Here is a 144,179-nt window from a genome sequence, read left to right as displayed (position 1 = left end):
AAATAGCCCAGAAGAAGCTGCCAAGAAAAATCTGTGTGCGCGGTAACTGAAAGTCAACCAGAAAAAGATAGATGCAGCTTCAAGAGGATTTGCTTGAATTAGCTTTCAAGAGAGCCCATTTCCTAATTTTAGTGGGCTTGACTTTAGTGTGCTACGTCTCCTTCTTGCAGATCATTTTGGCATCTATGGTAATCAGATTTCAGGTAGCTCTCTAAAGGAAACCTTCTCTAGATATTGTCTGTGTTTATACATCTTGCCGCGCCATAATAGCCTTTCTTTGGTTTAAGCTTAACGTGTTGTATAAATGGGGCCCATGATCAGATTAAATCATAATTTATGTCTTAGGATGCTAAAACAAAAGCTTTTAATAAACTGTGTTTTAGCATGACATGTGAATCCAACCATTCTGTACAGCATTAACCATGTAGATCTTCAAAAGTACCTAGTAATAACACCAGCTTAAACTGAACAATTCTTCTCATAAACCAAACTCATATGATCCTGGCTTATTTTCTTCAATTGTTCAGTTAAATTAAGACAGAATTTTCACTATTGGTATCATCTACTACAGGGGTATCAAACTCAATTTCATTGAGGACTGCATCAGAGTTGTGTTTGACCTCGAGGGGGGGGGGGCGTTGGCCAGCTCGTCGCTCATCGAAGCTCTGTTTTCTGCTGTAATGGGCTCCTGCAGCCCTTAGCCAAAGAAAATGGAGTTGTGGGAGGGGTCAAGGCTGTGCGCAGCCTCCCTGAGCTCCATTTTCGCTAGCAGAGGCACCACGGGCCACTCCTTCGCTGTTTCCAGGGCCATCCTGTGGGCCAGACTAAGCACTTCGTGGGCTAGATCCGGTCGCAGGCCTTGAGTTTGAAACCCCTGATATACTATAATCATGATCTTTGATGGGGACTGACATGCATTAAACAAAAAGGTTAGGGTGTGGTAAGAACCCTGAGAATGACATTTATTTACAAAAGCTACCATATATGTGACCCCTATGACCTCGGCCACATTTTCTTTTATCAGATGGGATGAACCAGTCTAAAAAAATTATCAAATCCCCATTGTGACATTTTACATGCAGAAAGTTGACATTTCTGGGATAGAAGTTGATTCAATGGCAAGCAATTATCCAGTGGCTTTCTTCAGGATAAGCATCTCACACTGCACAGGATTTCCAGCCACATTAATCAACAGCATTCTGATCTATGAAAAGCAATTTATATGTCCCACAAGATCCTCCAAGGCATTTTTAACCAAGGAATAGACAAGAAGTAAAGTCATTTTCCCCCCATTGGGGACTATCAGGGAAGACTGGCATTTTCCAGGATTCTTTTTACTTAGTATTAAGAATGTCAGGACTTCTAAAAAGTTGATATGTCCATTTTGCTGGGGGAGGGGGTTGTTGACACCTGGCAGGATATGATACTTTCAAACAGGGGTATAGAGAAGGGTAGAGCTACCTATGGTTGGGAAAGTTGGACCTTAAAAATGCAAGGCAGAAAGAAAAGCATCTTGTTTGAGCTGTGGTTTTTGGAGAAGGCTCCTGAATATTCCTTGCAAAGGCAGCTAACTGGCAAGCACTGAAATGCATAACACCAGATATGTCACAGGAAGGCAAAATCACAAAACTATTTCTTGCTTATTTTGGCCATATCATGTCATTCACTGGAGAAAGCAATTATGCTTGAGAAAGTTAGTGGTCAAAGGAAACCAGGCTGTCAAAGAACATAGTGTGTGGACACCATCAAAGCTAACACCAGCCAGAAATAGAACAATTCAGAGAAGTAGCACAAATTCAGAAGATGTGGAGACCTGGCTCATAGAATTACCAAGTGTCAAACACATCTAAACGGATAACATCATCACCATCATCGATAAGGAATTTAAAAGCAACATGTCACCTGAAGACCTTGAATTGACCAGGCCAGGTTGAGACTACAGGCTATTCAGATCAACCAAAGGATTACAAAAAGTAGGGTCAGGTAGACAAGCACAGAACCCCAACCCAGTTTCATTAGCTGTAGGTTATATCCTGAAAAACTACTTTTCACACCATTGAACTTCCACATCTTCCTATCCCAGGCCGTTAGGAAGCACTCAATAAAAATGCCGAATCCAGCCCAAATTTTTGACTGACTATGCAACCATAACAATAAATGTCCTAGCTGATAAGCTGTGATCCATTATTGGCACAGCTATTAGAAGCAGTAGTTTCATTTTGCCTAATAGGTAGGCCATATAGCACATAAATCTGAACCTGGTAATAGTGCTGAGATAGGAATCTCTCAGAAGAAGCTTAATTCTTGCCAATATTTTAAAGGGTCTTTAAAGAGGTAGGATTATCAAATAGAACAAAGTCTGCACAAATGTAATTCAAGCATATCCCAAGAATGAATACACATCAACGACGGAAAGTACAGTAAGAGCTATATAAGTGAAAATTTAATGGTGCAAGAACAGAAAAAATGCTAACTAGCAGCTGAAGTGGGCTTAAGGACTCCCTTTCTGGATATCAACCCCTTTGCCACTTTGGCCGTAGTGATGACCAAGTGTTCTGCCTGGATCCAGATTAATCCACCACCTTGTTGGTAAAATCCCCTGCTTCTACAATGCCCACTCAGGCCAGGCAAGCAAGGACCAATTGCTCTCTCTTTCTGCAGACAGGCCTTTGAGGACATAAGACTTTAGTAAAAGGCTTTTCACTTTTCTGTTGGGCCAGTGATATTTAAGGGGGGTGGAATATCAGCCCATGTTTCACCAGTCTGGCAGGCTAGCTTTCCCCATTAGAGATTTTGGCTTCTGTTCTCTTGAAGATAAATTCCCGGGGCTTTAAACATTCTGCAAGCTGGCAGCCAAATGGAGCAGAAATAAGAGGCAGAAGTGGCCACAGAAAAACTAAAAAGAAAATATGAAATCTTTTTATTGGATCACCAATGAAATTAATATATATATTACCACCTGAAGCCAAGCTATGCTGAAAGCCCCCAATACACAAAACACAATGTTGCTAGCCAATCAAGATTAAAAAATGCTACAAAACAGCCAGAAGACATTAGAAACACCAATCAAGCAGAACACAACAAACTCCAAGACCAATAAAAACAGACCAAGACTCCCAACCAATGAGGATGAAGAAAAAACGCTTCTAACAAAGCACGAGGCTAGCACCAAATTTAAAACAGAAACAGCTGCGAAAGCCTGACACACATGACTAAGACGAATTCAATACAGAAGCCTGATGATGGCAGATGAGATTCTGCCAAAACGTCGCTATAACTTTAAAAGCACAACTATAAAGACGTGGGAAAATACCCGAACAAAGCTAAATATCATATATATAAATACCCGCAAAAACATAAGAAAACATGTGTGTGTTTGTGTGTGTGTCCTAGTTATTCCAGTAGTCTAGACCAAAATGGTAGTGGAAAGCAGTGGGTGGTGACTAAAAAGAAGAGGTATGACTTCCACCGTTCAGAGCAATTGGGTGCAGGCCTTTGCCAAAAGTGAAACGAAGCATTGTGACATTGTATATTTCATCCTTCAAGAAATAATTAATATCCCAGCCTGTCATTGCAACCACCTAATCTTGATCCACCCCTTAAACCTTAGGGAAATTATCTAGGTAAACCATGCTTAGACAACCAAACTTTCCCTGATTTAATTTTCTTAACTAGTAGAATATACGTTTGGATAAATAGAATAGTCATCTAGACTGGTTTGGTCCAGGGGTGGGCTGCTGGGGGTTCGGGAGAACCCCTAGCTAAGATTCTGCACAGTTCAGAGAACCTCCAAATCCCACTCCTGACTGGCCCTGCCCTCCCCTCCCAGAACTCCCCAGGGGGCCCATTTTGGATGCAGGTAAGTGTAGCGCGCGCAAGGAGGCTTGGAGAGGGCAACAAACAGGCCTCCCAGAAGTTTGGGGAATCCAGAAACAGGGCCATTTCCAGTTTCTAGAGAGCTCTGGAGCCCGGGGAGGCTGTTTTTGCCCTCCTGGAAGTTCAAGAAAAGCCTCCGGAGTCCGGGGAGGGCAAAAGTGCCCCCCCGCCATGATGCAGGAGGCCGACTAGGCCATGCCCACCATGGCCACACCCATTCAGCAACCGGGCAGACAACTCCTTGCAAAAAAATGTGAAGTTCACCCCTGGTTTGGTCTGTTTAAAATGAAAAGTATAGCAACTCCATTGAGCTTTAGGCTGGTACAGTTTGGGCATACAGGTCAAGAGAAGCCTTCTATTTCATACTATTATTTTCCTTGGTGCACATAAAATGTGGGGAGATTTGTCCCATAGAAGTGGCACTTGCCCGGGTTCAGATCGAAATAAGCAGATCACGGGAGGAGACATTGAAATGTTACTGGAATATTCTTAGCAGGGAGAAATGGATCCCGATTCCTCTATACAATGTGAGGAAGCCAATTAGAAATTAAAGAAAGTGTTTGGTTGCAGTCATTGCAGCTAAAAGTGATGCAAACCAGTTACTGAATATAAAGGGGTAATTAATTTTTCACACCAGGTTGTGTGATTTTATGAAATAAAGCAAGTTCCTGAGTTTGGTGGCGTTTGTTTGCTCACCCTCCCTTTCTGTTTCAGTAGGATCCACATAAAACATCTCAGCAGCAAAGATACAAAAACTCCAGAAAAAATCACTTCCCGGGGTGCAACTGCAATAGATTTCTGCAATTATTGGGGAATTAGATAATTCTGCCTTTGAGATTCCCTTACTCCCTCGGTAATGTTATCTGTATGCAGTGCTGTGGGTTGATGCACACCCTTCCTTGCACAAACTATACCCAAAAGACAAAATCAGCAGGCCAAAGAAATGTTCTGTAGGTCACTTGAGGCTTCCCCCCCACCTCCCTTTATACTTGTTTTTTTTACTTGTATCAGTGATTTACTCTTAAGGATAATGGTTGCTCCACATACAGGAAAAGATTTCTCAAGCCCTGGCCTTGCAGTCAAAAGCAGACAAGCCCAGAGAAATCGATTGGCCTTTATCGTCCAAGTAAATGAGTTCACCGCAAGGCTACAACAGTTCAGGTCACCAGCCTGTGTTCCCATTCATTTTAAAGAGGATTTTAAAAGATTGTACACTGAATCCTTACACTATCTGGAAATGAAAGGATTTGAAGAAAACTAAACCATGTCAGGAAAGAACATCCTTGATCTTGGTTCTCCTAAGCAATTTTTTTTTTCCTGCTTATCGGAGAGGAGACCATTATATCCGATAACCTAGGGCATGACTGAAGTACCTAACAAAAAGATTTCAGCTGGCCTGAACTGTTCTTCATCTTTTGAAGAATTAAGGGCAGGAGAGAAAGGCAGAAGGATATAAATCCAAAACTACAGCAAAGGTGATTAAAGTTTAAAATCCAATCCTGAAAAAGGATTATAGCTAAGGAATGGTTCATTTCTCCTCTCTTATTAAAAGTAACAAGCTTCTTGGATCTCCTGAAAATGCATTTAATTGGGCAGAAGGAGGACATTTTATAAATGTCAATATAGGCAAAGGGAAGAAAAGGAAAGGAATCTTAACTTTAACCCACTTACGAAAGCTAGCAAATATAAAAGGACTTTTTAGCAAATATTAAAAACAAACCGTATATTGCTGTTTGGGGGGGGAGATTAATTAAGAGTATTTAATTGCATTAGGCCAAAAGAAAGTTTTTTCCAACTAACCAAAATGAATATAACTTAAAATGCAATTAATTTTGGCCCGGCTGGGCCTACTGATATTTTTCGGTGTCCTTAGAGCAAAAAATATTGTTGAAATAAGAGTCCAAGACAGAACTAAGTAATGTCTGTACTAAAATACAGTAAACAGTTCTACTTTCTGCAAAAATAAATAAATAAATAGAGGCTCTTGTGCAAGAACCCCAGTGCTCTTAACAACTAATCTCTCCTGCACTATTATCTGATGGTGCCCTTTCATCTTCTTTAGACTCCAGCAAGAACATCCAACAATAAGATGAGTGAGATTTGCAACTGCAGATGCCCAGAGTCAGTATACTTCTACAAAGATAAAAATTCTTTACAGGTCAAGATAGATTTTTTTTCTCCCCCGCTTTTGACCCTAAACATACAGAAATGAATTAGCTAGACAGCTTTTAAAGCTGTTGGCAGAAGATAACCATTAGCTCAATTGCAGGGCAAGCTTTAGAAAGGAAACTGGGCCGCTTGTTACTGGAAAGGGCCTAATTCATTAATGGTTCTGTAGGCCCCACTGTGAGGGCGGAAGGTCTCAGCCAAGCTCCCGTTTACCGCTTCTGATAATGTGAGGAGTGCTAAGGGAAACAAGTGGATAGGCAGGGAGCATGAATCTCCAAAGGCATCCAATTGTTGTTGTTCTTCCAAACTTTTCAACTCTCGTAAATATATCCTGCCTTCTCAGCATTCTTGCTCTCTCACTTCTTCTACGCACCAAAAATTCACACCAGCGTGAAACACTGTCTAGTGCCTGCAGGAGGTGAGATTTTTTTCAGTTTCTCACTGCCAGACAGGTTGGCAGATTGTTTTAATTTTAATTTGGGAAGTTGTAAGGTGTGTGAATGCAACAGCTAAATCCAGAGCAAGCAGAAGACAAAACTGGAAGATGCATTGAAGAGCCTAAGCAGTGGGCTGCTATTGAGGTCACCGATGCTACGCCAGCTCACCGAGTTAAGTACAGGTAGTCCTCAACTTCCACAATTGAGCCCAAAATTTCTGTTGCTAGGTGAGACCGTTGTTAAGTGAGTGTTGCTCCATTTTACAATCTTTCTTGCTACAGTTGTTAAGTGAATCACTGCAGGTATTTAGTCACGGGGTTGTTGAGTGAATCTGGCTCCCCTTTGACTTTGCTCGTCAGAAGTTCGCAAAGCGTGACCCCAGGACATGGCAGTCATCATAAATACCTGCCAGTTGTCAAGCATCTGAATTTTGACCATGTGACCATGGGGATGCAACAGTCATAAGTGTGAAAAATGGTCATAAGTCACTATATTAGTGCCATTGTAACTATGAACAATCACTAAATGAACTGTTGTAAGTTGAGGACTACCTGTACCAAGTCCTTATATAGCCATGATTCTTCTAAGCCAGGAGTCCCCAAACTTGGCAACTTTAAGACTTGCGGACTTCAACTCCCAGGAGTTGAAGTCCACAAGTCTTAAAGTTGCCAAGTTTGGAGATCTCTATTCTAAGCCTTGTTTCACATTATCTCTATAAAAACAGATGGAGGAAGTCTTTCAAAAAACGAGCAGAGAAGGCAGAATGTAGAAATTTCAGTCAGCTGGTTGCATTACACCCATAATCCATTGGATTTTCAGTAGGTGATTATCCTATCTGAGCGATTGGTAATTCAAGTGCAGGAATTAATATTATTGGCTCATGCATAGTTGGGTGAGAAATAATTCCATGAGAAGTGCTAAGGCCTCAGTGGCATAATTAGACTGTATAAGCCTTCTATCATGTAATTTAATGAGTTTGACGATGCATGTAGTAATAAAAACTGAGGTATGTGGTAATAAACCTCAGATGACAGTAAGGCCTTCCCCACAGAAGAAATCTCTGCAACAGTGCCTTGCTAATGAGGAGGCTTTAAAAATAAATGTGTGCTTAAATATTAAAAAGAAAAGCTAAGAACTGCCTCATCTCATCTCAAAAGAAAACAATCTGGAGGCTATATTAAATCGAGCTGTTGGTGAGAGATTAGGGGTAGTTGGCTAGCCTCAACCTTAGCAACACTGCAATGTGTGGACTTCAATTCCCAGAATTCCCCCTGCCGCATGCCATAAAGTTGCTCAGGTGGAAAAACACTGAGTTAGACCCACCCCCCTAGCAAAAAGCATCCTAAGTTACCATGCTGCCCATGCCAATATTGCAGTGCAATCCACCAGTCCAGGAAAGTATGCCTACCTCGCTGATCCCTTGTCTGCCAGTAAATGAAGCCAGCAACAGGTGCTGTCCTTGCAGATTTTTATGGAGGACAGACAAATCAAGAAGGCAACTGGTGATTTGGCTAAAGGTCACCAGTTGATGAGAAAACACCCATCCATTCCTTAGGTGGTGGTGAGGAGGTGAGTTTTGAAAGGTGGTTAAACCTGCCAGTATGCTGAGCGGTGTTAAAAGGCACCTCTCCTTTACTAGTTGGGTCAGCCACTGGGCTTGCAGAGAATTCATGGGGTGGTAGAAGAAAGCAGGAGAGCTCCATGTTTCACTGGGCAGTCTTACAGAGAAGAAGGGAACAGGCTCTTGCCCTGTTGGGTCTTCAGTTCCACAGATCTTCTGAAATAGCATAAACCCAGTCCAGGGACATTATTGTAGCAATAATCAGAAGAATGTCACACCTGTGTTTGACAGCAGCAGAAGAGCTGTGATGACCTGGAGTCTATCAAAAATATAACAAAAACCAAAACATAAATAAGGGTCCTTTAATGCCTTCAACTTGGCTTCACTGTTTAATTGTTCACAGTTGAAGATTAAACTATTTTCAAAATAACATTCCAAACGAAAGAAATGCAATTCAAATTCAAAGAGCAGATAATGAAGCAAAAACCAAAACCAAACTGCACTGAATAAAGTTCCACGACAGACCAGGATAAATAATTACAAACTTCAGGAAGATAACCAGGCACAGTCCGTTGGAAGAACGCCAACCAAGATAAACCTCATCTAGGAATAAAACACTAATTTGTCTCCAGCGTTTGTTAGCACGCAGGTCCAAACTCTTATGCAGATCTCCCACCTGCAACCCATGAAGAGGATCATGGCCCTCTCCTCCCATGTAGACCACATTTTTCCCTGATCCTCTCCTCCCTGCATGCCCTAGGATGGATAGGGGACGGGCCTGGGCCCTCCTCTGACTGCTCAGCTGGCCTCTGCCCTTCCCCAGCCTCCTCCACCACCTCTGGAGCCACACTTCCACTCCCTGTTGGCTGTTCCTCCTCTTCCTCAGAGTCAGTCTCCAACAGGGGCAGGAATTCAAGAGCTTTCTACACTTTCCCACCCCACCCCCATGCATATCAGCAACCGAGGGCTTTCTGTCTTTTCTCTGGGAGAAAGAGAAAACCTATATGACCCAGAAGACTAAGCCAAGGGTCTTTAAACTTGGCAAGTTTTAAGACTCGTGGACTTCAACTCCCAGAATTCCTGCGATAACATGATTGGAGGAGGAATTCTGGGAACTGAAGTCCACAAGTCTTAAAGCTGTCAAGTTTGAAGATCCCTGACTAAGCCATCCACTTCCTAACTTTATTGATTAGCCTCCACTTCTTTCTTCTCATTCTATTTCCTTACTTTTGTTTTTGTTTAGTTTTTTTGCCAATTCTCTCCCAACCCCTATCCCTCACTTTATGTCTTGTTACTCCAACTAGCTGCTCCCTCTGCCATCTGTGGAGACCAGTGGAGTGTTTTGTTCATATAAAACAGAACACTGTCAAAGAAAGCTTCAAGTTTAAAGAGGTTCGGGCCAGGGGTTTGCCAAGACAGAGCATTTATCGATGTAGTCATTACTTGCTTGCTCTGCTTACAAATTTAGGCAGAGATCCTAAGTTAAATTTGATCAGCTCAGGAGGAAAAAGATTTATAATTTGTCCTTTGTTTTCTTCATCTCTATCCCCCACCTCTGTTGTTGCTTCTAAATCTCTGCTTTCAAAACAGAAGGAATGAGAAACATACTCTGCCATGAAGATCCTACCTTTCATAATACTTTAACAAGGCAGTTGTGAGAGAATGGAACAGGTAGACAGCTGAAGATTGTGGCTGGGGTATTTGATTACATCTTAGAAAGGGGAAATGGGTTTGTGAATGAAGTAGAAAGTTTCCCTCTTGTGTTTGTGCTCTATGGCTTTGCCTGTTTGTAGAGATGATGCCCTCTTGTTAAACTAGAGTTAGGAGGTTGTCTTCTCTTTATAGTGGTGACCTTTTGATACGAGAGAAAATCAGTGGACATAGGAGATGGGGTGGAAAATTCATGTTAACTGAAACTGGATCCTTTTAATGAAGAGGTTGGTGGCTTTCAGGAGACCTTCTTGTTCATTGGGGTGGGGGAATTTAAACAGGACTAAAAGTTAAGAAAATGGGAGCTAACCTAACCCAAATGTATGACCACTTCTCTTTCACACAGCTGCCAGGCAAATTTGGGAGCCATTTTTAACAGATAACTAATCCTGCTGAACCACAACCCTGATAATTCATTTAGATTGCTAAATTGGGTGCTGGCTTTGCTTGTGCAAACTGACTAATTAGCTCTTATTCAACTGGCTGGTTGGTCTCCAGGCTCTCCTATCGAGGTAGGTAAAGACAGTCTTGTTGTCTTTGTCACCAGATCCTTAAAGGAGCAATCATTTTTGCCAGGGCCCTGGCCTCAGAAAAACAGATCTTTGAGTTCAGCAGGCGCTGCAGAGGTGATGACAGGGTGAAACTGCGTCCCCATCCTGTTGCCACCTCCTTAGCACCTTGAGGTCCTGAGGACCTAGCATACAAATCTGGTTACATGGACATGTTTGTGCTATTAAGGGGACACAAAGGATGAGTTCTTGCACATAGTGAAGATTTTAATGAGAAGTTCCTTCTAAAATGAACAAAATTAAATCTGCATGAACAGAAAAAGGGAGTTGTTGGGAAAGAGGCTATTAAAAAAATCAGGGAAGACAACAATTTCACAGACAAACTTTCCAATTAAAATAAATTCATTGGTTTTGTTACTTATCATATGTCCTTGAAAAGCTCTTGGATTTCAGCATAATTTCACAATTTCACAGCAGACAAGAAGGTTGGAGAGAAAGCACTTCAGCCTGCTTAGACATTCATAGGCAGATCTATCTTCTTTAATTTCTTCCTCTTTCTCTTCCACCTACATTCTTTTTTTCCTGAGAGCTTAATCTTGAGTGATAACTAAAAGTTGTCTTCTCTGGGGCAACTGGCCAGTTAAAAACAATGGTCCATCTGTGATATCTTGGATTTAGATAGCAAATCAGAAATTATCTAGGGGCTACATTCACTTCTCTAATGATCCCTGATGGAATTATAAAAACACAGCTTGGTTTCCATCAGTTCTGCCTTTGTGTAAATAAGAGTACAAATGAGAAACCATTTTGAGAAACAAAAGCTGAAGCCTATCTATTCAGGCCTCCTACCATGAGGTCAGTTTATCAGATGCTTTAGGGAGTAGTATTGTTATGTCACTTAAAACTGTGTCACACAAGGGAATATAAAAGACGAACTATAATGAGAAAGGCAAAGGGTAAGTTGAATGTTTATTCATATTGACAGGCCTGATACCATTCTCTGTCATAGACCTTCCAGGAGTGAAGAACCTGAGGCAATTCAGGTATTGCTTAATTACAATTCTCAGCAAGTCTCACCCAAGGTTATACTCTCCGGGATTGCTAAATGTTGTAATTAGACAATATCTGAAAGGTCACAGGGATCCCACCAATGTCCTAATAAAGTCTTTTCTGCAGATCTATTTGTAACTATAGCATTGCGGAATGCAGCTTGATTGATGTGTGTTTGAATAAGTGATGACATGTGAAAAGAGAAGTTATAAAGGGAAAAAATTGTGCTGGATAACTTTTCTTTGTTTTGTACATTTACTCAGGGAAGGTTTGTTTTTCCCCCTTTGTTATTTTGCTCATTTATTCCTGAACATTTGAATTAGTAATCAGAGTTTAGTGGCATCCATACATTAAGGCAAATTTTGCAGCAACCAATGGACCAAATTATATTTGGATGCTTCGGTATGAACAGCTTCCAGCTGCTTTGAAATGAGAATGCTGCATATGTCAGGCCCAAACCATGATTTTATTAGTGCCCAAAACGTATCATCCTTAAAATATATATTCATAACCAGACTTTGATGCAATCAATGTGTTCATTAATTGTCTATTGAAGCACATAGCTATTTTATGATTAGAATAAGATTATTTTATCATTTATTTGGGGAAAAGGTATTTTAATATGCCAATTTAGGGTTACATGACAATACTATGAGGAGCAGCAAAATGGCTAAGAGGTTGAGGTAAATGCCTCAAGTCCAAGTATTCAGAGACAACTGTTCTTTCTGAATTTACTGTGAAATTCCCCATTCTTAGATAGCTGCTTGCTTTTGTCATTGAAGGTGTTCAGAATCCTCAGATTAATCTGCTGCCTTCAGTGCAATGGAGAATGCTAATCAAATGGCAATGAGGACTTCTGAATGAAGTGGGAATACCAGCCTGGCCTTTATTTTAGGCCAGACCTCTGAGAATTGGTGACTGAAACATCAAAGAGTAGTGATCTGGAGTTTTTATCAGAACCTCATGTTAAGTTGCGTTATTTAGATAATATGCTGAGGAGTAGAAAATCCACTATGGAAATTAGCAAATGAATATCTTCCCACTGCTATCCCAACGCCCATTGCTCATTCCCTAGTCCCTGGTAAGAGAGAATTAGGCAAATGAATATGGAATTCAGGAATGTTTTGCAGCAGAGATAAATGAGGCTTCTAGATTCAAAGGCAAAGTATTTCAGAATGCAAACCAGGATTGCATAAACCAGGGGCCTTGTTTTCTTGCCCCATTTATGGTCTCTAGAAACCCTGCTGAAAACTGGAGGCAAAAAAACAACGAGGAAGATAGATGTGGCACGCTTGCATTAGTAATTGTGCAAGCAGTGATGGAAGAATTAGCAAGCCAACACAAGCAAAAACTTCTGTAAGTTAAGTCAGTGAAGTCATAATGAAGTGTGAAAGTGTTTGTGCAGCAGGTAACAGGGAGGCTGTGTAACACGATGGAAACCCTGTATCTTAGTTCTCTTGGACAGTTGAGGCAGAAGGATATCACAAATCTGTATCATGAATGTTATATTACATTTCTTAGTCATTAGAGTTGTCCTTGTGGGCAGCAATTGCTAGGCAAAGATTTCCATTTCTTTATGAAGCTTTTTGGTTTGATTTCTGCACTTGTGCATTATTTCTTCTCATGTGTCCACATCAGTGGTAGGAATTCAAAATTTTTTACTACCAATTCTGTGGGCGCAGCTTGGTGGGCGTGACTTGGCTTGGTGGGCATGGCAGAGGAAGGATACTGCAAAATCTTCATTCCTTCCTCACTCCTGGGGGAAGGTTACTGCAAAATCCCATTCCCCACCCCACTAACCTGCTTTCCAGTTTCCTTCTCCTGTGCAGGGCAACAAAATAAGATCCAGCCGATCAGCTGGTACTCCAGAGGCAGATAATAGATGGGGGAGGGGCCAGTCAAAGGTGATATTTGCCAGTTCTCTGAACTACTCAAAATTTCCACTACCGGTTCTCCAGAACTGGTCAGAATCTGCTGAATACCACCTCTGGTCCACACGATATTCTGCATAAAAACAGATTTTTCACCCTTCCAGATCAGTATCAAACAGCTAAGTGTGCAATGAAAAAGACACTAAGCTGTTAATGTAAATAATTATTAGTATTTCTTTTCCAAGATATGACATCACTTCATGAGAATATTTCCGGATGTAGTTAACTCAGAATTTAATTTACATATTTAATTCACATTTACTTTCCATAAGTTATGTTCTATTATGAAAATATCATTATAGGTTCCTTCCTGCTTTTATTGCTTATTATTAATTCACTTTTTATACTGGCCTTCCTCTTTATAAAAAGCCCTGAACAGTACACAAAACAATTGAAATAAAACCCTACATTACATCCACTAAAAACTTCAGTTAGGAAGCTTAAAAGACTCAAAAGTATACATAACTAAATATTTATCCCATCCACTATTTAATATCCTCACACTTTTTAGTCGTATCGGTGCCTGTTTGTGAAGCTTCCTAACCATTGTTAACTCTGCATGGCAATCTTATATAGTAAATTAAGAAGTACATATACTATAGCATAATATTACTCACATATGCATGCACAAACACACAGACAGAGACTGGAAAAATGAATAGTCTTCTACTGTACCTAACTATAGGAGTAATAGAAAGTTGTGCTGACATTTGACCAAAAACAAATGCATGCTGTCAAGACAAACTTGATCAGACCAATTATTTCAATAAAAAAACATAGCCTGATATAGTTAAGATAAGACTTCTATGTCATGATGATATCCTGCAACTCATTAAAATTTAGTTATACTTGAGTACTAGGGTAGGTAACAGACATCTTAATCACTTGCTTAATCAGTCTTGTTCTAGTACTAACCCACAAACTGAGTTTTTGAAAGGAAAATTAAGATTAGCTGATAAATATGAAGTGAGGACTATAAGGTATGTGTGTGTGTTTGTTTTCTTCAGTTTTCATGGGTATTTATATGTATGGTATTCAGCTTTGTTTGGGTATTTTCCCACATCATTATAATTGTGCTTTTAAAGTTGTAGCAACGTTTCGTAGCAACAACTACTATTCCTAGATGTACTAATCTACAAAAAAACAGATGGCACACTAGGACACACCATATACCAGAAGAAAACACACACCAACACCCAATCCCATCACCACCCAGCACAGATAAACTCCGTGGCCAAAACACTAATTGCCAGAACCAAACGGCTGGCAGACAAGACACACATAAACATTGAACTATGCACCCTGACTAAAGTACTGACAGCCAACGCCTTCCACAAAAGCAAAATCACAGGCCTGATCCACAAAAACACACTGAGACATAATGGAGACCTAGAAGATGAACAGACCTATGGAACAGCTGTCCTGCCCTACATAAGAGGTACTACAGACAAAATCAGTAAGATACTACACAGGCTTAAAGAGATACTACACAGCCACTACATTGGCTTAAAGTGGATTCCATCTTCTGGGTCCGGATTTGGCTTTTCCAAAAGCAGCTGATCACTGATTCTTTGAAAGGGATTGGGAATGTGCCTTTTGTCAATGAGGAATTTATGTCCTCCTGAACCCATTCAAATAGCCTCCCTGCTAGATTTGATAAGCCAAGAAGGGTAGGCCAAACACATCCAAGTATCTTTATTCTGCTGCAGTGATATACCAAAAAAAAGAAAAGGCTGGAATAACCAAAGGCTATTCCTTTAACTAATTAATTATTCATAGCATTGTTTCCTGTTGCTCTGGAAAGCTCTGAGCCTTTTTGATATATAGATAGATATAAATAATGAAAATTGTTCCTTATTATTTATGTCTCTCCTTTCTGGGCCTGCCTTCTGCCTAGTTTATGCCAATAAAGTATTGTTTACTTTTGTCGATGTTTAATAAATGAACATGATGCTCTATTTTTTGATAGCTGAAGTGAGTGATGTGTTTGCATACTCTGATGCTCTGATTTGGATATAGGAGTTGAATGAGAGTGAGCCGGATGCAAAGAAGCTCAAAGTTACCCCAAATCATTTCCCAACAAAAAATGGTTATGGGTCTAGCAGGGAACCAGAAAATAAACTGAGCGCATGGGGCACCCCAAAGCACTCCAGTCACAAACACATCCCCTCTTTATTTCCAGGTGTGTGTGATAGATAAGATTTATGGTAATTCAAGTGAGTTCAGGAAGAGCAAGTTCATTGGAAGTTTCATAGATATTAGAAAGTATTCCATTAGTTTGATAACTTAAATCCTTGTGAAGGTCATTTCAACAATCTCATTTCACAGATGTTAGCTCTATGAGCTGATTTGTAGAGATCTGGTGATATATCAAAGAATGTGTGGAGAGACATTGGCAGGGCTGATCTTTTTACTGAGCTAACTAGATAGTAATCCCATTAGCTAGATAAAAATGCATATAAAGATTATAACTTTTTGCCTCCAGAGTGACTTTTTTAAACTTACAAAATGGGACAGTAACAACTAAAATGTGAAAAATCCTCTGTTAAAATGAAAAATGGATGTAAGAGAGATTTGTTATGATTTCAGACGATTGTTTTGCTTTCTTCAAAGGGGCCATGGATATTTTAATTTGATCAGACAAGTGGGCTTTCCATGTTTTTCTCTCCTCTTCTTCCCATTCCCGCTGTCCAAATCCCTTCCTTCTATTCAGGCCTGGTGCTAGAAGACAGAGATTAGGAGGGGTTTAAGATCACTGGATATTGTAGCTTTCCTGCTCTCGAAAGGCAGTTCTCCAATCAAGTTAGCTGTCCCCTGAAACTAGTCTATAAAGACTACTATAAAGCATCAGGAAATCAAACATTAAATTTATATTACATCAGTTTTAATGGCGGTAAACTTTGGCAATGTGGACAACTGAAGAAGAAATGTGAGTTTTGAAGAGCCCACATTTTGCTTCTCTCCAAATATATGACTTTGTCTCTGAACGTTCAGTTTTGATTTTTTTTTTTAAAGGAAGGAAAAGCAAAGTACGGCAACCATTTCCGATATATAGTACTTTGTGAATGAAATCGTTTTTAGTGGGGGAGTGGGGTTTCTACAAAGGGGAGAAAGAGAACTGTCATTAAATCTAGAGGTGTAACCTCTACCATTGTTAACTCTTCTACTGTTCCCTTGGCATGAAGTTAAATGTATTTCCATTCCATTATTGAGAAAATGTCAGGGAGTTGTTTGCGCAAGACTTACAAAAGCAGATGTACAAAAAAAAGATCAGGGAAGCATGTGCCCTGTTCAGTTCAGATTATACATTGTGCCAGCCAATAACTGCTTCTTCCTACTTGACTGCATTGAAATGGAAGAATGGAGTCTGTGCTATGTGAGCTGAATTCTTGTGATTACCTGGACATAGGCAACAAAAGAAGGCAGTTACAAAAAAGGAACTCTTCCCAATTGTAACATGCTTGAGAGAAATGGGCTCACCCAAATATCCTCTCCGCAAACCTCCTGGATGAAATATCTGCTGAAATATAGGGCGGGAGGCTGTGTGCATTATCTAATCAAATGTCTGTGAAATCTCTTCCTTAGTTTTGCTTTTCCAATGTGGCGGAGATAACGGAGATTCTGACAGGAACTTTGCTTTCTCTCATTCTGGATTTTGACAAAACAAAAGTGGCAAGATAGACATAAGGTGCTTGTTTTTTTTTCCCCTTCTCCTAGATAAAATTGTCAGAAAGTTCCCAGATGATGCCATGAGCAAGACCTGTTAACGTCACAGAGTTGCCAACCTTTGTGAGGCCATCTCTTGCCAGGACAGAGTGTAACAGGAAAAAATGACAGTGATGGGAAACTTGAAGGGGAAAGGAGGAGCACCATGAAGTATTCCTTTTCCCTAGGCTTGGAAATGAATCTCTGAAGTCCTATTCAGGAATATAATTACAGCAAATTATATTGTTACAATAAAAGCAGCCTTTCTTGACCTGGTGACCTTCAGTGTGTGGACCTTTGGACCACATGTCCCAGAATTCCCAGCCAGCATGGCAGGAATATGATAATCCAACATACTGTATGTGGAGAACACCAGTTGGGGATTCAAAGTCAGTAATGTAAGTAATGATAGTTTTAATCATACAGTTGCTTAATTTATCAAACTGTGGTATATGCTCCTGCATTTCACAGATAATTGATGTAATATTTTGATTATCTTTGCTTAAACTTTCATCCTTTGCTTCAGCCTTCTCCAATCTAAGTCGCTTCCATAGTGAGGAAACTTTATTTTTTCAGAATTCCCAAAAATGGTCATGCTGGCTGAGGAATGCTAAAAGCAGAGAAACTCCAGGTTTGTGGAAGCCTAGTGCATTCTACTTCTGCTAGAACATACCGTATTTCCTTGAGACAATTGGCAATGTTGCATTAGACTAGTGTGAAATGTGACTTACTGCATAGTATTAACCCAGCCAATATATCACTTTATGACTTGGTAAGTTACACAGGCTCAGACAAGCGGGTTAACTGAGCAACAGTGACTAAGTAAACCATAGGTTTGGGTGCTGTAGGAACACCAAAGCCTCACAATGATTTACCATAGGTTGCAGCCTTCTGCCAATGTAGCAGAAACTTTCACAGTATGTGCACGATATTTCGGCCACCCCAGTTTCTTGTTATGTCTTTGTTTTATATCTTTCACCAAATTATATTTTTTGAGATCAAGAAGCTTGCAAGTCCTAGGAATTTCCAGTTGGAGGTAGCTGGAAAGGGCCAAGGAACTACGGTGTAATCTTTAACCCCCATTTTGCATCCTACAATTGATGGGACAATGTATGTGACCTACCCAAGAATACAGTTGGTTTCTGTCTTGATTTTTAAATTATTTAATATAGCATTATAAATTAAATCATCATCATCATCCAACCAAAAAACTGTCAAAATGCCTGTGCCAAGAAGATTAATATTTTACTGTATTAATTACTGTTGCTATTTGTATTCGCTATTGTAGATATATGACTGTACTATATGGCATAGTTGTTATGAATCTGTTTATAACACTAATCTGAAAAATACTCACTGTAGTCTTTTCTTTTTGTATCTCAGCCTGGCTGTTATTAGCATAAGAGAAGGGTGGTGTATAGATAAGGCAGGGGTTTTCCGTTATGCATTTTCAGAGTAAAGAACTACTAGACTTTGTAATAAAATCTCCCTCAAGGAGGGTTTTTAAGGCTTGTAGTCTGAGACCCACTTCCCCTCTTTCCATCTTCCCTGGGCTCTGATTTGTATTAAGCCTTGACTCTAACTTTTTAACATTTTATTTGCATTACTTGGGCATCTCTTTACCCTTTTCTAGAACTTGGTCATTGGCCTGATTTGATCACATAATTTATCTCTGACCTTCTAACCCTAGCACAGCACAGCATGTCATCAATAAAGCTGGTATCTTACACCTACTTGCCTGAGAGGACATGTACTTAACTGGGTGGAATTTATTTTTAAGTTGGCCTTCAGGGCATTTTGCATTATTATACTAACTTTTAAGAAAAGCAAGTGAACTTATCAGAACTTTATCTCTGAGAAGACAAACGTAGGATTGCTTTATTCCTTCATTTCCATACATTCTTAATTAGAATATAAACTGACCACGAAAGAAAACCCCGTCCTTTCTAGGCATTCTAATCATGATTTAGGCTTTTAGCAAGAGCTAAAAAAAAAAAAACCTTTTGGTGGACAGAGGCTGAACTTGTCAAGCTTCAGAGTGTGACTTTAGAAAGAATGTTCTTGACAGTTGTAAAATTCTGACTGGATCCGGAAGCTCTGGTGTCAGAGCTTATGTTACAGTTTTCATTTATTTCTTAATTCAGAGCATCCAGAAACCGTCCTGTCAGTTTTCAGCTGTCAGGAGAGAGTTCTGATTATGCACCCAAAGAAGACTTTGAAGCTGTAGTCTGTTCATCCAGAGAATGCTTTTTTCTCTCCATTATCAATATATTTCTTTTCCTCTTGTTTTAGTTATTCCTGTTCTTAAGAGGGGATTTGCTACTTGATAACTTAAATTAGATATGCATTTTTTTACTGTCAGTTGCCCCTTCACCCAAACGAAGCTCATAAAGACACTCCATTTCATTTGCATTGCTAGGAGATATCCTGCCATATAAAGTAGTTAAAACTAAACTACAGCAGCTGTGCACTGGGGTATGTCCTGAATGTGTGGCATTGCTTTGTGAGGATTTGCGGCACTATAGTTTAGTCACAACAAAAAATGCTGAACATTACCTGTACAACCAGTGGCTCCAAAGGCCAAAATTTCCGCCCACCGTCAATATACTTTCTTCTTCTTCCTGACTTTTCAGATCTTCTCAATAGAAGAAAGTCGATGTACTTTCTTCTTCCTGACTTTTCAGATCCAATTTAATTCCTCACCTACCTTATATAAATAATTACTTTTGCCTACACTATTGGCAAGACATTTATTTACTCCTATGTTTAAGAAACAATTACGCACAGTGATACTGAAAACCCATCCTGTCATAATTGCCAGATTGTTCTCCAAAAATTTACATGCAGGCAGCCAAAAAACATATAATCATTTAACTCTAAAAGAGCAGTACTCAGGGGTATCCTATTGTTCATCGAATACATCACAGTTAAAAACAATGCCAAATTGAACAGCATAGCAAATGTCATTGTGGTGAACATAATGCATTTATATTTTTTAAAAAATGAAAATACAATTAGTGGATTATTACAAAGCATACAATGTATTTAATGCTTGGAAAGTATTATGGGCTGGGGTTGGACATAAGGGTTCTAGTATCTAGAAATATTGGATGATAATTTGGTTTCTCCACCAATGTAACATCTAAATTAATTCCCTGAATCTCTGATGCCCCAAACAGGAACCTGAGACGGATTTCCATTGGGCTCGCTTACAAACATGATATTTGTGCCAGCCACTGTAAGAACTGTACTTACCATAGGAACTTAAGGGATTCAAGAGCCAGTGGTTGAAGGTATTAGGCTTCCAAGCCTCAACTTGAAGTTGCTTTTCGTTTCACTTGGGACCAATTTTACCTCAGTTCAAAGTCACAGTTGTTTTTCTGAGAATGAAATTAGAAGTCCTTAATTTATTATTAAATTTATTTGCCACCCATCTTGCTGGAAGGAAATTCCATGTTACTCCGAACGCTAAGAAAAACCTCAGAATGGACTAGATTAATTAATCCCATTCCTTATCACAACTAATTTGTTGGGATTTTCATCCTCATAGAATCTCCATAATGTCTGTACACCATACAGAACCTCCAAAATGGAATACCTGTGGCATTTTGTATGCCGTTGCCGCTTTTTTCTCCCACAATGCAAAGTAGTATTTCTGCACTGCACAACAATTGGCAATTGTTTTCCAGTGAGGCATCAGTAAGAACAGCAAGAGTGGTCAGGGTTTTTTCCCCTTCTTGTTCTCTAGTAGCAATTATTTTTTGCAGTGAAACAAAATAAGTGTATAAACCCTGACTAACCACTGTGTGCTGGATGGGGAGGCAGATGAGGAGAAGTGGCACACCTGTCTGTTGATATGACTGTGGAGGATGGGGAGATGCCACCTTGCCTTCTGACAGAAGGAGAGAAACATTGGGTGGTGGGAGGACTCCCACCAATATCTCCACAATGTTTCCTTTGGAATAGAAGCTTAGCCTATAGTGAAAGAGCTCAGCTTCCCAAATTCCTCAAAAACCCAACAATGCTTGTGTGTGGAAGTTGCCTTTGTTTGTGAAACAAGTTTACACGTACCGTGGACAGACAGAGGGAGATGATGGTGAAGATACTGTATGGCTTTTCAGACGTTGTTGAACTGCAACTCACAGCCATCTCAAAACCCAAAGTATTTCCTCTGGGAAATAAATCTTACATTTGGAAATGTCAACCAGGATGCAATTGAAGGAGGAGGTTTCTATGAGTCTGTGATGGCAAAAAAGAAAACACCTGATAACACTTTTCCCAAAAGTAACAACTTTTACAGAAAGGCATAAGCTTTTGTGAGCTACAACTCAGTTCATCAGATGATATTGTATATCATTTGGTTAGTTGCTTCATAATTATTAATGAAGCAAGAATATGCCTTAAGCCTTAGGTGATGCTGGATAAGGCATTTGATTGCATGAATTAGCTCCAAAATTTTGGTTTTAGATTGAAATCCAAAGCAGGTGGTAGAGATGTTTGACTGTTTAGGGTTGTTGTTGCTTTTTCTTCTCATGTCTGACACATTTCTGAAATGCAAGATAATAAGAAACACAGACTGACGCATTGCAGTCAATAAAGGACCAATGTTTGCTTACAAAGATTACATTCATTAATGTCCTAAAATAATGGAGATACTATTTCCAACCACTTAAAAATAACTCATGGAGCAGTCTTTTCTTGTTCCTGTTATGGGATGTGAACAAATATAGACTCCCAAAGGAAACTTTGTCATCAGACCAATATGCCACATTATTTTTAAAATTCATGACAAATCTGTTGTTGTCCAGGTCATCCGAAGGAAACTTCAGCAACTCAAGAAAATGACTACCCGTGCAAAATATGGAAGATATGTGTTTCTATTAATAGTACTAAAATTCACATCAGACTTCCAAGAAGGAACTTGATCATCTGAGGAATGCTTGTGATAAGGCTGAAAGATAAGTAGCAAATAGAATAGAATAGAATAGAATAGAATAGAATAGAATAGAATAGAATAGAATAGAATAGAATAGAATAGAATAGAATAGAATAGAATAGAATAGAATTCTTTATTGGCCAAATGTGATTGAACTCACAAGGAATTTGTCTTTGGTGCATAAACTCTCAGTGTACATAAAGAGAAAATAAAATACATTCATCAAGAATCATAAGATACAACACTTAGTGATAGTCATAGGGTACTAATAAGCAACCAAATCATACTAGGGAACAAATAAAACAATATAAATAGTAAAGATACAAGCAACATGGTTATAGATACAAATACCAAATTACTAATTGAACTGAACTTAAAACATTCAGACACAGTATAAAAATAAGAATCAGGAGGCTTTCCTGCATTTAAATAACTTCCCTTCAAGCAGGGGCAGTTTTAGGCTAAGGCCCAGCCAGCAGGCACTAGCCTAGGGCACAAAACTTAGGAGACACCCATGCCATCCCTCCTTCTAAAAACAAAGGCTATTCTAAAAATGTAAATCATTGCATTAACAGGTGGTGACACCATCAGTCAATGTGGCCTGGTGCACCATATACTCATGACCTGGCACACCACTTTAAGGAACAGATTTTGTAGTCCACAGCTCCTTCACTGAAAGCATATAGTGGTTAAACTCTTGTAGGATTTAAATTGGGATCAGGTGGGGAGAAGGCAGGAAAGTTATGCAAGTTACATTTGAGACAGAATACAAGTATGTTAGCCCGTGGTGGGATTCAACAATTTTTACTACTGATTCTGTTTGCATGGCTTGGTGGGCATGACAGGGGAAGGATTCTGTAATATCTCCAGTCAGAGGTGGTATTTGCTGGTTCTCCAGAACTGGTCAGAAGCTGCTGAATACCACCTCTGATGTTAGCAATTAAATTTATTCATCAATAGCTCTAATGTATTAAAACCCCATTGTGCTTGCTAGATTGCCTGAAACCATCTCAGGCCATATATTAGGTGGCCTGAAACGACATATATGAGTTCAACAATGTCTTGCTCAATTGGGCTGGTAAAGGTTCTCTCGTCCCAAACCGCTACTCTGAGATTGATAATAGAATGTATAAGATAAAATAATAAAATGTCAGTTTGGTAAGATGGTTAAAGTGCTGATTAGAAACTGAGAGACCGTGAATCCAAGTCCTCTTATGGAAGCCAACTCATTGATTTGGGAGCAGTCACTTTCTTAGCTAACTAGCCAAACATCCTCACAGGATTGTTGCTGTGGGAAAAGAGAAGAAAAAGGAGGAGGAGGTACAGTGATAGGATTCAATTTTTTTTACTACTACCGGTTCTGTGGGCGTGGCTTGGTGGGCGTGGCAGGGGAAGGATATTGTAAAATCTCCAGTCAGAGATGGTATTTGCCGATTTTCCAAACTACTCAAAATTTCTGCTACTGGTTCTCCAGAACTGGTCAGAACCTGTTGAATACCACCTCTGAGGAGGTACCATTATGCACAGCACAGCACCTTGAATTGTACAAAATAAAAGTGGCACCAGACATCTTCTGATATCTGTCAGTCATCCACTAATTCATCTTTCCTCCTACAATGTGTTTAAAGTATATATGTTTTCATATGATGTTGTGCCCTATTTTCAATTGCATTCAATGAATTTTCAACCCATTTCAGTTTTATATTTGCATTTGAATACTGTATTGGCACTTGTAGGTAAGATGCAGGTGCTTCAAAGAACTCCAAATATCTCTCTTTAAGAAAGTCACATCCACAATTTCATTATTTAACTTAGTTATTGCCTTGCATCCAGGGGTGGAATTCAAAATTTTTAACAACCGGTTCTGTGGGCAGGGCTTAGGTGTGGACATGACTTGGTGGTCATGTGACTGGGTGGACATGGCTTGGTGGTCATGTTATTGGCTGGGTGTGGCCAACTCAATATCACTCACATCGAGGCACGCATCTCCTCGCCTGGCCCCTCATGACTGTGGGGATGCTGCAATGATCGTAAGTGTGAAAAATGGTCACAAGTCACTTTTTTCACTGCCATTGTAACTTTGAATGGTCACTCCACACAAGCGAAGTACTAGCAAAGGAGGGGAAAAAATGTCAAAGATGGTCCTGAGACAGGAAGTCTAGTCCTGCCAAGAATGTAATAAGGGTTAACGGAGAGGCAGTTTCTATAAGCAACACCAGAATGTTTCCTTCCTGCCTTCCTTACAGGATTAAGCCAGTAATTTCTACTAACAACCGGTTCTCGGAACTGCTTAGAATGTTAACAACCAGTTCTAGCGAATAGGTGAGAACTGGTAGAATCCCACCCCTGCTTGCATTACAGGAGACATTGGAGAGTTAGTTAAGCATCTTTAAATCTTGTTGGATTCCTAGTAAATTCATTTAGCGCAGGGGTGTCAAACTCACGATGACACATTGTCACCACGTGACATATTATAATTTTTTCCCCTTCTCTAATCTGGGGTGGGTGTGGCCAGCGTGTGATGCATCCACCCTGCGGGCCACGAGTTTGACACCCCTGGTTGTGTGGCAGCTCTGCTATTGTGTCATTTTTCTGAAACAATGTTACAGGTTAAATTATAGCAAGTCTACTTTTAACAGAATAACAGAGTTCTGTAAAGTCACAAATGGTTCACAAGTAGAAGATGGATGGATGGATGGATGGATGGATGGATGGATGGATGGATGGATGGACGGATGGATAAACAGACAATTAACTTCTAGTTCAGCCTGCTATTAATGAGCCATGGAAATCCTATCTTAATGATAATGATGCTCCGCTGAGTGGCCAACATTCATTCACTCCATTTTTGGAGGATGACTGTTTGTGTCTATGAGATAAATAGCATGGTTTGGACACCTCCCTTACTTACACAATTTACAGTGTCTTCTTGGGTTAAAGGATTCAAACTAGGACAGCAGCAAAGTGCAGTAAACAACTGATCACATGGCTGCACGCTGTAAGCTAAGAGGTCGTTTCTGGAGAGGGAGTGAAAAGCTTTAAAAAGATCTCAGAAGAAACGAGAGCCTGAACCAATCTCAAATGCAAGGATGATCTCATCCCTCGTTTCGAGACACCGTACTATAGTAGAGGGGGAGAAGGGGAGCATGGAGACTATTTTGGCTGTAGGTATGCTCAGATGATTGGCTCACTGGCTAGAAAGGAATGTGCTTCTTTTATAAATGGCCACCCGGCTTTTGAAGTGAAATTATATCACAGGCAACAAGTGACTAGGCTTACCCAGATCCCATAGTTCAGGTCTCTGAGCTTCCACTCCACTTTGTATTCGAAATGGAGCGCATGCCAAGCATCTGTGAGCAGGCAAGTGACTTGGAAAGGCGTGTCTCTCTTCACTTTAGGAAAAGAGTCCAACTGGTTGCAAAACACAGTAGCCCAGGGGTGCAGCTAAACCATTTAGAAAACTGAACTTACTAAACTTGGATGTATATACATGCACATTGCACACACATACTTGCTTCATTCACATGACTTTCATTTCTTGCTTGTCCCGTGCCCCTATTCCAGAGGTGATATTCATCAGGTTCTGACCAGTTCTGGAGAACTGGTAGCGGAAATTTTGAGTAGTTCGGAGAACCAGAAAATACCACCTCTGACTAGCCCTGCTCCCACCTATTCTCTGCCTCCTGAGTCCCAGTTGATTGGCTGGGTCTTCTTTTGTTGCCCTGCACAGGAGAAAGGAGCTGGAAAGCAGGTTAGTGGGGTGGGGAGGGAATGGGATTTTGCAGTATCCTTCCCCTGCCACGCCCACCAAGCCTCACCCACCAAGCTACACCCACAGAACCGGTAATTTAAATCCCACCACTGCCCCATTCCCTGCTTTATAACTGGTTTTACATACCCACAGGGTTTCTGCAGCCCTAAAACATATGGATTTTAGGGTGGGGGGTGGAATGCATGTAGATTTTGTTTTGTTTTGTTTCATTCTAGCAAAACAGAGTGAATGGGGTGGGAATTCATCATCTGTAGAACTTCAAGAGAAAAGGCACTTAAGATACCGACAGTTTCAAGGTTGCAAGAGTGAACCAGAACTGGCTGGTGTTCATACCATGTAACTCTAATTTATATTTTCCGATATATATTTTTGACTTTTTGTTCATTATTAAACATATACCTTCCCTCTCCTGCATGCATTTATCAGATGCACTCAAGGTCTGACAACCTTCATTCAGACCTATTGTAGTCATCCTTTTCTCTTAGGTTCATCGACTTGCAACATATCTATTTTTATTTCATCGACTATTTCCTGCTTTTTCCCACTTACTCCTCTATTCCAAGTCACAATATCCCATATGCCATAGTGGATACCATACGCACCATACAGATTTCCTTCCACCTCCTATCAGGGCTGTGGTTAATTTTGGGTTTCACATAACACACTTTAAAAAGATAAGGAACAGACTTGGCTTCTGGCATCAGTCACACTCTGGAATTGGTAACCTCTGCTAATGGTAACAACAGAATTTATTTGTATATTTATTTAATATGGCTAGCATCTATCCACTGAAATTCTGGGCCAAGGACTTACCAGATGTCACTGTTTCACCAAAGGGACTTTGAACATACCAAATGGCCAAATCCAGTGGGACACTCGTACCAAACTCCTTTAGCACATTTTGACCAATATGCTGAAACACGACCAAAATCCTATTCCGCCTCCCCAAGCATACTTTCTTGCTATTCTACACAAGATGTGATCTCCATTGTATCTTGTGTCAGCACTGTATTCGCCATTATTGCAATACAATCTCCAATTTGAAGATGGTCTTGCAAATCTACATACTGTCTGATCAGCTAACAAATACATGCAAGGTATAAGCACACCTTAGGATACCTTCATTTCTTTGGTAATGGAGGCTCTCCTGCTGTAGTTGAATGCAATCCTAGCAATGTTTTCCCCTAAAAGCTGTAAGATAAGAAGATAAGATAAGCTTTATTGTCACTTTTTCCTGTGAACACTCACATTTCAAAAAATGAAATTTTGATGCCCATTCCCTCCCCACTCTCTACACACACACATACTTATATACATACACACATATATACATATACATATACATATACATATACATATACATATACATACACACACACACACGCACACACACATATATATATATATATATATATATACGGAATTCGGCTTTGCTCGGGTATTTTCCCACGTCATCGGGCATGATTCAGAAGCCTGGTGATGACAGATGAGATTCTGCTGAAACGTCGCTACAACTTTAAAAACACAACTACTATGACGTGGGAAAATACCCGAGCAAAGCCGAATTCCATACATGTAAGTACCCGCAAAAACTTAAGAAAACACACACATACATACATACATACATACATATATATATATATATATACACACACACACTACATACACACACACATACACATATATACACAGAGCACACACACATACACATATATACACAGAGCACAAAGAAGCACAGAGCTGAAGACACAAGCCTGAAGATGATGAATGAGACTTCATCAAAACGTCGCCTAGATACTTCCAATCTTACGCGAGAGAAAACCCGAATAACCAAAGATCCACATACAAATACCTGCGAGAACCTCAGAAAACATATATGTATATGTATATGTATGTGTGTGTGTGTGTGTGTGTGTATGTATGTATGTATGTGTGTATATATATATATATATATATATATATATATATATATGGCATTCGGCTTTGTTCAGGTATTTTCCCACGACATTGTAGTTGTGCTTTTCGTTTCGGCAGAATCTCATCTGCCATCATCAGGCTTCTGTATTGTGTTCGTCTGTGAGTAAGGCTTTCCCAGCTTTTTCCGTTTTAAATTTGCTGCGAGCCTACAGCTGTGTTAGAATTGTTTTTTCTTCATCCTGATTGGTTGGGAGTCTTGGTCTGTCTGAACTATGCACCCTGACTAAAGTACTGACAGCTAACAGCTTCCACAAAAGCAAAATCATCGGCTTGATTCACAAAAACACACTGAGACATAATGGAGACCTAGAAGATGAACAGACCTATGGAACAGCTGTCCTGCCCTACATAAGAGGTACTACAGACAAAATCAGTAAGATACTACACAAGCATCACATCAAGACTGCCTTCAAAACAGACAGAAAAATAGCAACCATCCTAAGAAACCCCAAAGATAAAATTGACCTGGAAAACCAAGGCATATATGAAGTCCCCTGTGCATCATGCCTGACCACATACATTGGACATACCAATAGAAGAATAAGTGCCCACCTGGATGAACACAAAAATGCAGTAAAAAAGCTGGAACACACTTCCTCACTAGTCCAACACATGAAAGCAACAGGTCATAACATCGACTTCAATGGCACCAAAACCCTAGCCACTATAGAAAACCTCAGCCACAGAATTATCAGAGAAGCCATAGAGATTGAAAAAAGACCTGAAAGCATTACTAGAAGAGATGATTGCACCAGACTGTCGATTATTTGGAAGCCTGCACTCACAAACAAAAAAATCTCCACACCACAAGCCAGGCAAGCACATGGGCACAAACAGATTCGCCCCTGATACCTCCAGCTCAAACACACCCCAACCAGGCACCCAGATAAAACCTAGCTTCCTAATAAATGATAGCCGTCCATTTACTCAGAGCCAAGCCGCACTAAAAGCCTCCAATACAGGAAACACAATGTTGCCAGCCAATCTAGACAAAAAAAGCCACAAAACAGACAGAAGATATTAGAAACACCAATCAAGCAGAACACAGCAAACTCCAAGACCAATAAACACAGACCACGACTCCCAACCAATCAGGATGAAGAAAAAACCATTCTGGCACAGCAGTAGGCTAGCACCAAATTTAAAACAGAAATGGCTGTGAAAGTCTGACTCACAGACGAACACAATACAGAAGCCTGATGATGGGCAGATGAGATTCTGCCGAAACGTTGCTACAACTTTAAAAGCACAACTATAATGACGTGGGAAAATACCCGAACAAAGCTGAACACCATACATTTTATACACAGACACACACACACACACACTATATAGACACTATGTACATACAAACATACACACACATATTAAATACACTCATCTTGCATACTTAGCAGAAGAAAGAGTCTTGAGAGTTCATAAGGTTGATACGGTACTATAGGGTACGGTTGGAAGTTAAAACCCACCTCTCTCCTAGGAAAATGAAATATTTTAGGATATACTAAAAAGGCAAAATATTTCCCCTAAAAAGAAAAGTAGAAACTCAGAGTGGCAGAAACTCAGTCTCCCCACCACCTTCGCTAATGGCCCATTACTCTGGCCTAGGCCATCTATTTTACATAACAAAGATCTACTCCAGGTAAAGCTATAATAGGAATTGCCCAAAGCCCTTTCATTACATCATCATCCAGCAAGGCTCAACCAAGCCTGGGACTCAGGACAGCCTACAGAGTTGCCCCTGCATGGCCCCATGGGAATCTAACAACCAATCAGAATACAAGCTCAAATTTAAATCCCAACAGAGGGTATAAAACAATTGCACTCTCAGCATCTCTTCCCTTTTCACCCAGGAGCTCCAAGGCATGTGATCCTGTCCACCATTAAACCATCTTACCACGTAGTCACCATGTTTCCAGTATCTGTCTTCTCCACTTGGAAATGAACCCAGAAGGCTATTTCTTCCAACGGTACAAAGCTATTATAGATCTAGTTGTTCTAATATAGATACCGTGAAACCTCCTCCCAGAAGGTAACTAATGATGAGTCTGTAGATGTTATGTCTATGTGTATGTGTGTATTTACACATATTTTCATACATATTCATCAAAACCCACAACTGCCTCAAAAAGAAATGGCAAGATCAAGATAAAAAATAATTGGAGTAATAACAACGGATGAATATTATATGCATATTAAAAAGGTGTGTCCTATATAAGGTTATTTTTGTACATACAGTACATACCAAAAGTTCTTCTCTCACCCATACACAAACCACTCTGTTATCTGTAAGTATACATAGACAGATCCTCCCTCTTTCCAGCAGAAATAGGAAAAGAACAGGATGAACAACATAACCAGGATGAAGGCAGATTAAGAGAATAAACAGCAGTTCCCAAAGCTAAGGAGAAAGGGGTAAAAAAAATGGATAGAGAGGAAGCAAGAGTTAAGAGTTCCAGATTCAAGGGGCAGTTACATAAACAGCAAACTGCAAGCTTTTTCTTTCTCACGTAAAAGACCTGTTTCCCTGCTGGCTCCTTAAAAGACAATTAGAAAACAAATCAAACATTTCTCATCCCTAATATAGATATATATTGAATATTTTGGTTCTAAATTGGAAGTAATTGAGTTCCTAGACTTTGTACCCCCATCCTTTCTATCTCAATAAATCTTGCTAAAGAAACTCAGTGAAACCAGGTTGGGAATTATTTCAGTTTTAGGCTACTTCCAAAGAGCCTGAGAACAGAGGAAGGAATGAGAGGAGATCTGGGTTGGCTTCAGGAGGAGGAGTGCCTGAAATGAAGGAAGAGAGGGATGGAGCCCCTACTGTCTCTTCTGCCTCACTAACAGCAAGAGCACTTAGACTTATATACCGCTTTATAGTGCTTTACAGCTCTCTCTGAGCAGTTTTACAGAGTCAGCCTCTATTGCCCCCAACAATCTGGGTCCTCGTTTTACCCACTTCGGAAGGAGGGAAGGCTGAGTCAACCTTGAGCCTGGTGAGAATCAAACTGCCAAATTGCAGACAGACAGCAGTCAGCAGAAGTGGCCTGCAGTACAGTGGTGGCATTCAGCTGGTTCGCACCGGATTGAGCGAACCGATAGCAAGGATTTGGCATGGGTCACCGAACCAGTAGTAAATTCTGGCTGGCCACGCCCCAGGTCACCCTCCTGCCTGATGCTTGCTTCACCCTACCCATCTGATGTTTGCCTAAGGTATTTCTTTTTTTTGCCTCCTGACAATCAGCTGTACATATGATCAGCTGAGCCAGGACTCCCCTTGATGAGACCCAGGAAGGCAAAAAAAGGAGGGAGGGGCTCAGCCCTCCCCTCCATTTTTGCCTTCCTGAGACTTATGGGAGCCTTATGGAAGCAACCCCCTCCCCCAGAAGCTCTTCTGAGGCCAGAAAGCTCCCAAAACTGAGCATGGAGGGGTGCTGCAGGCCCTTCCCATGCTCTGGTGTTTGTTTGTTTTTTTCTGAGCCTTAGAGGACCCTTATGGCTGCAAAAAAGCAAAAAATAAAATAAAAAATAAAAGGCCACTCCCACCCAGTCACATGGCCATGCCCACCAAGCCACACCCACAGAACCGGTAATAAAAAAATTTGAAACCCACCACTGCTGCGGTACAGCACTCTAACCACTGCACCACCGAGGCTCAATAAGGACTCTTCTTGATGCCTTCCTCCAGGGCTCGAGGTAACAGAAAAGTATGATGGTCTATTTCCATCTCATTGCCACGTCTTATTCTGTCCTGTAAGTAGAACTACCCTGAAAGAAGAGATGGTGAGGAGGCGAGTTGTTAAATTAGTCACAGGATTGTTAAGCGAGTCTGATTTCCCCGTTGACTTTGTTTGTCAGAAGGTCACAGAAGGGGATCCCATGAACGCTGGACACTGCAGCCATCATAAATACTTGCCAGTTGCCAAGCCCCTGGATTTTGATCATCTGACCATGGGTGGCTAAGAGTGAAAAATGGTCATGTCACTTTTTTCAGTGCTGTGGTAACTTTGAACGGTGTTTAAATGAACTGTTGTAAGTCAAGGACTACCTGTATTTTCATGGTGGGTATAGCCAGGTGCTGGTTATGTTGACATACTTATGTTGTCCCAGGAAGACATTGGAGTCAATACAGTAGGGTCTTCGGGGTCTTGGTTGACAGGGCAAATCAGAGAGAGAACAAGACAGTTAGATGAAACTCAGGAGTTTGGAGAACTTCCCAGGAAACCCCCTGCAGATTGCACCATGGAACAAAATTGCTATCGAGAAAGTTGGATGAAACACTTAACTCTTTGGGACCCAAAAATAGAGCGCCCGTGACTAAGAGGCCAACAATGTACTCAGGTAGTTTGAATTCCTGAGCTAACCTGGATGAAAATCATGTTGTCCCTTCTATTTATGATTGAGCAGGAACGGCCATACCTCTTGGTATGCCTACTGCAAACTCAGCGCCACTAAAAACAGTGGGACTTTCTTGCTAGCAGTTATGTTCCACGGGGCCGATTGTGGTGGGTTTCCTGCGAAGTTCTCCAAAAGCAGCTAGCCGATGGGTTGCATACTGAGTTGCATGCCCTTCCCTGCAACCTGTCCTCCGGGCTTGTTTGGGGCCTGAGTCTAAAAGGCCCCACTTTCATCCCGAGAGCAGCAGAAGGTGAGATGGAGAGAGATAAGACAGAAAGGAAGGAATAAAGGAGGGGAAGGAACAGGAGCAGATAGAATAGGTGGGAGGTTGCTTGCACCGTCATCTCTGCTCATTTTTTCCCCCATTCCCATCTGGGGTAGGTTTCCATGTTGGCTGGCTTTCATCTTGATTTTTTTTAAATTAAAAACCAGGCCAACCACCATCCCATGAAATGACAGGGTGAAACCGCTCTTTAAAGAATGGTCTGCTTTCAGCATCACAAGCTTTTTCAATATTAAGTTGAAAAATCTTTCCCCGTATCATTCCTATTCTAGAACAGAGTTCCTGAACCTTTGCGGACCGGACTAGGGATGTTGGTAAAGGAGAGGGGATGGTTCCGCATGAGTGGTGGGCAAGCTTACACATGCAGCTCCATTTGTGCAAGCGGTGAGCAAAGCGTGCTCATTGCCCGCACTTGCCCACCGCTTACGTAAGTGGGGATGTGCATGTATGCACACCCACCACGTTTGCGTTCTGAAGAGGTCAAGGCCTAGTAGTGAGCTTTGGCTTGGAGTTTGGGAACCACTGTTCTAGAATAAGAAAAATACCATCCTATCATCAACATGGTGGGATGAATGGACACTCACTAACTTTAAAGCTCACTTGCATTCATCCCACCCTAAATCTTGTGAAAGTAAAAACATAAAATTTCATTTCCATCCCTGCCCGCTGGCTATTTATAGTTACAAGGATTCTCAGTTAGTATTGAAGAGGGAGGGAGGGAAGGAGGGAGGGTGGGAGGGAGGGAGAGAAGGAAAGAATGAGAGCACGGAAGGAAGGAAGAGGGAAAAGGGGACAAGGAAGGAAGGGGGAAGGAGGGAGGGAGGGAGGGAGAATCATAATATTTATTTCATTTTATTTTTCCTGAAAAATTATTGCATGTTATAAATGAATTACAAGGGCAGCACTTCGAATGCAGAATTCATCCATGGCCCTGTGATTATTAATAGGTTAAATACTAGACCTGCTAATTATGAACTGTGATGATATCATTAGTGATAAGTGAAATATCAATATGACTTCCAGGTTTGTAAAACTCTTACATTCCAAAATCAGCAAAATTCTAATACACAAAATTACTCGTGATACTGTATGATACTGTATACTTATTTTCCAGCACTGAAGTATAACAAAAGCATTCCCCCTGACCAAAGGCAGATAAATTAGGCTGTCAAATATTTGGCTGCATAGTGCAGCTGCTAACACCTGTTGGCTTGCTATTTTTGGCAACAGGCAGAAGAATCTGATTTAAGAGCATATTTAACCACTGTTGCCTAAATGGTAAGCTCAGTCAAAACAAGTCTAACTAAGTTTAGAATCATGATATTACGCTTTGTGAAATGCATTACACAAATGCAAACAACCTCGTAAGCCATCACAGTGCTACTGCCAAAGCATCTGTTCTTTTAATCAAATTCTGTGACTTTCAAAGGTGGTTTGTATCTGTGGTTAATTTCTATGCACTTCCTGAAATGTGTCTTGCAACCCAAGCAGAGGTGGTATTCAGCAGGTTCTGACCAGTTCTGGAGAACCGGTAGCAGAAATTTTGAGTAGTTCGGAGAACCAGGAAATCCCACCTCTGACTGGCCCCGCCCCCATCTATTCTCTGCCTCCTGAGTCCCAGCTGATCGGCTGGGTCTTCTTTTGTTGCCCTGCACAGGAGAACGGAGCTGGAAAGCAGGTTAGTGGGGTGGGGAGGAAATGGGGATTTTGCAGTATCCTTCCCTGCTACGCCCACAGAACTGGTAGTAAAAAAAATTGAATCCCACCACTGAACCCAAGAGATCTATGGACTCCGGAATATTTCTCAATATAAGGTCACATATTATAAAGGAATGTGTTAGAATACATTTACAACCTTTTGTTAAGAGACCATTCAAAGTTACATCAGCACTGGAAAAAAGGACTTATCACCATTTTTCACACTTATGACCATTGCAGCATTCCTATATTCATGTGATCAAAATTTGGACACCTGGCAACTGACTCGTACTTATGACGGTTGCAATGTCTGGGGTTCATTGATCCCTTTTGCAACTTTCTGACAAGCAGAATCAATGGGGAAGCCAGATTCACTTAACAACGGTATGACTAACTTGCAGTGATTCACTTATCAACTGTGGGAAGACAGGATGTAAAATGGGGTAAAACTCACTTAACAAATGTCAACAGAAATTTTAGACTCAATTGTGGTCGTAAGTGGAGAGCTACCTGTATGAGTTTGAAATCTTCTCACAGAAGGAAAAATGTATCTAACGTTTTATGATGAATGTATTTCTACAATGACTATGATAATGATCTATCACTATTGTTGTGGGTACACTGAGAGCTTATGCATTGGAGACAAATTCCTTGTGTGTCTAATCACACTTGGCCAATAAAGAATCCTAATTCTAACTCTATTTGATAGGTCTGTCTGAGAACCAATGGGAGATAGCATACAGGGAAAACAAGTTGTTCAAAAGGGAAAAAAATAAAAATAGAAGGGCACTCTTTGGAATAAAAAAAGACAGCAAGGAGCTCAAGAGGGAGAAAACAGGAAGGCAAAGAGGAATAGAAGGTTTTGCTGTGAACCTTAGTAGGAAATCATGCATGGAAAAGACCTACATGAACCATCCATCTAAAGACACTATGTCTTAAGAAGATGTCTACTGAATGAAGTAGGCAAGGCCCCCCGCTCTGTAAAAGCACAAGGCCGTATGGTGTTCAGCAGTTCCTAAAGAAGAAAATGCAAAGTTACCAACCCTAGCTTGGTAAGCCGCCCAGAGTTGCCATGAGGCAAGATAAACACACAAACAAACGAATGAATGAATGAATGAATGTTGGAAGGTAGAAAGAAAACAAGACAATGGTGTTTTCTAGTTCACTGCATACAGCACCAAATGAACAACTAGCCACTTATTGGATGATGATGAAGAAGAAGAAGAAGAAGAAGAAGAAGAAGAAGAAGAAGAAGAAGAAGAAGAAGAAGAAGAAGAAGAAGAAGAAGAAGAAGAAGAAGAAGAAGAAGAAGAAGAGGAGGAGGAGGAGGAGGAGGAGGAGGAGAGGAGGAGGAGGAGGAGGAGAGGAGAGGAGGAGGAGGAGGAGGAGGAGGAGGAGGAGGAGAAGAGAAGAAGAAGAAGAAGAAGAAGAAGAAGAAGAGGAGGAGGAGGAGGAGGAGGAGGAGGAGGAGGAGGAGGAGGAGGAGGAGGAGGAGGGGAGAAGGAGAAAGGGAGGAGGAGGGGGAGAAGGAGGAGGAGGAGAAGGTTCTGACTAGTTCTGGAGAACCAGTAGTGGAAATTTTGAGTAGTTCGGAGAACCAGCAAATCCCACCTCTGACTGGAGAGTTTACAGGATCCTTCCCCTGCCACACCCACTAAGCCACGCCCACAGAATCCGTAGTAAAAAAAAATTTGAATCCCACCACGGAGGAGGAGGAGGAGAACAAGGAGGAAAATAATAATAATTTATTATTATTATTATTATTATTATTATTATTATTATTGGCCAAGTATGATTGGACACACAAGAAATTTGTCTCTGGTGCATAAGCTCTCAGCATACATACAAGCAAGAAGTGATAAATCACGATCATAATCATAAAACACAATCAACATAAATCATAGGGTACAACACTCAGTGATAGTCATAGGATACTAAATAATCAACATAAATCATAATAAAATACTGAATAAAAGCAATCAACATTAATCATGGGATACAAACAACAAAGTTATAGTCATTATGCTCACTGCAATGAATTTCTGGCTGTCGAGAAGTAAGTCTTGAAACCATGGTGGCTTAACTTGAGGTGTCCAGATTGGCAACTAGTCTTAAAGTTGCCAAGTTGGGAGACCCCTGATGTAGTTGAAGCCTTCTTTGTCCCCTTCATAGAATGTCAGCTTTTGTAAGAGAGAAGGGGAGAGATTCATTTTGAGGATAGGGGAGATGTCCCCATAGGAAGGACCAAGCTCTTGTATCATGAATCCCATATCTTATGCCGAGGCTATTCTTCTGAGTGATGTAAAACTTTTAATTGTAAGTAATGCAATCACTAGAAACACAGGCGTGTGGGTGGTGATGGGCATGTAGATCACACGTTGATTTGCTTATGTAATGGAAAGGCTGCCCAACCTCTGGATAAACTGGGGGAGAAGCAGAATGCATGGTTCATATGGGTGCCAGATGAATCATCCTCATCAGGACTGTAGTCAGTCAGTTCTGGAAACCAAATTTAGATAGCAGGTTGAAATCCAGAGTGGTCAAAGTAGCATTCCTGGAAAAGCTAGGCATGGAGAGGCATGAAAATAACTAAATCAAATAAAAATGAAATATATCGCTAGGGGAGACACATAGTTTGGAAACGATATGCTGTATGTATATGTATATGGATGTATACTGTGAGAGGAACCTTGGAATCCTATTGGACAATTACTTAAATAGGAACCAGCAGTGTGTGGCAGCAGCCAAAACAGCTCATACAATCCTTGGTTGCATAAACAGAGGCATAGAATCAAAATCACGTGAAATATTTGTTCTATATTAACATTCTTGTAACCTCGCATTCTGATTGGTCCACACGGACCGCGACGTGATTGGCTAACTGAACTCCTGTGATTGGTGCGCTAACAACCTACTGCGATTGGCCGAGCCGATCGCAGGAGATTCGAAGCGCTGCCATTGGCCACCGAGCTGCCGGCCGGCTGTATAAAACCAAGCGGCTCGCAGGTCTTGAACTGTTCTATACATGCAATAAAGAACTGAATGTACACTTTTGAGTGTCGCCTCTAAATGCGACCCGATCTACCCAGAACCGATCTACCAGATCTAACAATATTAGTACCGCTTTATAAAACCTTAATAAGACCACACCTGGAATACTGCATCCAGTTTTGGTCATCATATTATAAAAACGATGTTGAGACTTTGGAAAAAGTGCAAACAAGTACAACCAAGATGACTAAAGGTGACAAAAACAGTTTGAAGAACGGTTGCAGAAATTGGGTATGGGCTAGTCTAGAGAAAAGAAGGACTAGGGGTGACATGATAGCAGTCTTTCAGTATTTGAGGGGCTGCCAGAAAAAAGAAAGGGTCAACTTATTTTCCATAGCTCCAGAAGGCAGGACAAGAACCAATAAGATGGAAACTAATCAAGCAGAGAAGCAACCTGGAATTAAGGAGCAACTTCCTAACAGTGAGGACAATTAAACAGTGGAAGAGCTTGCCTTCAGAAGCTGTAGATGCTTCATCACTGGAGGTTTTTAAGAAGAGACTGGACAGCTACCTGTCTGAAATGGTATAGGGACTCCTGTTTGAGCAGAGGGTTGGATTAGAAGGCCCCTTCCAGCTCTATTCTGAATTAATTAAAAAAAAAGGTTCTTAAAATTATATTTAATCAATAACTGAACATAAATAGTCTATGTGGTATGAATGCTAAAACAGCACATGCAATGTTAGGCCGCATTTCAAGCAGTATGCAAATAGTCCTTGGCTTACAACCACAACCGGGGGCCAGCATTTCCATTGCTAAGCTGATTTCATGACTTTTACCATGGTTGTTAGCAAATCACAGAAGTTGTTAATTGAATCATGCGGGCATTAAGGGCATCCAGCTTTCCCCATTGACTTTGCTCATCAAAAACTGACTGGGAAAATTGTAAATGGCAATCATATGACCCTGGGACCACCGCAACCATCATCGATACGCACCAGTGGCCAAGCAGCTGAATTTTAATCACATGGCTGTGGGGAATGCTGCAACAATCGTCCATGTAATCCTAAGTCTCTTTTTTTATTTTCATTGTAATTTTGAACAACCGCTAAACAAATGCTTGGAAGTTAAGGACTACCTATAATTTTCAATTCTGTATTTTGTACTGGCTAGAAGCTACCTTGAGGACTCTGTTCAATCCTCGGCAGCATATTTTAAGAAAGATTCAGAGGAATCTGGGCAGAGAAAAAGAGCACAACGTTGACTAGAATCTAAGCCTTGCAGGAAGAGATTGAGGGCATTGAGTACACTAAGCCATAAGAAAAGTTGACTGATACAATAGCACTTTTCAAGTTTCCGATGTCACACAAAAGAAGGTCAAGACCCACCCTCCATTCTTCAGGAATGCAGGACACGGAACGATAGTTTTAAGTTACAGGAAGGCAGATTCCAACTGAACGTTAAATAAAACTTCCTGACAGTAAGAACAATTTGACAGCGAAACTCGTTATCTAGAGAGGTGATATGCTTCCTTTCATCGGAGGTGTTGAAGCAGAGACTGAATAACCCCTTATTGGAGGTGCCTTAATATGAATTTGTGCGCTAAGCAGGTGACTGGATTTTGATGGACCAATGGCTTATTGAAACTCGATGATTTTTTTAAAGCATGAGGAATTGCTTGGCCGAAAAACTCCCCTGTCTTCAAAACTTAAGCTAGTATGAAGATCCTCATCATGTAGGAACATGATGTGCTGGGAGTCCGGGCCTACCAATAATAGCAGAGTTCAAACTGAAGGCTAGTAGAGGCTGCGGTTCCTCCAGAGGCACTCACCCCCTCAGAAATTAGCATTTCTCAGGTTTAACGTTTCTATTCAGTTATAAGATAAAATAGGAAAGCAGTGGGGAGGAAGAGGGGGAAGAAACCCAAAGAAATTAGGAGTTTCTCCATGAAAGTTTGCCAGAGAATATTTGAATGGGAAGTAACAACTCATGATGTCACATGATCAGTAGGGAACTCATCTTAGTCCCTTATCATATTTGCATCATGCCTTGTTACTAACTGAACAACTGCAGTGATTCACTTAATAACCATGACAAGAAAGGTCACAAAATGGGGCAAAACTCACTTAACAACTGCCTTGCTTTGCAACGGAAATGTTGGACTCAATTGTGTAGCAAGAGATACTCTCTTTGAGCAAATAATTCTGAGCAATTTTCCGATCCTTTGGCTTGGTTAGCAGCTTTTTTGATGGGTTACAAATCATTTTAAGGCTTTTACAATGGTTTGTTTTGGGTTTTGAAGCACGAGTGAATACAACTCAAGTAACCATGAAAAGGACCATGGTTTACAAAACACTGGAGAGAAATTCACATAAAACAGCATAATCATAAATAGAATTCGTCAGAGAGTATTCCTTTACTAACAATTGTTAGAGATGTGTGTTTCTGGTTGGGACTTAAGCCAGGAGAGGCTGCTGTGTACAGTTTCAAGAAGGTAATAATTTCAGTGGGGCTTCGTTTTGAAGAAAGTTGACTGCACTGAAAATAAAATTCTATCTGATCAGTTTTATTATGTCAATTTATATCACTACCCACAACACCTCTCTTATACTCAGGCTGCTTGAGTTGGCTAACGGTCAATAATAACCCAACAGAAATAGCTAAATCAATTATGAATGCAACTCATAAAAGGCCTAGCTGAAACAAAGTTTTAACTTCAGAGAAACAAACGCTATCTTTAGAGAATAAGAAAAATGGAATTTAGAGAATATGCTGCATTTGACATGCAGTCCTGATCCAAGGTTTTCTTCTCCTTTATTCTAGAATTGAATTACAGATAGTATTCAGCTTATGACCACAATTGAACCTGCTAAGCAAGACAGTTGTTAAGTAGGCTTTGCCCCATTTTACATCCTGTCTTGCCACAGTTGCTAAGTGAATCACTGCAATTGTTTAGGTAGTTACACAGTTGTCAAGTGAATCTCGCTTTCCCATTGATTTTGCTTGTCACAATGTTGCAGAAGGGATCATATGACCCTAGGACACTGCAACCATCGTAAATAAGAGTCAGTTGCCAAACATCCGAATGTTGATCATGTGAACATGGATGCTGTAATGGTCATAAGTCATTTGTTTCAGTGGTGTGGTAACTTCTAACAGTCACACTAAACAAAATGTTGCAAATCAAGCACTACCTGTAATCAAATATCATCTTGGAAGACATCCAGAAAAAGAGAGGATGTCTTGAAGAGGCAGTAGAATTATAGCAGTAGCACTTAGACATGTATTCCACTTCACAGTGCTTTACAGCAGGGGTCACCAACCTTTTGGACCTCAGGGACCACCAAACTCATAATTTTAAATCCCGTGGACCACTAATATGAATTTTTACTGACGGTGTCTTGATGACGTTGGTAGGAAAGTTGGTCCCATATTCCAGAGCTGCACAGGATTGGCCCTTTGGTCATCCCGGAGCAGCTGTTCCTCTACCCAGGTGCACCGCCCTGCCATGGACTGGAGAAGCTGCTCAGGGATGACCAAAGGGCCAGTCTTGTGACTACTGCAGCTCTGGAATAGGGACCGACTTTCCCATCAACATCAGCAAGCCATCCTGGGACAGATTTCCCTCCCCTGCTGTTGGTCTTACCTTCCAATTCCAGCTCGCGTGGCTCTACTCAAGGTAAAGTTTGTGCTCCGCCGAAGGGTGAGGGCCAGCGGGTAGGCGGGCCACAGGGGCGGTGCAGGCCTATGTTCCCACACAACCTAGATTGTTTTGGGGAGAGTGCTTTGGGAACATTTCTCTGTGGACCACCAAAATTTTCTCTCTGGTTGCTGACCACTGCTTTACAGCCCTCTCTAAGTGGTTTACAAGAGTCAGCCTATTTCCCCCAACAATTTGAGTCCTCATTTTACGCACTTCGGAAGGATAAAAGGCTGAGTCAACCTTGAGCCTGGTGAGATTTGAACTGCCAAATTACAGGCAGCTGGCAGTTGGCAGAAGTAGCCTGCAGTACTGCACTCTAACCACTGCACCACTGAGGCACAACTATAATGTTTCCTTGGGATATGCTCTATGGCATGTACTCGTACTTAGGACTAAGCCATGATTATTAAGGATGGTTTATTAAATAAATCATAATTGGGTAGAATGCCACATGATAAGGCTGGTTTGACTGGTTTTGGCTTAGCATGCTGTATGAATTGAACCACTAAATTCAGAAGCCTACTGCCTATATACGGAACTGTGGCCCAGATCTGATTATAGCAATAGCACGTAGACTTATATACCACTTTATAGTACTTTACAGCCCCTTCTAAGCAGTTTACAGAGTCAACCTATTGTCCCCAACAATTTGGGTCCTCATTTTACCCATCTCGGAAGGATGGAAGGCTGAGTCAACCCTAGTTTTACATTTATTTACATTATGCTAATTTTACAAGATAGAAAGGTACTTTGGTGTTGCAATTACAGCCACCAGACTAGAAACCTAGAGATTTCGAGTGCCAGTTCTGCCTTAGGCAAAAAGCTAGCTGGGTAACTTTGGCCTGGTTATTCTCTTCCACCCTAGAAAGGATAAATCACTTCCTAAAAACTTGCAAAAAAAAAACCGCATAGGGACTAGTTCAGATGTTTTCCAGGAGTAAAGATTGACTCAAAGGTAACCACAAATACTAACTGTAATAATCATGCTCTAATAGAAAATATAGGGCTAAGGGAAAGTGAGGAGTATATGCTAAGGTGATATTCTCCAAATGTGTTGGGCTAAAACTCATGTAATGTTCAGTCATCCGGTTTTGACTTTCAATTCTGACATTTTAGCCTACCAGATCCACAAAGCATCTGATTGGGAAAAGGAGTTGGAGGTTATCCCAGGTATGCACAGAAAGTAGCACAAGAAAGCCTTAACAGACTGGGAAGTTCAGTTACTTTCACTTTGACATGTTTATTTTTTTTTAAAGGAAATCATTTAATTAAAACTCCCACTCTTTTGTATTTTCCCAGAGAAAAGAGTAGGTGAACGACATTTGCAGCTCTGCCTAGTTTTCCAGAACAAACAAATATTCAGACAAATTGGAGGAATCTAATGTGATTGCTTAGAGCAGGGTGTTCCAACCATGGTAACTTTAAGACACATGGACTTGAACTCCCAGAATTCTGGGAGTTCAAGTCCACAAAGTTCCCAAGGTTGGACATCTTTGGCCTAGAAGAAACAGGGGTTGAAAACAATCCTGAATTTCTAGAACAATCTTGCCAGGAATAATGACAGGACCAGATATAAAGAAAAGCTCTCTGACTTTGGAGGATGGCCGTAAGATGAGATTTCCCAGGCATGGAAACAAGAGTATAAAGGAAACCTTCCTTTTGGGGGAGTACAGCTACCAAAGACGGATGCACAGCAAGCTGCTTGTGTAGACAAAGTAACCTGCTGTCAGACAGAAAGTACAAGCCTCACATAGCGACACCATTTTAGAGAATCACATGGAAAGTGAAGCCTGTGGAATAACACTGAAGAGAAAAATCTTAAAAACAAAATATCCAGTGTGGGAGCAAAATAAGCAGAGGAGATAAGAATCAATCCTACTTCAGCTCCCGTCTATAAAGGCCATCCATCTTTTATAAGTAAGGCTCAAGTATAGCACGTTATAGGTACATGATATCAAGAGTTAAAGTTAGCTTGCAAATCAATCCTCTCAAGCTATAAACAAGCATGAAGATAAAATGGAAAGAATGTTTCCATAACCAGGCAGGAAAGACAATTAAATTTCATGAAGTCTGAATGGATTTAGAAAAAAAAAATATTTATATTTTGCAATGTTTTAGTAGCCGTAGTTTAACTAGAAGGAAACATAAATCTATTTTATATTTTTCTTATGGCTATAATCCCCCCCAAAATAAATATTGTCAGCACAGTTTGAATGGTTTCATTACTAGGAAATGAATGGGGTGCATTTTTTTTTCCTTTGGGCCAATAAGATGTACCTATATGCATATCTTTTGGAGAGACCTTTTATTTTGCTGGGTCATATACATCAAAATTTGCCTTTAGGCTAAAAGATGTGTTTATGTCCCTAGCTATCCTCTCACAAATTCTTTGGAGAATACTATAAAAATAACATTATCTATGATGCACGTCTATATCAACATTAGTTATGGCAAACATCTGAGAAGGAAGGAAGGAAGGAAGGAAGGAAGGAAGGAAGGAAGGAAGGAAGGAAGGAAGGAGATGGGAATAAGAAGGAGGAAGGCAGGGAAGGAAGGAGAGGGAGGGAGGGAGGGAAGTCTGAATGTATTGGATAGGTTTCTAGGTTGTTGGTGGTTTCTAGAACTGATACAGGGTTTTTAGGAAATGAAAATTTCCAACAAACTTGTTTATACAACTTCTAGTCCCCTTCACCTGAATGTAGCTTTTAAAATTACAATTAGGGGTCCCATTTTGTTACAACAGCACTGAAAAAAGTGACTTATGACTATTTTTCACTCTTACATCTCCATGGTTACATGGTCACGTGATCAAAATTCACACCCTTAGCAACTGACTCATATTTGTATCCTGAGAACCTGTGATCACCTTTTGTGACCTTCTCACATGCAAAGTCAATGGGGAAACCAGATTCACTTTACAACTGCAGTGATTCGCTTAACAGCGGTGGTAAGAAAGGCCGTAAAATGGGGCAAAACTCACTTAACAAATATCTCACTTCACAACAGAAATTTTGGGCTCAATTATGGTCATAAGATGAGGACTACCTGTATAGTTTTTTTAGTTAGGTGACCCATTTAGAGAAAATCAGCTGTAGATCTTGTGCTAGTTCTGAAGATACTGATTTTGCAATAATCCCGTGTTGCTGCTGAAATCAGTAATCTTATTATTCTGATACTACTAATGGTATCTATTACAATCAAGTAGTCCTTCCTTGCACATTTGTTATCTCAGAAAATGCTGATTTGATTAACCAGTTTGTTGCAACTAGAAAGATAGACACGAAGAGTGCTGTACTGTTATTCATTCCCTCAATGAAGAAGCTTCTAATACAAGGGGATTTCTGAGAGCGAAGGGAAATATATCTTGCCAGCGCTTATGATGGAAATTGTTTTATGCTAACTTTCCTACCCTCAGGAAAATGGCTTCAGTATTCACTGTGGTTAATTTGGAAGTACAAAACCTGAAGATAAGACCTTCCTTAATTATTTAATCCACGATTATATTCACTATTCTTTTGAAAAGGCAGTGGCTCAACTTTAATTCTCAAAATGCATGTTGAAAACCAGTTTGCTCTAGTGGTTAAGAAGTTGAATGGGAAGCAAGCAAATCTTCTAATGCTGCCTTCGGCACCGGGCCAACTGGGTTGACTTTGGGCCAGTCATTCTCTCTCAACCCTAGGAAAAAGGCAATGGAAACCCACTTCCAAAGCAACCTTGCCAAGAAAGGTGCAGGGATTTGTCTAGACAGGAATCAAGACTGACTCAAAGGCACCTGGGGGTGGGGAGAGAAAGCAAGCTTAGAATCATTTTTGGCTGCTTTCCTGAATTCACCAAGAACTTGCAGAGTGTAGTGGAAATATTTTTTTTTTTAAAAAAAAACTAATTCAAAAGGTGGCTTAACTAAACTACTGAAATGAAAAGCCTGAGAAAGCAAAGCTTTGTCAAGTAGAGCCCAGAGGGGACCCTTTGTAAATGTATGTGGGTATCACCCTGGGAGACAGGAGGAAGAGCTATAGATTACACAAAGATTAGATAAGAGGCAATTTAGTCTAGAGAAACAATGGGGGGATGGCAAACAACTCAGAAGGGACTTTCCCTAGTTTTTTGGATTGTAAAGGGAAGGGATGGGGAGTGACCTGCTTTCAGACTTGCAAGATTCTGTTAATATAACCATACACAATTTTTTTTAGAATTAGTAGTTCTAGGTGTGCGTCTTAGATGGACTACCTTGTAAGGGTGATATTGTTAAAGCTTAAATCTCTCTTGTATATTTACAGACATGCTTGGTCCATGGTTACCTTAATCCATGTGTCAAGATTATCTCTTCCTATGGAACCATAAACTACCTAGATGTTCTGAGTTAATGCTACACACTAGGCTAAAATGTTGGCACTACACATTAGGATAAAATGTAGATGGTTAATTTGTAATTTTGTTGTGAATTCTAATTCTGCCTCTATCAGAATGTGCTTCATTTAATAGCTGGAAATCTTTTATCTAGAGCGATTCAAAGATCAACCAGAGCGAAGGCTTAGGGAAGTAAGGAGACGACACGTATGATAAAGCAAAGACAAGTAAGCAAGAGGTGTTACAGAGTTGTGGCAATTGAGACCAAATGCTCAGTCACCAAAGTCAGCTAATAAGGGTGGTGTTTATACTTGGCTCTTTAAGCTCAGTCCAAGAATAGTGACCGAAGCTGATCAGGCCCACCAACATGAGATTTGAGCAAGAAACTGAATTTTTGCCTGCTGTATCACAGATGCGATTCTATTTCCAAGGTATATGTTGCAAGAAGTTAATTGGGCAAAATTATAAAAGTAAAAGTAAAAGAAAAGCATTCCTATTCGCTCCTCTCTAAACTCGATACAGTATATAACACCAGTATTCTTAAGGACCTATTTTTAAAGGGGAAATAATCACTTTGAAATAATCCCTAAGAAATTTGAAATATGCTCCTTGCAATTAACTATGCAATTAGCAATGTTTTTTAAAAAATTAGTTTGGAACCTTACCATGAACCTTAACCCCTTGCAGAAAAGCATACTCTGAACAGTGAAATGGTTTCACTGAACAATCAAAAAACAATGTTTGGAATATCACCTGCTTTTTAGATTAGTCTAGCTTACGTTCTGAATTCCGCTGTTATTTTTTGCAATATGTTCATATTATGCAACAGTAATTACAGTAGCAATTTTTGTCTGTTTATTTTGACAAAATGTGGTATCACCTAGCACAAATTTAATTCTGAACTGTTATGTTTTTTGTTTTTTTTTGCTAAATTATTATCTTATTGCTTAGCACTTCCAACAAGTGCTAGATTTGTAAGAAGGCTGGTTTTATTCGTTCTGTGTTACTGCAGAATATAATCTTAGAGGCTAATTCGGAACCAAGATTTACAATGTGCAGTTCTGCTAACATAACCTATAAAAAAAATTACAACCATTTCCTCTTCCAGCTGATCACAAACCTGGTCATTTATGTGAGAAAATTGGTGTTTCATTGATAGTCCTCACATATTAACATAATAAGCACGGATGGTATATACACACATCCCTAAGGATATTTTCATCTCTTTACACATCTGCATGACAGCTGGAAAATTTGAATGCTAAAGTCAAACACATTTGGCCATATTTTACAAGACTATACACCTTAGAATTGGTGGACAATCCATACTTTTAGAAATTGCTGCCTCGAAAATATATTTCAACTCAGATATACTTCTTAACCCTATCTTAAATAAGAAACTGAGATGGATAAATTTACAGTCTACTAATGCTATAAATAAGTGCAGGCAGTCCTTGACTTACAATCACAATTGAGCCCCAAATTTCCATTGCTCAGCAAGACAATTGTTAAGTGAGTTTTGCTCCATTTTTACGACCTTTCTTGTTACAGTTATTAAGTGAACTCCTGCAGTTGTTAGATTAGTAACATGGTTGTTAAGAGAAACTGGCTTCCTCATTGACTTTGCTTGTCCGAAGGTCACAAAAAGGGATCACATGACTCTGGGACACTGCAACCGTCATAAATACATGCCAGTTGCCAAGTATTCAAATTTTAATCACATGACCACAGAATGCTGCATCAGTCGTAAGTGTGAAAAACTCTCATAAGTCACTTTTTCCAGTGCCAATGTAACATCAAACAGTCACTAAATGAATGGTTATAAGTCACGGATCACCTTAGATATATTTTAAAATTGTGTTTCAAAGACTTGTCCTCTTATCGCTCTGTAAGTTTGGGGGGATCTTTTCATGATTAAAAAAGAACATAATGAGATTAGCCTGAGAGCCAGCAAATCAACCCAATAGATCTTTTACATTCTAATTAGAACAATGTCATTGCTATTAGGCTTCTATGTTTGTAATAAATTTGGTATGCATTATTTTTCTTCCTACATGGGCAAGATAATTAAGTTTTTTTCAGCATATATTTCACAATAACAATTAAAAATTACAATAGTTAAAGAGCCGTAGAAACAGACTACTGTAAAGTTCTTCATAGCAGCATCTAATTATGTGAGCAAGTTCAAAAAATAGTCATTAAAATATATACTACAATGATTTACAAGTAACCAAAAGAGCATTAATTTATATATGTTTTCTAGCTCCAAGTGACTTCTTGATTAAGATTATGGATATTTGATGAGGGTTTTCTGTTTATTTGCTCTTGGAGTAGATCAATAAGTTATAGAAAAGGTAAAAAGTCTATTTAGCAATATGAATGAGCATTGATACATACAGGCTAAAAGAAAAAGATTAAGATATTTCATCAGAACCTAGGTTTCTGTGCTCAGAAGAGGCAGGGACTGTTGGAAAATTTAACAGAGCCATGTTGTAAAACCTTGTTTTTAAAGATGCCTGTATCACTTGATCCTTAACCTACGTGGCTTTGACTGAAGCTTAGACTCAATAGAAATGTGCTAAATACAAAAAAAAAATGGAAGGCTACAATTTTACATAAATAGACATTACAGGCAAATAGCAGCACTGTGGACAATGCCTACCAAGAGAAGAATTAAATTAAAACTTGATCTATTATAGAGGCTGAAGGTTATTATTAGCCATATTGATATGCAAGATGCTTGACCATGTGAGTTGAAAATCTACCAGCCACATGCACATATATGAAGCTTAGTTAATGTTAACCTTAAATGTGTGTGTGAATTAGCAAGTTGTGGGAGCCCTATTAATTTATGAATCCAAAGTGAATCTGATTCATATACTTTATAATAAAGGGTGGGGGGATGGAAAAAGAAGCTAATTCAATAATAAGGCTGTCTGCATGAAAACAAGCATAAACATTTCATGGTTAATATTCCATATGCAAAACTAGGTCTCCTTGGCTGTGTTCACAGGACATGCTGAGAACTGTAAGCTTTCCAGCTATACTGGATCCTCCTGCATTGCAATGAATAGAAACCCAAATTGTGAGTTAAAACATCGGCAATTGTGTTAATGTGCAAATATGGGAAATGTTGAAATACCACCCACACCATGAAGGGGAAACTAACAGATGACTTCTCCAATTATTAAAAAGAAGAATGTTTATTGATGGACTCACATCAGTTCCAGACCTAATTATTATTATTTGGCATACATGTTACTTAATGGTTAAATGGGTTCAAGCCAGCTGGCTTCTCTGATCTTATATGCTGTAAAGTACAGATAGTCCTCAACTTACGGCCACAATTGAGCCCAAAATTTATGTTGCTAAGGGAGACAATTGTTAAATGTGTTTTGCTCCTTCTTACGACCTTTCTTGCCACAATTGTTAAGTGAATCACTGCAGTTGTTAAGTTAGTAACGTGTTTGTTAAGTGAATCTGGTTTCCCCATTGATTTTGCTTGTCAGAAGTTTGCAAAAGGTGATCACAGGACAATGCAACCGTCATAAATATGAACCAGTTGCCAAACGTCTGAATATTGATCACGTGACCATGGGGATACTGCAATGGTCGTAAGTGTGAAAAGTTGTCATAAGTCCCCTTTTTTGGTGCCATTTTAATTGTGAACGGTCATTAAATGAACTGTTGTAACGTTGCCCAGGCTGAAGGCTAGTAACTTACAAGGGGATATTATTTGAAAGATTGTATTTTTGCTATTTATTCAACCTAGGTTTTTTCTTAATGTTTCCTAAGTTATTATTTTACTGCAGAAGTCTCCAAACTTGGCAACTTTAAGACTTGTGGACTTCAACTCCCAGAATTCCTCAACCATGATGGCTGGGGAATTCTGGGAGTTGAAACCCACAAGTCTTAAAGTTGCCAAGTCTGAAGATCCCTGCTTTACTGGATGCTTTTCTACATTAACACAATGTGTATTCTCTGTTGTCCCAGAATAAAGGGCCCAGAGCAATGGACGTCCATCTGACTGGAAGGCAGATTGTGACTGCATGTTAGCGGGGAGGGGAACCTGTCCAACTACAAGAGTCACACGACAGTGAAACCAGTGACACAAAGAGCTTGTGGGTTCCCTTTCAGGCAGTGGCTCAATAACCATCTATCTGGGATGTTGTAATCCGGATTTCTGTACTGGAGCAGAGCACTGGACAAAATAGTGGCCCCATTCAATTCGATTATTCTGTGAACCTAGCATTGCAGGAAGGTGCTGGGCATTTCTTCCTTCAGATAAAAACAAAATCATCATGTAGCAATGAAAACATGGGACTCTCAGAAATTTTAAGTGATTTTTAACAGAACAACAGAGTTGGAAGGGATCTTGGAGATCTTCTAGTCCAACCCTGGACTCAGGCAAGAAGCCCTATACCATTTCAGACAAATTGGTGACCAATCTCTTCTTAAAAACTTCCAGGGTTGGACCAGTCACAATTCTGAAGGAAAGCTGTTCCACTGATTATTTATTCTAACTAAACAGGAAATTCGTTCTTAGTTCTGGGCTGCTTCTCTCCTTGATCAGGGGAGACATGATAGCGGTCTTCCAATATTTGAGGGGCTGCCACAGGGAGGAGGAAGGGGTCAAGCTATTTTCTAAAGCTCCTATAGGCCAGACAAGGAATAATGGATGGAAACTGAACAAGGAGAGATTTAACCTGGAAACAAGGAGAAACTTTCTGACAGTGAGAACAATCAACCCTCGGAAGTTGTGGGAGCGCCATCACTTGAGACTTTCAAGAAGAAATTGGACTGCCATCTGTCAGAAATGGTGTGGGGTCTCCCGCTTGGGCGGGGGGTTGGACTAGATGACCTACAAGGTCCCTTCCAACTCTGATTATCTGTTAAATCTGTTATCATTGCTTCTTTTCCTGCCCTCAGGTTCATTGGAGAATAGCTTGACTCCGTCTTCTTGGTGACAAGATATTGGAACACTGCTATCATGTCACCCCTGGTACTAGTTTTCATTAAACAATTCCAACAACCGTTCTTTATATGTTTTAACCTCCAGTCCCCTAATCATCTTGGTTGCTCTTCTCTGCACTCTTTCTAGAGTCTCAACATATTTTTTGACATTACGGCGCCCAAAACTGGATGCAATATTCCAAGTGTGATCTTACCAAGGTATTCTAAAGTGGTATCAGCACTTCATGTGACTACATGAGCCCATTTTTTTTAAATTTATTTTTTTGCTGATCAAAGGGACATTGGGGTGAGTCTTCTGAAGACTGGTGGGTATCTTGGAGTGGTTTTCTGACCCTATCAGTGCTTATTTTAATTTGTGCTTTTTTCCCCATAGGCTGTTGTTCTTCAGGGAGTGATTTGGCAAATCCTTTCAAATACTAACACACGGTTCCAGAGGTGTGTCCAGCTTCCATGGAAAAGTGGAAGCACTCAGCAGTAACTAAATAAGATAGTAATGGCATGCTGTAATTAGGGCAGAGAGTTCAACCTCTGTTTGTGCTGGAATTTAATGTAGTAAAAGGAATGTATTCATATGACAAGAGCATTTGCATTTTCGCAATCTATGAGTTTCTCTCGCAATGTATTTTTGCTTTTTCTCAGGACAATGGAAACAACATTATAAATGGTTATGCAATGCTCAGAGTTCTAGCTGATCTAGCAAAAACGGGAAGAACAGAAATGAGGATTTGATGTAGAAAGCATCAAGCAGTGAAGCAGTATGAGAACAGAAATGTGCGCTCTGAACAGATTTCATCTGTAATTTCTTTGCTCCATGACTGTATCATGAACTTTGATTTGACTATTTATTTATTGAATTTATATTGCTACCTGTTCGCACATGGTGACTCATGGGAGAGAGGAAGAGAGAGGGAGGGAGAGAGAGGGAGAGAGAGGAAAAAGAGGTGGGGAGAGAGGGAGAAGGAGGGAGGGAGGGAGAGAACAAACAAATATCTTTGGGCAAAATCTGTATAAAGGAATCCGGTACTGCATTTGGATGTTCAATTGTATGATTCAGCAAACGGGAAGTTTCTCATTTTCTGAGGTAGAACTTTGTAAGATGGTTGTGTGCTTAGATGAAGAGGAGATGAAAATGTCAGCTATTTGGGAATAAATGTCCTGAAAAGGGTGCTTTTTTAAAAAAAAAAAAAGAAAAAGTTTGTTGTCTTCTAGTAATGATCCTGTTCCATTAGCAGTGGCGGTTAGGGGAAATGATAAGTAGCGATGGGTAAGAGTTCACTATAAGAATCTATAGGGTTGAAAGCCATGACACAGGGAGAGTGATCCATTTATGTTTCAAGGACAGAGAGAAATAGCTTGGAAACCTGACTTGGGCCTTTTCCCCATTGGTAGCATGTATCTCCATAGCATCACCCCAGCCAAGTGGCATAAAGTCTGCCCTCGTTACTATTATTATTTGACACATGGGTGCTTGGATGACTGTAGAAGATGCTGTGACTTTCTGGCCGAGAAATGATCTTGGATTCTGCGCACATATATTCGGTGCCTCTTCTGAAAAGGCAAAATTATACAATCTCGCTATTCTCTAATCCACTCTCTCTGAAACACTGGCCACTCCTACAGCCTTCAGTGCTGTATCATTGTTAATCTCTCATTCTTTCAGAAGAAACTGTCGATGAACCTTAAAGAAATGCTCAGAACTAAATTGTAATGAGCCAGAGGATAAGAGATTTTTCTGTCATTTTTAACAAAAAAATAAATATGATTTTTTTTCCTACTAGAACTGGTACCTAGCCTTTTGATAGCAGGCTTTTTAATGCTCTCCTGAATAAGGAGAAAGGGAGGAGAGAGAGGGGGGGAGAGAGAGGAGGGGGAGGGAGAGAGAGGGAGGGAGGGAGGGAGAAAGAGAGATAGTTACGGTGACAGTAATTGCATTTCAGCAAATGTATCTATTATAGTAATTTTCTCCCGAAAAGAAACATGTAGCTTAACTTAAAATCCTTTTTTTCTTAGTGCATTAACTTTGACAAATTTAACATAAAGATTTTTATGTGATCCACAGTCCAGTTTTAAAGTCTGTTTATACTGTATTTCTTATGAAGTTCTTAGTATTAAATGCTAACAAAAGTGTAAATCGATTTTCACTACAGATAGTTCTTGATGTACAGCCTTCTTTTAGTCACCATTCAAAGCTACAATGGCATGAAAAAAGTTACTTTCAACCATTTTTCACACTTAGGACCATTGTAGCATCTTCCCGGTCACGTGATCAAAATTCAGATGATTGGCAACTGGTTCATATTTATGATGGTTACAGTGTCCAGGATCATGTGATCATCTTTTGTGACCTTCTGACGAGCAAAGTCAATGGGCAAGCTAGATTCATTTAATAACCATGTTACTAACTTAACAATTGCAGTCATTCGCTTAACAACTGTGACAAGAAAGGTCGTAAAATGGGGCAAATGTCTTGTTTAACAATAGAAATGTTGAGCTTAATTGTGGTTGTAAGCCAAGGACTACCTGCACACAGTGTTCTCCTGGCAAGAGTAGGGCCATTAGGTGACGTGAGATTATTTTAAAAGCAAAGAGGTAAATGCATGGCTTTGGATCTAGTGGAAGAATGGAACACAAATTCTTGGCTGTCTGTCTTTGTGAGATCCTCTCAATCAATCACTTGGATCTTCATCTGGCCACAGTGTGGAGTCCATACTGTTGCTACTCTTCTTTACCTTCCTATTATACCTATTGTGTTTTGTAATACATTTGTCATCTATGATTCTGCCTGCTTTGAAAGCTGGGAGTTTGTCAGAGTATATTCATGAACTGGAATAGAGCTTAGTAACAAAGTCAACCAATGAGAGCCCAACTGAGGGCTGAAACTTAAAAAGAAAATCTGGACATGGTTTATCTCTGTTCTGTGCTCAGCTCAAAAGTGAAAGAAAAACTAACTCTGTCTCGCTTGCCTGCTAAAGTTGAGTTGCAGCTCTGCTCTGAACTTGCAACATGTCTACTTCTGTTTGAGTTTGCTCCATGTTGGAGAAATCTACAACTGGTATTGTAAAATTTACTTAAGGTGCTTATACTTAAGACGTTAAATGAAGCATCGGCCATCCGTGTTTATTTTTCTGGCGCTAAATTGATGCTGCAAAACTCTGAACAGCATTTCACTCTTTCAAAACGATGCTACAACGCATTCAAAAGACCATAACTTTTAAAAACAGTCTTCTGAATGAAGTTCGGCAAATCCACCTTCAGAAACAGCCCGAGCAACAGCTGGCAGGCAAGGGTCATTTGGCTGCAAAGTGGCAAAGAGCCAACTATATGCAGCTTTCCACCCATCTCAGCTGTTGTTTGGGCTTTCAACTATTCAACCTGATCCAGATCTCCAAAGAAAGTTTTAGCTAGGAAACCTGGGGGGCTAAAATGGCTTCTTTCCCCCACCCCTTCTGCCTGCTACTTCCTGGCCTGGCAGCAGAATCAAGGCTGGAAGAAATGGCAAATGTGTGTGTGGGGGGGGGTTACTTCTGACACATGGCTAAATCCAGGGGTCTGGCCCACTTGTCAAAACTTTTTCACAGCACAGCTGAGGTTGGCAAGTGTTACACTGCAAAGCATAAGGAGGGCAGCCTTCTCTGCCATGTCGGGTGAAGAAATCCACTGTCTGGCTGATTAGGGTTGACAATGAGGATGGTGAATCTATCTCGGCTTTAAATTTTGGCTGGAAGAAAGAAGAACATATTAACTGAGTCGTGGCAACGCGCTCTTAACACTTCTACACTCCAGGCCAGAAGAGAAGAATATTTGTGCTTTTCCTAAGGACAAAACAGATAAGACAACTGAAAAGCCTACCTGACCCCAATGGTCACAACTGTAACCACGGCATGACGTTTCGCTGCATAGGAAAGCAACGGGGAAAGGAACTTTGAAACAAAAATTACATGATGAATCAGTAAAAAAAAAACCCATCTGCCTGCGACAGTCTTTCCTTTCAGCTCGCAGTCTCTCTAACTGAATTGTAAAAAACAAAACAAAACACCATGTTCATCCATATTTAAGTAGTGGTCTCTTAGGCTGTTCTCCTTCATAACTTGGTGCTGCCAGCTTTCAGCAGGCCATCTCCAAGAACTTAAAATTTCCTGTGTTCAATAAACATTATTGGGTTTTGTTTCGGTTTGTACATCTTCTAGCCCAGGGGTGTCCAACCTTGGCAACTTTAAGACTTGTGGACTTCAACTCCCAGAATTCCTCAGCCAGCTTTGCTGGCTGAGGAATTCTGGGAGTTGAAGTCCACAAGTCTTAAAGTTGCCAAGGTTGGACACCCCTGTTCTAGCCCATTATAGAGGCTATTTCAGAGCTAAAATGAATTCTGATTGCCTTTTCGGAAGTAAACTGTTAAGTGGAAATATATTTTTGGGCAAACCATTCTTTGAGAGAGACAACATTTCTGAATACTCCAAAACACTATCGTACAGAATCTCAACCAGCATTCTGCCTAGGGAAGTTCACACATCTTAAAGCTGCCAACTCTACAAATCACTACCGTAGTCTCTTTTGAGTGTTTTTAAAGCGTCAAAATATGTCACATATATAATGGCATTAAGCCCCATAAACATAATAAAACAAATATGTTACCTCCATAAACCACTGGACAAAACGTGAATGCTGGATGAGTAGGAATTCTGCCATACTGACTCTAGTCTAGCGTTCAACTTTGAAAACACTGGTTGGTTCATTCTGACAGAGATAGTTTGAAACTGTGATTAAGGAACCAGGCTAGAAAGTGGCAGATTCTGGTTCTGGTTCTGGTCTGGTTCTGGTTCTGTCTTAAGCATGAAAGCTGGCTGGGTGACATGCTCTCAGAGCAACCCACCTCTGGTAAAAACAGGAGGAGGAAGGAATTTTCACTGAATTATTTATCATGGAGATAGAGAAATAAACAAAAATAAAACAAATAGTTCTATTTCTCCTTGTCATTAGATGAGGTGTGCTTAGGTATCTGGATGCTGTAACAGACTGGATAAGAGCCAATAAATGGATGTTGAACCTCACAAAAATGGATTGGGCCCCAAATTAGGAAGATCTCCAACTTTAGTTTCAGTCGCTTTCACTCTGAAGAAGCAGACACTCAACTTTGGTATATTCCTACATTTTTTTTTTCTTTATCATTTGAGGGACAGTTAAATATCAGTGTCCTGGTATCTGATGACTATGACTCTTTCTGGAGGGAAATAGGCTGACCAGAACATCTTCTTTCTAACATCAGACTATGTCAACAAAGACTCGACATGAGTTTTGCCTTTGAAGGCAACTCTGAAATTACACCCAGAGTAGAATGCAGCAGTGAGGCTATTATACAAGACATCTTCAGAAAACATGACATTGACCATAAAGGAACTGGCCTGACTGCCTTAACATTACCAGCTGACCTTCTATATTATGCTTAAGTTTAGGATCCTGCTGCTAGAGAGAATTCCTATCCTAAGGTTAACATCTGCAGGAGGATCTCCTCAATGAGCCACGGTTGGCAAAGCTCATTATATGGAAGTGTGGGAGAAATCATGTATGTTATGGCAGCCTATCTTAAGAACAGAGACTAAGCTGATGTGACCTTACCTGCTTGGAACTTTACTCTTACATATGGAACTTAATATCCATAGCCTGACCATTCCCTTTGTCCTTTAATCGTACCCCTCTTTTACTTTTCTCTTGTTTTCTGCTTTTTTTGAATTGCAACCTACCACGAGGTTTCTGTGGATAGTGGAAGCAGAAGTTGTGGACTATAAATATATATATTTTTTAAATGCACCAAGCATGTATAGTAGTAAGAATGGGAGGGGCATGCACTTAAAAAAGAAATATTCCCAGTTTAGCTAGCGTGAAGATTTAAGAGATTTTTTTGTTTTTCTAGAATCTGAGGCAGATGAGGATCATCAGAGATTCTCTACCATCCCTTCTGTCTGTTGATGGCAGTGACAGCTCTTCTTTTGAGGACTTGGGGTTGAAAGGATGGTAGAAATGCCTCTGGGGGGGAGGGAGTTGCCAATTACAATTTTTTACTCCACTGAAGGAGCATGAGAAACAAGAGAAAAATCGCAGGCATCCTTTTGAAGATATCTCCCCTTTCTCCTTCTTGGTGACCTTCAACCTACTGTGAAGCAAGAGCATAAGGAAAACTGAACACAGATGCAGCCAGTTGTCATACATAGACAATTATTCCAGTGATGGGACTGCACAGTATGTCATAACGACGTTCATGAGATAGCAAGGAAGGTGCATTAGCATTTAATTTCATGAATTGCTTCTGGGCATCACCTGAATACTAATGATCAAGTAAACCCATTGAAAGAGAGGTGAGGCTACACATCCTGAGCAAACCCACCCCGGCTGCCTTCTGGAAACATCAATAATACAATTTGCAAGGCCAGGATACATAATGCACTTTAAATGAGAGTATCTGTCAGAACTGTTTTAATGGATACATTTTGGGGCGGGGGGGTGGTTGGATTTGTGTGTGGACTTCAGATTACTTGGAGATAGGAATCAGGCTTGATATTGGAAGGACATAACTTAAGCGAAATTAGTCAGTGAGATGTCCCTAATTTTTCGTTTTCAGTTTTTCAGGCAAAGCCTGGAAGCCCTGATCTATAATTGATAAACAACTTGCATATTTATTAATTTGAAATGAAGCACCAGATCTGATGGTTCAATGAAACTTCATTCTTGCTTCTTTTAATGGAGGAAATAATATAGCAGTGGTGATTGTTGAAGCTTGGGAAACAGTGTAGATTTTACATTACACTTTTAAGCTACATATAAGCCAAACATATGGCTGCTCTTTTTTCTTGCAAGCAATATAATAGATTAGATATGCTAGGTATTGTGTGAGTATTTTTTTTATTTCTCTTTTACCATGCCTGTGGCTTCACTGGTGTTCACTTTGGGTGAGAAAAAAAAATGCAAAGGAATCTCCCCTTTCTAACCTGCTCTCTCTCAAAACAGACTTCATTAACCTCAACAGATGTGGAACGAATCATTAGTTTGCATAGCCTTGCAGAAAGCCAAAAAATTAGGAGAAAATAGGACACAAATTTCTATTTTAATGAAAGCTAAATAATGAATATCTTCTCTTCTAAAGGGGGAAATAGCTAAATTTTTTGGCTATAATATATAAATGGAACAATGGGAGAATATATGGTTGAAAGGAGTTCAATGTTATAATGTTAAAGAAAATTATTATAAAACAATGAATCATTGGTATGTCACCAGAGAAATTGCCTAATATGTATAAATGCATTTCAAATGCATTTATACCTGTTTTAATGGATACATTTGGGGGGGTGGATTTGTGTGTGGATTTCAGATTACTTGGGGATAGGAATCAGGTTTGATATTGGAAGGACATAACTTAAGTGAAATTAGTCAGTGAGATGTCCCTAATTCTTCATTTTCAGTTTTTCAGGCAAAGCCTGGAAGCCCTGATCTATAATTGATAAACAACTTGCATATTTATTAATTTGAAATGAAGCACCAGATCTGATGGTTCAATGAAACTTCATTTGTGCTTCTTTTAATAAAGGCAATAATATAGCAGTGGTGATTGTTGAAGCTTGAGAAACAGTGTACAAATGTACACTGAAAATGTACAAATAAAAACAAGAAGAAGGAACATTTTTTATCATGATTGTATAAGTAAAAAAAGGCAGAAAGTTTTGGATTCAAATTCATACACTAATTTAGGAGATTTTAAAGATTAATATACAGTTGACACCAGGCTTTTCTTTAGGGACTGATGGAAAAAAAGTCATGGAACTTTGTTTCTATACATGAAAATGCAAGACTAATATATGCACAATATATATTAGAAAGACTCAACACTACCTTCAATGGATGAATGCATTGTACATATAGGAATGTAGGAATTGGCTGATACAGTCAAATTGACTTCTTTGATTCAAGAAAAGACATTTTCTATGTTTATTGTTGACTGGAAAACATTTATAGACTTTTTTACATGAAACAGAAAAAAATGAATGTCTAATTGATGGATTTAATGATTTAAAAAGTTGGTTGCAGCCATAGAATAAGAGGTAAATCTTGACTGTAAAGAAAATTGGAAGCTACTTCTTTACATTTTTCTTTTCTTTTTACTGCACTTTTGATTTCATTTTTTTTTTTGCTTTCTTTTATTCTTCATAAATTTCTGTTAATCTTCCTTTTAAAAACTTTTAATAAAAATTTTATACACACACGTGTGTTAACTACTATATAAATAGTACCTATGAAGTATAATTTTTCTTTCACATAAATTATGTATGAAATATGTAAGTAAGCTTTTTGGCTTGTATATCTGATTTTGACATTCAGTCATATGTTTCAAGTCATTACATATGTTGTAATCTTATTAGATCAATGGATAAGGCTGGATACTTTTTTTTCATCCTGTAGGGAATCTCCATAATTGAAGAAGCAAACCTTGATTTATCTTATATTCTGATTTGACAGGGTTTGTTTCTGTTTTGCACTCCATCCAGGCATGCTGACAAACTAATTGATAATAGTCTTTTTCCTGATATGCTTGAAAATATGGTTAGTCAAGTTAAATCCATGGTTGTCCTTCCATGAGGTGGAGTCTTTTTTGATATATGCATCTTTCTATTCTCTGCTGATTTTTGCATTTTATTCCAAACCCTTATTTTTCTTCTTTTCTTCAGTTTAAGAGAAAATAGTTAACTAGTTGTCAGGCAAAACTGTATGAATTTATACTGGAAAAAATAATTTTACAGGTTAGTCTGATTTATTAAATAGTTTAAACCTGGCATTTTTTTTTTTTTTTAAAAAGAGTAACTGTAGCATGCCTAAAAATTGGAAGAACATTCAGAAAACTTCAGTCGAGAGCTTTACTTGTTAGTTTATTTTATTAGTTAAACTTCCAAATTCTTCATTTTCAGTTAGGTTACTTTTTGCCGTTTTAGTTTGCCTTTGATTATTAATTTTGGATATTTGCAAACCAAAACAATCTACACTTAACAGACCAAATGGAACAATGCACATGTCTGTGGGGGAAAAACAGGAGAAATAAGCTTCTGGATGTTTTAAAAACATTCACCAGAAAAAATGAAAGTGGAATTGAAACATTATTTAAGGATATGATCCTCCAGCAGACCATTTCTGTATGGAGAAATCTTTAGGAAAACACATTGTATAACTGAGGTATAATGTTATTCTTTAAGTTTTGTATATGAACTTCCAGACTCATAGGTAGGGAGGATTAACAATAAAAATTAAAAATGAAGGGTCAAATCATGAAAGGTAGCTGATCGAGATATGTGATAGAAAGTTATTTTTCTTCTAGCTATCTTGACCAGAATCCTCCTTTCTTGAGATCAAACATACTAGAATCACATTTATGCTTGTATTTTTTTTTTGTCCTTGGAGCCCATAGCAGTTTCCAGAGAGGCAAAACAAGGACTTAAAACCCTTTTTCAAAATTGTGCCAAATCTACTCTGCCCAGAAAATATTGTGTCAAGTCCGTTCCATTTGGGACTGGGATAAACGGCTATTTTCATGCACCAAATTCAATAATTTTAAACAAAACTTATAAAACATTAAACAAAACTTACAAAACATTATTTAAAGAAAACCTATAAAACATGTTGGCCAGGGGATTCTGGGAATTGAAGTACACAAGTCTTAAAGTTAAGGGGAAATTACACTTTGGCTTGTAACATTTAGGAACTTGGTAACTAGCCTATCATATATTCAACATATAACGCTTCTTCCAGAGCTAGACTGTCTTAGTCATGGGTTTCATCCATTCTTTGGCCAGATTTTTAGGAGAGTGGCCTTATTCATTCAATCTGAAAGCAAGCAATCGCTTAGTTGGAATGAACTCTCCAAAGTATGAGATTTTCTCTCCTGAGAGCTGCATAAACTTCCCTAATACACTTTAATCCAGCTTGATATTGAAACACTAGACACTCTGGCACCCTTCTTCTGATTGCCAAATAAGATAAATAGTTGTTTTAAATGGCTGAGTGCACATGTTAAGATAAAGCGATCATCGGGCTATGAAAAACATTGTTCAACCAGAGTGTCATTTCTACATCTTAGGTTGAGGAAATATGAAGGGAGTCTTCAGGCAGCCGAGAATCTGTTCCTGGCTTTGTGAGGAAAAAAAAGCATCTGTCTGCCAAAACAATATCAGGAGTTAATGAGTAGCTAATTAACTTCCAGGAAAATCCAGATTATCAGGAATTTGAGGATTCTTGTCCATATTGTTGTCACTGGGTGGAACTTCATTGCAGAATAGACTGCTTGTGTTTTAGAGTGTTACCATTTCAATTATATGATTGTTTGCTTGTGAGCTGGAAGATGTCCTTCTATACCTCTTTTTGGCTGTGGGGAAAAAATGGCTTTAAAATATTGAAAGATTTGTGAATATTCTAAACAAAAGCTTTCCATCAGTCCTAAAGTGTTTCCATTCATTATGTAATAATTATAATCTTTAACCAGTTCCATTCTTATTTTCCATAGAACTTCAGAGTAGAGCTAAGAAGCTTTTATAACAAATTGTTTAAGTGGAACCTACTAGCTTAGTCACAGAAAGCTACTTTGAACTAACAATTTCCTAACTATCTATTTGCACACCACCCAGAGTGCTCTATGACAGGGGTCCACAACCACCGGGCCGCAGACCGGTACCAGTCCGTGAAACATTTCCTACTGGGCCGCCAGTTTGCTGGGCGCCACCATCTTGTTTGACGAGAAAGTGCTTCTGGGTGAGCTTTTCCGGTTGGAAGCAGCATTTGGATCCTGAAGGAATCCTCGTGCCTTAGTTTCATTGAAGGGGGGGGGGCTTCGAACGAAACTAAGGCACGAGGATTCTTTCAGCACCCAAGGCAAGGCGAGCAGAGCGACCGTCCCGAAGCGAAGCCCATCAACAAAGGTACAAAGGAGGAGTTGAAGGTGGCGGGGAGAAGCGGGGGACGGCTGGCTGGCCGGTCGCTTGGCTCGCCTTGCCTTGTCATGTGTGCTGATGCTGGTACCGGGCCACGGATCATTTTGTGATGCCAGTACCGGGCCGTGGCACAAAAAAGGTTGGGGGCCACTGCTCTATGAGACATGGGCAGTTTCTAAATACGATGGATAGATAGATAGATAGATAGATAGATAGATAGATAGATAGATAGATAGATAGATAGATAGATAGATAGACAGACAGATAAATAGATCTATCTTTCATTTGGTATGTTATTAAGACATGATGTGATTTATGTCAAGGTTAGTTTTTTACTGTGAGCAAGGCATGTAAATAAATAATTGAGTCTAAGGGGTGTGTCTGAGTCAACCACTTGCATTATTCAGCTACCATATGTAAAATACAGAGATACATACCCACAAACCCACTAATGTAGCCTATGTGAAAGAGCTCAATTATTTATTGTAAAATAGGTATATTTACTGTGTGGTGATAATTATATTTAACACAATACCCATCAGTAAAAGGAAGTACACACAATCCTTAGAAAGCTTATGTCAGAATTTTTATTAAGAGGATATTGATAGATACCCCAAATGTATGGATTATTTCAATCAGAGGTAGCAAGCTTGTATGTCATATTGAGACCCACACTCCAAGATGGCCACACCCAATTTTGTGGAGCAAGACTTAAGGTCCTGTTTTGTCCTTCAACTTCATCTAGATTCAAAAAATGTAAAAGGGTTAAAGGCGTGCTACACCTTTTCTGTCCTGCCCATTTATGTTACATTCTAAAATTCTTCTATTAAAAAGTCTATCAAGATCTTAGTTAAATTTCAGTTTCAAGACAAAGCAAATCTAAAGTATAATTACACTGTGAAGATGCTGTCTTTCAGTGATGTTTTGTCATTTTAAGGTCACATTTTGCTGATTATATTCTAGTGCAGAAGTAAAAGTCTTCATTACCTTTCAGCTTTCCGTATGATCAATATTTCATTCTATTCATTGAGATACTGTGGACAGACATGCATTATTCACACACAGGATTGTCTTGCTTTTTGATGGAGATTATCACATTTGCTTCATTCACTTGCATGAATCACTTGTTTGCCCCTAAGGATTATTATGCCATTAAAAAAAACCTTTGTCATTGCCACCCATTTTTTAAATATTACATTTAACTTCCACTGCAACATTTGAGAAAGTAACCAGGAAAAGGGGCAGGGAAGCCAACCACCACACATTGAGATGCTTTCAGGTAAAAAGACACAAAAGTTGAGATCCATGTTCCCAAATGCTTTTGTTCTGCTTTTGCTTAAAGGTGCTTTCTTAATGACATGCCTGTGGGCATTGCAGCATTTTCTTTTCTTACAGAAGCCCCTTGCCCCTTTGTCTGTTATTCCCACCACCATGTTTGAGCATGCACATCCCAGAATTTTGTGTACTGGAATCCAATTAGTGAGGAAATATGCTACTGTGCACTCCTTGTGTTTGTTCCTATATAAATGGTTGACTAGACTATTGCCAGACGAGAGCAAAAGTCACGGAGCACTTTCTGGGGGAACAAAAGGAGTGCTGCACAGTCTCCATAGCAGGGATCAGAAAGGGTTGTCCAGATACCTCATGTATTCAGCAGGTTTTATTATTATTATTGAATAGTCTTCTTGGCTTTTGTTGGGGGAAATGTTTATTAATTTATTTGATTTGTCAATTGCTTACAAGATAATAGGTATAAGTATATACATAGTTATGAATACATGAAATGGGTAGATATAAGAAAAATAAAGGAAACAATAGGACAGGGACGGTAGGCACGTTGGTGCGCTTATGCACACCCCCTACAGACCTCTTAGGAAAGGGGTGAGGTTAATAGTAGACAGTCTAAGGTTAAAGTTATTGGGGTTTGGGGAAGAAACCACAGAGGTAGAGTAATTAGAGTAGACATTGACCACTCTGTTGCTGAAGTCATATTTCCTGCAATCAAGTTTGGTGCGATTAACCTTGAGTTTGTATCTATTGTTTGCTCTTGTGTTGTTATGGTTGAAGCTGAAATATTCATTGACAGGTAAGTCACTGCAATGTATGATTTTATATACCATACTTAGATCAGACTGAAGACGGCATAATTCAAGGTTTTCTAGGTCTACAATTTCAAGTTTGGTGGCATAAGGTATTCTACAACGAGTAGAGTAGTAGAGAACTCTTCTTGTGAAATATTTCTGGACTTTCTCAACTGTGCTAATATCAGATATGTAATGTGAGTTCCAGACTGATGAGCTGGATTCGAGTATTGGTCTAGCAAATGTTTTGTATGCTCTAGTTAGTAGTGTGATATTACCAGAGAAAAAGCTATGTAGGATTAGGTTAACAACTCTTAATGCCTTTTTGGCTTATGTAGTTACAGTGGGCTCTAGCACTTAGATCATTAGAGATGAGTATTCCAAGGTCTTTTACAGAGCTTGGATCATCAACAAGGTCTTGATTATTCAGCTTGTATTTTATTTTCTGATTTTTTTTGCCAATATGTAAAACAGCATTTCTTTGTTGAGATTTGAAGTTGCCATTTGTTTGACCATTCTGATACACAGTCAAGATCTTTTTGAAGGGTAGCAGTATTGTCTGTGGTATTGAACAGCTTTACATCATCAGCGAAGAGAATGCTGTTGCTCTTAATATGATCACAGAGGTCATTTATGTAGAGTATGAAGAGAGTTGGTCCTAGAACACTGCCTTGGGGGACACCACTATTGACAGGTACAGAATTTGATAGGACGCTCCCAATTTTGACCATTTGTTGTCTGTTTGACAGGAATGCTTCTATCCAGTTATGCAGTTGTCCAGAGATACCATTAGATTTTAGTTTTAAGAGTAGTTTGTCATGTACCACTGAAGTCTATGTAGATTGCGTCTATTGTTTTGCCCTGATCGAGTTGTGTAGTCCACATTTTTGCAGTGTAAGTGTTTCAGATTACAGGATAGTTTTTTTCTGAAACCAAATTGTTTATTGGAGAATACAGTGAATGCAGTATTGCAAGCTGACTCTCCTCCGTGTCAGGAGTTTGATCCTGATCAGTTCAATATTGACTCAACCTTCCATCCTTCTGAAGTGGGTAAAATGAGGACCCGAATAGTTGGAGGCAATATGCCGACTGTAAACTTCTTAGAGAGGGCTGTAAAGCACTATGAAGCAGCATATATCTAAATGCTATTGCTATTGGGCTTGTGCTTCTTCCTTGTTGGAACTTCAAAAACAAAAAGTTTCTTGAGAAACCTTCTGTACTGAACTCTTGAACTTGAAGTTTGCTTCTCAGTTAGCCTTTTCTGGGAAGTGGGCAACTGCTTTATATCCTAATTGCTTTTTTGTTCCAGGCAATAACTACCTTAAACCCCAAACAATTACCTCAAACCCTCCAAGCCCCATTTTAGCTAGTTTATCAGTAGCACTTACTCTTTTCATTCATAAAAAAAAGTTGTGAATCAGTTTGTGATTATTAGTGATAATCACTAGGGAATATGAAGGGTTTTTTTCTTCCTGAGAAGCATTATTTCTAAACCAGAAGCTGTGCTTCTGAAAATGCTGTATCTAAATTCCTTGTCCAAATTGTCCATCAAAAAAGGTTAGATGTGATAAATGTCACACATCTTTTTCAGTAAAAGGCTACTTCCAGACCTGTTTTAAGGGACAGAAAAGACTAGTTGGTTCCATCTACAGTAACTTCACTTTACTGTGATTTCACAATTCTACCTATTAAAGGACTATCTTCTGCACACCAGGGTGATTGGGCATTAATCATCAATGAGGATTGTGCTTTCCAGTCAATGTATGGGAATTGGATAGTTAGGTAGCAATTGTGAGCTGTCCCCTTAAGGGAATGCATCATGATAAATGTAGTTAAGGTATTCTGGGAAATGTAGTCCATATCACGTGACCACATCTGTATTCCTGATTGGTCACTAAATTGACCCTCGAAGGGTTGCGGGAGGTTTCCTCACTCTTGGCTGAACTCACAGACCCGTGGTAACTGTTCTATTTCTACCACTACAAAATGAGGGGAAAAGGATAGAAGATAATCATCTTTTTACCTACAAGGCAGATATACAAGGATTGGTCATTAAACAACTTTGTCGCAAATGTGAGTTATGAAGATACCTGATGAACCAATAAATGTGCTTTGCTATGGATGTCTTGTTGAGTTTATCTACCTGCATCTGTACAGAATACAGAACAGTAAAAAATATGATTATGGATAGAGTTATTGTTTTTCCCTAAAATCACCTCCCTTGTTTATTCTCTCCCATCTTTTCTTCTCCCTTTCCATTTGGCTGGCACTTGGCTCACTGAGCTCCCAACAGCTGACATGGTTTGGAAAGCAAAGTGATAACCAAGGCTGTTGCTTCGTTCACTGATTTTCCCCATAGTGAGAATAGTTTATTGTAGCTTACCTCTCTTTTCTTTGTCATGTTCCCATTTCTGCCCTGTGTAATAAATCTCCAGTCTATTTCAGTGCGAACAGCACTCTTGACTTTTGTCATTAGATGCTTATGAGAGTAGGAAAAAAAAATGGCACGCATGCATGAGGTTTATTTCTCAGTGAACAAGTCCTTCTATTCAATTCAAAGTTGATTACAATCAAAGATCAGTATAGAAAAACAACAATCAACAGACTGGTTAAAAGTAGGACAGGAAGGTCAGATATGAAACACAACAAAAAGGGGTAAGACAGAATATTATCACCACTATTGTTAGCAGTATAAACTGTGTCTCTACATCTAGGAAACAGAGTGTCACGTCTTAACATAAAACTAAGTTTGAAAGACAAACGTTGGCAGAAAGTAAAATCTATCTAATGTTGCTCCCTGCTCCAAAAGTGGATCAGTTAATATCGAACTCAAGTTCTGGCTATTCTACTTCACATACTGGCTGAAGATACCCACCCACCCCCAACCATTGAAACCTTCTTCCTGACCTAGCAGATAATTTTAATGCTATGTGGAAGAAATATCTTAGACAAATTGCACTTTTATGGCCTTTCGCAGGAAGCCCACTTCTGCTTGGGATATGAGCAAGTATTCTGATACAAGGCATTTTGGACACAGGAAGACCAGAAAACCAGTCTCTCCTACCCAGGAATGTTTTCCCAAGCAGTGAACAACTCTCGTTTGTATGTGGTGGGAATGCAGGATAAAACCTCAGATCTGCATTCACTTCCTCAAATTTTCAACATGAATCATGCGCTTGTACGTGTAAACAGTTACGCAACATGCATGCAGTCTGTCATAAATTCTTCTTTAATTCAGTGTTGAGCAAATCACATAAATCCAGGTATCCAGACTAACAAATTGGTCCATGTCACCTGAATCAGAATAGGTACTTCAGCATTGCTTTTTGTCTTCTATTATCCAATTCTCTTTTGGAATTTGAATTCTAATGAACTTGAAGGAACACTTCAAAAATAGCTGTCTAATTATTCAAATCATCTTCAGATGTTCTTCTGAAAGTGAACTCCTATTTTTTAACTTTCCAGAAGACAATAGGCAGGTTCCACTCTAATACCATTGAAAAGATCCTAACAGTAAAAACTATTCAATTATTTTGAGAAGTGTTAATTTCCCCTTTACTGATTATGCCCAAGCAGAGGCTGGATATCTTTTGGGGATGCTTTGAGTTCATGCACTGACTGAGCAGAAAATGCCCTAAATTGACCCCTTCTAACCCTGTAATTTTTAGGTATCATACAATCACACAAAGAACATTATCTACTGGTAGTTTCTTCCTCTCTATAGAATCATCTCCATAGAAAAATTGACCTAACCTCACTACCATATCTGTATTCAGCACCCATGCAGAAACAGATAAGACTTTTTTCCAACAGGTATTACAAACCAATATTGTACAGGATCGACAGTCCTATTTGTAACTATTGCTGTTAGAACAAGATAAAATAAACTAAGTAAATTGTATGACATTATTTGTAGTAAATATTATGATATTATTTAAAGTAAATATTTCATAAATTGTTGATTTTATAATCTGTGAGTTAGAATAGTATTATTCTGCCATTGTTGCTTTTTGAATTTAGTTTTGGCTTAAAGAAGAATGTTGCCTCTATTATTGTTTAAGTTTTGAATTGTTTTTTACTGACAAACATTCCAGGGGCATTTGCTATCTGGGTGATATAAAAGATTGGCTAAAATATGAAGTAGGAATACAGATATGAATTTAATCTAGTGCAAGCTAAAGAGAAATTGTGTATTTATCCTCTGACTGTAGGACATTTGAAATAATATGTAAAATACTTTTCTTCTAATGATCTCTTTTAAGCATGGGTAACTTATCAATCTCAGAAACAGACAACCATGGGTACACATCAATCAAGGAACTAGATGTAATGAGAAAGATTCTTGGAACTCATGCCTATAAAGTGTGCTGTTCAATCTATCACTGAACTTTGGGTCCTTATTGGGCAAGTTAGTAGAAATTAAGATACTCCAAAATACATTGAAACTAGCCTGGAAAATCATCTCAGACCTCATCTTTTATCACCTATTTGTGCAACAAAAATACATATTAAATATACATATAAAATATGCACTGGTTTTCTCCATTACAGAAATGTTGAGAGCATTGATTTCATCAAAATTCTATCAATATATTCATGAGCAAGGAAGCAGTTCAAAAACTGAATCTATTTAAATACATCAATAGACAAAATATACATTTGGGTAAAGATTCAAGGTATTGATTTCTTCTGTTCCAAGAACAGATTGGACATAAGATTTTAATTTTTAAAAACAAACTGGTAACTGCATGATTGAGTACATTCAATGTATTCCTTGTGTGTTCAACATAAGGAAAGCAACAGACTTTCCAATATCATACACAGTACACATTGCTGTTAGATGAGGCAATTATGTGTCTATTTTCAACAATGCCCCTTTTTACATTGTTTAAATACTATGACATTGCACATTTTTATGGATTTCACTATTAATAGCTAGATATACAGAAGAGGGCCATTCACTATGTTGTGACCTAGGAATATAGATAAATGATTCTAAATGTTACAGTGAATTGGAAGTAGATGCGTATGTACTATTTTTCTGTTTCTCTGACTTAAGAGTTGGGCAGTGTACAAACTGAATAAAAATAAATACATTTTTCATTAGCAATTCCATACAAAACAGCCTTGTGTTACATGTACCTCTGGATTGGACTGCTGGTTTGGAGAAGTTCTGTTGACTTGGTTTTTCATTTACAGATTATTTCATTATGTAATGAAATAAGATCAGTAAGATCTTCTGGGCTATAACTATAGTGCGCTATAATGAAATGACAGCAAATGAAAACAAACACACAGATAACACCTACAATGCTACATAAGTCTTTTCAAATCACTGCTCTATGTGCATTAGCTTAAATTGTCAGAGTTCCTGCCAAACATGATCAAAATAAAAAAATTTAAAACCACCAAATGGTACTAGATTGGGGGAAACTATTATAACTTCTATTTCATCCTTCTTCCATACTAATGCTCTTTAGGATTATGATGTATATCCTGCCACGTGATGCATTTTAAAAACTATGCATTCATATTTGCCAATATTAGAAATTATAAGCAGCAAAAAAAACCCTGCAAAAATGTGCTTTTACAATAATTTCTTAACAATTTAAGAGGGTCTGCGTTCAAATTATCTTCAAACAGAAATGAACACACAATGAAGGCAACTTTGTTGAAAAGTGTTTGTCGTTATTTAAATGCTGCAGATACTGCATTTTAGGCAAAAAAAAAAAATCAATCCTGCAAATAAGCAATCCTATTAGAAATAAGCCCACCGAAAAATCTGTCTGGTGGGAGTGTTAATATTTGCAAGTTTTTTTTCTGAATGTAATCAGACTCCATCTACACTGAAGGAGTTTTACACTAAATTTGGCAATTAAAGTGGTCACTGACTACAAGAAAATCGGTTAACTTGGCAGTTAACTCCATCAGACATTGGCAATCCTCTGGAGTCCAGGGATGTGTAGCTATTTGAATTCAACATAGAAATGAGGCTTTGGAAAGGCTGCAAATGCCCTTGCTGTGTCTGTGGGACTGTCTTTTTTTTAAAAAAAAAAAAACTTTTCTTACCCTGAAGAGAATGATTAATAGTATTTCTGATTTACTAATGTAACAACCTTTTGAGTAAAAATACAGGATTTAAATCCAATAAACAAATAAGGCATGGCTTTGAAACATCTAAAGTGCAGCTTTAAAACTTCTTTTGAAACTTCTTCATTAACGCAATATTCATCAAGTGGTATCACAACAAGGCAGATATCCCATCCAATCCCAGTAACTTCCAGATGTGCCAAAATTACAGCTCACAATATTCACAAGAATGTTGTGAATTGCGGCCCTAGCACATTCTGCAGGGGAGGGGAGGGTAAGCTAATCAAATATAATTTGTAGTTTTTGCAAAAGACGACACGAACATAAACACCGTTCCGATGTTTATGATTTTACTACTGCTGGAAGACCCTTCTTCAGCTCATTGGAAGATTCTTTTTACACGTCACATTTTAACTGCCTTGGTTAAATTCTTGCATCAATCCACGCATCCATTGTTTTCTTATATCAACTTTTTTTTTTTTTTAACCAGACAGAAAATAACTGCCATTTTTTAAAAATCATGTGCCAGAAAAATGTTCTTCTTCTTAATTGCTCAGGAACAAAATGTAAGCACTGAGTAAAACCTGGCATGTTTTTTTTTTCTTCCCCAGGCAGAATCTAAAACTGTGTGTGCCCACGTGTGTCTGTGTGTCTGCGTGTGATAATGTGTTTATTCTTCTAGTGTCTTCCTTGCGAGCAACGAAGCAGAAGCCGGATCTGAACAACAGGAGGGTTCAAGCGTAATTGGTAAAAGAAGTGAGAGTTTTATGGTTAGGGTTATGGCAAGAGGCTACTCAAGGCTCTGTTGACATTCCTGTCTTCAGAGTCCTCCACTCATGGAGAAATCAATTCTAATGGTCTCTGTGAGATGGGCAGAGGCATCCCAAGACCAACTTATAACAGAGAATCGGAGCAAAGATGGCAGTTCATTCCCAACACCCTGGGTGTAATACAGGTAGTCCTCAATATATGTCCGGTCGCTTAGCGACCAACTTAAAACAGATCCCCAAAATTGGTTCTTATGACCTGAATTTGAAGTACCCCCATGGTCATGTGACTGCATTTTGGGCACTCGGAAACTGCATTTATAGCTGTTTTCAGTTTTGCACTGTCACATAATTGTGATTTACGACATTTTTGCCAGAAACTGGAATTTACTTTTTCTGGCAAAAGGCATCCCATAGCGAACAATATATTTGTTTAATGACTGCCACAAAAAAGGTCATAAAATTGGGTGTGGTCATGTTTAATGACAGATTAATGACAGTCATGACTTTACAACCATAATTGCATGTTCAGTGCAAGCTCAGTGAGGTGCTGCCACATCCCAAGAGACTTCTAATACAAGTCGAAAGTGGCAAAATGTATTTATTTGAAATGCAAACCCCAAACGTTCATTTATAAAATGGCTGCAGTTATTTAACCTTAACCCAAAGATGGACTGGAACAATGATTGAAATTGAAATGCAAAGCGTTCATCATATGATCATGCTAATTCAGCCAGAATTGGGGGGGGGGGGAGACACAAAAATATTGAACTATTTTCAGCAAGACCAAATATAAACATTACATTCCCAGCAAGGAAAAAAAAATATGTGGATGGAGTTGTGTCTATCGGAAATTAAAATGCATGATCTCTTAAATAATGAAGCTAATTATTACAGCAGCTCTCAGCAGAAATTACTTAAGAATGAGATCACATAAACCACATTTATCCCATACTGCACATGGGTTTGCAATCTGATGACGTTACCTGAATGTTCTCCTACACACACACACACACACACAATTTATTTTTAAATAGGCATTACTATTTAGTAGCTATCTGGCATCATCAGTTGATATGCAGCAATTTTGTAGCACTGTTTTGCAATGTCTGACCATAGATACAATAGCAACTTTTTAAGGGAAAAGACTGACTACAACTTGACTCAGAGATTCATAATATTTTGTGAACAACTATAAAACAGTAGTTGGCATTGAGTAACTTCTGTTTATGGCCACTAAACAGATACTCTTCCAGGAATCTGACAATATCTGCTATGGCCATACAGTAAGTAGCAAGCAAGTTTACCTTACATGACAACTGGATTGTGAAAGAATTCCCTGTGCCTGTTCATTCATCACACAAAACTGGTAGCTTCAATTTTGATTTAAAAATTTAGTTCTTTGGATTTGGGTAGATTTATTCTAATAATGGAAAAATATGTCTACGTTTAGAATGGATGTACTATACATATGAGCAGAAAATGCATATTCTTGCATGCAACCACTGCAGTGGTGGGATTCAAATTTTTTTACTACCAGTTCTGTGGGTGTGGCTTGGTTGGCATGGCGTGGCTTTGTGGGCTTAGCAGGGGAAGGATACTATAAAATCCCCATTCCCTCCCCACCCCACTAACCTGCTTTCCAGCTCCATTCTCCTGTGCAGGGCAACAAAAGAAGACCCAGCCGTTCAGTTGGGACTTGGGAGGCAGAGAATAGATGGGGGCGGGGCCAGTCAGAGGTGGTAATCGCTGGTTCTCCGAACTACTCAAAATTTCCACTACTGGTTCTCCAGAACTAGTCAGAACCTGCTGAATACTATCTCTGAACCACAGGTTATATGATCTATCTTCCAGCATCTTTCAAAGAGATAGGAATAGCTGAAATGTGAGGGGATAAAATCAAGATGCCTATTTGGAAAAATATGTTAAGACAGAAAAATCCTATTCTTATTGAAGACAATTAAAATAAGCAAAAATGTAATACCTTATTATTATATGCCTGTGGATGGCATATAACTCATTGTATGCTGCTCCATGACATATAGGAAAGCTGTATTGCACAATCATTTACATAATTGCTTAGAATTAGATCTTTAATCAAACTATTTACCTATTGCTAAAGGAAGTATTTCCAATAAAATAGATGAGTATATTTTAATTTACTGAAAGTATTTTATATATATATGACAGTCAATTTGGTGTAGTGGTTAAGACTGGAAGATGGTGAGTTCTAGTCACGCCTTGAACACAAAGTCAGCTGGGTGTCCTTGGGCCACTCACATTTACTCAGCCCTAGGAAGGAGACAGTGGCAAACCACCTTTGAAAAACTTGCCAAGAAAACTGCAGGGACTTGTCCAGGTAGTCTCTGAGATTTGAAGAAGACTGAATGGAAGGCAAAAAAAAGTGTTTTGATTTATAGAACATATATTATACAAAATTATATTGTTTCTGCAACAGAAATATTAGATACTCCTGTGACAAGCATATACTTTATACTGGCAAAAACTAAAAAACGTTATTTATAAGAATGAATTGTGAAAAAGCCATGCTTTTGCATTTTTAGGGTCCAGAATGTTTCAATATACATTATATCTGCTTTAAAACGGCTTCACTTCTTTATAATATACACATACCAAACTAATTAAAGGGATCAAAATACCATATGACATAATCATATATGGCAGCTAAGGCTTCAATATATTACCCTCCAAATGTAAAAAAAACAATAATCCTAATCCGTGTAGGCCATGTTCTGACCATGCATGCTAAAGATCTCCCAGGTTTTCATACTACTTGGAAAGTATAGTTGAAGTTAATATGCTTAAAGCATAGTGGGATTGATAATAAACTGATAAATCTGTCTGTAATTTTAATCATGTGATGTTATAAGTAGTTGGACCTGATGTAGTTATACATAAACTGGTGGAACATGTTGGAATAAATTATATTAAAACTGCAAGTTAAACAAGGTGTTGCAAGACTTAATTAATATTTATAAGCCAAGTCAAATTAGCCAGCAGAAACACAAGTTGCCGAAGTATTTCAGCACATCCTATTATTTTCCATACAGCATAACTACTGTATATAACAAAATGTCAAACATTCCAAGTCAAAAGAAAGCAAGGTGAAGACACAGCTTTTTAAATTTGACAGACCTGGGATTGCAGAATTAATTTCTTAATTTATGACATACATTTTAGTTCAGAAGGAATGATCAGTATTAGATATGTACATTTGTTCTGAGAATGGATTGTGGATTAAAAAACTATTGTGCCATTAAGACATGCTAGTGCTTATGATTGGGGCTATAGTTGCTCAACAAGATAGTTCCATTTTATATTAGCACATTCCAAGGACAGATTTAATAGTGATAAAATGCGAAAAAAGCCTATGAATTGCTTGACATTTTGATTTTCACTAGATCAGGTACAGGATGCAATATTTACAGTGTAATAAAGTTAAAGCCTTCAAGCAAATTTTTATAGCAAGACCCAAAATTGAGACATAAAAGCAGAGCAATTTCAGAACAAGAAAGAAAAAAGAACAAGAAAAAACCAGTGAAATATTCCTATTACTGACCCAATTCTTCCCTGAACACTTTAAACACTACACTAAAAAATTCCAATTTCAAATAACAGGAGCAGGGTTGTTGTTTTTTGAGAGAAATTTTTGGAAATGTGGTTGTATTCCAAGTTTGGAATACTCTGATAGAGAAATAGGACTGCCATGCCCAAATCCCTAATATTTGAAATCTTCTGACATGTTTGCAAATGTGAATGCAAATATATTTAAATTACCTTTGCAATAAAGGTGTAGCATTTAATGTTTGCATTTTTAAAAGGTCTTAAGTTGTTTAGAACCAGTTCTGACAAGTCTAAATATATACAAGTATCATCATTCTACACATTTTCAATCTTCTTTTTTACAGACTTTTTCCCCAGAGATATTTTTTAGTGCTGCCACCCTTTTCCTCCATCATAATACCTCACCCCCGCTTCTAAAAGTCTTTCAACTTATATCAATACTTTGGAGGCAAGCATATATATATTCTATTCTCTGTTTTCACAAGGTCACAGTTAGGAACATTATTTTATCAAAGGAGAAAAGGGATTTTTTTAAAATGATACATAAGTATATAGATACTCAAAGCAAATGCAAGTGTCAAGATGATATATGTATGGTGACAGCACAGTACAATTTTTCAGTTACATACTTGCACCTCAGTGTCTGACCAAATACATAAATTGCTGTTTTCTTTTCATGGTACATATTTTGTAATGCACTCCCATCCCACAATACCTATGGAAATAGCAATTAAGTCCCATTATTGCAATGCAAATCATTTGGTCATTGGTTATTTGTTGGTCAACCATATATTTGTGTTGCAGCTTCCATGAAAGATTGTCAAAAGCCTTTTGAATTAAAATTAATTTTTCTGATGCACTATCTTTGAAATACTGTATTGTGTACTCTATGATAAAAAATGAGCGTTCAAGGAAAAGTCGGCTGAAAATAATTAGTATTTTTTGCATTGCATTGTTTAAGGTCAGGACATCAACTGTTCAGTGTGGATACTTACTTCACACTAACACATAGAACGTAGTTTAAAGGAATTATATAAAATGGCTATTCCATCTTGTTTTATTATTTATCTTATTCACCAGATGTAGAACTCATGTTAGTTAGAAAGTTTCAGTAGTGTTTCCATATGCCTTTATATAAAACACAGTTCTCAAAAAGTATTGTGACTGATATCAACCAGAACATTTCCAGAATATTTATTGCATCTGCAGCAAAGTGCAGAAGTAATGGGATTTTCATTTGTCATTATTTAGCTGGAAAAGGCCATCATCATTTTCAAGAAATGGTCTCAAAAACAAAAGGTTCTGTTGGAAGTTAAAACCCACCCCTCTCCTAGGAAAATGAAATATTTTAGGATATTCTAAAAAGGCAGAATATTTCCTCTAAAAGTAGAAACTCACCTCAGAAGTAGGAGCTCACCCCCACCTTTGTTAATGGGCGGGCCATTAAGGCATGGGCCAGAGTAATCTCTATAAAGCCTTCTACTCACCTCACCACATGGCACCTGGAAAGATTGAATCAGCTAGCACTCAGGTGAAGCCATGTGGTCCAGACAAAGTTTACAAATTTAGCTAAGAGCCCACCCCCCACCCCTGGGAGTCTGACAGCCAGTGGGATACATTTCTTATATAGGAACAGGAAACACTAAGGTGGTGCCCAACAGAGGGTATGAAACCAAGGGACTCTCAGCAGCCCTGCCCCTTCTTTTCCTTCACCCAACATCTTGAAGCATGTGACCGTTCTTTTCACTTTGGAGCTCCAAGCCATGTGATTCTGTCCACCATTAAACCATCTTTCCAAACAGCCTCCATGTTTCCAGTGTCTTTTTCCCCACTTGGAGCTGAACCCAGAAGGATATTTCTTCCAACAGTTCAATAAGGGCTCAAACTTTCAACAAAAGTACAAAGTTAAAGAGACATAAAATTAAAGTAACTCATCCTGCTATTGAGGAAGATAATTTGGGGTTCACATTTCAAATTCAGGAGACCTTGTCTTTTCTGTCACTTCTTGTTTGGAATAGATCTCTTAGTCCATTGTCACAATAACGTTATAATCTTAGATATTCACAAAGGTGGTAATAATGTAAAAGTGGTTAGAAATATTGACTGTATATTTGTTTTTTTCTTAAGAGCGCTTGTAAAATGATTTCAAAAATCTGTGGCCAGTTTTTCAAAATGCAGTTCAAAAGCCTAGGCACAGCTTTAAAAGCCCAATTCAGATGCCATGTGCCCGAAGGGCAATTTGTTTATAAAAAGACCGTAGGATCATACATTTAGCTCCACCTTAATATTGCATAACATCTCAGGTCACTTTATATTCAGAATGAAATTTCTGTCCTGGAATTTATTTCTATTTATTGTGGTTTACCCCATGATGTAATATCCTGATATGAAGATATAGACATAAGATCTACAATCACACAGAATACTGAAAAAGAAATGAGAGTTCTTTTACTCTTAAAGGTAGGACATTGCAAATCAAACTGTTCTCGTTCTGTAACTTTGTTTTTCCTGCTTTTCTTGATTACTTGTTGCTGAAAAAAATCAATTTAATAATGATTGATTTTATGGTTACTAGAGGAAAAGGTATCACTTTTGTCTTAGTTCAAATCATAAAGAAAAAATAGATTTAATGCATGTAATAGTGGGAAGGAAACATTCTGATCCTTAATTATATAAGGAAGTTAATGAACAGATTCTGACTTTTCAAATGAGAGGTTATTAGCTAACTGTTTTGTACTTGTTAATTACATATCAAGTGCATACAGAAGTTTGGTCACAGATTATCTTTTGAAAACACCTGAAACTGTTCTCTAAACAGAGATATTGAACTTATTTCTATAGCAGAAAGTTACCGTCCAATTCCATCAACTCTTAGGGTTGAACACAATTATTCTAATAGGCATACTATCAAATAATGGCCTACTGGATATATTTATTCAGTCTCCCATGAGTTAAAAAAAACACTCATGAAATTAAGCACTAATCTCATTGCCTAATGAAAAGAGTAACATGAATTTTAACACTTTTCAAAACTGTGAGCTTAGTTTTATTTATGAAAGTTGCACAATATTATATAAAGTTCTAATAGGATACAGGTTAAGGAAGAATAGTAATCTGTAACAGGCCTGGGTCTATCACAGTCACTTGGGATACTCATTCATATTGTAGCACCTGCATTAATAAACCTAGGATATTCTGAAGTTAAACGTTGATTGAAGTTATTATACTGAAGTTAATACTTCTGAAACAAAACAAACTTTCACCTTGCAAGCAGATTTAAGCTTCTAATAGGAGTTCTGGCTATGTCCAAAAGTCACATCTGTTACCCATTCATATTATAATCTCAAGGTTTTTAAAACACCGAGTATCCCCACCACCAGCCATGCCAAAATAAAAGCTCTGCTGGAAACCAAAACAAACACCTCCACCTCAGGATCCTGAAAAAGCACGCAGTGTTTTTGTTTTTGATGCAACAATATTTTCATACATCAAGCAATGTCAGCGGACAAGCATGTTTTCGCCTCCAGTTCATTGAAGTCCAATGAAGTAGCGTCGAGCGACCCAACGGTTCTCTTATCCCTCGGTTGGAAAAACAACCAGCACTGAGGTTGGCAGGGCTTTTCGCAAGAATATATACATGTATATATATATATATATACACACACACATATATATATATATATACACACACACACATATAAAATCACAATTCCCAAGGAACTCAAAGACGGTGCCCTTCTAAGCAAGCGGTCCCAAAGGTGCGTCCCCCGCCCCACTTTTCGAAAGGCTTTTCTTCGTTGAACGTAAGAAGGTTCGTGGAGGAAAAGTTAAAAAAAACAAAACAAAACCAAGAAAGCCCTGTTGCCTTTTGGGGGAAAAACACCTTTTCAGACAACCAGGACCTGGATGATTGAGCATCTCCACGACGGGCTAAGGAAGCGCGAGGAGTGATTTCCCCCTTCACCAGATTCCCCCCCACCCCCCCGCGCAAGATACCTTTCACATGCATGTCTGTGTGCATAAACACATATGGACAGAGACGCACCCATGCGCATGTCTATCTGTGTGTGAGTGCGCGCGTATGCATACACACACACACACACACACACACCTTTTTAGAGCGTCCGCTCAGCTCTTAAGGCTAAAATATGCAGGTTTGTTGCTCTGACGGAAAAGATCCAAAGGAGTTCTGATCCCGTTTTTTGCACTGCGCAGAAAACCGAGCTAGGCGCTCGATAACACCGCCCCACCACCACCACCCCGCGCGCTTTAACACCACACCTGGAACGTCGCACAGGCGGGAGAATCGCGTCCCCTAAACCCCGCGAGGCGCGGGAAAGGAGGGAAAGGAGCCCCTCCCCCCCCACACCTCCTCGTTCCAAATGGCTTAGCGCGGCCTGCCAATCAAGAGAAACTCCCCGCCCATAAACGCGCACGCCCCGTGTGGAAGGGGCAGCTGTTAAGATTTAAAGGACTGGAGTGGAGAGGGAGGGGGAGGGAGCGAGTCTGCGCGTGCGCTAAGAGGGTAGCTGTTTGGGGGAGGTGGGGACAGATGAAAAAAAAAAAAAGGGGGAGGGGGAGAAGAAACAAAAACAATCGCTCGAGCGCCGCCATCTTGGCTCGCTTCTCTCCACCACGCAAGTGAATGGGTAGCTATGAAATTACCACAGGGGAGCGGCAAGGTACGGACGGCTACTCAGCGCTACCAGCCGGGCCTGCGCGACGATAAAAGCGGCGCTTTCTCTTTCCTTCGGATCGCCTTCCGCCGACGCCTCCTCGAGGAAAGAAAATCTCGGCAGGGCCCTTCCTCTTTCTCGCCGTCGGCTCTTCAACTTCGCTACCCAGAGCTCAAAGTTGGGTTTAGCCGTCTTTTCGCCAGCCAGGAGACCGGAGGGTTGGACCTCGGAGCCTCAGGCTTTTCGCAGTCTGGGAGGAAGAGTTAGGAGGAGGAGGAGGAGAAGAAAGGCGAGAGGCTCCTCGACCGACTGCCTGCCCGCCTTTCCTCCCTCCGTTGTTCTCGCTGCACGGGCTGGGCTGGTGTACGCTGCAAATAAGAGGCACAACGAAGGGAGAGGAAAAAGGCGAGCGAGGATTGACCCGGCTCCGTGCCCTCACCCGCCCCGTTTCCAACCACTCGCTGCGGGCGTGAAGAAAAGGGAGGAGGGGGAGGAAGAGGAGAAAAAGGGAGGCTAAAACAAACAAAAACCAAGTTGGACCGCAGACGAAGAAGAAGAAGAAGAAAAATCGCCCGCCTCCAAACCGGTGGAAGGGTGGCGGTGGGGAGGGGGAGATCTTGGTAGTAAACGGTGAGCCGGTGAAGGTTGAGAGCGGAGGAAGGGCCCGCCGACAAATGCCTCGACGAGCTTGAAAGGGGTTTTATTGTTCCAGGAGAAAAGATCGTATTTATCCCGCCAGCTTGGCCGCTCCAAAAAAAAGACCAATATACCCGTATTTGATCTCTGGGCTTCTTGGAGCATCGCTTCACCTACATTTATCTAAGACGTTTTTCTGCTTAACTGCTTCAGGAAACCTCTCGGAAGGCTCTCGACACTTTTTTTAAATATATATATATATTTTTTAGAACCGTGAAAAAAAAAATCACCTTTTAACATCTGGAAAGAGCATCGCCTCCCTCCCACTTTCCCTTCTCATTTTTGTGCGATTTCAAATACCAAATACAAAGGCGGTTTTTAAGTGTAGCCTGGGGACTTGAATGGGGGGAGTTCTTGTAGGAGTTGGGGAGAAGCCTGAAATCTGCTGGGCAAATGAGAAAAAAGATCGTGAAAACAAACGGAAGGAATAAACAAGGGGAAGCGTTTTCCTCGTCTAGATCAGGACTCTCCATTCCTTCCTTCCTTAGATGTGTGATTTTATAGAGGACTGATTACCTCTCATTTCTGCCCTTGTTTGCTCTCAGCATTTGTTAATAGGAAACAGCTGTTTTACAAATTGATTTCCTATTGGTTGTGACATCGAAGGCATATTTATTTTGATACTTGAAACGAAGACGAAACTTTCTCATCCAGATACTACATTGTGCAAAAGCAGAGTGAAGACAAGAGTATTGTTTACTAATATTTGCCTGTTTGCAGGACACATGGGAAATACGATTTGACACTGAAGAGAATATATTGTGCTTCAGGACAATTAATAGTTTTAACATTCAGCTACTTCATTCGTGAATGTTCATCTTTTAACCTGGATAGTTAACATCCTCGTATGAATTGGATTTTTGCCATTAGAACAGAAGCCAAATGATGTGTTTCCAAATGTACTGGAGGGTCTGTTGAAAAAGAGCTAGAGAGACTATTATAAAAGCTGGGTTTCATTCTTATGGATGCATTATTTTCCAAATACATTATTATCACTTTGAGGAAGTGACACAGATTTTCGTGTTTATAAGATCTCAGAAGCTGGATATAGCATTTTAACCCCCTACTGATTCTTAACAATTTGGAAAATGGGAGCTGCTACAAAGCTGGTGTTTGCTGTTTTTCTTATATCTTGTTCTTCAGGCAAGTATATGCTTTTTTCACTATTAGTTCATAACAATATAACTAGATTCAAATGCAGATTTACATTTTTCATATTGCTTTCAACAAAGTAATTATTGTTGCTGAAATATTATAGTAAAGTTCAGTATTCTAGCGAAGTATTGAAACAGGTTTTATAAGCCACCTCTGCAACCTAGTAATTTGGAGGATTATACAATAAAGCCAAAATGTTTTCAGGTTTATAGTAATTAAAAAGTTTTTTTATATTTATAACATTTTTAAATGAACTGTGAAAATGTGTATTATTAGAATATAGTTTCATTTGGGTTTAGAATTTTTTAAAAGCCTCAATATTGGGGAGCAAATATAGTAATACATCCTGAATTGTGCAGCGGAAAATCTGCATTTTAAATAAATTTGTAGTTCCGGGGAAGTACTTTTCTGGATTGCAACTAGTTGTTAGGCTTGTTTTCTGGACACAGCTATTCAAGGATATCACCTGGGTTGTCTCTTCATTATTTAGAATGTAATACATGATCTGTTTTTATTTCACTTCTAGGACAGTTCTGAGTTTAAATAGAAAATTATAAATGAATTGATATGTATAGTTATGGTTTCTTATTACATATCTGCTAGTGAGAGCTCTGTGTAAGATTTTGCTGAATGGTACACTTTTCTTGTGGTTATTAAATGGATGCAGTCTAGTCTTGTGTCTGTAATGTTATTGATCTGTTCTGTGTGGGCTGACTGCTATGAAATGGCGATCACTAAGCCATTGAACAAGCTGTAGTTTCCTTAAAAGAAAAATGGCTAATCTTGGTTTTGGGTAATAATTCCGACAAAGTTACATTGGATTTTAAATAAGTGATATTAGTAACTGATGGTATCAGTAGTAAACTTGCAACTCTGATACTATGGTAGTAAACTTGTAACCATTTTCACTTTCTCATAAAATATGCTAGGATACAGTACTGTATTTAGATTTTTCAGTTGCTTTTTGACAGTAAGATTTGAGATTTTCCTATATACTTTTTTGTTTATATCTGTATTTTATTTTTAGTCAATATCTACTCTTAATTTTTAACTATTGATGTTGAAGGAACTATTGATGAAGTTCAAGCCAATTAGGAATTTTACATTGTTTCTAAAAGATGGATAGCAAAAGCAATTATCAGAGAGATGATACTTAAAGATAAGTACTTTTAAATATCCCTTACAAGTTTTTATAACTCATATGGAAACCCATACATTTGCACAAACAATACTATATATTCATATTAGCTTTATTATAAAGTTAGGGATATGTTAATGTAGTGATGATAACGTTGCAGGGAGTAAATAAGACTTCAATACTTATTCAGTAAGCTTGGTATACATGTCCCAGATTTCTTCCAAGCAAATCGAAATTTAGGCCAATGGATTACATTCCTTGCTATGTTTACGTTTTTTTTAATTTTTGCAGAAATGAAAATTAAAAAGTTCTATAGAGAATTACCTTTTAAATTAACTGCTAGGATGTTCTCAATATTTTCTCTGGTTTTCCTATTTTCTAGAAATTCTCATTCCATGTTGATTGTGTTGCTGTAGTAATGGAGTTGTATAAATACAAAGAAAAATACCTTGCATTGCTATTCTAAGTGATGGAAAACCACAATAGTTCATTTCACATATTATACTAAACAGATTTTTCTGATCATATTTATGGAACAAGTCATAGTCTAGTTAACGTGAATTTTACATATTCCCAAGTCAAAACCAAATAACATGGGTTAGAAAGTTAAAAGATCTAGTAAATAAAGTTTACTTTTGAGTAAATATAATTTTAAAAAAGCACGATGAACTTGAAAAATCACTAAAATTATCAATGTGGGTCATATTTTTAAAATTTTAGCAATAATTTTTGCAGACTTACTGAAAACATGCATATATTGAGAAACTATGAAAACGTAAATGCTCATTTACAGTAGGAAAATGAATAAGGGGAAAATATTGGGAGTGGTGACAATATGAGGTAACAATAGTACATTATGTAATTAGCTTTAACTTCAGAAGGTTCAATTTAGTAAAATATCTGTAAATAACATCAACTATAGAATTGTTTCTTATAAAATGTTATAATTGTTAGCTTAAAATATGTAAGAATAAAACTTTTCACAGAATTCCATAGGCATTATAACCTAGGCCTTGTTCTGATTTTCAGAATATCAGTCATAAAAGCTAACAGCTTCTTTCCATATAATCTCTTAGGCACTAAATTATTTTGGCAGATAATCTACATTTCACCAAAGTTAGAGAAACATTCCTAAGAATGTTTAAATAAAACATTCTTAGTGTACAAATAAAAAATCTTATAGGAAAACCAATTGCTTCTTGCAGTGTATTGTTTAGACTTGATATGAGATAGTGGGTAAAGAATGTGCTGTTGCTACAGAAACAGTAGTTGGGTATATGAATTCATATAATGTTTCAATCCAGTCAAACTGATCAATCTAAGAAAAGAGAGCAGATGGAACCATTTTTTCTCTCTCCTTGGAATATTTATTAAAGCTATTTGTGTACTTTGTCAGTAATTAAGATTTATATCAGAAGCCCTAGACCATAGGTTACCTGGCTATAATTGTTATGATCTTTAAAGATATACCTAATATTGCAAGTTATTAATTGTAGGATACAACATATAACTTGAAGAACACAATATAAGTTGAAGAACACAAAGACTGTCAAATCCATATCACATTAATTGAGCTATTCTTATGCATTTATGAAGAATAAATAATATAGCTGTATTATCATTTTTATTATCCTTTTTCTGTTATTATCCTGAACAATTGATACAAATTATTGTGTTATATTTAATAGTTTTCATCTATAATAGTGATGCTGCTTGGATTTTTTCCCATGAGTACTTTCAATCTTTTGGTGCTCAAAATATGCTGATTTTAATGAAAATGAAATATGTTTAATAATAAAATGATGATTATGATTGTCATTGGAATAGCTTCTCCTTTGCTGTGTCTATCAATATATTGATTGGATTTTATGGGGGTAACATTTATGTAACTATTATTATATTTGAACTTTCTAGAAAACTATTATTTTACATTTAATTCTATAGATTTGGGGTCCAGATATTTTTAATTGCCTAAGTAATGAATATTACTATCACTGAACAACTATAACATAACTTACATTGAAACATGTTATTTTCCTTGAAATATTTGCTATGGTAAGAGTTATTTGCTGCCAGATTATTTCCTTTAAGTCCTTTCAGATCCCAATTATGATTTTGGAGAAACTATAAAATAATGAATTCTCATAGACACTGCCGTTTTTTTTAGGGAAGTATAAGGTCATCACAGAATTTGCCTCCTATCGGTTCTACTATATACCTAGTCATGAAATATGTTCTTGTACATAAGAAAGGTAGCTTTATATTGTCTTAAGTTGGTCATAGCAAATAGCCGTTACTGTCCTGTTACTTTTGAGATGCAGTTGAGTTATGCAAGATGTTTGTTTTCCTCAGATACATCTCCCCTAAAAACTGCTAGGTAGGATTCAATTGTTTGGGGAATAAGTCTGGAAGATTTTAGAAGTTTGAATTATCTTACAATACACATTATATACATTTTCTTGTGAGCTTTACTTTTTATATAGTTTAGTGACTTAGTGATTTTTAAAAATTCTGTGGGGAAATAAAGCTTGATAGAGCATGCTATATACGGCATATGACAAAAAACCTACAACATTATTTGACACTAAGTCAGGGTAGATTTAGATAATATTGAAGCATCAATATTTTATTTATTAAATAAATACTATTACCAAATACTACCAATATTAATCTTGACCTCAAACTATTCTACAATCCTTGTATATGTTATGAAACATCTTTCTTTTCATGCAGTCCAAACTATTCAATTCCAAACTTTTTAGTATAGTATAATCTTGCTTTTTTCCTAAGTGATTCGTGGGAAACGTGGTGGTAGTAGGAGTTGTGAGAACTCAGTTAAATAGGAATAAAATATTTAGGCTTTAGTCTACAGCTGTGTGTGACACAACACAACTTGGGGAGCTATTTGGAATATTTATTTATTTTTAATTCAGTGCAGATGCTGCAGTGCCATAATATGCTTTCCACTTCCTTATGTGCCTGTTTGAAATCATTTGACATCATTAACTGTTAAGAGTTGTACAGCACTTTGCATTCAGTCTCAAAAAAGTGCTTCAAAATATATAGGAGCATGAATTTAGCACCTGTTTCATTTCCTCACCAAAGACTAATGTGTTGCAGTTAGGCACTAATCCACACTCCCAATTTTCTTTTGAGAATTAAATCTTAAATGCTGCATGGTCTTAGTGATCATATTGGTACTAATTGCTAACCAAGAAATGTAGGATTATTGATTCAGAATGAATGCCTAAATATTGTTATAGACTGGTTAAGAATTAAATGATATTGTAGCTTTAGGTCTTATCAGATCAAACTGATAATCTAAACAGACTCAACTGGTTTTCCTTTATTCTTTACCTTTTGGTGTTACTTGCATTAGAAGGCCTTGACATTGTTTATTCCTTTTTTGCAGTGGGGATGTTGGACATAGTTCTTGAGCAGGGTGGGGGTGGGGCAGCAAACTGCCTGCGAGCCCTGAGTTTAAACCCCTGTTCTTGAGGGTTGGTTCCTCTGTCTAGGCAGATTGTGGAAGACTCTTGAGACACAGAGACTTCATTTTAGTATACTTGGTTTATAACTTCTATAAAATTTTACCTAGTACCTTGCCTTAGGATGCTCTTATATGCAAGCTATAGTGGTACCCTGTGAGGTTCTTAGTTCCTCTTAAAGAATTAAGTTCAAATGCTCTTTGGTTAGCATTGGTTTTTATGCAAATTAAGATGATTGTGCTGCTGTTGAAATAGGTAAGTTTTCTGAAAATTGTAATTAAAACATAGCAAATTAAAATAAAACCGCATATTTATCAGTATTATGGGTTTCAGCATATGGTAGTAATTTTGAGGTAATGCAGAATAAGTGGGCTATTGTACATTCAGAAACACTCAGAAACATGGTAGAATGTCATAATATTGTTAACAGTTCATTCTGCAGACTCTGGATGATATACAGAGACACTCCTATTTAGGGTTGTATTAACATTTTAAATAAATGAGACTATCAATTTCATTTTAGGAAAGAAAAGTTGCCTGTCTCTGATACTTAGTAATGTGGGCACTTGAAGGAAGAGAAGTTTTGACAATTTCGGAACAAGATTCAATCCAGAAATAGTCTACAAGCCCACATCCAGTCTCTAGGTCCAAATGCATAATTAGAGAAGTTGTGACAAATAGTGCAGAACAAGTTAAATTATACTAAATTCACATATCGCTTAGGTCTAGATTGCTTAAATACAAGGAACAAGCAGGGTCACAGTAGTAACATTATATAGACTTTCAATTTCTTGTAAGTGCCTTCCTCTGCCATTCATTACAGAGCTCTGATTTTTTTTAATGTTTCTGAGCAAGTCTGAAAAATAGTTGTGGATGCATTGTAAATGGGCTCCTTAAAGCTTAACATCTTTTTCGGGTTTATATGTTTTTTTTAAAAAAGTGGCCTGCTTTCTGAATAACAAAGAGTTACATTACTTGTAAGACAGCCAAAACTTTCTGAATCATTTTCAAAGTATATACAGCTCCAAAATATGCTAATACAAAACTGAAGGCTTATGAACCAAGAAGAGAGTTCTTAAAACAACATGCCCTTATTATCTTCTATGCATCATCCCTTCCTGGTATAAATACAATTACTAAAAGTTTTGAGATAGGACTGTAATAAATTATTTTATTTGCTAATGCCTTGTCTGGTCTTTAGTAGAACAAAATAAGATAATGCTGTAGGTCAGTGATGGCTAACCCTTTTGGCAATAAGTGCCCAAAGCATGCACATGCGCGCACATCCTCAAAATGCAATGTGCAAGTGCCCTGCCCCATGCATGCAGGCGCGATCCCCATGCATGAGTGCACACTGAAGTTTGCTGATGACACAACGGTGATTGATCTCATTCAAGACAACGATGAATTCGCATACAAACAGGAGGTTATACAACTTGCCTCGTGGTGTAACTGGAACAATCTGGAACCGAACACACTCAAAACAGTAGAAATGGTGGTAGACTTTTTTCTTTTTCCCCCCAAATTTTATTGGTTTTTAAAAACAAACAAAACATAAAAACATCAAGCTATCTTCCATAGGTGTACATACAGTGAGCTGGTTGGTTTGCAAATTATTTTGTGCTTCCATTTTGTAGTCTTCAATTACAATTACATTACATGTAATCTCATATTGTCAATCAAAAATTAAATACCTTAGTATCATTATTAAACAATCATTTGACTATACTTTTATCGATTCATGTTTTACAAGATAACCATAATTTACTTAATTTATTTTATAACGGTTCATATTATCATCCCAAATCTATCCTAAAATCGTTTTGTAGATATAATAAGAAAGAAGTACATCTTTGTATATTATTTTCTAAAAATCTACATAATTCATTACTGTACTTTATTGTCTAACCATTGATAGAAAAGATCCCAAATTTTATAAAATTGTTTATCCTGTTGTTCTCTAATTTCAAATGTCAATCTACTCATTTCAGCACATTCCAATATTTTCTTAATGATTTCCTCCTGTGGTGGTATTTTCTCATTTTTCCAGTTTTTAGCAAGTACAATCCTAGCTGCTGTTAATACATTTACAATCAGGTATTTCAAGTCTTTACTATATATTTCAGGTAAAATTCCCAATAAAAATATCTCTGGTTTCAAGTCTATATGTTTTTTTGTCATTTTTTCCAACCACATGTGGATTTTAGTCCAGTATTTTTTAGCATCTGCACAAGTCCACCACATGAGCCAGGTGTCTGATAACATTTCCAACATTTTTGGGATTTATTCTTGAATATTCTTGCTATTCTTGTCAGGGGAAAATGCCACCTGTAAAAATCTTATACAAATTTTCTTTATATGCTGTTGACATTGTCATTTTATAATTTTGAGACCACAATTTTTGCCATTTCTCTAAATCAATCCCATATCCAAAATTCTTCCCCCAAGCAATCATAGTTTCTTTAACTTGTTCTTCTTCTAGTTTAATTTCTAATAAATATCCATACAATTTTTTAATCACCTTTTCATCAGTACCTGTCAAAATCTTATCTAAGTCAGTCATTTTATCATCGAAACCTTCCATTTTAGAATCTTTATCATACCTTGAATGTATTTGCGCATATGAAAACCAATTCATCTTTATACCTTGTTCCTCTAGTTTTTGTATAGATTTGAGTTCACCCTTTTCATTCAATATTTCACCATATCTAACTGTTTGTTCCTTTTTGTATATTATAGGATACGAAAATGCTTCAATAGTCGATAACCAGGCTGGAATTTTCAAATAACATTGTCTTTTAATCTTCTCCCAGTTTAACCACAGAGACTTCTGTATATAATGTCTTCTAAAATATCCCTGTGTTTTAGTTCCTTTGTACTATAAAAAAGCATGCCACCCCAACAACAAATTGTGTCCTTCTAATGTCAACAATCTAGTATTTCTTAGTGTTATCCATTCCTTAACCCACCTCAGATTTGTAGCTTGGTAGTACAACTCCCAATTAGGCAAACCAAATCCTCCTCTAATTCTAGCATCTTGCAAAAGTTTTAACTTTTTTCTTGCTTTCTTACCTTGCCACATATATTTCAACACAATTTTATTTAAATCTTCAAAGTAGTCTTTCCCAAGCTTAATTGGAATTGTTTGAAACAAATATAAAATTCTGGGTAATATCTTAATTGTTGAAATTCTCCCTATTAATGACAGTTGTAAGTTTTCCCATTTTGCCAAATCTAGCACTATCTGCTGTTTAAGTTTAATATAATTATTCTCTTTTAATGTACTACATCTTGCTGTCAAATATATCCCCAAGTACTTGATCTTATTTGTGACCTGAATTTTCAATAGGTCTGCCAGTTCTTTTATCTTAATAGCATATTCTTTGTCAAAATCTTTGTCTTATCTTTCATTTATTTTCAAACCAGCCACCTTTCCATATGTCTCTATCTTTTCTATCAATTTTGAAGCTGTTTCTAAAGGGTCTTCTAAGATGAAAACCAGATCATCTGCAAATGCTTGCTGCTTAAATTCTTCCTTTTTGATTTTCATTCCTTTTATATTCTTTTCATCTCTAATATTTCTGTTTAACACTTCCAAAGTTAACACAAACAACAAAGGTGATAGTGGGCACCCTGGTCTTGTTCCTTTTCTTATATTAATAGAGTCTGTCAGTTCTCCCTCTATCATTACCTTTGCCGTTTGCTTATGATATATAGCTTCTATTGCTTGAATAAATTTTCTAGCAAAACCCATCTGTTCCAACAGTAATAACGAATCGCCAATTCACATTATCAAATGCCTTCTGTGCATCTAGAAATATCAAAGCCATTTGTTTTTCAGGATGTGCCTCGTAGTATTCCAAGGTGTCCAAGATTACTCTCATATTATCTTTAATTTGTCTCTTTGGCTGAAATCCATTTTGATCAGGATGAATAAAATTATTTAAGTATTTTTTAAGTCTTTCTGCCAATATTGAAGCAAAGATTTTATAATCTGCATTTAGTAGAGAAATGGGTCTATAGTTCTTAATTTGTAATGGGTCGGCCTCCTCTTTTGGAATAAGTGTAATATAGGCTTCTGACCATGATTTAGGTATCTTCTTCTTTAACACAACTTCATTCATAACTTCTAGCGATGAAAGATTCAACAATTCTTGTAATGTTTTATAAAATTCTGCCGGAAGTCCATCTGGGCCTGGTGCCTTTCCATTATTTTGCTTCTTGAGTGCTTCAGTTAATTCTATCATCGTTATATTGCTTTCTAACATTTTTTCAGTCTCTTTAGGTATCTGAGGTAAATTGGCATTCTGTAAGTACTGCTTAACTCTTTCCTCATCAATATTCTCTTGCATATATAATTTCCTATAGAAGTCTCAAATGATTTCCTTCTTCTCTTTGCTACCATGGCAAACTTGGCCTTGGTCATCTATTAATTGCAATATTTTCCTTGATTCTTTCTCCTTTCTCCATTTGTATGCTAACCATCTACCTGGTTTGTTTGCGTCTTCAAAGTAGTTCTGTTTAGCACCTCTAATTTTCTGTGCTAATTCTTCTTTTTCTATTTGACCCATTTTGTGTTTAATTATATCCATTTTTAGCTTGATGTCCTTTTTCTGTGGCATTTTCTGTAGCTCTTTTTCAAGTCTTTTATGCTCATCCTCTAGGGCCTTAGAGGCTAGCCTTTTCATAGTATTCCTTTTCCTTGTATAGTCTATTATCAAGCCTCTAACATATGCCATATGAACAGCTATATACCCAATAATAATAATAATAAAAAAGGGAGGACAAAATTTCTTCAGGTTCTTGTATACCTTAATCCAATCAATAGTTAGATAAAGAAAAAGACTTAAGAAAAAGAAAGAAAGAAAGAAAAAAAAAGGAAAAGGAAAAATTCTTCAGGTTCTTCAACACCTTAATCCAATTGAAAGGTCTCAAATAGAAAAAAGTGCATAAAAATAAACCAGAAAGGTAGATGAAGAAACAAAAATACCAGGAAAGAAAAAAAAGGCCTTTAAGGCTTTCCCTTTAAAATAAAAAGCAAACGTAGAGATTGGACTTCCAAAAAAAAAAGAAAGAAAGAAAAACAAAGACAAGCTCCAACGAAGCCAAAAACCCAAATAGTTATTACAAAAAAAAAAAAAAGATTAAAAAAATAGAATAAAGCTGGTGAGGAGGGATAGTACAACTTAGGAAAAGTAAAAAGGGCACACTGCACTTTGTTTAATTATCCAAGGCTCTTATTATAACTCTCTTCTCCAAAAACTTACCACATTTTTTCCCCTATGTTTCAATACCAGACTGCAGCTGTTGATAGAAACCCAGAAGAGCACCTACAATAATATTCTCCCATGCTCTTCCCTCTATCTTATCAAATAGGCAATGTCCTTGAAAAAGAGTCTCAGTTCTTTCTTTCTCAGCTTTGTCTGGTCACAGGGAAATAGAATATTTTCAAGGCTCTAGTTGGCAGTGTTACAAAGTTTTTTTGCTCTCACTTTCCCCCTCCTTTTCTGAGCAGAATATAATAAGAATTAATAAAAAGAAAGAAAAAGATATTTTAAAAAATGAAATAACTAAAAGGAGCCTCTATCCTAAAATATTACAAAATCAAAAAGGAGAAGAAACAAATAGATATAAACGAAAAAAACAGTCCAGTTTCAAAATACAAGATCATATAGAAGATCCAGCAATGAGAAAAACAAAACAAAACATTACTTTGACATTCCTGTTTAAAATCGCCGCTTAATCACTTCTGTCATAACTTTTACAGATTCTTTCTTTTCCTTAGGGTGTCCTTTCAGATCTTAGAATAAAAAAAAAAAAGTTCTCACCAAACCAGCACACTCTCTCTTTCAGCTCTCTTCCGTTTCAGAGCTGTCCCAACTTCAGCAGCTTTAATGGCTTCCTCTTTGCCGCTGGCAAGAAGAGCTCCTGGATCTACCAGGGACTTTGCGGTATTCCTGGGATCGACAGGATGCGCTCTTCACTTTCACTATCTCTTCGGGACGGTTTAGATCCGATAGGACCATCCAGGAGCAAAGATATTGGCAGCAATCTCAGACCTCCAAGATCGCATGCCGTATCGTCGTGACGCCAGCTCCGCCCTCCAGAAATGGTGGTAGACATTAGAAGAAACCTTCCCATACTACGACCTCTTACAATACTAGACCACACAGTATCAACAGTAGAGGCTTTAAAATTTCTAGGTTCTACTATATCACATGACCTAAAATGGACATCTGACATCAAAAACATCATCAAAAAGCACAACAAAGAACGTTCTTTCTGCACCAACTCAGAAAGCTCTGAGTTGCCCAAGGATCCAGTTTTACAGAGGAATTATTGAGTCTATTATTTGCACCTCTATAACTGACTGGTTTGGTTCTGCAACCCAACAGGACAGACACAGACTTCAGAGGATAATTAGGACTGCAGAAAAAACAATTACTACCAACCTGCCTTCAACCGAGGACTTGTATACTGCATGAATCAAAAAGAGGGCTGTGAAAATGTTTACACACCCCTCAAATCCCAGACATAAACTGTTTCAACTCCTACCCTCAAAAGGACACTATAGAGCACTGCACACCAGAACAACCAGACACAAGAACAGTTTTTCCCCAAAAGCCATCACTCTGCTAAATAATTCCCTCAACACTATTCAACTATTACAAAATCTGCACTACTATTACTGTTACTCTTCTCATCTTTCCTTATCACTCATCCCCTCTCACTTGTGACTGTATGACGGTAACTTTGTCGCTTGTATCCTTACGATTTATATTGACTGTTTCCTAGTATGATTTGATTTCTTATTGTACCCTATGACTTTCACTAAGTGTTATACCTTACGATTCTTGACGGATGTATCTTTTCTTTTATGTATACTGAGAGTATTTGCACCAAGACAAATTCATTGTCTATCCAACCACACTTGGCCAATAAAGAATTCTATTCTACATGACCCCGTGCATGCACACACATCCCGTGCATGCACCTTGCTCCCCCACATGTGCACACAATCCCCATGTGTGTGCCCCCCCACACACATGCACACTCATTTTGTACAGCCTTTTGCAAAACCTCTTACGCACTGGACATATTAGTGAACAGTTACATGAACTTTGAAAGAATAGAAAACAAAAACAGGTCTAAACCTGTTGTATTTTTAGAAGCTTAAAAATTTGGCATGATCTCAGAACTGAATCTTTGTTTGATAAATGGTTGTGGATTCTGTTCTAAGGTATTATGAGCATAGACTATAACATAATTGAATTATATTGAGGAATTTCAAATAGGCTCAATGCTTATAAGCCTATTCTACTTTTTTATGAAAGCTAATGGTTTATTGTTCACATTAAAATTTACTGTACAAATAAAGTACAATAGAATAACATAGATGAGATATGAAGTAGAAGACATGGGTAAAATTGGTTTCAGAAATCATTTATATACTTCTTCCTGGTCTGTGTCCATTGTTTCCTAAACATTTTTCATAGTAGATTGCCTCAGAATGAAAAATAAAAAGTGATGAACTACAAATTTGGCTGCACAGTATCTAGAATGCCATCAATTCTTATTTTAATTAGATTTTTATCTTTCCTTTATTGCTTTATAAGTAACTCAAGGTGGCAAACACACCTAATATGCCTTGTTCCTTTGTTCCCATAGCACATAGCAGCAATCCTATGAGGTGAGTTGGGCTGATAGTTGGCCCTAAGTTACCAAGCTAGCTTTCATACCTAAGGTGGGAACTAAAACTCATAGTCTCTGTGATTCTAGGCCAGCTCCTTAATCACACCAAACTCTATTTTCAAATATATTAGCTGATAAATAATCAGAAAACTTCCAGATAGCATTGCTGGATAGAGGAACTGTAGTTAGAACTTTTGGATAGATTGATTTAAAGCTTAATAGTTCAACCTTCAAATTACAACTCATACAGAGAGTAAACAAATGGCCAAAGTTTTCCAGAGAACCAATGGTTACTGATTAAAGCAGCTTACTTATTGGATGAAAGCAATGTTTGTTTAGAGGACATATTTCTAATTTTATAGATTTCACCTTTGAAGTCATTAAGACCTATGAGGAACAATAAAATGTAAAAAATTTCCAATTGTGCATTATGCTTAAATTTATTGGTGATTTATAGGATAAATTTTTGAAACAAGGCCAGATCCCTATGCCTGAGATTACTTGCTAACCTCTCAACTCTGCATAAAGTCGAAGTGTGTGTGTTCCTATGCAGGATTCTACTCTGAATAATCATTGGAAATCTACATGTTGTGGCTGTCATAAATAGTGGTAAATAATGCTTGCTGGCAAGGCTATACCTTTTTTTCATTGCAATCTTACCCATGTGTCTTTTGTACTCAGAAATCTATTTTCATCTGTAGAATAGGAGAAGGGGGAATAATTTATGCAGTGAACAAATTTTCTGGGAAATCTGCTCACCTAGCATGCAATCATATATAGTTGCTTCTTTGGTTGAAACTAGGAGGATGAAGATCTTATGGTTTGAACTGAGCTTCTAAGCTTTTGTAGTTTCATCACTTTCAAATTCAGGCAAGAGGATAAGTTCTCGTGTAAAAGCAAGAAACATGGTTGAAGGCTGTTTGAAAAAGTTGCTTTAAAATGCTTTCTTCTGATTTTTTGATAGAATCTCTTGATTCACCACTTGAACATACAGGATGGACAGGCTTCTCCTGCCACATTTCATAACTCTTGATGATTCACGACAAAGTGCAACAATAAAATGTCCACAGTAATCTGGAATTAAAATTAAGTTAAATTAAAGTCAGAAAGCATATTACCCTATGATGTCACAGATCATCCCCTACCCCTCCAGAATAACTTGATTTAACAAGTTTCTGAAAGCTATTATTGATGGAGCCAGTCTCACCTCTATGGCGTGGATAGTATTCATGAGGATTGAGGTCATCATGGAAAAACAGTGCCTCTGAACCTCAGCTCTCCTCCTGAAAATGGGGTACTATTAAGAGGTTCTTCCATATCTGGTAGATCAGCTTTAATTTGAAAATGTAGTCCTGAAGGCACCCTTCCATATACAAATTTATATATCTGAACAAATTAGATTAAGATAACACATTTTAAAAATGCTGTCTATTACCCTCAACTTATATTTTAGAGTGGGGAATAATTGTTGTCAACTGAAATTTTTGATATATTTTTTTTCTGTATGTGCGAGAAGATAAAATTGGGGCCTTGGTATTGTTGGGCACAACTTTATCCCTGTAGTTCAGCTGATTGTAACACTATCTTGAAATCTTGTAATTTGACCAAGAAGCAAAATTAACCCTATTAAGAATACTCAAAGAAATACCATTGTTCAGAACTCTGATAAAATTCATGATGCATTTGACACTAGGCATTGAAAGAACTTTGAAGCATGCATTGCTTAGTACTAAAAAAAATATTTTTAAAGCTATAGTAGATTTCTGAGAATTAATTTGCCACTGACATTTACAATTAGAGCAATCATTGCAAAGCTGTAATTTAAAACCATCAAAGCTAATATCAGACAAATAACTACTACCATGCCATAACAATCAGAATAAGCAGCTTTGTTTTATTTAATAATAACTAATAGAACAGTATTTTTGCTTATCTGTCTTCCTGTCAAATGATTTGATTGGATTCTACATGTACCATTTCTTTCTCCCAGCTGAGAAGTAAGGAGGAATAATTCCTGTATCTCTGTAGGGTTTTGATAGACTGCATGCAAGATAACAGGGAGGTGTTTTTGTTAAATTGTCAGCATTAAGGCACCAGTTTATTTTCTGTGCATAAAACAAAATGCTAGGTTGAAAAGCTGTTGAGTTGCAGAGAGAAAGGCTGGAAATTATATGTGTCCCTTTAAAAGCTGCATGTCTTTGTGATGAATACAGATTCTGTGACATCTTGTGTATATTTTGTGCAGCATGGTTTGTGTAAGGTAATATATATTAGAAAGAAATTGAGAGGTTTGTGTTAATTGTCTGCCATTTATTCCTCATTGTTTGAAGTGTGATTATTTTTTTCTTCCTATTTATCTGACCCTCACCCAGACTTAAAATCTCACTCCTTGAGTCTGCCTTTGCTTGTTTCATTGATTGAAGGTCAAAGGAGCAGGAGGAGGAAGACAGAGCCTATACAATATAGTGCTTCCACAGGAAATTGATGGAGGCTGAAAACATAGAGGATTGTTGTACTATGATCACACACATCAAACTCTAAGATTTCACTGAGTGTCTGTACATGGACAGAGTGCAAACCACATAAAATTGAGAGTTAGCCTGGCTACATAAAAAAACCTACCAAACTTTACTTACCATTGCCAGCTCTTCCAATCCATCACTTTCTTGTTAACCAGATGAATATACAGAAATAAAAGGATTAGTTAATGAATTTTGCCTAGTGCAAATTCTGATAGAGGTGAGCCTTATGTTACATTACAGATTCCCTATTGAGAGAAGATATTGCAAATTTGCTTTTGGGTAGATTGATTTAAGTTAAGGATAGCCTGAATCTTATTTCTTGTTTACTAGTACTTGGGGAAAGTTGACTTTGAATTGCAGGGATTAGGAAGGATAGAGGTAATCATCAACTTATGACCACAACACTGGAATTTTGCTCATTAAATCATGCAAACATTGTATTATCAGGTGACCTGACCCAATTTTATGACCATTTGTACTATGGTTGTTTTGCAAATCACCATGGTCATTAAGCAAATCACTGATCTTTAAATCATTTGGTTATTAAGCAAATAAAAGGATAATATTATCTCAGGGTTGAAATGAAGGGCCCTTGGTACTCTCTAAGCTTGGGTTTTTTTGGTTTTGGTTTTACAGATGTTTCATTACCCAGACTAGATAACATATTCAGTGCTAGTGATGATATTATCTAGTTTGGGCAATGAACCATCTACAAGAAATCAACCAAGCTCAGAGAATACCAAGGATCCCTCATTAATCAAAGCCTGCTTCCTAAATTGATTTTTCTTGTCAGAAGCTGGCTAGGAAAGATGCAGGTCACAATCCCATGACTGCAAGACTGCAATCATCCTAAATGTGAGCTGATTGCCAAGTGCCAAAATTGCAATCATGTGACCACAAGATGATGTTACAGTCATAGCCTTGAGGATGGGTTGTAATTTTTTCCAAGGCCATTGTAACTTTGAACTATTATTAAACAAATGGTTGGAAGTCAAAGACTACCTGTAATTGAAATGGGAGGGAAATGTATTTGATGTTCAGAAAATATGTGCATTAAAACAACTATTGATAAATTGTTTTCAAAGCATGCCTTTCTTTTACCTGACAAGTTTGTAAAGGGAGAACAGTACCCTAGATCAGGGCTGTCAAACTCCTGGCCCGTGAGCCGTATGCATCACGTTTTGTCCATGTTCACACCTGATTTAGCGAAAGTGGAAAAAATCCCAATAGATGCCACTATGGGATGTGAGTTTGACACCCCTGCTCTAGATAGTCTAAACTTTTTAACATCAGGCATTTCTCTGTGTACATTGTCAGTAGTTTTTGATTACCTTCTCTGCTTGCAGATTTTCCTGTATTACTCGGGTTGGTTCTGTACTGATTTTATGTTTTTAAAGCCTTCTGATTTGTACCTCAGAGACCCAAAAATTTATTCTTCTCTTTTAGACTGCTGTGAGAGTCCAGGTTAGGGAAAACTCTACCTCCTTCGTCTTGGGACTGAGTCTGCCAAGCTGTTTAGACCTGTTGCTATGGTTACCCAGCTTTCTACTCAGTCCCTCGTCGGAGCTGGATGTGTCTGAGTATAACTAGGAATTCAAACCTCTATTCAAACTTCTGAGACTTTTATCAGTGCTGGACTTTGAATCCTGCTCCCGGAGACCCGGGAGAGCGAGCGCGAGAATGAGACAGGTAGGAAGGGCCCCCCCCAGAGTGATTCCAGGGCTGGAGCTTTGGCTCCTGGTGCTGAGGGCACTCGACCACCATCAAAACTGTAAGTGATCCCGGCGAGCCCTGGCAGCTGGCAATTGGGGCTCATTGCCCACAGGTTAGCTGAGTTCCAGATTAACATCGCAAGAAACCACACCATCAGAAAGCCTCTCTCCGGCTTAGCACCAATCAGCTGGCCACTTTCAGCAGCTCTGGCACGAAAGTATGTTAATTAGTCTCCCGCCCTACAGTAAGAGCTAATTTTAAGGCCTCACAGCAGGATTGCTCAATTCACCTGGCCATTTTCCTGGGAGATGAAGATAGAGAGGCAGTCAATTCAAACAGCACCCTTGGGCAGTAGAATTCAAAATGGAGGGCGCAAGAAACCGGTCAGTAGAATTAGGTCACAAAGAGGCCCTATCCACTGCTGTAGTACAGGCTTCATCAAAGAACAAGAGATGGGTCAATGTTATGACTCCCCTTCAAAATTCAAACGAACAAAATAGAAAGCAGCCGTTTCACAATTAAATCAAACGGAAAGAAGTCTTACAAGATAACGGCTGGCAGAAACCACAGCATAAATCTTTACTCTGTCCGGCAAACCAGTCCTGGCAATAAATCTCCAGTCTCACTCAAATAGTCACTTTGTTCCTGGCAAAATGTACCAGCCCAGCTGTGTCCTTTTATACTCATTGAGGCAACGTGCTAATTTACTGACTCGCTCTCCTCATTCGCTCCAGCTGATTTTGCCTTCTCAACCATCTTCTGTTTTTTACATTTAACCACAAATTTTCCAAGTTCTCATCTCCACTAGAAGACTCTCTCAAAACTTCCCTGTCAACAATTCCCGGCTGTTGATCAGATAAGGAACCAGAGGAGGTCAAAGGTCCTGACAATTCTAATACATCAGGTCTGTTGTCCTTTGTCACGTCCATCCCCTCATCCTGGTTATCAGTCCAATCACTAAGCCATGCCGGCTCATATTTTTCTGCCATGACCTCCTCACTTGAACTCATATCAGTCACAGGAGCTGAATCCAAGCCCGGAGCCACAACAGGTCAAGGCTCAATCATCAGCTCAGGAGGCGGCAGCCAAGATTAAAGCCAAGGATGTCACGAAGAACAAAAAGACCAAAGATGAAGAAAAAGTGGAAAAAAGATTACATGAGGCCCTGGAAAGGCAGTTTGCCAAGGGCCTGGAACAAAGAAAAGGGAGAGCCAACTGTCACCCCATTCAAATGTTGCCAGGGAAGATTCAGAGATAGCTACAGTCCAACTGCCACAGGCTTGGTCTCCAGATTGGGCTAGTGAGCTTAACTCCTCCCTACCGTAGGATCTGAGCTGAATAGGCCCTAGCAACAGGCCTGTTGCTTGGGCAGAAACTTCTGCTTCTTGCTGGAATCAGCCAAATATATGGCAGATGCCTTCAGTTAAGGCCACTTTTACCCCAACGGCTGCAGGCCTTCATCGTCGGGGTTACCCAGGAGCAGATGTCCTAGATAATATGAGAAATGTGGTCTCTGTAGCTATTAGGGGATTGTTGATGGTATTCAACAGATCTTGGGCTGTACTGGGTTAACACTTGGACTATTTAGAGCCCCTGTGCAAGCCTTCCTTCGGGAGGGACTTCCACTTGGAGGGCTGATTATACTAGAACCCCTGTCCAGGCCTCAAACCATTCCCACAGTGAATGGCTGGGATACCAGGAGGTGTGTTCCAATCAGAACACAGTCATTCCTCTGGTTCAGAAGAGGAAGAATGGGATTCTAATTTGTCAGAAGCATTAAACCTGAACATCCAGTGTTTACAGGGTTATTTAAGCCCGTGTTGTTTAAGTCCCTTTTGTACAAGGCCAAGAACACTGCTCATCTAGCTCCGGATGAGGCTATGATAGACCTTTCCCAGAATTACAGTCTCAGGGAGACTCCTTTTTTCTGCAGCCTATTGTCCAAACAGAGGTGTTACCATCACCCAAACTTTTTCTTGATGGTGCTTAAACAATGCACCTCTCCAGGCACTGGTCCTAGCCCTACCACCAACGACAAAAGATTTTACAATGTGGGCCCAGATTTGGCCAAGGCCTTACAATTGCCCACTGTTAATCCCCCTGTGGCTAGTTCACCTTGACTTCAGGGACTCCTACAGAGCCAGAGGATGTGCTGAAAGGGGATGACAAGCAGTCTGAGCAGACCCTGCAGAGGACTCATCAGGCAGCTGCCTGGGCAGTCCGGGCCTCGACCACGGCCTTGTTCTTCACGCATGCCTCACTCCGCTGTTAAGACAATTGCAAGAGCGCATACCAGCAGGAGACATCCGAGCACACCAAGATTTAAATAAAATTGCTTCCACTGAGCTCACAGCAGACGCAACACTTAATTCTGCAAAGTTTGCTACCAAAGCGATGGCATTCTCAGTGACAGTGCAGAGCTTGTTATGGCTCTGCAACTGGCAGGCAGACTCTAGGAGGAAATGGAAGGTAGCTTCAGCCCCACTCAACAGAGATGAGCTTTTTGGAGATTCCTTTGAGTCTTTCCTGGTGGAGACCAGGGACAAGAGGAAGATACTCCCTTCCATCTTCAAAAGGTCTGAGTCTAGACCGTCTCTATACTTCCGTTCCTCTTTCACCAAGGTTCTGCTTCCAGATTTTTGCGTTTTCAGAGGGCCTTTCCAGCCTTGCAAGAGCAGCAGCTGGAGCATTCAGGTAGACAACTGCCACCATTCCAGGACAAGCAGCCCTTTTGAGGCAGAGGGGGTCATCCTTTCCGATGTTCCAAGTGACTGCATATCTAATCCTCCCCTTCAGAGGCCGCTTTTCCATCTTTGCTTCTCGATGGGAGAATATAACATCTGACACCTGGGTTTTGCAGACTGTGAGGTCAGGACTTTGTTTCAAATTCCTCTCCACTCCTCCGAGGTTCTTTATTTGCTGTCCTGTATCTTGGGTCAATGCCAGAAGGGTCCTCATGGAAACTGCCATTCAACACTCTAAGCTATCCAAGCAGTACCAGGGCAGGGATTCTATTCCCAGTTATTTGTCATCCCAGAGGCATCGGGGGGGGGAGGGGGTTCGAGCGCAATCCTGGACCTCAAATGTCTGAAGAGTTATATCCTTTACTGGCGTTTCAAAATGCAGTCACTCCAGACCATTCTAGAGATGGTTTGGGAGGGCGACTTCCTCACATCAAAAGATCTGATGGAAGCTTACCTCCATATGCCAATTTGGCCTTACCATCACAAATCTCTCTGGTTCCATTACAATGGACAGTAATACCAGTATTGGACCCTGCCTTTTGGGCTTTTTTCAGCCCCCAGAGTATTTACAAAAATACTGGCTGCTCTGGCAGCTTATTTACGAGCCCTGCCAGTGAGAGAGCTCAATGTTACCTTGATGATATATTAATACAATCATCCTTGGACTTCACTGCCAAGTGAGACTTTCAATTTACTTTACAGGTGCTTCGGTTGCATGGATTTTCGATAAATATCAAGAAGAGACATCTGCTTCTGACTACCCATCTTCTCCATTTGGAGGTGGTCATAGATACGGTTTCCTGAGAAGTTTTCCTGTCTCCAGACTGATGAGAATTTGCAATCCTTAGCGAAGCACATTCGGCAGCAATGCACAGTGCCCCTGTCTCTACTGCCATAGCTCCTGGGCAAGATGGTATCTTGTATCTCCATTGTCCCATGGGCTCGACTCCATGCTCGGTCATTACAGTGGTTCCTCCTGCCCTATCAGGGGTCAGGCAGGAGCCATTCATCGATCAAGGTCCTGGTCTCTTTTTCAGTTATCTGATCTTTCCGGTGGTGGCAGTCAAATCTTCAAAGAGCCCAGCCTCATGGTTATCACCACAGATGCCAGCCTTTATGGTTGGGGAGCACATCTACAATTGCAGATGGCTCAGGATCAGTGGTCTCAGTTGGACTGCATTCAACCAATCAGTTGGCTAGAGCTCAGGGCCATTCACCTGGCCCTCGGGCAGTTTTGGACAGAGTAGCAGGGACTCATGTCCTAATACTGATGGACAATGTGGCCGCCAAGGCCCACATCAACTGTCAAGGGGGAACCAGATCCAAGAATCTTATGCAGGAAGCAGAGAGGTTAGGTCTTTGGGCGGGGAGGCTCCTTCTGTCCCTCAGGGTGGAACGCATTTCAGGGGTTGACAACATACAAGCTGATAGGCTCAGCAGAGCCAAAATAGAATGGCGTCTCCATCCGGATTTATTCAGGGAGAAGACAAGAGATTTTCGAAACACTGCCCATGGACTTGTTTGCCTTTCCAGTCAATGCCCAACTGCCCAGGTACTTTACCAGGTTTACCACACCGGGGGCGGAAGGGATCAACATCCTTTGGAGCCCGTGACAACCGGGTCTCCTGTACACCTTTCCGCCTCTTCCTCTCATTCCGGCCGTAATCAGGAAGATGTCGGAAAAGGCGGTGATTTTACTCCTGGCCCCTCATTGGCCCAGATGGCCCTGGTTCACAGATCTGGTGAACCTATCAGTGGCTTAACTTTGGAGGATTCCCCCACCAAGATATCCCTCAGCCAGGGGGCCCTGCTTCATCTGGAGCCTCAATGGCTCCAGCTGACAGTCTGGCAATTGAGTGGGGATCTTTATCCAAAGACAGTTTTTCTTCCAAGGTAATTGAAATGATCCAGGTATCTAGGAAAACATCAACTAATCACATATACGATGCCACTTAGGACTTTTTGCCTATGGTGTACAAAGACTAATCGTACAGCTACTTTGGCTTCTATAAGCAACATTCTGGAATTTCTCCAGGATGGACTAGACAGAGGGCTCTTGCCCAACACACTTTTCAGGCAGGTGGCAGTTTTGTCTTCAGTCTTATCTGCTGGTACATTGGAGTCACTCTCCCACCTTCCCTTGGTTCGTAGGTTCCTCAAAGGATCTATGAACCTGCAACCATCAGTAATCCACAGGTATCCTACATGGGATCTGTCAAAAGTCTTGCAGACTCTTAGATTCCCTTTGAGCCATTGAGATCTATTGGCCTGAGGTTCCTCACAATTAAGGTAGCTTTCTTGATAGCTATCATGTTGGTTAGAAGGGTTTCGGAGCTGGCAGCGCTCTCTGTTGGGGCAGACCTGTGCATTTCCACAATAACAGGGTGGTTCTGTGGTTAGACCCCACTTTTGTTCCAAAGTGGGGTCTTTGGAAAGTTAAGTCTTTGTTCCACAGAGTACAAGGGCTGGTATTGCCGGATTTTTGTCGAAACCCTAGCCACAAGCTTGAAAAGAAGTGGCACACACTCAGTGTTTGCAGAGCGCTACATATATATGATAAAAGGACATCTTCTTTCTGGAAAACGGAATCTCCAACCAGCCACGTTAGGCCATATGACCTCCATCTACAATGGGTAGTGGATTCAGTCCTGCATATCTATGGCTTACGAGACTCGGGGTCTCCCTGTGCCCAGTAGACTTACCACTCACTTCACAAGGAATGCAGCCACAACAGCAGCTTGGACTACACAGGCCTCTATAGAGGAGATATGCCAGGCTGCCACTTGGTCATCACCTTCCCTGTTCTGGACACTTTCGCTTCTGCAGATGCAGCCTTTGGCATACGGGTGTTCTAGAGGGTTGTCTCAGAGCAGACAGACTTGGACCAGACCTAACCCTCCCAGGGACATGCCACCTTTGGTAAGTCCCTAACCTGGACTCTCACAGCAGTCTAACGGAGAAGAGGTGTTGGCTTACCTGAGACACCCATTCTCGTTAGACTTTGAGAGAGTCTAGCCCCATCCTGGGGAGACCTGGTAGATCGGGGGAATGCTATCTTATTTTTCACGGAAGACATGCCACATCTGTCAAGATAACTTCACCGAAAGCTGGATAACTATGGCAACAGAGGCAGGTATAAACAGCTTGGCAGATTCAGTCCCAAGATGAAGGAGGAGGAATTTCCCCTAATCTGGACTCTTTCGCAGTCCAATGAGAATGGGCGTCTCAGGTAAGCCAACACCCCTTCACAGAATGTGGTCACAAGGCTTATCAGCCAAGATACAGTTTTGTTTGCCTAGAATTGCTTTCCTAGACTACACCGGGGAGCAAGACAATTTTTCCCCTGGCAGAGTAGGTGTTATTTTTCAATTTCTACTATATTCTATCAAGCACCAGGTGAGAGCCTAACTTAAAACTCTAGATTTCTGTAAGATGTGGAGATCAGCATTTGGTAGGCTGACTAAACTTTTTGTGATTACTAAAGTAACCTGGAGCCCGCTGTTCTGTACTGCTCATGGTACAGTAGGATGTCTTGAGAATTGCTACTGTCCTTGTTCAAATATAAAGATTGGGTTTTCCATTGACCATGTTTTTGATCCTCATCAGGATGCGGCCATTCTCCTCAAATGTCAAATTCAAGCACAAACATCAGCATTTAGCTGCTTATGAAGCAAGCTTCTAGCTACTCCAAAAGTGACTTTGAAGCAACTTTGAATCCTGTAACTCTGCTTCCCAAGACGAAAGATGAAGAAAATTAGCATGATTGTTTGGAGACCATAATGATAATTTATTTTGTATCCCGTCTTCTATTATTTTACAAATAACCCAAGGCAATTAACATATCCCACATGCCATTCCCTTCCTATTTTCCCCACAACAACAATAATACTGTGAGGTGGATTGGACTGAGAGAGAGTGACCGGTGCAAAGTCACCCAGCTGACTTTCACATCTAGGACTTGAACTCAGTCTCCTGCTTTCTAGCCTGATGCCTTAAGCAAAGAGAAAGCTCATTCAGATCTTACTAATGTGCCCTCACGAAATACTGACTTTTGAACTCTTTTCAGATGGATCTTCCTTTGTGGTTAACTCTGTTTAAGAGGGACTGTTTCGTTTTTCATGCTTGTTGTATTACGAAAGGCAGAACTCTTAATATTTTCACTGACTTGCCTGTAAAATAAAATTGTTAAGACTACATGAAGGTAAGGAATATCTTTTTCCTGTGCTTTAAGTACTGATTGGTTGGTATCACATTATTGCCTTTGATTTTACTATTAAGTAAGAATATTCCAATGCCCAATTATTTTTAGAGGACATTAATTGCCCAAATATGCAAGTGATGTTTTTGAAATACTTGCATTAATTTAATTAATTATGAAGCAGTTTGGGATGTTAAAATGCAGACCTACATAGGGCAAATAGCCATAACAGCACTTAAAAGAATGCTGCCAAGGCCTTGACGTAACATTGAAGGTACTAGATTACCTTTTGGATTGTTGTGGACTTACTGCATTCATTGTCTTAAAACTCTGCTGAAGTCCCAGCAAGGAATTTGTTACAATGGTACTGGAAAAAGTGACTTATGACCATTTTTCACACTTGCAGCATCCCCATGGTCACATGATCAGAATTCAGAGTTACCAATTCCAGTGCTTGGTAGCTGGCATGTATTTATGACAGTTGCAGTGTCCCGAGGTCATGTGATCAACTTTTGCAACCTTCTGACAAGCAAAGTCAATGGGGAAGCCAGATTCATTAACAACTCTGTTATAATTTAATAACTGCAGTGATTCAGTTAACAACTATGGCAAGGAAAGTTGTAAAATGGGGCAAAACATAACTGTTTCACGAACAGAAATTTTGGACCCAATTGTCATAAGTCAAGGACCATTTGTAATTAATGTCTGATCACTTTCTGATACATCACATACTGATATATCATTTGTTTCTGTACACTATATAAAGACTACCCCTCTTAATGTTTTTTTTTCTTTGCTTGAATGACTTGGTGATTCATGTTTTCAGGTATGCAAAAAAAAGCCACTTTGCAAAAAGGTAAAAGTGTTTTCTCCCATAATTAGGGAATAGGTCTTCATTTCCATGGAAGTTCAGGGTGCCTGAGTTTCAAGGCAACACTTAAAATGATTAATTTCCATGTATTAGATCAGGGATCCCCAACCCCTGAGCTGTTTGCAACCTGGTGATCCCATGCACGGGCATCCCCACTTGTGTGAGCAGTGGGCAAGCACATGCAAGTACTCTCCATTTGCTTTAACCCTAACCATCCCCCTCTCTTCCCCCTTGCTAGTCCACAAAGCCAGAAAGGTTGGGGAATTCTGCATGAGATTATTGTATTACACTAAAACTGAAGTATATTGTCTTGGTGACTGGTTCTTTTCTACTATGCATCTGATTGGAAAGATGGATTGAAATTTTATAAATTAAGATGTAGAACTAGTTTGCAGAACCTTAAATTTGTTTGTATTAGGATGACCATTATTTGAGGGGATGGAGGTAGTAACCCAGCTTCCTGATCTTCTGGAAAGCCACAGGAAACCATGGTAATATTTTATGAAGAGATTGCATAAAAATGTTTATTCTCCCATGAGCTGTTCAGAGCATCCAGAAGTGGGAGGTGCTTCAGTCTCTTCTGGAAAAGCTGGGCTTAAAACACTGGGATGCTCCTCCTCCTCCACGGGACACCTCCTCGGCGTCCCCCAGTTTTAGCTCAGCCTTCGTGGTAAGAGGTTGTGCACTCCCTGACTGGAACGGTTTCTGATTCAGCTAATCAAGATTCAGGTTTGCTCTGGGGTTAATTCGGCTTGCAAATTTTTCCCCCTATTAATCTGGCGATGTCAAGGCTTGTGGCTCTATTAGGTTATCCCCCCGATCAGTTGAGAGCAGCTCTTTGTGCCAGGCGGAGCCTGCCACTTCGCAGGCAGTCTGAGATGGCCGCTTCAGGCAGTTAGCCTATCTAATTCCTCGATCATCTTATCTTTGCGATCTTGGCGGAACGCTCACAGCCGTGGCTTACTTCTCCTTACAGGATCATTTGTCTGACATTTTGGAGAGTCAGCAGCAGCGGCTCGTTAAACTGCTCAGGCATTTAACGTCGGAGATTCTGCCTTCCCGCCTTTTTAAACGGCTGGCTTCCAATTCGCGCCTAAATATTACAGGCACAATTCCCACCTGGTTTCCCTTCTTGGGGACCAGGGCAAGTACTTTCCCACTTCACTTTCCTGGGATTATTTCTCTCTTAGACTGCTGGCATTAAACAGGATCCCCCCCCCACTCGCAATTGCTTTTGGATCGTTACATTGGAGCGAAGCCTCAAGTGCCATTTCAAACAGTGGGACATTTTTGACAGGAAAGGAGCCATCCAGGACCTGTATAGCTGGTTTCCCTTGTTGGGGACCAGGGATCCTGAATATTTCTTGCTTGGAGCGCTTGTGGGGTTTCCCTTGCTGGGGACCCTTAGATACTGTTTCCTATATATACGGGCTTACATATAGATATAGGCATATGTATATGTATGTGTGTTTGTATATAGAGATATAGAGAGAGACTTACACTCCTAGAGAAGCACTCTACTTTCAACCACAGGGGTAGGCACCACCCCTAGGTAGTAGTAGTAGTAGTAATAATAATAATAATAATAATAATAATAATAATAATAATAATAATAATAATAATATAAAGTTAGAGACACGAGATTCAGTCCTCCACAATGGAAGGTGACAACATCTTCCGCTCCAAGACAAATAAGTCCTGAGATAAGTCAGTGGGCCCCAAAAAGGCCTCTAAGGCGGCAGATAAGGATGCCCATTGATGGCACCAAGCCTTGGAAAGGCAGTGGCAGGAACGGGCCAGGGAGGCGGACAAGATGGCTATGACAGAACAATCAGATCAGGATCCAAGTACATCGTTGGGGCCCTTGGACTTATCCACCCAGCCCAGACAGGCTATTTCTGGACAGTCTCCCATAGGCATATCTCCTCCAATGAGCACTGCCTGGCAAATCCCAGAGGCAACCTTCACCCCTATGGCCACCGGTTTAAGACAGGAGGAGGGATTACCTGAGACTATTCCCATCGAAATGAGGCAATGGATGGAGATGGCCATACAAAAGGGCATTGCGGCTGGAGTTCAGCAATCCATCCAGACCAGACACTTTTCGGCTACTTTGGAAGAGGGATCCCTGTCTGCTCAATCCTTTGCGCATATGGGACATCATCAAACTCAGGTATTCCCCAATATCCTGACATACCAGTCCAGGGTCTTCGGGAGGAGGTGGAATCAGATGACCAGGATGTTCCCGTGGAGGTGGGGTCAATCCATCAGATGGACTGATGGAGGCTGACCCACTAGAACGAGGAATGTCAGATGATGAAGGCCTCATTCCAGACCAACCTACCTTTTCTGGCCTTTTTCGTCTGCACCTCTTTAAATCTTTACAGTTCAAAGCAAAAAACACTGCTAAACTAGACACATCAAGCCCTCATCCATTGTCAACAGGGTCTCAGGACGAATCCGAGGATCTAATATTCTCACAACCGGCTAATGAGGCAGAAACTATTCCTGTCCCTCATATGTTTGCTGAATTAGTACAAAATCAATGGGCATCAGCAGCATCCCACCCAGCCCCAACAGGGTACAATAAATGATATTATAATTTGGCACCAGAATTTTCAAATTTTCTCAAAACACTAGAGGTGGATGAGCCCATTGTGGCACTGGCCTCTTCTTCAACCTTTCTCAACGAGGCCGAGGAAGCCCTGAGATCAGAGGAAAAGAGAGCAGAGTTGGCACTCTGTAGGGTGCATGTTTCTGACGCCTGGGCCATTAGGGCAGCTACAGCTGCGTCCTTTTTTTACATGGTCCTCCCTACGATGGCTCTTCCACTTGAGGGACATATTGCCGGCATCAAATGTCAGAGCCCACCAGGACATTGCTAAGATTATTGCAGCAGCAGAATTCTCCGCCGACGCCACATTTAATGTAGTCAAATTCTCGTCTAAAGCCATAGCATCTCACATATCAGCATGGAGACTGCTATGGCTCAGACACTGGCAGGCAGATACCAAGCATAAATGCAAGCTGGCATCAGCCCCAATATCGGGGGATAAATTATTTAGCAGTGTCTTGGAGCCCCTGCTTATTGAGAATAGAAATAAGAAAAAAGTGCTTCCCCCTCTTTTTTCGGAGTTCTAAAAACAGAACGCCCCAGTCGTTTCGAAGGGGTTCCTTTCGGACCTACTATCAAGGCCTATACGTTCCCAGATTGCAAAGAACATCAGGCTACAGGACCAGTTTTAGACAGGATAGGCTGGAATCTTCTGACAGAAGTCAGCGGGGAGGCCAAAACAGAAGAAACCCCAGAGGTACTGGAGGCCGATTTTTTTGTCGCCCCAAGTGAGCCCTTGACAGCAGCCCCCATTGGAGGGCGGCTAAAATTGTTGAAATCTGCAGAGCAGCGACTTGGGCTTCAGCATCACCCTTTGTCAGAAATTATAACATTGATGTCTACGCCTCAGCGGACGCTTCATTTGGCAGAAGAGTCCTGCAGAGGGTCCACAGAGTTTAGGAGTGGATTTTGATCCAGATGGAGTCCCTCCCTAAGGACAGGCCAAGCTTTGGTATGTCCCACTTCTGGATGCTCTGAACAGCTCATGGGAGAAAGGGCGTTGGTACTTACCTGATACGCCCGTTCTCTGTGAGCTGTGAAGAGCATCCAGCCCCACCCATTTCTTTCCATCTGGTGGGGTTCTGTTCTGCTCAGGGATCTAGATTAGGTGATGAGTCCCGGACTTTGGCACTCAGTCTTCGCAAAACCTGGGGGACCCCATGGAAGAGGAGGAGCGTCCTGGAGTTTTAAGCCCAGCCTTTCTAGAAGAGACTGAAGCACCTCCCACTTCTGGATGCTCTTCACAGCTCACAGAGAATGGGCGTATCAGGTAAGTACCAATGCCCTGTCTGTTGGAAGGTAATTTGTCTTTGTCTACTCAAGTTTGTTTTTAAAAGATATTGGTGGAGGTATAAATCTTTAGCCATAATTAATTCTTGTCTAAACACAGGATTGCAACAATCCAATTACATTCTGATATATTTGGGGCCCAGTCTTTAAAAAGTTGAAATTCTATGTTGATAAGTAAATCAACCCTTATTCTACATTCATTAAATTTTGTTTTATCTGAATTCAGGGTCATTGTAATGTTAATTTATTGAGTAAAATGTTGGTGCATGATCTATACTCTTTAGTGCATTCAAGGAGTTGGACAATTGCAGGTTACAGAAATAAAGTAGAATAAAATTTGAAATATTTTCATATCCTTCCCTCCCCCAAAGATGTCTATTTAAAATTTGTCAGATTTATTATGTAGTATCAGCTTACTGTGTACTGCATAGTTTAGAGAGCAATGACTATATTGCCTTAAAAGGGCCTACTCTTTGGTAATGCTGATAGGGAAGAAAAGATTTTCTATGTACTTCCACTGCATCTGCTTAATGTCAGCTAGCAAAGCTCTGTTGATGGCTAGGGGCCTACTTCATAAATTATCTAATTAGTTATCCATTAAAGGACACAAAAAGCTTTGGGTGATGATTACAGTGATCACCGATATGTTGTGTCGTATTTTACATATATGCTCAGGTTTTGTGGCATAGTTTTGACCAAATCCTAAATGGATTTTGCCATAATATAGTGTTATACTAACAGTTTGCATACTTTTCAGCTTTTACAGTTACAGAATATTGAAAACTGCTTGAAGAACTAAGATTATATTAGTTTGTTTATGTTAAATGGAATTTGTTAATTTCATAAAATAACTTTTTTCCTGTTCCTTTTTCAAAAATGCTTGCTTATTGGTATCAGCCATGCAGACAGAACTTTTGTAATTTCTTTTCTGTATATCCACTCTAAATGATGCCCATTGATGCTTAACTTGAGTCCTGCTTTAGGTTTCAATTAGATACTTTCACACAGGATTGCTATGGAGATTAGCAGTTTGCTTAAGGTTGAGGAGATAAAAGTTGACAAGGAATGCAAATCCAAACAGTCTCTGAAAAAGGGAGCTTGTCTGAGTGATTTTGCTTTTAACAAGAGCACATAAAAGACTAGTTCAAAGATCCAAAAGCCAGTCAGGATTGTCAGCCAGCCAGAGTTTCATAAGCAGAATCCACAGAAACTGGTCATGTGAGGTCACTAGACCTCACATGGTCACTAGACATCAGATAGTTGAGTTATGGAATTAAGAGCTAGGTCTGCACTTTAAATTACTTTCTTGTTTAGCAAAGAGCCTCATAAGAACATCTTTGGTCTACTCACCAGATGCTTGGAGACCTACGTTATTCTACAGTGTACTGAGTAGAGAAACCAAGGAATGGATCTTCTGCTCATTCTCTGAGTCAATCAATCTTTTGGTCACCCCTCCTTTGCCTGTTCATGCAGTTTTGACTCAGTCTTTGCTCAGAAGAGACATGTAGAAGAGTGCTCTTGGAACAGAAGGACAGAGTTATTCCTTGGATTCTGGAAATTACAGTAAGGTCCTTGGCTCCGCATAAGCCTTCGCAAGACAGCGAATGGTTGGGCTGGCTCCCTAAATAGCCACCCTTGTCACGGCTGGTTCCCCGGCCCACCTGGAAAAACCACCTTGTTCCTACCATCGGTTGGCTCCCTGGTCTGCCCGGCATAGCTGCCTTCATCACATTTGGCTTCCCCGGCCCGTCAGGCATAGCCGCCTTTGTTCCAGCTTCAGGATAGAGTCAAGGCCCCTAATCAAACTCCACAGACAACAGCGGGGGATGGAGTCACTGCCCAGTTGAATCTTGGGCATACTCCGAAGTGGCTAATGAGAAAAGCTGCAGTAGCAAAGTTCCAGATAGGAACAAGCCTGCCTTCCCTGGAAAACTAAGATGGCGGATCTGATGGAATACCATGTATAAGTAAGGAGGACCAGGCCTACCAGTCCAGACCCAGGGTTATCCAAAAAGCTCCATAGGATTGAAGTCAGTCACCAAAGGAGCAGCGGCCAGATTAAAGGCAAAAGCCCTTTCCTCTCAAAAGAGCTTCAAAAACAAGAAGGATGCTGGGAGGTGCCAAAAGGCCATTGACAAAAGAACTGCCAAGGCTGAGAGGGAGTGAAGGAGGGGGGAAGCTCCCCTAGAGAAGAAATGGTTGAAATTTCCCACGCTTTACCAGCCCAGCAGTTAAGCCATCCAATTGATGTAAAGCAAAAGATTCCATTGTGCTCTCAGGTCAGGTCACCAGATGGCGCCAGAGAGCAATCCTCTCAGCCATCCTTTTCATCAGAAGGCAGTGAGGTTTTTATTGATCCACACTCAAATCTGTTGCCAGCAGAAAGACAGTGGGAGCCACCACCAAAGTGGATGAAGGTGTCACCAGAGGCCACCTTTACACACACAGCAGTGGGGCTTCATCCACGGGAGAGTCAGGGATCTGAAATTACTGACCATATGAAAATTCTGATATCAGAGGCCATAACACAGGGCATCATTGCAGGCCTACAACAGGGACGTCAGGCTGCTCCTGTGGCATGGGAAACTTCCCTTCATCGAGACCAATATATGGCATTCCAGCATCAAAGGGGGGGTGGGACTGAAAAGATTGAACAGACATCTAATTCACAGGAAATTCAAGATGCAATTCCTCCAGTCCATCCTGGAGAGCATCCGAGAGGGCAACTTCTTAACATCCATAGACCTGATGGAGGCATATTTCCATGTACCTGTCCAGCCCCACTGCCGGTTCCTCCAGTTCTGCTAGACGGGCCATCACCATCAGTACAGGACCCTATCATTCAACCTGTCCTCAGTGCCCAGGACTTTCACCAAAATATTGATGGTGCACCTCAGGGCCATCCCCATTTGCACCCAGTGTTATCTGGAGGACATTTTAATTTAGTCCTCCTCCCACCTTCGGGCAGCAGAGGATCTGCAAGTCACAATCCGGGTACTTCAGGATCATGGATTCTCCATCAGTTTCGACAAAAGGCATCTAACTCCTTCCAACCGACTGCTACACCTGGGTGCAGTCATAGATACCAGGTCATTCAAAGTCTCCCTATCCCAGGAGTGTCAGGTCAGTATAAGGACCTTGGCAAGTTGGATCTGAGCAGACCGAACAATGTCCCTGGCCCTCTTCTTGAAACTCCTAGGCAAAATTGTGTCCTGCGTATCGATCGTACTTTGGACATGCCTGCATGCCAGAACTCTGCAGTGGTTCCTCCTGCCCAACCAACAGTCCAGCAAAAGCAACTTGAATTCCAGGGTTCAGGTCCCACCAAGTGTACTTCAGTCCTTCCAGTGGTGGATGTTGCAGGCCGTAACCAAGGCATGTGTTTTCAAGGAGCCCAGATGCCTGACCATCACTACAGACGCCAGCCTCTTCGGCTGGGGTGCCCACTTCCAGTTCCAGATGGCATAAGGGCAGTGGTCTCGGGCACACCTGAGAAACAACATCAACACCTCTCATCTCAGCGCCGTTCAAGCTGTTATGATCAGGCAGCCTGTGCTTCCTCACTTTCAAGGTGGCCTTCCTCATGCCAGAGAAATATCTGAACTGGTGGACCCCTCCATAAGAGAGGACCTTTGCATATTCCATCCAAACAAGATGGTTCTGCAGTTGGACCCCTCCTTCCTCCCCAAAGTGAATTCCTCATTCCACAGGGCACAGGAAATAATCTTGCCAGACTTCTGCCTAAGCCCAACCCATGCCCTGGAGAACAATTGGCACACCTTGGACATGTGATGACCCGGAGTGTAACACAAACATAACAAAATCCAAAATGTAAATAAATGTCCTTTAATGCCCCCAACTTGGACCCATTGTTCAATAATTCTCAGTTGGAGATAAAACTTATTCGAAAATAGTCTTTAAAAGAAAGCAATACAGTGCGAACTTAATGAGCAGATAGAGGTGAAATAAAAAACCCAAAACAAACTACAATGAAGGAAATTCCACAACGGACCAGGATAAGTAATTACCAACTTCAAGGAGATAACAAGGTACAATCTGTTGGAAGGATGCCAGCCAAGATAACTTAAGCCCAAAATAACACAGGCTTTGTTTCTGGCAACACTGTGTTTTAACTGCCTCCTATACTATTCTCCCCAGCTGCAACCAATGAGGGGAATCATGGCCGCTTCCTCTCTCGTAAGCCAAGTTGTCTCCTCCGTTCCTCCCTGTGTGTCCTAGGATGAACGGGATGGGTCTGGTTCTTCCTCTGACAACCCAGCCGGTCTCTGCCCTTCCCCAGTTTTCTCCACAATCTCCAGAGCCACACCTCCACTCCTTGTCGGCTGTTCCTTTCTCTGAGAGTTCGACTCTAACAAGGGCATGACAGGACGTTGGGAAGGCCTCTGCACCTACATCAAGAGAACAACCTCTCTTAGAAGGACAGAATCCCTGTTTGTATCTTTCCAGCCCTCTACACTAGGTAACAAGGTCACACCATCGACCATAGGCCGGTGGATACGGGCATGCATCACCAATGCTCACAAGCTTCAAGCTCTTCCATTGCCTAGATGAGTGACAGCCTATTCCACCAGAAGCGCAGTCACGACGGCTACATGAACGACACAGGCCTCTATCAAGGACATCTGTAGGGCAGCAACATGGTCTTCAATATCCCCATTCATAAGACACTACAAACTGGATGCCTTCGCTTCAACTGAAGCAGCCTTCAGCAGGCGAGTGCTTGAGAAGGTGCATATAGATTTGGGACTCGGGATCAGACTGCTATCCACCCTTAGGACAGCTGGCTTTGGAATGTCCCATTTCTTGGATTCTCTACTCAGCACACTGGAGAAAGAGCATTTGTCCTTCTCGGTGTGCTGACCCCACCCTGGCGACCATCTAGTCCAAAGTCCAGGAGTAGCCAGGATCAGCATTGGAAATATGTCAAGTCAGTCACTACATTTTCATCAAAACTGGGCCTGCAAAGGCAAAGGAGGCATGACCAAAAGATTGATTGACTCAGTCTCTGAGCAGAAGAGCAGTATGTCAGTTTTAGATCACTTGTCCAGGTAGCTGACAGAAGTCAAGGCTGACTTGAAAGCATTATTATGGTCAGTTGCACAGTCAACCAGATGTTTGGCCTGGTTTTGGCATTTTTATCCACCTGTTTTGTTAGAATAACAACCTTTAGTACAGCTTTGAAATTTCCTTTTAATCGGATCTCAATTTCATTTTAAAGTGTATTTTAATTTTAAAATAAAACCAGTCACCAGGGAGCTAGTAGGCTCCCCATTATTCTAAGTGTTTCAGGAGAGACTGTGTTGCTATTTGTCAGGGATCCTTTTTACTTTGGATTTCCTTCAGAGCAGGGAATTATATCTTCCATTAGAACTATGATCTGTAAATGCTAGTTCTTCCTCATGCAATTCTTGGCACAGACTCAAAATTTCCTTTAAGGTTTTTAAGAACTTGCTGGGGCAGAATAATGACACTTGAAAGAATATTGGAGATAGATTGCTCATATTTCATTCTGATAAAGAAGAGTTGTAACATTGAGTATTTGTCAATCTTCTCTTTTAAATTGCTGAATAAATGTTTAGGGAGAAGGAAAATAGATGAATCTCTAAAGGTCTAAAATAGTGACAAAATATTACTATTATGGATAAGCATCTTTTTTTTTAAACTCAGTTTTTCATTATTTTGTTAAAGAAAGCAATTGACAAATTTATATATCATTAGAATAAAGTATATAATAATACTACATATTTTCTCTTTTTAAATATTAGAATAGCTGAACAAGCAAATATTTTAGCTTTTATCCAATTTAGCAGGACTTTCTTTTTGTAAATCCCCAACTTCCTTTCAAATGTACTTAGTTTTGTTTAATTTTATATGCTGGTCATACAATATTTGCACAGTTAGAACTAAGAGATCTAAACAAAATGATCTATGAAAATGATTTAAATTTTTGTGAAGTAGAATTCAGCATGCTGTATTGTTTTGCCTACTTATAAAATCCATTTTGTTTGAAATGGACACCAGTTTTAAAAGGTCATGAAACAGATAACCAATATTTGGGGAAATGCATATAAAAAACTGGTTTTATGGGAAAAAGAAGCAAACAGAAGTTAGAAGAGACTGAGACTTGAAAGTAAAAAACTTGGGCAGTAAATCAATATTTGCATATATAATTTACTTATATGTATAGTTATACATGGCCTACAACAATCAAATATAAACCTGAAGGAAAATCATGAATAATTAAGGCGCTTAAAAAGCATTTAAAAATAACATTGACAGATTTTTTGCTAGTGCGGGAGGGCATTAGGCTATAACCTTGTTACGAAATGTAAAACTACTCATCTGTTATACCAACAGTAATTTATTTGAAATATAATATGTCATTCTTCAAGGATCTGGAATAAATGTGAACTTAAACTACACTTTTCAATTTTTAAAATATTATTTAAATGATGACAAATCCCATGTTTTCTTCATTAATCTATATTTGCATCCTTGGAATGACAAAGCAAAGAGCAACTGCCCCCTTCCCTCTGGTTAGTAGGTAAACATGAGGCAAGATTCATGGGAAATAGGTGAGATAATAGTGTTCATAAAATACAAAAATAAAAAAGATGGGATTTAGATACATAAATACAGGAATTTTTAATAGTCTTGAGTAACACTACAGATAGTTCTCAACTCATAAACATTTGTTCAAAATTTCCTTAGCACTGAAAAATTGATATGGGACCTCAAAGGTCTGGCTGTCCCAGCACACATATGGTCACCTGATCATGATTTGGGCACTTAGCAACAGCTCATATTTAGAACCGCTGCAGCATCTTGTCATGTGATGACAATTTGGAAACCTTCCCAGCCAGCTTCCAACAAAGTCAATAAGGGGAAGCCAGCAGGGAAGGTCACAAATTGGGATCACATAATGACCATGGTGATTTGTTTAAAGATTGTGGCAGAAAAGGTGATACAATTTGGTGCAGTCATAGAGGCCTCACTGAACACTCACCTCACTTAACAATGAATTTTCCTGTCCCAATTTTGATCATAAGTCAAGAGCGACCTAATGCATAATAGGGAGTTGAATTTCTGAGTGGTTATTACTAAAATCTAGCTGCAGTAGTTCATGTTGTAGAAACTTGCTTTATATATTGCTAATAAGGTATGCTAAATGAAGGTGTCCCAAAAGCTGACTTGGAAATTGCACCTAAACAGAGTGTGGCAGCTCCTATTAGATACAACGAATACAGGTAGTCCTCAACTTAGGATCACAATTGAGCCCAAAATTTTTATTGTTAAGTGAGATACTTGTTAAGTAAATTTTGTCCCTTTCTTTGCAACCTTTCTTGCCAGAGTTGTGAAGTGAATCGCAGTTGTTAAGTTAGTAACACGGTTGTTAAATCTGGTTTCCCTATTGGTTTTGCTTGTCAGGTCGCAAAAATGATCACATGACCCCAGGACACTGCAACTGTCATAAATACGAGTCAGTTGCTAGGCTTCTGGATTTTAATCACACACCTCTAGGGATGCTGCAAAGGTCGTAACTGTGAAAAATGATCATGTCACTTTTTTCAGTGCCATTGTAACTTCAAACATTCACTAAATGAACTGTTGTAAGTCCAGGACTATCTGTAGAAATAAAATAACATGAACTATACTGGCTTCTAGTGTTTCTGGATACACAAGATAGTTAGTTTGTTTACTTTATTGATTAGCCCTTGGGCCATATCAAATGCAGAGTTTCAGACACAAATTATTACTAAAATTTGATAAAAACAATTTAAATAGAATTTGATAAAATACAATTTAAAATGAAATTGGAATGGAATCAGATTTAAAATGAAAATGGAATAAAATACAATAATTTAATATATAGATAAATAAAATATGATGAAATTATATTTCGTTATCATCCCTACAATCTACCCCAATCAGTCCCACATATGCCAATCACTACAAGATAATGAATGACCAATACTGTTGAGAAATCTTGTCACTGGCATAAATTTTTATTCCTATCTTTTGTTCCTTGTTTAATTAGTAATTGTTTAATTACTACATTTCCATGTTTCGTTCGCTCTTCCTGTTGGAAAAAGAGAGAAGGACATGTATATTTTCATGGACTTACATGTGTGTTTACATGTTTCCATTTGGGTTTTTTTATTTTTTTTGCCTGGGTAGTCATATTCCTTTTTTAAAGAAAATCTGTTTAAAAATTGTTAAGCCATATGTAGTTGAGTACCTCAAAGTCCAATGAATAATACAAATCCACAGCCCACGTTAGTCCATTTTTCCACTTTTGGTTTACTTTGGTAAGGTTCATATTAAAATTTTTTAAAAAATTCTGGAGACACAGTGCCAGCTGTTTAAAAGTCCATACCAACCCAAAATATGGAAATGACTCTTGATATGACTAAGTTCCACTGAAATCAGTGTAAGTTTTCAGAAATTCAATTTATAAAGTACTTTTCCTTAATTGCAGAAAAATTAAAGCATTTGAGTCTTCAAATATAAGGATTGTAATAATTTTTTAAAAAATACATTTAGAATTTGAAATTAGAACCTTTGCTCTTGTACTATCACTTAATTAGATTTTACCGATAAAATTGCATTATTCCTATTTGCAGCAGATCTGCATTTTGTGAGTTTTATTAAATAGAAAATAAATCACTTGTGCCTGCTTAATTTGTATCTTGGTTTTGCTTCTTCCTCTTGTCTATTCCTTCTCTTCCTTTCTCTAGCAGAATTACTTGTCATTTGCCAATCTAGTGAAATCTCTTTACTATAAAGGATGTTGGTGGAAAAATATGATTTTATACAGAAATATCATCTCCTAGTTTTCCTGTAAGATACTGAGGAATTCTAATAATTCCTCGTGCCAATGTAAAACAGAAAACAAAATGCACACTATATTTCTCGTACTCTGAAATTCTAGCATAAAATCAATAAACATCTAGAAATGTAGGCATAAGCTTAAAATAGTTGGCAGCTCTTTAATACTGAATCTAAACTATGACATTATGTCCAATAATGTATTAAATTTTTTTATGTTTCTATCTTCTGTCCTTACATTTTTCATTAAAGCATATTTGCCTATGGCTATGTTAGAATCAAAACATGTTTCAGATACTCCATTTAAATTTCTAGCCATCAATTTTCTTTCAGTTCACTCAGGCAGGAGAGAAAAACAGCCAACTCTTACAACCTTTTCATGTGTAGAGACAATGTCTTATACAGACTGTCAAGTTATCTGAATTCATATTTTCATTTGAAAGTCATTAAAACATGTTTGACTAGACTTCATACTTCTAACATAGAATGTCATTAGCATACTGTATTTCATAACCATATAGAATTACTGCAGGCATACTGTGATTATAGAGATAGAATAGATAGAATTGTACTTTACTTGTTTCTTAAGATAAAAAATATTACAGATAGCTTTGCTGTGAATATCAGAAAACAATGAGTTTTGATATCCAAAAAAATTGCATTATTAAATTAAAAATAGTAAATAAAAGCAACTATTGCCATAAAAAAAAGAAATGTATGCCAGACTGAAATGCAGACATAATATTTATGTAGTAAAAATCTGCAAGACATTTTAAATACAGCTTTGTTCTTAATATTTAATTATTTTTCCAAGATTATCCAGAATTTAATTCTTAAAAACCAATTCCTTGCAGGTGCCATACTAGGCAGATCAGAAACACAGGAATGCATCTTCTACAATGCTAATTGGGAAAACGATAAGACAAATCGTAGTGGCATTGAACTGTGCTATGGTGACAAAGATAAAAGAAGACACTGCTTTGCAACATGGAAGAATATCTCTGGATCTATTGAAATCGTGAAAAAGGGTTGCTGGTTGGATGATATTAATTGTTATGACAGGCAAGCAAACGTGACTATTTTCATACATTTTCTGTTTTGTAAAGTTTAATCTTGTTCAAAAGTATAGAATTTGATGATGTGTATAAGCATAGACTATTACACAAAATTTATACAGAGTAAAATACCAAATAAATTCCTTAAGGTAAGTGATAGAATGATCTTTCATTGTTTGGGGGTATTGCCACATTACTTTTTAGGTATTTCTATTTTATTTACAGATTTGTTTGTTCATTCTTCTGTGTAAAAGTTAGCTAGTTTTATGTACGTTTTGTGAGACTTTGTTGATAAATAATAGCCAAAACCACATTGGATGTGTTTGTTTTTTTCCATAAGTAAAAATAGGATGTAAATGATCCATTTTTCCAAATCTGCTTTTGATTTGGTAATCAAATTGGAACAGACTAGTGCTGAGCTAATCTGGTGTGGAGAAAGTTCTTCAGATCCACATATCTGACTGGTGAGACAGTCCTGCATAATTGCATGAACTGCATTGGTTGCAGCTAATGCAGTGCAGTATTAAATGTAGGCTGAAATGCTACAGGGAGTCATAATTTAAATTGAGAGTGAGCTGAAGTGCCAGTCATTTCTGTATTTTTTTCTATTTATTTCCTGCAGGCCTTTTCTCAAAATGAAAAACAAGCTCACATGTTAGATGTGTAGAAGATTTGTACTGTTATTTTAAGAGATGCTTCAGATTAGCATGATTAGCAACCACTTTATAAGAAGCAATAGGCAGTCTGCTGGTATCAGACTGGTATCATCTTTTGATACAATGTGATTTGTGCTGCTTTTTATGTAGTATCTTTTATATTGTTCCCTTTCGTTATGGAAGCCAAATGAAAGTTTGATGTACTTTTGCACAAAATTATAATTACTCAGATATTCAGACTTTTAAATTATGTATTAATTTACTCCTAGCAATTTTTGCTGGATTTCAAAAGTATAATTGTACCATTTTAATATTTAACTGATCTTCATCTCTTTCAGAACTGACTGTATAGAAAAGAAAGATAGCCCTGAAGTGTTTTTCTGCTGCTGTGAGGGCAACATGTGCAATGAACATTTTTTCTACTTTCCAGAGATGGAGGTTACACAACGTATGTGATATAACTTTTCCTAAAAAGAGTCCCACAGAGAAATTTATTTAGAATTTAAAACCTATATTAAATATGCTTATAGACAACATGTATTTTTCTGTTATCCTATTGGATGATAATAATTGTAAATAAGGAAACGTAGGAAGGGACCTGGATACAGCAGCCTTGGTTAGATACAATACTAAACAATACAGGTAGTTCTTGACTTACAACCACACTTGGTATAAAAATTTCCATTGAAGGTCGGTCTGATCATAAATCAAGGCATCACATGACTGGACCCAACTTCACAACTATTTTTACAGTTGTTAAGGGAATCACCACTGTCATTAAACAAATCACATTTTTGTTAAGCAAATCACAGTTGTTAAGTGAATCTGTCTTTCACAGTTGACTTGGTTTGTTGGAAGCCAGAGTTCATGATCATATGACTGCAAGATGCTGCAACCATCATAAATTTGGGCTGGTTGCCAAGCACCCAAATGGTGATCATGTGACTACAGGGGTTTTGTGATGGCCTTTAAGGATGGGTGATAAGTAATTTTTTTCTGAGCTTATCATAATTTTAAATCTGTCAAGCCCAAGCCCAAAGACCGCACAGTGAAATCCAATCAAATCCAATCTTTTATTTGCTTTTACCTAATGGACATAAACTACAGCAATAACTCACTTCTCTAATAGCTATATCTGGAGAGGTTCTAAGGCCGTGATGGAAGACCTATGGCACACAAAGCCATTTGTGCGGGCATGCGAGTCCCAGCCAAACTTACCTGCACTGCGCGTGCATGCGCCTCCCAGCTGATTTTCGGCCTGTTTGAGGCTGTTTTTGCCTTTCTGGAGGCTCGAGGGAAGCCTCTGCAGCCTCAGGAGGCCAAAAAACATGCCTTCCAGAAATACTGGAAGTGCTGAAACAGGCCCATTTTCAGCCTCCCAAGGCTTCCTTCGAGCCTCTGGGAGGGCAAAAATGGCCTGTCCCAGGCTCCAGAGTCCTTCCAGAGGCTGAAAATGGGCACTTCCGTTATTTCTGGAAGGCCCGTTTTTCGGTCCCCCTGAGGCTGCAGAGGCTTCCCTTGAGCCTCTGGGAGAGCGAAAACAGCCTCAAACGGGCCAAATATAAGCTGGGAGGCGCACGGATGTGCAGTGCAAGTAAGGGGATAGGGCAGGGGTGTTGTGTGCGCATGTGCAGTGGGGCAGAGCACATTGCATTGTGGATGCCAGCACGCCCGCACTTGCACGCACTTTTGACACACGACAACAAAAAGGTTCACCATCACTGTTCTAAGGTGTGGCTATTTTAAAAGTTATTCCCCCCTCCCCACCATCTATTTTGGGAATTTGCAGTCTCTTAATTTGGGCTTCCCTCCTGAATGTACTGTTGGGAAATCTCTGGTCTAGCAAGATTCTCCTCTGTTGTTTCTCCAGTGCACATGCTATCACAGAAGTGTCATTAAATGAATGGTTGTAAAACAAGGACCATCTGAAGTTGGATTAGATTGGAAAAATTACTGCTGAATTTTGACCTTATGTATCTCCCTTTTATCCCAACAATCATCTATATTGGCAGTCCCCAACCTTTGTGGCTTGGTGGCCAACAGGGAGAGGAAGAGGGAACTGGGCCGTACAAGTGGCAGGCCAGCACGCATGCAGCCTTTGCACAATTGGCAGGCCAGCCCTTCACTCACACAAGTTGAACTGCCTGCGTGCTCCAGCCAGTCACTTGTGAGGCCCAATTCCAAATAGGCTGTGGCTCGGGGATTGGGAACCCCTGCCTGATGGTTGCATCCAATAAAGATTATTACTAAATTACAATGACTACAATTGTCAGGTGCAAAGAATTGAAAACATTCACCACTTCAAAACACTGATAATATTGCTACTATACACAAGAATCTGGTCAACTTATGGTCAAAGCGAAATTGGTTCTAGATAAGGATCAGTGGAATTCTGCAGAGCTGGATTTGGGTTTCTTGTGGCTGCGCAATGATTCCAAACTGATGATACATTTAACCATGCCTTCCAGCTCAGTCTGTTAATCTCCTTCAAGAATAGGCAAAATACTATGATCTTAAATGCAAACCTAAAATTTAAACATTTAAGCTTCAGCTGTGTCATAGATAAGTTTAATGTATAGATAGCTTAAATGTCCTCAATGTTTAAGAATTGCTTATATTTTCTGTGTTAAAATTGAATTATAAGAAAACTTCTTCCCCCTGCAGCTACTTCCAATCCTATGCCAACTAAACCACCTCTGTTTAGTACCTTGCTTTACTCTCTTGGACCTATAATGGGAATAGCAGTGATTGTACTCTTTTCATTCTGGATGTACAGACACCACAAATTAGCATATCCTCCAGTACTTGTACCAACCCAAGTAAGTGCATTATTTTGAATGGAAGTACTTTTGTTTCTTTGTCAGATCTATATCCCATCTTTTTGTTAGTTTTCTCAAGTCAATATAGACTTGTTACCTTTGACAGTTGCTATTTGACTTTTTAAAAAGATTTTTGGAAAGGTGTTGGCATATGATCTGAGAGTCTGTAGCTAGAGGAAGAAATTAGTTGAAATTAGTTTTGTTTCTCTCTTCCACAATTCATAAAAAGATTGTCAGCATCCTACATCAAACATTTTGCAAAAGGCACAGCTTAAAGTAAATATTTTGAACTTTATGATTTGTATGTGATATGTTTTAAAATTACTCATCTATGTTAACAGGATGTAAAGTATACATATTAAATGTAGGAAAACTTGTTTTTCTTATTATTTGGAAAAATTATTTTAAAATAATATTTTTTGAATATTCAGTTGTATTCTAATTTTGTTCAGGTATCTAACTAATCAAAGCAATTCAGCCCTATCACCATTCAAAATATGTCAGGAGATAAAAAGTCTTCATGCTTGTTGCTGCCCATGCATTGGTGTTTATGTAAGTCAGTACCTTGCTATTGGAAGGAACTGTTTTGCAGGTAGAGCTGTATGTTTGACAGCAGTTTTGGGGTGGATATTTGCACTATGAATGACTGTTTGCAGGAGATAATTGGCATTCGAATAATATTGCCAGGTTCCATTGTAATTTGTTGGCTTTCTGCACTAGATCCTATTGTTTAGAAAATCTAGGAAAGACTGTCCTTGTTGAACTTGGCTCTATTTCAAAATTATTCTTAAAATGAATCTTACGAATATCCATAATTTATACAGAAGTGTATGTGCACACTTCATAAACATTCTCATACAAAATGTGATGCAAAATATAAGTCCACACTACTTAAGGATCCCCTTGACCTTACAGAGGGGTATTTGTGTGCAGCAGCAGCTGCAGAGAGGTTTCAATATAACGAAAAGTGTGAAAAGTGCTACGACCAGTCTTATGATCATTACAACACATGTGATCATTTTCATAAATTCTTCTGTGCATATTCTATAATTGTAATTTTGGCATTACCATTTTTATCAGTACCATTAAACATAGAGTATTTATAAAACGCAGTGGATTAGGAGTACAATATAAAAGAATTTGAACAGAAAAACGATCTGACTAGACATGGAACCTAATATAAACCTATGAATGTAGAGTATAAATCAGATTATCAACATATTTGCAGTAGATACAATCAGTGATACATAAGTTTGATTACAAGGACATTTCTGCATGCTGTAAGCAACCTGTAGCTGAAAAAAGTCCCTTAAAAGGCTCATTTTTATGAAGTTGAAAAAGTTGATTTATTTTAAATAATTTGAACTGTTTATAAACATAGGTTTATATAATCTATATAAGAAAGAATATCCAAAATAATTTGTAGTAAAAAATCAATAAAATTTTAAAAAGGAAGAGCAAAGTAAAACTGACATATCAGTCTAATGAAGTCAAGTCTCGTGAGTGTAGTTTGATAGCAGTTGACTTCATGGACATACTTACATGATATTCTTGGCAACAATATAGAAATGCTTTGCCATTGGCTTATTCTGGTTCCCCAACCCTCCCGCCACACACACACAATTTCCCCTTTTTATGTCAGCCCTGAGATTTCCTTCTGATTTCCCAAGTATTAACCAGGTCTGAACTTCCTGAGCTTTTAAAGATTAGCCAGATCCTTCCACCTACCTTGGAAAATCAGTATATGCAATATTAAAACATTTTGTAAAAATGAAAGGGAGATAGGATAGGCCAACCACTTCAGCTTTCTACCAAAATAATACTATCTATAGCCATAAAGTAACATCTACCTTGTTGTGGAATAATGCAGAACCTTTGAAGATATCTTTACATCCATGGAAGTAATTAAATAGCTGTCAGTACTAAATGCTGCAAAATGAACGAATCTGAGCCATACAGAGACTACAGTATGACCCAAGGCTATACCTATTCAAAAAAATAATGGAGAAATTGTTTCTATAATTTTCATGCAAATGTTTTAGTGAGCAGCTCTACTTTAAATTGGTTCCTTACGTGCACAAAAGTTGTAAGAAGGTTTCATCATTTTCCTGGCTCCTTTTTCTTTTATGAAGTAAATGAAAATTAGCTTATCAGTTACTATTTTTTACTACTATAATCAAATAGTTTCTCAGGATGTAATTTGAAAAATAAAACTTGTCAGTTAAAGTTTACTTCAACTTTTCATTAAAACAACTGTAGAATACTAGGCATTTCTTGTACCTGATAGAAGAGGAATGAGTTCAAGCATAGGAGCCATTGCCACCTTCTGTGCCATGTACTAGTCAATTACTAGTCAATGAATAAAAAAGTTGAAAACCCAAATGGGCCAGCAACCAGAGTTTATTTCTGAGAGTGCTATTAGTGTTCTTTTAAATGTGATTGAGCTTGTTTCCTAGTTTGTATTTCTGGAAACAAATTAAATGATTCATGATTATTATTAAAATGGTAATAGTAAAATTAACTTGGTTCATTTAGTCTTAGACAAGAAGTATTTGGCCATCTTCATCTCACAAGGTATTTCTTGTTGCAATGATTTGGAAAGAACACCCTTCCTATTATTTCTGTAGCAGGGAAGTTGTGAGTTGCATTGCTTAGATCAAGGAGAATAATACTGTGTACCAAGCAACTCATCTGCTATATGAAAAAGGAAGGACACCTTAGATGTGCTTCATATTCTGATCCACCCATGTCTTTGTCTACCAAAACAATAAATTCAATACTTTTATTCTATATGTTCTATTTGCAGTAGTTACCAAACCGGTAGTAACATCAGTTGAATCCCACCCCTAGGTAGAACTGTTTTTAATAATTATTTTACAATAGATTATGTAGTTTTATTACAAATGTATTGTCAACCTTGATTCAGCATACTTATTTGGTTTATTTGAACTAATTTGGTTGTGATCATTGTCCTTCACAAACAATAAGTATTGATTAATATATTATTAATATTTAGAAAGTATATATAGACTTTAAAACCAGTTGATTGCATAACAGTATCTGGTTAGCTCCTCAGAAAATGGTACCATCACACTGAAGTTTGCAAGATATTCATTGAAAAGCAGTATCTTCCAAATTAGACGTGTAATTATTGCAGTGCTTAACAATTTTTTATTGCCAGATTAGATGAATTCAGTATTTCTTTATCATCCTTTTGTATTTGGAGCAGTTGGTACAGTTACTCCGATTCTATTTAATTTTACACCTATATTTTGAATGCCATATATCATTAGCCATATTCACACACATGCAAATCCTTTATTCCACTGAATTTTTGTAATTTATGTCAGATTCTCCTGACATCAAGAAGTTGATAAGCACTGGAAATAATTTCTTTTCACTTTGAATGAGATCTTACATGCTAGGCTGCTAAGCACTATTTTATGTTTTACTATACAATAAGGCTATGAAACTCCTTTGAAAGAGGATCAACTCCTCTTCAAATTGTCAAAACAAGTGCATAAGAAGCTGCTCCTGCCTAATATAGCCTGGTGTAACTATTTCACTTTGCAAACGGGCAGGCATATGTGAATAAAGCTTGGTGGGAGTAGTTTTCAAAGCAGCCATACAGACTAGACAAAGTTGGTACATTACTGTTTCTGAAGAATTTGCACAGGCTTTTCTGTCAGGGCAGTTTATTATATGGTCAACATTGTTTCAGTTATTTCTGTGATCCAATTACCAATATGAATCATTAGAAAAAAATTGACTTATTTTAACCCATTTGTTTGCACATGGGAAGTAAAGGAGGATTTCTTTCTCTCATTTTCTATATTTTTCCTCATCAGAGACTCTACCTTTATAAAGCTGAAGATTTCTGATTTTGCACAGTTAGTGTTAATATAATGAATTAAGGAAACTCCTCATTCTGAGTGACCTGCTGACTATCTCATTGGACCTTTAAATATTTTTTTATTTGGGAGGAGAAGATTCAAGAGAAGAGAATATCAGGAATTTCTTTGTTATTTATTAGCATCTTGGAAGAATAGAAACTACAGTAGTAAGGTTGACAGGGAATGTTTATCATATGAACGATGATTTTTCCCCACCCAGTCCCCTTATCTTGATTTCTGCTCAGTGAGGCACACATGATTGGGAAGTAATTTTGCATCTGTTCCAGTTATCTATATTTTTGCTTGCTTTGAGTGTTTGTGGATCAGTAAACACTGGATTTTAAACACATTTCTTCCTTGTGCAACTTGCTGTATTTAAACTGTTCTTTCAAGTACCTACTGCTTTTATTAAAATAAGAATCTTTTCTTGATGACTACCTTGTTGATTTAAAGGGAAAATCTGGCGGCATTTTTTTAAGAGGAAGGGAAAGGAGATGTTTAACACATCTGATTCCTGGTAAATGGGACAGAACTCTGTTCTAGAAAAGGCAGTGACAGCAGCATAATTGCTTGCTGAGTAGTTTTCATGTGGGAAAGAAGTACACTTACAACTTAGGTAGAGCAGTTGTGAGGGTAGAATCACAGGTTGGTATGAATGTTGGCGATAGAAATTTCTCCTCCCGATCCTGCCTCCTTGTGTTTTCATTTTGCTATTGGGTTTTAGTGAATTTTATATTAGTTTATAAAGCATTTCCCTCAATTTATCAGTAAGTTCATCTCCACTGTAAAAAAAATATAAAAATGAGATGTTTCATCAGTGTTAAAATAAAAGTTAATTAAATGTTAATTTATATGCTGATATTTCCTAATGAAAGCAGCTGATCAAAAGGAAAGAAGGGTGATATTTCTAGAATTAATTAGCTACCAAAAATATTATTGAAAAATGAACTATGTTTAGCAAGTTTAATGGTTAAATGAAGTAAGATTAGGATGAGGGTAATGTGTTTTGTTTCACTGTTACGCTTTGTAGTTTGTAGGTTAGATGATGCAACACTGCCCTCTTGTGTAATGTACCAACTTATATTTTTTGCACAGTTACTTTGTTTAAAACATAACCAATATCTTAATAATTAAATTACTACATTTCTCTATGCCTTCTAACTACTTATACTTATGGAAATAAGTTTTGAAAGCTTCTGTACTAATTGAGCATTTGATTACAAACTTTTTAATGTTCAAATAAGTCAGAGGTATATAAACACTATCGCTATCTTTTATTGTCAAAAAAGGTCAATGAAGTACACATTTGAGAATCTAATTCATGCTGAATTTTATAACATTTAGTTACTGATGGCTCTCACTTTTCTTAAGACGCACTTATATCTGCTTTGTATTATATGAAATAATTCCCTTTTGCCTGTGTGTATGTGTTTTTTTTTTACAAGCATGCCTTTCATATAATGATAGAGGTAAGATGCACCATTTTATATATAGTCATACATTTGTGGAGTTGCAAACTACCTATAGGAGTAACATTTGGAAAAGATGTTTATTTGTATCCAAAATTATTGGATTCTTCATTTGCTGGATTTTCTACAGTATAACATGTCAGCATCAAAAAACAATTTGATGGCCTATTATGGCAAACATTGTGATATTCCATTAGCTTGAGTGGAAAAATCTAATACAGTGCCTAGTATATTCATGTGATACTGAACCTCATATAAACAAATTGACATAAAAAACCTCTTCATAACAATCATTGGATGTCTGTTAAGATGAAGAATCTGCATATGCAAGAGAAAAATGTTTCGTATTTTGTTGTGGAAATTTGAATGGTAAAAGTGTATAACATCCATTTATTTTTCATTGTTTCAAAATCTGTTCTCTCTGTCTCAAAATATAATGCACTTGTAAGGTTCAGAGAGTTACTTCATGCACAATTAAGGACCTGAAATTATCCCGGGATATTAAATAACAAACCTGCATGCGGTATTAGTCTATTTTTGAGAGCTTTCTTAAAATCAGAAGTGATAGACATGATAGATTTCCTTTTAGAAACCAGATCTCGAAGACCCAGTACATATGTGGAGTTCATCAGGCAGCCTGTTGAATCCAGAGAAGTATTCATTTAATACTTTCTCTGTTGCTTTGTTAAATACATTTTTCTACTATTATTTCACATTACTATTTGGGGTGGTGGGATTGAATTGGCATAGGTAGGATTACAGGTAGTCTTTGTATAGCTACTGCCTCATTTAATGACTGTTCTGTTACAACTGTGATGACAAAGTAACTTTGCAGCTAATCCTGATATTTATAACCTTTGCACATATGTAAAGCAAAGGAAAATTGAAGTTAAAATTTGATATTTCACATAGTATCCACTTCATTTAATGACTGAAACACCAGGGAAACTGGTACAGAAGGCTGTAAGTTGCTTCAGTAAGTTGCCTGGCACCATGTGCCACACAAGCTACCTACAAACCTGGCAGGAGCTAGCCCTCCTCTGCCATTCCTGCCAGCCTGCTTGCTAGCTAGCTAGCTGCCTGAGACTTTCCAGGATCCTCAGTTAACAATGGAAATTCAAGCTCTATTTACCATTGTTAATCAAGGACTACTTGTATAAGCAATGCAGTAGTATGCTTAGGAGAAAAATGCAAAAGGAGTCAAAGTTTCAGCCTGATTAGATAGTTTATATAAATGCAGAGGAAGAGGAAAAGAAAAGTGGCATTCTTCAGTGAGTGTGAGAAGCAAAATGTAATCTTATCCCTCCCTTGTGGCTGAGGACTAATGAACATATACACCTTTTGTCCCTGTCCTGTATGTAGCAAAGATTAATCCTCATAATATTTTAATTATGTTGCATGAAGAACCCACATAGATTAAAAAGTGATTTCTTTGTTGTAATGTTTATTACCATGTCATTATTAAGCTATTTATCACTTTTTTTGATCTGTGCTACCCAGTCCACCCATTGTTACATCACAGCATATGTATAAAATTTCTGGGTAAAAAAGATTTCTCATCCTATTTTCAACAAGAAATATAGAACCATGTATCTTTAGAATAATTTATTTGTTACAAAGGGGGGAAGCATATCATTCTATAATAACACCTCAGTTTATATCATACCCTGACACTTGTAATTTATAACTGAGGTCAGTTCATAATTCACTCTGTCTACATCCTATAGATGCTTTTGTATTCATCAAAGTAGATGAAGTAGTGAGGACCAGGAAATATAATCACATATAGTATCTTCGAAGTCCCAATCAGCATTGCCATAATAGATGACTTTAAACCTTTCTTGTAATGCTTATAATAAATAAATGCTAATAAAGTTAAGTAGTTCCTAACTACAAAAACTGATTTCCCCATCTTTCAAGTGATACTGGGTCAATAGCTGGGTTGGTAAAATAGGAATGGATCCCCAGGAATTCTGTACATATGCAGGAAATAACCACAGGCTGCATGAAACATATTGATTTTCTAGAGTATTTAATAACTTTTTTTACAGTTTCTTCATTTAGGTAAAGTATTTTTCAAAAAATTTTAGTAGATATACGTTGCAGAAACTGTTTTCTATTGGCCATATATAGAAATTAAAGATACTGGATTAGTTTCAAGAAATTTAATTTTTTCCGTATTTTGTATGCATGCCTTTGTTTGGAATCATACAGTTTAAGTGTTAGATTTATTCATTTCATTTTTGCTGAGAAAGAATTGAAATTTAATTTAAAAATTTTGTTTGCATTGATATAATTGTTGATATAATTTGCTTCCTAAATTGTTGTCTTTGAATTGGTGAATGAGATTATACTAAAAAAAAAAAAACTTTTGTTGACTGTTATTATTTTTAGGACCCTGGACCACCTCCTCCATCCCCATTGATGGGCTTAAAGCCATTGCAGTTACTAGAGATCAAAGCTAGAGGAAGATTTGGCTGTGTCTGGAAAGCTCAGCTGTTAAATGAATACGTTGCTGTGAAAATATTCCCAGTGCAGGTATACAAACAATCAAATATGGTACTATGAAATGTTACAAATGTTTAAAACGTTTTTAAAAATACTGTTATAATAAGGAAATCAGGTGATATCTCACAATATGTCTATACGTCACAAGCCTCAGTAGCACAGTGGCTAGAGTGCTGTACTGCAGGCCACCAGGCTCAAGGTTGACTCAGCCTTCCATTCTTCTGAGGTGGGTAAAATGAGGACCCATTGGGGGCCATATGCTGACTCTGTAAACCGCTTAGAGAGGGCTGTAAAGCACTGTAAAGTGGTATATAAGTGCTATTGCTATATGATTGCTTAATAAAACATTCCAGTGATTTTGAGACCAAGTAAAATGCGAAAGAAAATAAAGGACATCTTTAATGATCCAGTGAGACATCCATCCTGATGGGTGAAGAAATAATTCAATTTTAATAACAGGCTTGGGATTGAAATACTAATAAAAACCAGAGGGCATTCTTTTGTAAATCAAAATATGTTCAAATCAGATCATTTATTTACAATTTCAGACCAATTAAAGTAGTACTCACAACTACCCAACTATTCTATTTAGCAATTGTTTAAAGTTACAGTGGTGCTGAAAAAATAAATTTATGGCCCATTTACAATTTTTGCAACATCTCCGAGTCTAGTGATTGCCATTACAGCAATACACATTGTCTAGCGCCTGTCCTATTATTGGTTCCCCTCCTTTCTTTCTCCCCCTGTGGAGCAGAGAGGTCCATAATAAAAAAACTATAAGAAATAAATAATCTTTATTTAAACACATTGCTATTTCTGTTTATGAATTATGTGCCAGCTATTTACCAGCAGCATGAAAAACATTCTAGAATCTGGGGAGAAATAACTAGATAAAGAAAAAGAAAATTGCTGATTTAATTCTGTCTTACTGTCAGATGAACTTCATTGAATTGTTAACCTCACTTCATTGTCTATATTTATTTGATGAAGCAAATCAGGAAAAATTCTTATCTTTATTCCAGAGACCTGCAGAGAACTTGCTTGCCAAATATTAGTTGTTCTAAGAAAATTATTTAAATTTATCTGGCCTCAATTTAATAATCTGTTTCACAAAATTTTTAAAGATTTATGCACAGTTCAGAAATTGCTAGAAGCAACTACAAGCATTTGCAGATGATTTAGTTTTTATACTAGGAGAACTGTTAGTAACTGGCCCCAGATTGATAGGGAAAATCAAGGAATATGGAAAAGTTGCAGGACTGAAAATAAACAAAGAAAAAACTAAAATACTAGTTAAAAAAAAAACCTTATAGACAGAGAAATGAACTGACAGAGAAAATAGTCCTTCAGATAGTAAAGAAAGTGAAATATTTAGGCATCCACTTAACAAGAAAATGTGCAACAATTAAAGTTGATAACTACACAAAATTAATGCAACAAATTAAGTTGGATTTGGAGAAATGGAAGAATTTACAATTATCAATGATAGGGAGAATAGCTACCATGAAAATAAATGTATTACTGAAGTTACTTTTCTTATTTCAAACAATACCAATAAAATGAGAAAAAGTATTTTAAAGAATTAAATAAAACAATTTTGAAATATATCTGGCAAGGGAAAAAAGCAAGAATAAAATAGAAAATGTTACAGGAGTCCAAAGGCAATGAGGGTTTTGGGCTACCAGATTGGAGCTATACTATCAGGCATCTGTGCTTACATGGGTAAAAGAATGGATAAATTTGAGGCATAGAAGATTATTATTATTGGAGGGACACGATCTTCAATTAGGATGGCATGCTTTTTTATGGTATGGAAGGAATACTGCACATAGATATTTTCGAAGATGTGAGGAATGCTTTACTTTTAGTATGGAAAAAAGTTAAATCACAAAATAGGAAAATACCAGTCTGGCTTTCTACAATTGAAGCATTAATACATCCAAATCTTATTCGTTTGGAAAAAATGGTACTTTATAAAGACACTTTAAATGAGAATGGTAAACTTAAAACTAGACAAGAATTACAAAATCAAGGGGTGTACTTAGCTTGGTGGCCACACTTGCAAATACAATCAAGATATGAGAAAGATGCGAAAACATGGTTTTTTTATAAAGAACCAACAACACTTGATAAGATATTATTAGGGACAAATGAAAAACTGATAAGAAAAATATATAATTATTGATCAAGCTTTAAAATGGAAGATGAACAAGTTAAAGAAACAATGATGGTATGGGCAAAAAACTTTGGCTATACTATAGAACTAGATAAATGGCAAAAATTATGAGAAGAATTCCAAACTGCCAATGGCTACTGCATACAAGGAAAATTTCTCCAAAATGTTTTATAGGTAGCATTTGCCACCGGCAAGACTAGGAAAAATGTTTAACAATATGTATGCCAAATGTTGGAAGTGCAATCAGACCTCAGGTACATATTATCATATGTGGTGGACATGTATGAAAGCAAGAAAATACACACATGGTTGGAAAAGATGATTAAGCAGCATATAGATTTGAAACCAGAAATATTTTTTGTTAGGTGTAATAACAGAAAGCTATGATTTAAAAAAAGGGACTATATATTTAATTTTACATGTACTGACTGCAACGAGAATTGTATTTGCACAATATTGGAAAAAAGAGAACACCTCCTCAGATGAAACTATAATTAGGAAAATATTGGATTGTGCAGAGATGGATAGGTTGTCATTGAAAATAAAAGGAGATATGGAGATTGGCCATCACCCCATATATTCGGGCAAATTTCATAGCATATCAGATATGATTTTGATTATTTGAAATTATTTTGAATATCTAGACAAGACATTTAGTATTTTTTTAAAAATAAATTAATGTGATTCTTGTTGTTCCAGGATAAAGAATCATGGCAAAACGAATATGAAATATACAGCTTGCCAGGAATGAAGCATGAAAATATACTACAGTTCATTGGTGCTGAGAAACGAGGCACCAGTATTGATGTTGATTTGTGGCTAATAACAGCGTTTCATGAAAAGGTGATGGCTTAGTTGTAATAGTTCATGTGATAACTAGTAGAACTTTTCATTGGGTACAGATAGGCTATCTTCCAAAAGAAGCAGATTTTGAGACAAATTTTAAGCTTCTGAACTTTAGTAGATTTCACTTTTAAGATCAATGTTAAATTTTAAAGGGGAAGATCTCAACACAAGACCGTGATTTCAGACTATTTTTCATAGTGGGGATGGGAGTGATTTGCCTTCCAGAGGTCTTCCTCTTCCATGTCCACCTGTAAAACTTTTTTTTTTTGTGGGGGGGGGGCAGGAAAATCAAGAGACAGAAAAAAATTGCCAGTACTAAATAATCTCCTGTAGTCCCAAATTCCTCAAACATTGTCCTCCCCTATGTTTAAAAAGATGCCCATTGAATTATTTCTATTTTGGTAATGATAATGTTATTGTGAATTCTTTTTTAAATGAATATTGGAGTTGTGTGAAACCTATCCCTGTATTTTCATTCTTCCCATCCAAGCTCAGATCACAGAAGCATTTCAATAAAATTTGGATATCCCAGGTTCTAGATTAGCAAATGGGATATTCTCTCCGCAGTGCGTGGTTTCTCTTATTTAGGCTGCGTAACAAAGTATATTCCTAGTTCTAAAATTTTAATTAAATATGTCATGTAATTTTACTGATATGATATAACGTGAAAAATATTGTTTATAAATAAAAAATATGATTTATTGTTTAGGGTTCACTTACTGACTTCCTGAAGGCTAATATAGTTTCGTGGAATGAACTCTGTCATATAGCTGAAACTATGGCAAGAGGTTTGGCCTATCTCCATGAAGACATCCCTGGTCTAAAAGAAGGGCATAAACCAGCTATATCCCACAGGTACCACCACCCCCAATCACCCTCCATCCCCCCTCTTCTGTCTGTCTGTCTGTCTGTCTATCATCTGATCTTTACAATAGTTAATTGTAATAAGAGATTTTAAAAGTGTTTGATTTCCTCCTTAATGAGTCACATTATAATGTATCTCAGTCCAATTCTATAATAAGGCGTAGAGAAAGCTGGAATCTAAGGGAAAAGGGCTGTAGCTCTGGTTTTAATTGCTTTCCCACATACAGTAGTCATCTCATGCTCTTTTGGACTCCTTTCCCGTCCTCCAGAGCGGTCTTTTAAGTACTTGCAAGGTAGAAGAATTGAGAGCAGTCTTGTCAAAACCAGAGCTCTGCTATATTGAAGTGTGGATGCAACCCAGTTTGTAGAAGGAAGAAGAAGTAATCCGTGATCAGAATGCAAAATTAATTTGTAACACAGTTTTGATTATAGAAACAATGCAGTCACACATTAGAAAGCAATACAGATTTTGACTGACTCATATTTAGATGTCACTCACAAAGGTACTTGGGGCAATGAGAGGTTATAACACTATTCTCTATTGTACAATCTTTCACAATTTTCTAGCCTCTTCTCAATTCTTGCAGTGTGTGAAGCAAAATCGATAAGTGACTTTCCGTTTGAAATACACCGCTATACTTCTTAATTTTTGTCCCTTTCCTTTACCTTGATTAAAGAAAGTGTTGTTTTAATACTGCAGTAGCACATAGAATACAAGTAAAGGATTTACTTACTGGTTTACATTTATATATAGAACTTCAATTAGACCACTAGTTTTATCTATATGACATACATTGCAGTCAGGGTCCTTTGTCTTTCCTGTACATTGTTTGGCTTTAGGAAAGAAAGCATCCCATTTTTTTTTTTTTTTTGCCAGTCTGTGGAGGGGAAACAGATCATTTTCTTTTGAAAGTTTGGGTTTTGCAAGGAGCTCCACCACTCTGTGCCCTCCTGCAAAAATTACCCATTACTTTATGTCAGGAAGAAAGTAATGATGGTTCTGCCTGTTACAGCAGCAACCTCAAAATCACAATAGAGAAACCACTTTTCTGTTTCTATTTCTTCTCCACAGAGCATTGTGGAGAAGGGTATTTTGAATTCTATTGTTATTTTATAAGAGGTAGCATTAGAGGTTCAAGTTATACAGTATATCTAATTAAGTAAGTCTTTTTAGTTTGTCTTTTGCATCCATTTCCTAAGCGGTTTTGTGTTGTATATCTATGTGAATGGTGATGGTCATTGTTTTAATTGTAAATGTAGAAACTGTCCAGTTACCAAGCCCAAATGTCTTCAACTGTGCAGCTATAATCAAAAAATAAGTTATACTGTCAGTTAAACATGTCCAAATATTATTCTGATCCCTTTTAAATGTGGCAGTTTTCAAATTTGTACTTCCTTTTTTTCAAGGGACATCAAGAGCAAAAATGTGTTATTGAAAAATAATTTTACGGCATGTATTGCTGATTTTGGACTTGCTTTAAAATTTGAGGCTGGGAAGTCGGCTGGTGATACTCATGGTCAGGTAAGTTTAAATAAAAATAAAAATTAAAGATACCTTATTTTTTAGAGACTTTGCCATTCTTAGCCTTGCCATTACAATACTGAAAGCACTTTTGTAAAATGGCTAGTAGCAGATCATAGTCTCATGGGTGCAGTTGATAACATGGTGTTATAAACATTTACATTATAGAGCAGTAGGATAAGAAGAACAAATATTACTGAATATGAAACTGTTGTGTCTTAGAGTTTGTGCTTTGTATTTACTTTGCAATGTGAATGCAAACTTTGATCATTGAAAGCACATTTGAGATGTTGCTAATAATTTTCACTGTTTCATAATAATAAAAGCTATTGAAACTATTTGTAGCAAGATATTTTAATGCTTTTTTTAATAGGAAATGTTCCATAGGTTACCTTTAAGAAATATTGTTTAGTATATTTTTGGTTTTGATGGCAAGCTGTTCCAAAATAAATTATAGGACTCCAAATTCTAAATACCATGTGATTTTGACATTATTATTTCTCTAGAATGTATGGTGAGATCTAATTAGTTTAAACTTTGAATTAGCATCTTTGTAAGCCTAATGATTATTCTTATTTTCAAGGTTGGTACCCGAAGATACATGGCTCCTGAAGTATTAGAGGGTGCTATAAACTTCCAGCGAGATGCATTTTTGAGAATAGACATGTATGCGATGGGATTAGTTCTGTGGGAATTGGCATCACGATGTACAGCATCAGATGGTAAGCAGTTGACACTGATAGTAACGGCCTGTAATGGACACTATGTAGGACAGATAGGCAGAAGTCTAGTGGAGCACATCTAAGAACATCAACTAGCAGTCTGAAAACTTGACAATGAAATCTTTGTCATTTCACAACACAGAGACATACTCAACCACAGTTTCAATTGTGAAACTGTTAGCATCTTAGACCAAGCCAAATCCAGAAACACTTGGCAATTTCTAGAAGCTTAGCATTCAGATTGCTCAGCCACGCCAATAAGACACAGAGAGAAACCATATTTACACGCCATTCAAAAGAGACAATAAAAAAACCTAAGAAGGAAATTAGTTCACTGCATATTGCTTTGCTAGCTCTTCATACAGTGTGTCCTCCATTGCAGACTTTTTCCAGAATATCCCTTACCAGAACTATGCTGGGTGTTCATTCAACTTTATAGGTGGCATTTTATACTCAGACAAATGCAACTTTTGGAAGATGAGTTGTCTCTGATTACTTGCAATCATCACAATATGCTTTAAGTAAACACTTCTGGTCATCTATGTGTGAATCAAAGAAAACACAATTCCTTATTTTATCTGTAATTGCAGCTATTCAAGTAGTCATGTTAATTCATCCAACCAGTCTCCTCATTGTGCTTACTCTTAGGTGGCCTTATTAATACCTTTAGATCTCATGTAGTAGTCTTAGGAACTATAAGTTTATGAGGCATACCTACACAGATAGTATGTATGGGACAAGTGTCTGACCAAATATTTAGTTTTGAATTTTTTTTTTTTTAAAAATACACAGATGTGAAAAATAAATTCACAGATGGCTATTTCAAGAATTGAAATTACAATTGAGTTAATTCTTCTAATACTTTGAATAACTCACTGTGCTGCGTATTTATGCTCGTTTTGTCAGATTTCATCATAGTTTCAAAAAACAAACACTGTATATAGATCTGTTATTGTACAACGATTGAAGGTTGCATTGGGCCTTGGAAACTATGCTTTAGAAGCCCAGATCTGACTTCCAGGGAAAAAAAATTATGCTAGATGTTACCTGACCCTTGATCAATATAATCAATCTGGACAGTCATAAACCAGCTATCAGCTTTCATTCTAGTCTCTTAACCTGTCACCATGAGCCTCCCTGGTGCAGTGGTTAGAGTGCTGTACTGCAGGCCACTTCTGCTGACTACCAGCTGCCTGCAATTGGTCAGTTCAAATCCCAACAAGGTCTAGGTAGACTCAGCCTTCCATCCTTCCCAGGTGGGTAAAATGAGGACCCAGATTATTGGGGGCAGTAGGTTGTAATACCACCTAGAGAACAGTGCTATTGCTATTGCTAGCAGCATGGAACTAGAAGTTAACAGAATTTGTGTAACATATTATTATTATTTCCTACAATGCAGGACCCGTGGATGAGTATATGTTGCCTTTTGAGGAAGAAGTGGGTCAGCATCCTTCTCTGGAAGATATGCAGGAGGTTGTGGTACATAAAAAGAAGAGGCCTATTCTGAGAGAGTGTTGGCAGAAACATGCTGTAAGTAACAAATAATGTTGCCAATACAGGTAGTCCTCGACTTAAAACAATTCCTTTAGTGACCATTCAACCTTACAACGACATTGAAAAAAGTGACTTAGGACTGTTGTTTACACAACCGCTGCAGGATCCTCATAGTCACATGATCAAAATTCAGATGCTTGCCAACTGACTTATATTTATGATGGTTGCCATGTCCCGGGATCATGTGATCACCTTTTGTCACCACCTTATAAGCCAAGACAGTGGGGAAGCCAGATTCACTTAACAACCATGTTATTACCAACTGCAGTGATTCACTTAACTGTGGCACAAAAGGTTGTAAAATGAGGCAAAATTCACTTAACAAATATTTCACTTGGCAACAAAGAATTTGGGCTGAATTGTGGTTCTAGCTCGAGGACTACCTGTACTGAAACTTTTCTTCAGAAGAAAAAACTTTTTTAACCTAATCAAATACATTTAAAGTACAATGGAGAAATTGAATTTCAGTATCATGCTGCTGTTTAAAAATACAATTTTAAAAAAAATATTCATATAATCTAACAAACCTATCTGTACTTCAGTCTTACATGAATAGGAAGAATTGGATTTGGGGAAAGCTGTTCCTTTGATATGCTAATCTCTACAAGAAGTTTGAAGAGCGGCCTTTTAGCTATACCCCTCCCCTATTTCCCCTAGTAGTTTGTGTTACCTCTCCACATTAATTCCTGTAGCCAGTGAGAAGAAGTACATTGCAGAATGGGAGGAGATTCAATCTTGTGGGTCCAAGAATACTTCCATTCTGATCCACACATATATTCTTTTTGCATTCTTTGGAACAAGACCACAAAGAAGCAAAGCTATGGAATTTTCTAGAATGGCAATTCTGTTACCTTAAGGCAGGGGTGTCAAATTGGCACCCCCGCAGGCCAGATGCATCACGCACAGGCCACACCCACCCCAGCTCCACGAAGGGAAACATCACTATATGTCACTTGATAGCAACATGACACCGCAAGTTTGACACCCAGGCCGTAAGGTAACCTTTTGAATTATGGGAAGATCTTCCTTTCAGTGCATTCTTCATTAAAATAAGGAATAGAATATTGCCATAGGTAACTTAAAATTCTTTTTTTACTTCAATATAATTCTTTTTTCTCAGATGCTGTTCTATAAAAGAGGAAAACTCAGCAGCTGAATTCTCTTAAGAGTGGTTAGAATTGTAGGGATCAAAGTACAAATTCCAAATATTGAAAATAATATTCTCATTTAGAATTTTATTTTACTATTTAGCAAAAAGTTAACAGATATTTGCAATCACTAAATGTAAGAGGGGCTGCTTAATTTTAATATTAATCCTGTTTAATATGCTGCGTAAAAATATAGGTTAATATGTATAGCTTGACACATTTCTATGCACTTCAGTGTTAAGTTTGAACAGATTTTATTAATAGAAATTTAAATTGTTCTGAAGAGAATTCTGATTCATGTCATTCTCTAGTCTACACCTAGGAATGATATCCTAATTTAACTTTCATTCCTCCAGTTTCGCTTCAGATATCTGCATAATGTAGTATAATTGATATTCCCTAAATATCACAAGAGTGTTGAAAACAGAATTTTTTCATATGTAGTGAATTTTTAAAACCAAATCATTTTTGTAGTCTTTTTTACATTGGGTGGAAATTCAGTCACTCAGTATAGACTCCTATAAGATCCTTGAGGTGATCTATTGCTGTTTCCTCTTAGTTTTGCACTGTTTCTGTTTGAGGTGGTAAACATTGGATTGTCAGAAAAAAGATAAGAAAGCATTTAATGCAGATGGAATTAGCTGTTTTTTCCACCCTTTCTGAGATTTAACAGGACTCAATACTTTTCTTATTTGTCTTTTACCTATAAAAAAGATAGCTGATGTATTTGTCATGGGTACAGGCTATTATTTAAAGGGCATGGTAATTGTCTGTAAAAGTGTTTTTTCCTCATGTGTACTCAAAACAAGGATAAATTAATATCAGAGCAGTTCAGCCTCCTAGGACATCCCATGGCAGGCATCAGTGACCTTTCCTTAAAAGTCTATAAACACAATTGAGAGAGGTTGCTAAAATCACATACATCAAAAGGTTTCAGGCAATTTCAAAGGCTCTCAACAACACGATGACTTTCTAACACAACACAGTGGCTAGCTGATAAAGTTCTTTTAATCTCTCTGTTTAACCTGTATCTGCATAGCCAATCTGTCTTCCTCTCCTCCCCTCCTCCATCTGACCCCATTTAAATTCTACACCAGTTTAGCCAGCAAGACTGACTGGAAGGAATTTTAAAAAAACTCTAGCTAGATTTTAAAATCAATCTCCTAGCAGAAGGAAGAGGAGGGACGACTCTTGTTACAAAATCCTAACTTGAAATTGCATCCATTCCACTTTTGAAAAGGAGAAGAAACTAAAATGATCCTATATACAGGAACAGTCATGAACCTAAGTTATGTATTCGGGCTGATCGCTAAGGCAGATAAACAGTAAGCATTTAGATGGTCTTGAATCTTTTCCCATTCCAGATTGATTCTGGATCTCAGAATTGGGGACTTGCTCCAGCTCCTCAATGTCAAGGTCACATAGAAGGTGTTAATATCACCCGATGTTTTATTCCTTTTGTTTTAATTTGGCTATAACTTAGATGCTGTTTATGTATTTCAGGACGGTATTTTCATATCCTGTCCTATTGTATAAGAATTCCAAAACCCTGTCCTTGTTGTTTTTAGGGAATGGCAATGCTCTGTGAAACAATAGAAGAATGTTGGGATCATGATGCAGAAGCCCGATTATCAGCAGGCTGCGTAGAGGAAAGGATTATCCAAATGCAAAGACTAACAAACATTATAACAACAGAAGACATTGTGACTGTGGTCACCATGGTGACAAACGTGGATTTTCCTCCCAAAGAATCCAGTCTATGATAGAAGCCGCGGTCACTCTCCTTGACCAATAAGACTCAGCACTGGAACTGCCAAGTCAACTGGCCTATTTCTGGTCAGTAATTTTCAGCATGAAATGATGGTAAGTCCGTCTCTGAAGTGTCAGTCGGAAGATTCCTCTTTGTTTTTCTCCAGTCTTGGATCCAGAAGACTTACTGCATATGCCGGAGAAAATGGCAAGATAATGTTAAACGTACCTGAAGAACATGGACCTATCTCAGCTTGTTAGACATTTTAAAAACTGACATTGTATTTCTTAACATGTCAGACTAATTCCTTAAAATGAACTACTGCTATTTTTTTTAAATCAGACATTTCATTTCAGATTTAAGAAAAAGGGTAACTTGTTTTTATTGCATTTGCTGTTGTGTTTATATAAATGACTATTGTAATGCCAATATGACACAGCTTGTGAATGTTTAGTGTGCTGCTGTTCTATGTAATCAAAGTGGGATCTAGCAAAAAGGCTTCCAAGCATTACTTAACCTCCCTCAACAAGGTATACCTCAGTTCCACCTATGCTAAATTGAATTGACAACACTAATAAAACTGAAATAATAAATTGATCCAGATTTTGTAAATGATGCATTTTAAAAAAAAAATCCATGGTGTATTTTTTAAAGGTTATAAGCTGTGCTTCATGCCAACAGTCCATGGCCCTTCCTAAAATGGTGTGTTAGTCTTTCCTTGTTCTAGCTTATGTATAAAAATGTATTGCCTTTTCAATGATGATTTCCCCAATTAGTTAAAAGCTTTATCTCCAGTTCCCAAAATAGTGTATACATTTATTTTACTAAATAGTTAGGTTTGCTGTGTCTGATGGGAATTTGAAAATTTAAGCATGATTTTTTTAAATTATTATTTTATTGAGCTCTGGCACTGGAAAGCTCTTAACATTAATTCTTTCAGAGAACTTTTTTGCTGTTTCATGTATATTTTGTCTAGTGTTATTTTCTATTTCACTAAACAGGACACAGTGGGTTGATCCACACAGAGACACATGCAACAAGATGGTGGAAGTTACTCTTCCTTCCATGCCCCTCCCCAGCAATCCAGCCTCTACCCCGTGCAAAAGGAGACCAGAAACTCCTCTAGCTATTTTTTGGGGGCGGGTGGGGGGAGGTGCGCTGCTGTTGAAAGGAGGTGGCAGGAAGAATGTTTCCACCACCCAGTGTGTAGGTCCAGCCTTGGGCAAAACTCTATTTCCACTGTGTTGTTGTTTCAGGATCACCTCAGGAAGCTTTATGACCTTGAACTCTACACATTTTATATCTGTTGCCTTTTTGTCGTTTCACATCACTTGATGATGATGATTATTGGTGCCGGCTTGTCAGAGGAACATTGAGCGGTGATACATAAGTTTAACTTTGGGTCATTAAAAAATTAAAAATACAGACTTTTTAAGAAAAAAAAAAACCTTGCCATCAAACATGCAGTTATTTCAATGGAAATGATAATGTAGCATAGTTCACAAGAAAAAAAAAAACCTACAACTTTAATCAACTGAATTGAAGGAGTTATAGGGATTGGTGATATGGAGCCTATCCATTAAGAAGACACTAGCAAAAGGGGCAAACAGTAGGCAGGTGCCAAAGTACTTTTAAAAGGCCGTAATAATACACTACACTTATCTGAATGGTTTATATGTATACAAGCCAAAGTGAATTCTCAGAACGAAAGTACTGAACCAACAGTAGCCAGTATTATCAGATTCTAGGCAGTTTTATATTGAAATAATACATTAGATTTATAAAGGAAAAGGTGGTCACAGTTAAATGTTCGCTGTGAATGTTCTTTTCTCAAGATTTATGAGGTTGGTTTGTTTTTTAATTTTGAACCGGTCTCCAAAAATGTAAAACAGAAATAATTATAAAGAAGAATTGGGGCATCAGGTTCTAAACAGAGACAAGCATTAGAGGATTTCCCCTCTGCACACTGGCATACACTATGGAGACATGTTTTGGTCTCATAGTTATCAAGTTTGATGCCATAATTCGATTATGGATGTTGCTGGGCATAACGTTACTTTTGTTAATAATACTACATTTGTTCTTAAGATTTTTTTGAATCAAAGAAGATGATTTGCTTGATTCTACTTGTAGGGGTTGATTTGCAACGGCATCATCTAAAAGGATAGGAATGATTGGCACGTATGGTTTTTCCACAAAATATTCATTCTAGGAAAACGTAGAGTTTCATTCTAGGTTGCAACTCTCCTTCCACAGCTTCATAGAGCAGGGTTTTGTTTTTTTAATGAAATATAGACTTCCACCAAGATGACTCAAGCCAAGTAAGACCTTTTCACGTATGGTTTTTTTTGCAAATGCAATTGAAATTGCAGGTCATATAGGAGAAATATCGAAACTGACAATCAAGTAGAATCATGTGTACGTAAGAGTTTTTTTATAAAAGTATTTTCCAAAATTTCCCTTCCTTGCTCCCCATAACTAGTCTTTGCTTTTCAAGATGCCTCTCCTCAGAAAACACTTTTTTTGTGGTAGAATTTGTCAAATTATTAAAATCCACCAAACTGCCCCCAAAATAAAAATCCACCAAAATAGTCTCGCATGAAATCTCGACTTCTTTTTTTGAAAAATTTAAGGGTGGACAGTTCTTTCCAAATGCTTAAGCCAAGATCTATCCTAGGAAATTTAACCCATTAATGTCTGAGCTAGGAAAAGTGCTCTGCTTTCTGGCAGATATTGTGGCTGTTGTTGCTTTTTGTACTTGAACCATACAGCTTGTATTGATCTGGCCAGCTCTGGTGATTTCCCTTGTAGCTTTGACTTGTGAAGGAAAGCCCAGGCTGAGACTTGAGCTTTCATTGTCCTTTGATTGGCCTGTGACTACTTAGTTGGCTGCCATATAATTGCCACAGGATTTAACTGATCAGTTTTTGTGAACAACTTCGAAGTCCAAACTTTGCAATACCTTTTCAGTTTGTGTTAGATGCGAAGAACTTTATATCACATGATGCATGACTACTCTTTGTACAGTCGCTAAATATACCTTAGCATTTTTGGAACAGATTGTGCCTCGTAATTGTTGGAGTTCTTTGACCTAGTGTTCTCATTCATGGTGGTATTCTGAAAATGAGTCTGGACAACTTAATACTTTCTTTGATAGCAAAATCCATGTGGAGTAGCTCTTGCATAATTAAGGTGTAATCAGATGTAGTAGTAATACATAGTGTTCATACTACTGTTCTACAGAATAAAATTGCTGATCGTAGTTTAACAAAGTGAGGTGACTGATTGGTTGACCTTTTTTCCAATTCTCTTTTTAAACTTTTTAATGCATTTTTATTAGGAATATTTGGTATAAAATTCAGCAAGCTATGTACAGGATTACAGACAAGGGATAAAAATAGTATCCTTGTTGGAACACCATTTACCTCAATATATTCAACCAGCAGTACTTTTTTTTTTTAAGACGCACACTCAAGCCCATATAAGATGTTACCTCTCAAAATATTGGTAAGCAATTATTTTAGCTTTACTCGGTACTTGTCAGTGTTCTGGGCACAGGTTGTTGTACTACTGTCAAATTGCTCTTGCTATTTTTCGGCAAGTATTTAAGAATAACCCCATCCTGGATAAAAAGTGATTGTGAAATATGGTATAAATGTATGCTTCTCTTTCCCTATTCCCACAGAACAATGAATAAAAAATTAAGTGACTACTATGACTTGCACCCTGTTCTGATTCATTCTTTAAAATGAAGTCTCTTTTATATTGCACATAAACAATGGTTACTATTCTCAGATTTTGTTTTGCCAATTTGGAAACAGTAAATTGAGCAATCACACATGAAATGTTCTTTGACAGAAAGAAAGTCTTAAGAGCAGCATTTCAATTTGGGGTTCTTTTTATGGGGGTAGAGGGGCTACTAGGAATAATTAAAACTCAATATTTATACTAGAAATGGCTTTGGCCAATATTAGCAGCAAATCTTTACAATCACATCTATTCTGCAGAAGTAGACTACATCACCCAGAGCAAAACAGACATAGG

At 38.4% G+C, this 144,179-nt stretch overlaps 1 protein-coding gene and 1 long non-coding RNA gene across 4 annotated transcripts; one reads left to right on the top strand and one right to left on the bottom strand.

The window, feature by feature from the left end:
• Positions 1-65,571: 65,571 nt before the first annotated feature.
• On the bottom strand, positions 65,572-78,628 carry LOC148127990 (uncharacterized). Of its 2 annotated transcripts, XR_015740786.1 has the most exons (3): positions 77,503-77,748; positions 76,994-77,123; positions 65,572-76,037 (listed from the first exon to the last, which is right to left on the bottom strand). It is a non-coding gene; the product is annotated as an uncharacterized LOC148127990 (long non-coding RNA). The 2 variants fall into 2 exon arrangements; XR_015740785.1 differs by lacking the exon at positions 77,503-77,748 and adding an exon at positions 78,172-78,628 and having other exon boundaries at positions 65,572-77,123.
• Positions 78,189-143,853, top strand: ACVR2A (activin A receptor type 2A). 2 transcript variants are annotated; one of them, XM_087920282.1, is made up of 12 exons: positions 78,849-80,021; positions 118,008-118,215; positions 119,203-119,312; positions 121,529-121,683; positions 127,022-127,045; positions 129,440-129,583; positions 132,429-132,572; positions 133,285-133,430; positions 134,847-134,961; positions 135,545-135,683; positions 137,083-137,213; positions 139,954-143,853. In XM_087920282.1, the coding sequence occupies exons 1-12, from the start codon at positions 79,967-79,969 to the stop codon at positions 140,146-140,148; spliced, it is 1,566 nt and encodes a 521-aa protein (XP_087776408.1). In that variant the 5' UTR covers positions 78,849-79,966; the 3' UTR covers positions 140,149-143,853. The 2 variants fall into 2 exon arrangements, with proteins under 2 accessions (XP_026553027.1, XP_087776408.1); XM_026697242.2 differs by lacking the exon at positions 127,022-127,045 and having other exon boundaries at positions 78,189-80,021.
• Positions 143,854-144,179: the final 326 nt, after the last annotated feature.

This window comes from Pseudonaja textilis, chromosome 1 (assembly GCF_049901715.1).
Source record: "Pseudonaja textilis isolate UNSWEBS1 chromosome 1, rPseTex1.2, whole genome shotgun sequence".
NCBI lineage: Eukaryota > Metazoa > Chordata > Lepidosauria > Squamata > Elapidae > Pseudonaja > Pseudonaja textilis.
The sequence above is the reverse complement of the archived record's forward strand: the minus strand, read 5'-3'. Positions and strand labels throughout refer to the sequence as shown.

Excerpts from the sequence above, each read along its gene's own strand:
- ACVR2A (XM_087920282.1), top strand. The coding sequence starts at position 79,967 with ATGGGAGCTGCTACAAAGCTGGTGTTTGCTGTTTTTCTTATATCTTGT. Across the intron at positions 80,022-118,007 it reads TCTTATATCTTGTTCTTCAG|GTGCCATACTAGGCAGATCA; the intron begins GCAAGTATATGC and ends AATTCCTTGCAG. Across the intron at positions 133,431-134,846 it reads AAACCAGCTATATCCCACAG|GGACATCAAGAGCAAAAATG; the intron begins GTACCACCACCC and ends CTTTTTTTCAAG.